We start from the raw sequence: 143385 nt of genomic DNA, 5'->3' as shown, positions 1-143385 counted from the left end.
TTAGGGTGTTACTTTATGATTGATGAGTTATATTGGTTGAATATGTCGGGGGAGAGTTAAGGCTTTATTTTCATAGATTGATTTATAACCACAGTGATGCAAAGGTGAAAGTGTTTACTTTCAATCCAGTGCCAAAGTTTGTGTGTGACTGTGTGTGTTTGAGGTGATTGTGTGTATGCATATCTCGGTTTGTGTGTAAGGGGGTCAGGGGTGTGTGTGTGTGTGTGTGTGTGTGTGTGTGTGTGTGTGTGTGTGTGTGTGTGTGTGTGTGTGTGTGTGAGAGAGAGTGTGTGCATGTGGGTTTCATGTCTGTAGGCATGTGAATGTATGTATGAATGTGATTGTCCTTGACAGAGCATGTAATATGAATAGTAGTCTATATCCCTGTGTATACAAGTGTGTGGGTGTATCTTGACATTTCCATGTGTTCCTTAAACTGAGTGAAAGCTGATATTTTCCACAGTGCTCACTGACAGTGCTCTGTGTTGGCTGCAGTCAGACCTGCTCCAAGCAGCACACATCTGTAACCTGTTAACAGGTCTCCCATGTTCAGGAGAGTAGACTGCCAGCTGCCAGAGAGGAGGAGGAGGAATACACTCCCTGTCTGCAGGCATGTTCAATTGACACAAAAGTACACAAACCCACACAGCTGAGTCTCAGCTATGTCTCTCTCACCCTCCCTGCTCTCCAGAGATAAGTCCACTGCCACCCCTGGTATGGATGTTCAGTCAGTGGTAGTATGGCTATTCTAATGCAGTGTTTCCCAACTCCAGGTCATAACTACCCCCCAGAAGACACATTTGTTTTGTCGCCTCGAGGACTGGAGTTGGGAAACACTGTTCTAATGTATGTAAACTCCCTTATTTAAAATGTTATATTAGTGTGGAAGGTCTAGACTAGGTCCCTTTCTTCCTCTGCTTTCTGCTTGCTTGGTTTATGTGATTAGTGTGATTTAGGGAGATGCTTGTCTACTGATGAGTGTGTAGAAGACAAAGGAGAGGGGGAAAAGAGAGAGAGAGCGCTCTCTGGGTTGTGGTCATTTCACCTTTCTTCGCTTGGCTAGGGTTATCCACATCTGCCTTAAGCCAGGTCTAGTCTTGTGGAGGAAGGGGGAGAAGAAGAGAAGGATAGGATGGGAGAAGAAGGAGAAGGAAAAGTAACAGGATGTGGGAGTATGACGAGGTGGAGAGGAGAGCCTAAAGTAGGTGGAAGAGGAGATTCGGAGGAGAATAAGGTGAACAACTAGAGGAAAAAAGGTGCTTGGTAAAATAGAAGACAATGCAATCAAATGATCAGCGCTCTGAGTTATTATCCCATCGATCAGATCCAACAGTCCAAGATCATCCAAAACTTATATTTTTCTCTCTTCCCTCTGTGTCTCTCTCTCTCCTTTGCTAACTTTGCTCTTATTCTTTTACTTTGTTTTCTCTATTTTATTGGAAGCTCCAGTGTGAAATAACAAACTAACGAATTAAAGCAAATACACCATATATATATTTTATTTTAAGTATATGGACACCCCTTCAAATGAGTGGATTTGGCTATTTCAGCCACACCCATTGCTGACAGATGTATAAAATTGAGCACACAGCCATGCAATCTACATAGACAAACATTGGCAGTAGAATGGCCTTACTGAAGAGCTCAGTGACTTTCAACGTGGCACCATCATAAAATTCCAACTTTCCAACAAATCAGTTTGTCAAATTTCTGCCCTGCTAGAGCTGCTCTGGTCAACTGTAAGTGCTGTTAAGTGGAAACTTCTAGGAGCAACAACGGCTCAACCGCAAAGTGGTAGACCACACTAGCTCACAGAATGGGACCGCCAAGTGCTGAAGCGCATAGCTTTTGTCCTCAGTTGCAACACTCACTACCGAGTTCCAAACTGCCTCTGAAAGCAACGTCAGCACAATAACTGTTTGTTTCGGACATTCATGAAATGGGTTTCCATGGCCGAGTAAATGTATTTATATTTTTTATTTTACCTTTATTTACAAGGCAAGTCAGTTAAGAACAAATTCTTATTTACAATGAAGGCCTACCAAAAGGCAAAAGGCTTTTCCCTGTGTGGACGGGAGCCTGGGATGAAAAAATTATAATAAAAACAATATAAATTTAGGACAAAACACACATCACAACAAGAGAGACAACACAACACTACATAAAGAGAGACCTAAGACAACTACATAGCAAGGCAGCCACACATGACAACACGGCATGGTAGCAACACAACATAGCATCAACATGGTAGCAACACAACATGGTAGCAGCACAAAACATGGTACAAACATTATTGGACACAGTCAACAGCACAAAGGTCAAGAAGGTGGAGACAACAATATATCACACAAAGCAGCCACAACTGTCAGTAAGAGTGTCCATGATTGAGTCTTTGAATGAAGAGATTGAGATAAAACTGTCCAGTTTGAGTGTTTGTTGCAGCTTGTTCCAGCCGCTAGCTGCAGGGAACTTATTGGAGGAGGAATAATGGTCTGGGGCTGTTTTTCATAGATCGGACTAGGACCCTTAGTTCTAAGGAGGGAAATCTTAATGCTACAGCATTCAATGATATTCTAGACGATTCTGTCCTTCCAACTTTATGGCAACAGTTTAGGGAAGGCCCTTTCCTGTTTCAGCATGACAAGACCCACATGCACAAAGCGAAGTCCAAACAGAAATGGTTTATCGAGATTGGTGTGGAAGAACTTGACAGGCCTGCACAGAGCCCTGACCTCAACCCATCAAACACCTTTGGGATGAATTGGAATGCCGACCGCGAGCTAGGCCTAATCTCCAAACATCAGTGCCTGACCTAATGCACTAGTGGCTGAATGGGAGCAATTCCTCGCAGCAATCTTCCAATATCTAGTGGAAAGTCTTCCCAGAAGAGTGGAGGCTGTTGTAGCAGCAAATGGAGGGACCAACTCCATATTAATGCCCATGACTTTGGAAAGAGATGTTCGACAATCAGGTGTCCACATACTTTTAGTCATGCAGTGTACCTCAAATGGGTGTGGGAAGTTAAGAACCCATTCCTGAAACACATGTTGTGTGTGTGTGTGTGGGCGATGAGACAGAGATAAAGCGAGCGCAAGAGAGAATCTTGGAAGCTCATCTCTGAAGCCAACTCCACAGTTTGAAACAGCCAAGACGTCGTCAACAGTTTTTATTAATTATTTGGACTTTAGTTTACGAGCACAATATTAGTGTTTACGGAATTGTTTTCACTGAGGAATTATTATTCTCCAAGACACTAACAAATATTTAGAGATTTCATGGCCTTTGTGTTAGTTGCTGTCTTACAAATATTTTGTATGTTTATAATCATATGGTTTCCTGTTCAGGGAAGATAGGCTTGGTTACCTCTTACCTCACAGACACAACACAAAGGATGTTAGTGGTCCAACACAAAGGATTGAATGAGAGCATTATCAACATTAAGTCAGACAGATTGACTCTGTGTTTGTGGGGTTTTGAGCAATGGGTGCATGGAACCATTCAGGGTTTGGATTACTCATTGTACGTGAACTAATATGGGGTGGAACAGGGTGCCATGGTTTGTTATGGGTGTACCCAGCACTCATGGGTACACAGGTCATTCAGAAACTGAGACCAGAGCTTAAGAAACTGTTTGCGCTCACTGCTCCAGTCCTCTACAGTTGAGGGGAGTCTCCTTATTTCCTACCCAGCTGACATAGGCCCTAAATATCACCAAGCACCAGCCAGTAATACAAACCCTGATTCAGGTTCCCCCTTTCTCACATAACAATGCACTATGAAAAACCAATCAGTGCAATGAACAGCTGGTGAACATCAGAGAGAATATTTCAGCCCTCTGGTTCATAGAGAGAAAAGTAGTTTATTTCAATATTAATTCGATTCATACAGAGGGGAAATATGGATATAATATGTTCTATGCCAGCCCAATGATGACAGAATTGCATAATAGTCACAAAGCTGGTCCTGGTAAATGCATGTTATTTGGACTTGTAGATTGTGATCAACAGTGCGACTGGACTTCATGAATGTATTTTCTAAAGATCTTAGGCCAGTGACATGGGTTAGGGCTGGATTGGTACTGTAGTGTCACAAGAATAATCTGTTGGTCATTTGTGAATTAGCTGACCACTGTACTATGTGAGGCCACTTTTTTTTCTCTCTCTCTGATGAATTGACATACTGTAATCTAAAAGAGTAACCATGACTTCACATCATTAAAGACTGAATATGACAGTGACGTTGGACATTTACAGTCATCCTGCATTTGATAAAAAGGGATATAAAAATGAAAACAGAAATGTAAACCGGGATTAAATGATCGATAGAGTGGAGGGGAGTGTGATGACTTCATGTTAAAGGAACTCCAAGCAGATTTGGGGGATAAATTACAGGTTCCATTTTGGCATAAATGTTTTTACAGAAAGAAATTATGGATTTCCCTTCAGGTTTGGACAGAGAGAGAGAATATAAAAGAGATCCTGCATCTCCAGTTGTTTATGTGTTTACCAAATTGTCAGAGATGCTGCAGTTTGGTGAACACATAAACAGAGAGCAAAAGGAGGAGTACGGGGAGGAGAGGCAGAAAAGGAGGAAAACAGAGAGTTGAATGATTTACCCAGGTCCTGATATTTCATTATGTGGGGTCAACAGTGCCAACTCTCTCCCACTGTCTGAGATTACACTGTTTTCCACTGCACTGTTTTCCTCCCCCTTTGTCTCTCTGTGGTATACTTGATGATTGTGTTGGCCTTACAGAGAATCCCTCTTCACTACACCTTGTGCATAGGAAAGTCAGAAGAGAAAGAACTAGTAAACACTGGTAATTAAGCAACACACACAGTAGGTATTATCTAGGAGTTTGCCTTCTTTTCTGTGTTCTACCACTAATTACTTGATGTGATAACTCAAGTGACTTGGATAGGTGAAATCATTATGGTAGAAAACCGGATTTAACCCATCTCTGATTCAAAGGATGCATATCTTAAAGTAATGTTCCAGAACTTTTGTATAATTTCAGACAGTAGTTTTGAAAGTGGTGCTCACAAGCTATAAATGGGTCCCTGTTTTTTTGTTTTTTTGTGTACTACATCATATGTCCTGTTTGTTTGTTGCAATTCGTATGATATGCTAATAATCCAATTCGTGGGGCCTCCCAAGTGGTGCAGCGGTCTAAGGCACTGCAGCGCAGTGCTAAAGGCGTCACTACATATCTGGGTTCGATCCCAGGCTTTATCACAAATCTCCGTGATCAGGAGTCCCATAGGGCCGTGCACAATTGGCCCAGCGTTAGGGGAGGGTTTGGCCGGGGGGAGCTTAACTTGGCTCCTCACGCTCTAGATACTCCTTGTGGCGGGCCAGGCACCTGCAGGCTCGGTCACAGTTGAACAGTGCTTCTGGGTTAATTAAGCAGGCGGGTGTTAAGAAGCGCGGGTCATGTTTCGGAGGACTCATGACTCAACCGTCGTCTCCCGAGCATGTTAAGAAGCTACAGCGATGAGACAAGATCGAAATTGGGGAGAAAAAGGGGGGTAATATAATTTGTACAATATGTTACAAATTTGTTATGCTTAATATCCCAGACTGCATCTTTCAGCGTGAGATCGAGACTCCATATGACATGGTGGTCGGTGTGTATCTCATGGTTTACAGGCCAGAGAGATTGAGGACAGTAAATACAACAACACTCCAAACGAGTGAGCATTATCATAATAACAAATGCGTAAACAGGCAATATGGTCCACACACACACTTACAAACACACAGAATGTAGAGATGGAATCCCAAAAACATCTGGAGTTGATATAGAATAAAACTATTACGATATGTGATGACACATGACATTAACACACAAGAGGCTGTGTTTATACAAATGCTGCCAGAACTGTTGAATAGTACTATAATCTGCAGAAAACAACATAGCAGGTAGTAATATTTCAGTGCAGTTGGACACACTAAATGGGTGGTCATTATACATTTTGACTGTTCAGTGGGGTTTTGTGGCAATGCTTGAACAAGATCCGTCTCATTGGCTTTGGTAAAGGTATATGCTGTCTCTGACTCCCTCCCTCCCTCCCTCCCTCTCTCTCTCTGTGTATATCACGTATCTTTGTATATGTCCTCTGAGGGTGTTTAATTCTGAAAAAGAGTTGTGGGTTGTCAGTGTGGTTCTGATTAATTCAAAAACAACATATAATCAATGCTAACACACAGAGTATCAGCTCCTTGCAAGATGCCGCATAGTTGTTATTCCAAGTTTTAGAGGGCAGGCACCTGTTAGGATTTCACAACTAGCTACGTTTGAGCTTTTCAACTAGACTCCAGAGCAGTAACAACTGGTTGTACATAATAATGTACAATGTTGACCTGAGATGTCTATTTACACAGTCAGAACCACCAGACTCCTGCTTGTACTATATTAGCTTATGGAGTAACTCTTCAAACAAACATTCTATTTTCTATACTCAATGTGTACACAATCAAGAAAATGGCTGTTGGATGAAGTCCAATTTCTGTCTGGCCCTTGACTCGTTTCCAATAGTTTAAGAGATGATGATGCGCAACATTTATTATTGGAAATAGGAATTCACAAGAAATTCACTGCAGCTCCAGAGTAGTATTTCAGAGGAAAATGACATGTGTGTGTATGTACTCAACAGACCCATGCTCTGTGCTATTGTTCTCTTTCATCTCTACAACACGTACACATCAAATCTACCAAAACAAAGTCTCTCTCTCTCATAACCCTGTGCTCTCTCTGTAGACACACATGCCACTATTAAGACAACTGATACAATAAGGGCCACAATGAAAAATACTGTGTGTGTATGGGAGGTTGTGTGTGTTCTCCCCAGATGTTCCTAGGCTATGCCTGTGTTTTCTAGGGCTCAATCTCAGTCAATATGTCTGGGTTTTCAGTGGCTCAATCTCATTCCTACAAGGATGACTTCCCCTCTATTTGTAGTCTGTAATACAGCCAATATGCTTGGAATCAATTTTATGTATTTTATTTATTTACTATTATATATGGTCCTTCAGCAAAGGTTATTTTGACCCAATGCAGACGGAAGTTAAGCATGTCTAAACCCGTATACTTTGTCTCTCTCAGTGTGTGTGCATGTACGTGTGTGTGTGTGTGTGTGTGTGTGTGTGTGTGTGTGTGTGTGTGTGTGTGTGTGTGTGTGTGTGTGTGTGTGTGTGTGTGTGTGTGTGTGTGTGTGTGTGTGTGTGTGTGTGTGTGTGTGTGAGCAAGTCCGTTTCTGCTAACATTTGTTTTTGTAAGTCAGGAAGTGTAAGCCTGTGAACAAATAGAGATTTCTCTCCCCACTCCTTTATTCTGGTAAATAAATAGATATGAGTTTGGAGTGAGTTGTGTTTTCCCTGGACAGTAAGGGGAAAACTAGGATCCTACATAATATCAGTAAGCACTTGTCTATTGTAGCAACCACTTGGATTTACTCACTGATTCGTTTAACAATTTACTAATCATTCAGTTTATTTTCCTTTCTGATAATTACTGTACCAACCCAGCTGTTTCATATACTGTACCAATACACACCAACCCAGCTGTTTCATATACTGTACCAATACACACCAACCCAGCTGTTTCATATACTGTACCAATACACACCAACCCAGCTGTTTCATATACTGTACCAATACACACTAACCCAGCTGTTTCATATACTGTACCAATACACACTAACCCAGCTGTTTCATATACTGTACCAATACACACCAACCCAGCTGTTTCATGTACTGTACCAATACACACCAACCCAGCTGTTTCATATACTGTAACAATACACACCAACCCAGCTGTTTCATATACTGTAACAATACACACTAACCCAGCTGTTTCATATACTGTACCAACACACACCAACCCAGCTGTTTCATATACTGTAACAATACACACCAACCCAGCTGTTTCATATACTGTACCAATACACACTAACCCAGCTGTTTCATATACTGTACCAATACACACTAACCCAGCTGTTTCATATACTGTACCAATACACACTAACACAGAACTTTCAAATACATTTAACACAGAACCAACATTGACAAGGTAGTCAGTATATTTTAAGAACAATTTCATTGTTATTTGCATACATTTTTGTGTTGATTACTGATAAATATTTTGTTATTCTGAAATAGCACCACATGTTTTGATTTCACCACTCACTGTATGTCCAAAGTTGCCATGTTTATTGACATGAATGTTGAGTCAATCATGGTTTTAGCAATCATTATTACTTTGATGATGGAGGGAAGACCTAGTTGATTGTGCAAGCACAGTGAGGAGAATGTACTACTGTGGGTGAAACATGACAAAGATGGAATTAGTATGAATGGGTTCAGACAATGAAGTAGCAAGATTTTATGAATAAACATATACTGTAGGTTTCCCCTTAAACAAGGGTACACACGGTAGATGTCTTCTTACTGTACATCTTACATGAAGGGTTGTATTGAACTCATCAAGACGGTTTTTATGATGTTAGACCCTTGTATGGTGGGGTTAGTGGAGTTGGACAGGGTGTGTGGTGGGATCCAGGCTGATAATGAGATTGAATTTGTTTTTATTCATTTTGGTGGATAGGTCTGGTCCCTAGGAGGCTAGTGATAACAGCACTATATTTCCTGTGTCTATGAGATGAGTCATCAACAGGACCTGTCATGCTCCTCTTCTCACTCTCTCACACTTATTTGTTGTGCTGCTGACCCTCTTCTCATCTCTCTGGTTCCTTCTTTCTCTTTTCATCTACCTCTCTCTGTTCTCACTCTACTGCTCTGCTTTCCTCCCTTTCAATTGTACTATCATGGATCTACATTGGGACTTTTTCTTTTTTCATTCATTCAATCATTCATTCATTCATTCTTCTCTCCTCCATCTTACTCTGTCTACCTCTGTCTTCATCCCTTTGTCCCTCTCATAGTTTTTCCCCCACCACTTCACCAGGTCTCTCGCAGGCCAGCTGGCAGAGGGGCAGAGGAACGTAAAGTGGAGTAGCTTTAGGAGAGAGATCTTGCCGAGGCCAAGTGCCGACGAGAGGCGGAGGAGAGGATGGGTTTGTCTTGGCTCTATACATCTCCCTGTGCCGTGTAACAGAGAGCTGTACAGTTTCCTGTCCACTTTTAATCCCCCCTTTATTGTTATGCGGAGCTAAATGGAACGTTCCCTTGGAGTGATAATCTAATCAATGTGCTCAGTGTTTAAGTAGTCTGATTTCTGATGTAGCCTTGAGCTGTTGATGACCGGCTGGCAAATGCTAACACGGACATTTTTAGATTTAATAGTCTATATCTGGTCTTGATTAACTTTCCACAGCTCAACACAAGCATACATAAACATGTTAACATCACTCACCTTTTTAAATAGGGAGGACAATTCACACTTTGAGACTATACACACATCTGGGATTAACTGACATACATTATAGAGGTGAGGTGTGTGTGGGGGGAGGGGGGAAGGTGTTTACTTTCCAAATGATGTTGCTCAAGTCATAGGGTGTGCAAGATAATTAACAAGACAGGTTGGAGTGTACAATTATACCATCATATTAAATGCCAACTGGAATCCTATGGGCTCTAGGCAATTGGCATGGGCACATGTAAAACATGCTCACACATTCATTTTATATGTCTATTTTATTGTGTTTCTTTTGCAGGAATATTTATGTTTTATGATGTGTCACGTCATTTGTAACCTCAACTCACCCCAGGGGAAATTAAAACATTATTTATTCTCAGGGTTTGAAATGATAGAGTGTGTGGTGGAAGGATATTTGGCCTGTGAAGATGTTGCCTTGGGAGAAGGTCCAGGACAGAGGGTCCTGTGAGATATTGCCTTGGGAGAAGGTCCAGGTCAGAGGGTCCTGTGAGATGTTTCCTTGGGAGAAGGTCCAGTACAGAGGGTCCTGTGAGATGTTTCCTTGGGAGAAGATCCAGGACAGAGGGTCCTGTGAGATATTGTCTTGGGAGAAGGTCCAGGACAGAGGGTCCTGTGAGATATTGCCTTGGGAGAAGGTCCAGGACAGAGGGTCCTGTGAGATATTGCCTTGGTAGAAGGTCCAGGACGGAGGATCCAGTGAGATGTTGCCTCTGGAGAAATACCAGGATTGAAGGTCATGTGAGATTTTGCCTTGCGAGAAGGTCCAGGATAGGAGTTCATGTGAGACCAATGAAGCATGGACACTCAGATAGACATAGTTCTTACCATGTGTAGTTCTTACCATGTGAGCTTACATACAGTGCATTCGGAAAGTATTCAGACCCTTTGACTTGTTTCACATTTTGTTACATTACAGCCTTATTCTAAAATTGCTTAAATATATTTTTAGTAGTATTCAGACCCTTTGCTATGAGACTCGAGCTGGCCGCCCGGCCAAACTGAGCAATCGGGGGAGAAGGGCCTTGGTCAGGGAGGTCACCAAGAACCCAATGGTCACACAGAGCTCCAGTGTTCCTCTGTGGAGATGGGAGAACCTTGCAGAAGTACAACCATCTCTGCAGCACTCCACCAATCAGGCTTTTATGGTAGAGTGGCCAGACATAAGCCACTCCTCAGTAAAAGGCACACAACAGCTCGCTTGGAGTTTACCAAAAGGTACCTAAAGACTCTCAGACCATGAGAAACAAGATTCTCTGATCTGATGAAACCAAGATTGAACTCTTTGGCCTGAATGCCAAGCCTCACGTCTGCAGGAAACCTGGCACCATGCCTACGGTGAAGCATGGTGGTGGCATCATGCTGTGGGGATGTTTTTCAGAGGCAGGGACTGGGAGACTAGTCAGGATCAAGGGAAAGAGGAATGGAGCAAAGTACAGAGAGATCCTTGATGAAAACCTGCTCCAGAGTGCTCAGGACCTCAGAGTGGGGCAAAGGTTCACCTTCCAACTAGACAACGGCCCGAAGCACACAGCCAAGACAACACAGGAGTGGCTTCCGGACAAGTTTCTCAATTTCCTTGAGTGGCTCAGCCAGAGCCCAGACTTGAACCCCATCGAACATCTCTAGAGATACCGTAAAATAGCTGTGCAGCAACACTCCCCATCCAACCTGACAGAACTTGAGAGGATCTGCAGAGAAAAACAGGAGAAACTTCTCAAATACAGGTGTGCCAAGCTTTTAGCGCCATACCCAAGAAGACTCGAGGCTGTAATCACTGCCAAAGGTGCTTCAACAAAGTACTGAGTAAAGGGTCTGAATACTTATCTAAATGTGACATAAATTTTTATTTGTAATACATTTGTAAAAATGTCTAAAAACCTGTTTTGCATTGTCATTATGGGATATTGTGTGTAGATTGATGAGGGGGAAAAAAGACTTAATGAATTTTAGAATAAGGCTGTAACGTAACAAAATGTGGAAAAAGTCAAGGGGTCTGAATGCTTTCTGAATGCACTGTACATGCCTTCATAATGTATGCTGAAGTACATAGGCATATTTGCTCGTATGCGTCGGTTGTAACATACCCGATACAGTCAAGATCATGTTTTTTATTAAATTGAATTATATTTGAAGGAAACCAGGTCAAAGTATGGTGACCAAAGTATGAAAAATATCTGTTGCTTCTACACTGATAAAGTTTGTTCATAAAGTTACTGGTCCCCTCCCCCATGTCAAAGACATGGATTAATTATTAAGGTGAGATCACCGTAACTCTCATTTTAATACACCAATGGTAACATGATATTCTCTTACCTAATTTAATAAGTAATGCCTTGTAACCAACATTCGAGAATGCATAGAGGGGTGTGGTTTATATAGATAGATAGCTAATCTACTGAAGGCACATTTTGACTGTAGGTTGTCAGCAAATACAATTAAAAGTTTACACTGATGGGTTCTGACTCTTAAACTTGAAATGAGGAGTTCCATAGCCTGGTTTCTAGACCAGAAGTCAATGGTTATCTGTCGGAGGAATGAATATGGTGGAGGCAATTAAGCTTGGAATGTACTGAGTCAAGTAAAGCCAATCACATGGTTACAGGCACTGATAAGGGTGGACATATGTGGTTTAGTGAGGAAGTCACATTAAGGGAGAAGGAACACTTTATTGCCCACTTCGTGCCTAGCGGGAAGGAGGATGCGCCACCCAAATTGAGGATATATAATGTATACTACCACTGGTGGAACCATGTCTTTGTCTTATACACCTGAATGACCCAGTGGGTGAATAAACTTGGTTTGAGCTTTACTAAGCGTCCGTGAGTACCACGCTATTTATCTATGGCAAAGACACTTACAGTACATTCGGAAAGTATTCAGACTCCTTCCCTTTTTCCACATTTTGTTACGTTACAGCCTTATTCTAAAATTGACTAAATAAAAAAATATTCATCATCAATTTGCAAACATTTCTAAAAACCTGTTTTTGCTTTGTCGTTCTGGGTTATTGTGTGGAGATTGATAAGGTAAAAAACTATTTAATCCATTTTAGAATAAGGCTGTAATGTAACTAAATGGAGAAAATGTCAAGGGGTCTGAATAATTTCCGAATGCACTGTATATGTTTCCCCTTTCATCTGTGTCTGGTGTTCGCTAGTTACTGGCTAGCTAGGTCTTCATCTGTGTCTGGTGTTCGCTAGTTACTGGCTAGCTAGGTCTTCATCTGTGTCTGGTGTTCGCTAGTTACTGGCTAGCTAGGTCTTCATCTGAGGCTGGTGTTCGCTAGTTACTGGCTAGCTAGGTCTTCATCTGTGTCTGGTGTTCGCTAGTTACTGGCTAGCTAGGTCTTCATCTGTGTCTGGTGTTCGCTAGTTACTGGCTAGCTAGGTCTTCATCTGTGTCTGGTGTTTGCTAGTTACTGGCTAGCTAGGTCTTCATCTGTGTCTGGTGTTCGCTAGTTACTGGCTAGCTAGGTCTTCATCTGTGTCTGGTGTTCGCTAGTTACTGGCTAGCTAGGTCTTCATCTGTGTCTGGTGTTCGCTAGTTACTGGCTAGTTAGGTCTTCATCTGTGTCTGGTGTTCGCTAGTTACTGGCTAGCTAGGTCTTCATCTGTGTCTGGTGTTCGCTAGTTACTGGCTAGCTAGGTCTTCATCTGTGTCTGGTGTTCGCTAGTTACTGGCTAGCTAGGTCTTCATCTGTGTCTGGTGTTCGCTAGTTACTGGCTAGCTAGGTCTTCATCTGTGTCTGGTGTTCGCTAGTTACTAGCTAGCTAGGTCTTCAGCCATTATGGAACAAAAGGGGGGGGGAAGATTGTTCAAAACTCAGACACAGTTGTCATGTCAACACATCCGCCAGTGATGCTGTGACATGCCAAACGGGAGATGCATAAAAAATATATATAACATTGATACATTTTCAATGTTGTTTGAGTTGCTTTGTGTTTCACCAAATTAGCTTGAGATGATTTTACTGCAACACCGCTCACTGCATCCATGTTGCTTGACATAGGCGTTTCATAGAGCGGTCAGTCAAGGCGAGCACATGAATATAAGATCCCCACCCACTCAGCATGTCTTTTCAAACTTCCTGGTAGTTAGCCATGAGAGAAACATTTATTTTTAATTCAAGATCCAACCATAGCCATTCTGTGACCGTCTCATGATTAATTTATTAACTTGAATCTAATGAGCACAAATGTTGATACTTTTGGATATACACTGAACAGAAATATAAACGCAACATGTAAAGCGTGTTTCATGAGCTGAAATAAAAGATCCCAGGTATGTTCCTTCCATATGCACAAAAAGCTTATTTCTCTACATTCTTGTGCACCAATTAGTTTACATCCATGTCAGTGAGTATTTCTCCTTTGCCAATGTAATCCATGAAAGGTGTGGCATATGAATAAACTGATTAAACAGCATGATCATTACACAGGTGCAGTAAAAGACCACTCGAAAATGTGCAGTTTTGTCACATATCACAATGCCACTTACAGTACCAGTCCAAAGTTTGGGAACACCTACTCATTCCAGGGTTTTTCTTATGAAAAAAAAAAGTTATACATTGTAGAATATTAGTGGAGACATCAAAACTATAAAATAACACATACTGTATGGAATCATGCAGTAACCAAAAATAAAAGTGTTAAACAAATCAAAATATATTCTTCAAAAGTAGCCACCCTTTGCCTTGATGACAGCTTTGCACACCCTTGGCATTCCCTCAACCAGCTTCATGCATTTCAATTAACAGGTGTGCCTTGTTCAAATCAAATCAAAATCAAATCAAATGTATTTATATAGCCCTTCGTACATCAGCTGATATCTCAAAGTGCTGTACAGAAACCCAGCCTAAAACCCCAAACAGCAAGCAATGCAGGTGTAGAAGCACGGTGGCTTGGAAAAACTCCCTAGAAAGGCCAAAACATAGGGAGAAACCTAGAGAGGAACCAGGCTATGTGGGGTGGCCAGTCCTCTTCTGGCTGTGCCGGGTGGAGATTATAACAGAACATGGCCAAGATGTTCAAATGTTCATAAATGACCAGCATGGTCGAATAATAATAAGGCAGAACAGTTGAAACTGGAGCAGCAGCACAGTCAGGTGGACTGGGGACAGCAAGGAGTCATCATGTCAGGTAGTCCTGGGGCATGGTCCTAGGGCTCAGGTCCTCCGAGAGAGAGAAAGAATGAGAGAATTAGAGAGAGCATATGTGAGGTGGCCAGTCCTCTTCTGGCTGTGCCGGGTGGAGATTATAACAGAACATGGCCAAGATGTTCAAATGTTCATAAATGACCAGCATGGTCGAATAATAAGGCAGAACAGTTGAAACTTTGTTAAAAGTTAATTTGTGGAATTTCTTTTTTTCATTTGAGCCAATCAGTTGTGTTGTGACAAGGTAAGGGTGGTCGACAGAATATGGCCCTATTTGGTGAAAGACCAAGTCCATATTATGGCAAGAACAGCTCAAATAAGCAAAGAGAAGTGGCAGTCCATCATTACTTTAAGAACTTTGAAAGTTTCAAGTGCAGTCGCAAAAACCATCAAGGGCTATGATGAAACTGGCTCTCATGAGGACCAAAATAGGAATGGAAGACCCAGAGTTACCTCTGCTGCAGAGGATAAGTTCATTAGAGTTACCATCCTCAGAAATTGAAACCCAATTAAATGCTTCACAGAGTTCAAGTAACAGACACATCACAACATCAACCATTCAGAGGGGACTGCGTGAATCAGGCCTTCATGGTCAAGCTGCTGCAAAGAAACCACTACTAAGGGAAACCAATAAGAAGAAGAGACTTGCTTGGGCCAAGAAACATAAGCAATGGACATTAGACCGGTGGAAATCTGTCCTTTGGTCTGATTAGTCCAAATTTGAGATGTTTGGTTCTACCCACCGCGTATTTGTGAGACGCAGAGTATGTGAACGGATGATCTCCACGTGTGTGGTTCCCACCATGAAGCATGGAGGAGGTGTGATGGTGTGGTGGGGGTGCTTTCCTGGTGACACTGAATTTGGAATTCAAGGCGCACTTAACCAGCATGGCTACCACAGGATCAGCAGTGATACAACATCCCATCTGGTTTGCTCTTAGTGGGACTGTCATTTGTTTTTCAATAGGACAATGACCCAACACACCTCCAAGCTGTGTAAGGGCTATTTGACCAAGGAGAGTGATTGAGTGCTGCATCAGATGACTTGGCCTCCACAATCATCCGACCTCAACCCAATTGAGATGTTTCTTATTTTTATTACATTTTTTAAACTTTTATTTAACTAGTCAAGTCAGTTAAGAACAAATTCTTATTTACAATGACGGTATAAGGGCACAAGGCGAGACCCAGATGCAGACACAGGAGGCAGATGGTTAGAGTCCAAGATGTTTATTAACAATCCAAAAGGGGTAGGCAAGAGAATGGTTGTGGACAGGCAAAAGGTCAAAACCAGTTCCATGGGGTACAGAATGGCAGGCATGCTCGAGGTCAGGGCAGGCAGAATGGTCAGGCAGGTGGGAATGGAGTCCAGAAAGACAGTAAAAGATCAAAACCAGGAGGACTAGTAAAAGAGAATAGAAAAGCAGGAACACGGGAAAAACGCTGGTTGACTTGAACATACAAGACAAACTGGCCCAGAGAGACAGGAATCAGGGATAAATACACTAGTGAAAATAAGTGACACCTGGAGGGTTGGAGACAATCACAAGGTGAAACAGATCAGGGTGTGACAGACAGCCTACACTTGTCAAACCCAGATGACGCTGGGCCAATTGTGCGCCGCTCTATGGGAGTCCCAATCACGGCCGGTTGGGATACAGCCTGGAATCGAACCAGGGTGTCTGTAGTGACGCCTCAAGCACCGCTGTACGGGCAGGCATGGGCTACCGACAAGAAACACAATTTCATTTTATCGATGGCATGTTATTAAATGGCAATGCACAGAGATACTGTGATGAGATCCTGAGGCCCATTGTCGTGCCGTTCATCCGCCACCATCACCTCATGTTTCAGGTTGATAATGCACAGGCCCATGTCGTAAGGATCTGTACACAATTCCTGGAAGCTGAAAATGTTCCAGTTCCTCCCTGGCCTTCAAACTCACCAGACATGTCACCGATTAGGCATTCTCTGGATCGATGTGTACGACAGCGTGTTCCAGTTCCCAACAATATCCAGTAACTTTGCACAGCCATTTAAGAGGAGTGGGACAACATTCCACGTGCCACAATCAACAGCCTCATCAACTCTATGAGAAGGAGATGTGTCACGCTGCATGAGCCAAATGGAGGTCAACAGATGCATATCTGTATTCCCAGTCATGAGAAATCCATAGATTAGGACCTAATGAATTCATTTCAGTTGACTGATTTCCTTATATGAACTGTAACTCAGTAAAATCTTGGAAAATGTTGCATGTTGCATTTATATTTTTGTCCAGTATATTTAGGTCAGGCAAAGCAGCACTCCCTATTTTTCTGAGAAATAGAGAGAGAGAGTTGTCTTTGGAGCGATATGAGAGGAGAGAGGGACTTTCCTGTGAAAATCAGGGATTCCTTAGAGGAAATATGCTGGAAAACAGCAGTAATTCTATAGAAAATGAATAATACCCCAGAGTAAAAAGAAGTAGTCCACACAGAATAATAATTTTAAAAGAGGAATATATTTTATGTTTTTAATACACAGTTAGTCACTTACTACCTCATAGCTTTAAAACAGATTGACTTGTAGGTGGTGTTGAAGAGAGTTCAAAAGAAGGCTTAAAAGACTGTGATGTATTTATGAGACAATGAATTAGTGGAACAATAGTCATTTCCACTGGTTTTCCTGTAGATTGTAACGAGAGCTGTAAAGGTTTGTGCTATTCATTAGTGGTACATTCAGAATGCATAATGCTCACACTAAAACTCAAGCATGCGCACATTCAACAGACGCCTTCAATCTTATCTCATAAATAGGGTCATTCCTCCCACTGGAATGACTCCAAGACAAACATTCTTAACCTCGCTAACAAATGAGTTATTCGGTCTAGCTCTGTCTCCATCTTATCTCCATGTCCTCGTACAGTCCCATTGACCCTTTCAACGTGTAAACTTTTCTCACCTCCGGACATACAGTATGTTTACAATGCATGCAGAAACATGATTATGTAGTCAGAAGGCTTTTAAAAAATATATTTATCACACTCTATCACCGAAACACAGAAATTATAAAAGTGGAATTGTGTGATATGGGTGTGTTTTGAATTTACTGCATTTTCCCTGTTTTGCTTGAGAGGCAGAAAGCCAATCGCAATCAGCAAGATCAATTCCAAATTCCTAAACCTCCAACATGAGGAACATTACACCACAAATCAATCAAACATTCCCTCTCTCAATGTGTTAGTTATGGTCACAACCCAAATCTGACTTAAGAGTGTTGAGGCTTCATATAGAGAAGTCACTGGTGTGCATTACCACAGCTGCCTCACCTCAAGCCTACAACCAGCTGTTAGTAATAGCCACCCAAATAAATTATCAGTTATTGGTGTAGTGGGAGAACTAGAGTATGAAGTAGGGCTGTGAAGGTTATGGAATTTTGGGTTAAGTTTTTTTGTCAGGCAAATGCCCATTGTCACCTTATAACCGTTCCAATTGCAAAATGAAGGCCTGCTACTTTCTCCTCATCTCTGTCTGCTGCACTACTTCCAGCAGCTGCAGTAGCACCAAATATTCATATTTCTTTTTACAAACCCTTGCTATCTCCTTGTTCTATTTGTGGTAGCACATTGCTTTCCGGTTGCTTAGCAACCACAGTAAACAAGTCTATCACACAGTGGTCATGCAGTTGCACTGGGTGAAAACTGGTTGAATCAACGTTGTTTCCACATAATTTCATCCAACAAATTCAATGTAATGACATTGAATCAACGTTAAAAAAAAACTGATTGGACTGCGAAAAAGTAATCAAAATAAGGGAATTTCATATTTTTTTCAGCTAACTTTTAACCTAAATCCAATAACATGGTGAAATGTGACAGTACCCTCCCTTTGACGCGCGGCTCCAGCAGCGCACCGACACTGGCCTTGGGGACGACCCTGAGGGTGAGGCGCAGGGCGATCTGGATGGAGACAGCGGCACCCAGCATCTCTCCTCCTCCCACTCCACTAGGGGAAGGCCCCTCGCCCAACACCTCGAATACAGTATGGATTGAACTGAATATGCCGGGGCCCCCTCGATGTCCAGAGGGGGCGGAGGAACCTCTAGCAGGGCAGGCGGAGGGGCAGGTTTCGGGTAGAGAGCCAGACCCGGTCCCCCGGTGCGAACACCGGGCCCTCACTGCGGTCTGCGCAGGCTTTCTGGCGCCTCACGGCCTGCTGAAGGTGCACATGAGTGGCGTCTCATGTCTCCTAAAGCGCCTACACCAGACATCCACCGCAGGCGCCTCAATCTGGGTCTGATGCCAAGGCGCCAGAACCGGCTGGTACCCCAGTACGCACTGGAAGGAGGAGAGGTTAGTGGAGGAGTGGCGGAGCGAGTTCGCCGCCCACTCCCCTGGCTGGTCCTGGCAATAGGACCGCAGAAACCTACCCACATCCTGGTTTACTCTCTCCACCTTCCTGTTACTCTCGGGGTGAAAACCCGACATACAGTGCCTTGCGAAAGTATTCGGCCCCCTTAAACTTTGCGACCTTTTGCCACATTTCAGGCTTCAAACATAAAGATATAAAACTGTATTTTTTTGTGAAGAATCAACAACAAGTGGGACGCAATCATGAAGTGGAACGACATTTATTGGATATTTCAAACTTTTTTAACAAATCAAAAACTGAAAAATTGGGCGTGCAAAATTATTCAGCCCCCTTAAGTTAATACTTTGTAGCGCCACCTTTTGCTGCGATTACAGCTGTAAGTCGCTTGGAGTATGTCTCTATCAGTTTTGCACATCGAGAGACTGAAATGTTTTCCCATTCCTCCTTGCAAAACAGCTCAAGCTCAGTGAGGTTGGATGGAGAGCATTTGTGAACAGCAGTTTTCAGTTCTTTCCACAGATTCTCGATTGGATTCAGGTCTGGACTTTGACTTGGCCATTCTAACACCTGCATATGTTTATTTTTGAACCATTCCATTGTAGATTTTGCTTTATGTTTTGGATCATTGTCTTGTTGGAAGACAAATCTCCGTCCCAGTCTCAGGTCTTTTGCAGACTCCATCAGGTTTTCTTCCAGAATGGTCCTGTATTTGGCTCCATCCATCTTCCCATCAATTTTAACCATCTTCCCTGTCCCTGCTGAAGAAAAGCAGGCAAAAAACCATGAAGCAGCCACCACCATGTTTGACAGTGGGGATGGTGTGTTCAGGGTGATGAGCTGTGTTGCTTTTACGCCAAACATAACGTTTTGCATTGTTGCCAAAAAGTTCAATTTCGGTTTCATCTGAGTTTGCTGCACTGAAAGTAAAGGGGGCTGAATAATTTTGCACGCCCAATTTTTCAGTTTTTGATTTGTTAAAAAAGTTTGAAATATCCAATAAATGTCGTTCCACTTCATGATTGTGTCCCACTTGTTGTTGATTCTTCACAAAAAAAAACAATTTTATATCTTTATGTTTGAAGCCTGAAATATGGCAAAAGGTCGCAAAGTTCAAGGGGGCCGAATACTTTCGCAAGGCACTGTAAGGCTGACCGAGACCCCCAGACGTTCCATGAATGCCCTATCAGACCCTTGACGTGAACTGGGGACCTCGATCAGATACTATGTCCTCAGGCATCCCGTAGTGCTGGAAGACGTGTTTAAACAGGGCCTCTGCAGTCTGTAGGGCCGTAGGGAGACCGGGCAAAGGGTGGAGACGACAGGACTTAGAAAACCGATCCACAACGACCAGGATCGTGGAATTACCCTGTGATTAAGGAAGATCCATTAGGAAATCCACCGACAGGTGCGACCACGGCCGTTGGCCGTTGTGGAAGGGGTAAGGGTTGTAACTTCTTTCTGGGCAAGTGTCTAGGGGCCTTGCACTGGGCACACACCGAGCAGGAGGAGACATAAACCCTCACGTCCTGAGCTAAAGTGGACCACCAGTACTTCCCATTAAGACAGCTCACTGTCCGACCGATGCCCGGATGACCAGAGGAGGGTGACGTATGGGCCCAATAGATCAAACGGTCGTGGACAGCAGACGGAACGTACAGACGCCCAGCTGGACATTGGAGGGGAGTGGGCTCTGTACGTAACACCCGCTCGATGTCCGTGTCCAGCTCCTACACTAGATGCCGGGAGTATGTGTCATACATCCAGGACAGTGAGTCTACCTTCGCGTTCTGGGAACCTGGTCTGTAGGATAGGGTAAAAACAAAACAGGTAAAAAACATGGCCCACCTTGCCTGGCGAGGATTCAGTCTCCTCGCCACCCGGATGTACTCCAGATTGCGGTGGTCAGTCCAGATGAGAAAAGGGTGCTTAGCCCCCTCAAGCCAATGTCCCCACGCCTTCAAAGCCTTGACGACAGCCAACAACTCCCGGTCACCCACGCCATAGTTTCGCTCCGCCGGGCTGGGCTTCTTCGAAAAGAAGGCACAGGGGCGGAGCTTTGGTGGCATACCCAAGCTCTGAGAGAGCACGGCTCCTATCCCAGCCTTGGATGCGTCCACCTCCACTATGAACGCCAAAGAGGGATCCGGATGAGCCAGCATGAGAGCCGAGGTAAACAGAGCCCCCAGCTGACCAAAAGCCCTGTCTGCCTCAGCTGACCACTGCAAACGCACCGGTCCCCACTTCAGAAGCGAGGTAATGGGAGTCGCTACCTGACCAAAGCCCAGGATAAACTTCCGGTAGTAATTGGCAAACCCTAGAAACCGCTGCACTTCCTTTACCGTGGTGGTAGTCGGCCAATTAGGCACGGTTGTAATGTGGGCACTCTCCGTCTCCACCTCTGAAGTGGAAATGAGGTAGGAAAAACAGGCATTTCTCAGCCTTGACGTACAGGACATGCTCCAACAGTCGACCAAGCACCCTACGCACCAGGGACACATGCTCGCCGTGTGTAGCGGAGCATATAAGAATGTAGTCGATATACACCACTACACCCTGCCCGTGCAGGCCCCGGAAAATCTTGTCTACAAAGGCCTGAAAGACTGATGGAGCATTCATCAACCCGTACGGCATGACGAGGTACTCATAGTGCCCAGAGGTGGTACTAAATGCCATCTACCACTCGGATACGCACCAGGTTGTTAGCGCTCCTGAGATCCAATTTTGTGAAGAAGCGTGCCCCGTGCATTGACTCAATCGCACTGGTTATGAGAGGTAGGGGGTAACTGTAGTTACCAGAACAAGTTCTCATTTGCAACTGCGACCTGGCCAAGATAAAGCATAGCAATTCGACACATACAACAACACAGAGTTACACATGGAATAAACAAAACATAGTCAATAATACAGTAGAACAAAAGAAAACAAAAAGTCTATATACAGTGAGTGCAAATGAGGTAAGATAAGAGAGTTAAGGCAATAAATAGGCCATGGTGGCGAAGTAATTACAATATAGCAATTAAACACTGGAATGGTAGATGTGCAGAAGATGAATGTGCAAGTAGAGATACTGGGGTGCAAAGGAGCAAGATAAATAAATAAATACAGTATGGGGATGAGGTAGGTAGATAGATGGGCTGTTTACATATGGGCTATGTACAGGTGCAGTGATCTGTGAGATGCTCTGACAGCTGGTGCTTAAAGCTAGTGAGGGAGATATGAGTCTCCACCTTCAGAGATTTTTGCAGTTCGTTCCCGTCATTGGCAGCAGAAAACTGGAAGGAAAGACGACCAAAGGAGGAATTGGCTTTGGGGGTGACCAGTGAGATATACCTGCTGGAGCGCGTGCTACGAGTGGGTGCTGCTATGGTGACCAGTGAGCTGAGATAAGGCGGGGCTTTACCTAGCAGAGACTTGTAGATAACCTGTAGCCAGTGGGTTTGGCAACGAGTATGAAGCGAGGGCCAACCAACGAAAGCGTACAGGTCGCAATGGTGGGTAGTGTATGGGGCTTTGGTGACATAACGGATGGCTCTGTGATAGACTGCATCCAGTTTGTTGAGTAGAGCGTTGGAGGCTATTTTATAGATGACATCACCGAAGTTGAGGATCGGTAGGATGGTCAGTTTTATGAGGGTATGTTTGGCAGCATGAGTGAAGTATGCTTTGTTGCAATATAGGAAGATGATTCTAGATTTTATTTTGGATTGGAGATGCTTAATGTGAGTCTGGAAGAAGAGTTTACAGTCTAACCAGACACCTAGGTATTTGTAGTTGAATGTCCTTCCCTTTTAGCGTGCTGAAAGTCTGTTGTCAATTTGTTTACTGTAAAATAGCATTGTATCTGGTCAAACACAATTTTTTCCAAAAGTTTACTGAGGGTTGATAACAGGCTGATTGGTCGGCTATTTGAGAAAGGAAAGGGGGCTTTACTATTCTTGGTTAGCTGTAATGCCCGGGGTGTAGAGGAGGAAGGAGTCAGACGCAGGAGACAGAGAGTTCAGAGTAGCGCTACTTCTTTATTACACCAACCAGGTGAAAACAGATGCCACTCAAAACAAATGCCCCAAAACACAGGGGAATTAAACAGTCCCGAAACCCCAGGGGAACTAAACAGTCCCGAAACACAGGGGAACTAAACAGTCCTGAAACACAGGGGAACTAAACAGTCCCGAAACACAGGGGAACTAAACAGTCCCGAAACACAGGGGAACTAAACAGTCCCGAAACACAGGGGAACTAAACAGTCCCGAAACACAGGGGAATTAAACAGTCCCGAAACACAGGGGAATTAAACAGTCCCGAAACACAGGGGAACTAAACAGTCCCGAAACACAGGGGAACTAAACAGTCCCGAAACACAGGGGAACTAAACAGTCCCGAAACACAGGGGAACTAAACAGTCCCGAAACACAGGGGAACTAAACAGTCCCGAAACACAGGGGAATTAAACAGTCCCGAAACACAGGGGAACTAAACAGTCCCGAAACACAGGGGAATTAAACAGTCCCGAAACACAGGGGAACTAAACAGTCCCGAAACACAGGGGAACTAAACAGTCCCGAAACACAGGGGAACTAAACAGTCCCGAAACACAGGGGAACTAAACAGTCCCGAAACACAGGGGAACTAAACAGTCCCGAAACACAGGGGAACTAAACAGTCCCAAAACACAGGGGAACTAAACAGTCCCGAAACACAGGGGAACTAAACAGTCCCAAAACACAGGGGAACTAAACAGTCCCGAAACACAGGGGAACCAAACAGTCCCGAAAATAACTCACGTACACGAACAACCGTGACTTACAGGCGTGTACATGAGTACACATAAAACAATCCCGCACATCCAGCAGGTGGGCCGGCTGGCTAATAAAGCCCAACTAATAAACCCAATTAACCACAGGTGTAACTAATAAACAGACAAGGAGGGGGAGGAAAAGATCAGTGGCAGCTTGTAAGCCAGTGACGACAACCTCCGAGCACCACCCGAACGGGAAGGGGAGCCACCTTCGGTAGGAGTCGTGACAGTAGCGGATTGACTTTTGCTTCCCTCCAGGCCTGAGGGCACGCACTTTCTTGTTGGCTTAGATCAAAGATATGGCAAATAGTTGGCAATATCGTCCTCTATTATACTCAATTTTCCATCCAAGTTGTCAGACCCCGGTGGCTTGTCATTGCTGATAGACAACAATAGTTTTTTCATCTCTTCCACTCTCACTTTATGGAATTCAAAATTACAATGTTTTTCTTTCAGAATTTGGTCAGATATACTTTGATGTGTAGTGTCAGCGTTTCTTGCTGGCAAGTCATGCCTAAGTTGCTAATCTTGCAATGAAAAAAATAATTAAAGTAGTTGGCAATATCAGTGGGTTTTGTGATGAATGTGCCATCTGATTCAATGAATGATGGAGCTGAGTTTTGTAACGATCGTCTGTGGTGGGAGAAGGTGAGGACCAAAGCGCAGCGTAGTAAGTGTTCATGTTTTTAAGAAAATAACTGAACACTGAACAAAATGACCAACAAACAGTCCCGTAAGGTGAATGGAAAAAACACTAAACAGGAAATAAACACCCACGAAACACAGGTGGAAAAAGGCTACCTAAGTATGATTCTCAATCAGAGACAACTAACAACACCTGCCTCTGATTGAGAACCATACCAGGCCAAACTCAAAAACCAACATAGAAAAACGCACATAGACTGCCCACCCCAACTCACGCCCTGACCATACTAAAACAAAGACATAACAAAGGAACTAAGGTCAGAACGTGACAAGTTTGCTTTTTTGTCCAAATTTTTATTTAAGCTGTGCCAAAGCTTTTTACTATCATTCTTTATATCATGTATCTTTGTTTCATAGTATCGTTTTTTCTTTTTATTCCGTTTAGTCACATGATTTCTCAATTTGCAGTACGTTAGCCAATCGATTGTGCAGCCAGACCTATTTGCCATACCTTTTTCCGCATCCCTCTCAACCATACAATTTTTCATTCCTCATCAAATCCACAGGGATTTAATTATTTGTACAGTCATTTTCTTAAATGGGTGAATGCTTATTAGTAACTGGAATAAGAAATGTTATAAATGTGTCAAGTGCAGCGTCTGGTTGCTGCTCATTACACACCACAGACCAGCAAATATTATTATTGTATGACCTCTTATACACTATATTAGGCCCAGCCTTTGGAACTTGGTTTTTCCTAGAAATGGCTACAAAATTGTGATCACTTCATTCAATGGATTTGGAATCTGCTTTAATGCAGATTTCGGCAGCATTAGTAAAGCTGTGATCAATACATGTTGATGATTTAATTCCTGTGTTGTTTGTAAATACCCCGGTAGGTTGACTGATAGCCTGAACCAGGTTGTAGATACTGGTTACAGTTTGAAGCGTTTTCTTGAGTGGGCAGCTTGATGAAACCCAGTCAATATTTAGGTCACTCAGAAAATATACCTCTCTGTTGATATCACATACATTATCAAGCATTTCACACATATTATCCAGATATTGGTTGTTAGCACTTGGTGTTCTTTAGCAGCTTTAGCACCTAAAGCCCATAAGAATGGGCTTTAGGTGAGGTAGATTAACCTGTAACCATATTACTTCAACAGTATCTAACATGAGATCCTCTCTAAGCTTTACAGGAATGTGGTTCTGAATATAAACAGCCACATTTCCACCTTTAGCATTTCTGTAGATATTATAGCCATGTTTTGCTACCACTGTATCATCAAAGGTAATATCTAAGTGAGTTTCAGATATAGTCAGAATATGAATGTCATCTGTTACTAGCAAGCTATTGATTTCATGAACCTTTGTTTCTTAGGCTACATATGTTCATGTGGGCCATTTCTAGCACTTTTCTTGGATGATTGATTGTTTTTATTGATTTTACTGGGAAGCTTATCAGAAGTAGACATGTAAATGTTATTCCTGTTTGAGCTGATAGTGCAGGGTGAACTTCCTACTAGGGCACACCGCCTTAGTGCTAACAGTAGAACTCTGGTTCACAGGCACATGATTACTGTATAAAATAGCTGTAGGATCGACAGAGGCTTTCAGGGGAGTTAGAGGGACATACGTTAGGTTACTTACGTTCATTCAAACCTCTACACAAAAACTCTCACTCAGAAATCCCCCATTTTCTTATTCCCTGAAGAATTCTTCTGTATGTTATTCTCCTTACACCATTTGTTATTTTCACTGTCAAAGTGGAGGCACTTTGCTTAATTGCCCCAATTAGAATGTTTCATTTCCCTCAAACAAACTAACCAATAACATTTACTCACATCCATGGGCCAGGATGCAATCAACATCAACTTCTGTACAGCAGGAATGACTTACAGATGTTTGGGACCATCTCAGAGATAGGCTCAGTTACAGTTGAAGTCGGACGTTTACATACACCTTAGCCAAATACATTTAAACTCAGTTTTTCACAATTCCTGACATTTAATCCAAGTAAAAATCCCCTGTCTTGGGTCAGTTAGGATCACCACTTTATGTTAAGAATGTGAAATGTCAGAATAATAGTGGAGCGAATGATTTACTTCAGCTTTTATTTCTTTCATCACATTCCCAGTGGGTCAGAAGTTTACATACACTAAATTAGTATTTGGTAGCATTGCCTTTAAACTGTTTAACTTGGGTCAAACGTTTCGGGTAGCCTTCCACAAACTTCCCATAATAAGTTGGGTGAATTTAGGTCCATTCCTCCTGACAGAGCTGGTGTAACTGAGTCGGGTTTGTAGGCCTCCTTGCTCGCACACACTTTTTCAGTTCTGCACACACATTTTCTATAGGATTGAGGTCAGGGCTTTGTGATGGCCACTCCAATACCTTGACTTTGTTGTCCTTAAGCCATTTAGACACAACTTTGGAAGTATGCTTGGTGTCATTGTCCAATTGGAAGACCCATTTGCGACCAAGATTTAACTTCCTAACTGATGTCTTGAGATGTTGCTTCAATATATCCACATTATTTTCCTTCCTCATGACGCCATCTATTTTGTGAAGTGCACCAGTCCCTCCTGCAGCAATGCATGTTGCTGCCACCCCCGTACTTCACGGTTGGGATGGTGTTCTTCGGATTGCAAGCCTTCCCTTTTTCCTCCAAACACAACAATGGTCATTATGGCCAAACAGTTCTATTTTTGTTTCATCAGACCAGTGGACATTTCTCCAAAAAGTATGATCTTTGTCCCCATGTGCAGTTACAAACTGTAGTCTGGCTTTTTTATGGCAGTTTTGGAGCAGTGGCTTCTTCCATATAGGACTTGTTTTACTGTGGATATAGATACTTTTGCACCTGTTTCCTTCAGCATCTTCACAAGGTCCTTTGCTGTTGTTCTGGGATTGATTTGCACTTTTCACACCAAAGTACGTTCATCTCTGAGCGGTATGACGGCTGCGTGGTCCCATGGTGTTATACTTGCGTACTGTTTGTACAGATGAACGTGGTACCTTCAGTCGTTTGGAAATTGCTCCCAAGGATGAACCAGATTCGTGGAGGTCTACAATTTTTTTTCTGAGGTCTTGGCTGATTTCTTTTGATTTTCCCATGATGTCAAGCAAAGAGGCACTGATTATGAAGGTAGGCCTTGAAATACATCCACAGGTTCAACTCCAACTGATACAAATGATGTCAATTAGCATCTCAAAAGCTTCTAAAGTCATGACATAATTTTCTGGAATTTTCCAAGCTGTTTAAAGGCACAGTCAACTTAGTGTATGTAAACTTCTGACCCACTGGAATTGTGATACAGTGAATTATAATTGAAATAATCTGTCTGTAAAAGTTTGTTAAACAAGGAATTTGTTGAGATGTTGAAAAACTAGTTTTAATGACTTCAACCTAAGTGTATGTAAACCTCCGACTTCAACTGTATATGGTCAGCATTGGTTACAGCATTGGACATTTAGATTAACAGTATACAGTTCACCTCTAAAACATTTGATCGGGTCCTATGGAAATAATAAGGGAGTGTGACTGTGTGTATGTGGGCGTTCATGTGTGCGTGCTTGGTGCATGTGGAGCCCACACACTCGGTGCTCCACCTCTAATGGTCTACAACTGACTAGGTATCCCCTTTGTGCTTCCCCTTCTCTTCTGTGAAGTTCAGTCAAGAGAAAAGTGTTGAACATATATATTTGCACATTATTGTTTCAAACCCACACTGGAGTGATTATCATCTCTGTAATCAGAGACAATCTGGCACATCTCACTAGGGAGGGATGAAATAGAAGGGAGATACCTTGCTGTATATCATTTTTTTCTCTCACTATCAGTATGACATTTATCGTTAGGGAGTTATGGTAACAACGGGGTGAAAGTAAGGTGGCACCGTCCAGTACGGCATCCCGGGAAAATAAATAGTGGGAGTGATCCGTACCGGTTAAACATCACAATAGTTCAAACAAAAGGTGAAGAAAACTGTAGGCTATTTCACCATTATATGTCATTACTGCATGTCAGAGGCATGAAACATTTGCGAAAGGACTTGAAATATGATCGCCTACGTGCCAATATGCTATGTTTTTCCGATGAGAACACTGTTATTTTGCCACGGCAGAGATGCGTGGCCGACACAGAGACTCATGCGGACAGCAGTGGACGCATAAATTCAGACCTAACATTAGCCTTAATGTCGTGACACTTTTTGGTGTTTTGTGTAAAAGATGTCTCTTTCCATTCACCACTGTTTGAGGGCTGGAAACACAGTAAGTTGTGAGTAGATGAACATGTGCGGGTAGCCTAGTAAAGGAGCCCTTTTGAAATGATTGTTTGACATTCAGATAAAAATACGACTGGTTGTGATTACACCACAATAAAAGATCATCCATTTTAAAAGTTAAATGACAAATCTTTACAACGAGCCCCACAGAGATCATGTGTGCAATTAAATCACCTTTCACCCCTGGGTAACAAACCATTTCCATCCTGTCATGATGATGAATAACAGCGATCACCTTTGGCCCTTTCATTGACCTCTGTTCTCATCAACCAGTGGCAGAAATCTACCAGGCAGCCCATAGCTGAACTATAACCTCTAATAGCTCCACCCATAAAGAGGATATTTGTGTGTGTGTGGAGGCCAGGGGGAGGAGTTAAAGGAGGGTTTGGCTCATTTTAATGGCTGTAAGGGAATTAATGGAACGGAATCAAACATATGTTTTCCATATCTTTGATACTGTTCCATTTATTCCATTCCAGCCATTACAATGAGCCCACCCTCTTTTAACTCCTACAACTAGCATCCATTGTTGTCTGTGTGTTTAGGCCAAGACATGGGGTATTGCTACACAGAAGGGACAAGGCAAACAGTTTTTTTTATATCCTGAAAAGCCTTATAATGCCATGCTTTGTTCAGGTTTGTTGCACTGGCTCTATGGGACCCCTAGAGAAATGTCACTCTGCTCCTCTGCACACTCCACTGGCTTCCAGTCTAAGCTCGCATCCATTGCAAGACCATGTTGCTTGCCTACGGAGCAGCAAGAGAAACGGCCCCTTCCTACCTTCAGACTATGCTCAAACCCTACATCCCAACCTGAGTACTCCGTTCTGCCACCTCTGGTCTCTTGGCCCTCCACCCTTACGGTAGGGCAGCTCCTGCTCAGCCAGGTCCAAGCTCTTCTCTGTGCTGGTACCCCAATGGTGGAATCAGCTTCCCCCTGAAGCTAGGACAGCAGAGTCCTGAAACCCTACCTCTTCAAAGAGCATCTTAAATATTCCCCCACCTCACCTCGACCCTTGCCCGTGACCCCCCCCCCCCCCACACACACACTTTATTTAGAAAAAGTTCACTTACTATGCTTGTAATATATGGTTTTCCCACCTAGTGTTCTTAAGATGAACGCACTAACTGTAAGTCGTTCTGGATAAGAGTGTCTGCTAAATGACTAAAATGAGAAGTGGATATCGTTTCTCTCTCTCTGTGTGTGTGTGTGTGTGTGTGTGTGTGTGTGTGTGTGTGTGTGTGTGTGTGTGTGTGTGTGTGTGTGTGTGTGTGTGTGTGTGTGTGTGTGTGTGTGTGTGTGTGTGTGTGTGTGTGTGTAGTTATTTTGTCATAAAACAAATCAGGTTTGATGTCTGATATGGTTAATTATAATGTATCCTCAAAGTTATTCAGTCAGCAACAAGGCAGGAATGCAGGATATTTAGCTTAATTCAAAGCAACTCGACTAGATGTGTGAGGTGGGGAATGAAAATACGTTTATGGGAGCTGAAAACAACACGTTTTATATGATTTTCCTACTTTTTAACAAAAATCCCACAGTTCACGGGCTCAATAACTGAATTCAACTTCAGTCCTCCTTCTCATCGCTTTCCTCATCACCAGGGAGTACCTCCCCCGCTCTCGTCTTGTAACATGAACGAGCGGCACCTTTTTCCATCAAATGTTTTCTTCGTCATGGGCAAATCTCAGTGCAGTGAAGATCTCGCTCACGGCTTTTCATTGCGTTCCGGTTGTTTGATGCGCGGGCGATGATGGGACGCGGTCTTTCACGCACTGACTGGTACCCGACTGGATAAAACACCTTTTTTTAAAAGAGGAATTTTGCTGACTTCTCCAACTTTTATTTTCGAATGCTTGCAGGTATGATTGTTTTGTTAACTCTACAAGCAACTACCATTTCAATACATTCACGTGACAGACGGGAATGTATAGACGCATCAAGCATTACTAATCAATGATTATCAAATCCAATTTCCACTCTTACAGTTGCATCATTTACGTTGCTTTGTGTGATTAGACTACTATGACCAATGTGAGAAAGTCTCAGGGTTTTATCACCATTACACTAATAGGCTAAGTGACCTGATATATCCAGTATTTCCTGTAATCATAATTCTTTGACGTATTAAACAAATTATATTCCTGGTCACTTTCATAACCCAGATGGAGATTTTTTATCAAGCATTTGAATTTGTGCTGCATTCAAACAAATCATTTATTTGAATTTAAGCTTGGTATGATCATATATTCCTTGTGTAGAGAATAGTTGTAAAACATCAGAGGAATTTAGGCTATTGTTGGAGCCAATTAAATGTAACAATTTCCCACCCTGTGCCACCAACGAAATGGACTTCACCACCAGCGCTATCTGCCGGTGACAACGCTTTTGCAGAGAGAATACTTCGATAACACTCAAGCAGATGGTGATGACTGTAGGGGATTGAGCGCCCTCTGCTGGCCTCATTTTATACACCAGTCACCTGTTTCTTTTTGCGCAATCTTCCTTCCTCTCTCTGTCTTTTAGGCCCTGGTGGAGCAGTGCGATGACTCCCATTCCCCTGTGTCTGCTGCTGCTCTGTGCCCTGCCCCTGTGTGTTCTTGCCTGGGGGGGCCACGGTGATGGTGTTGATGAAGAGTATGGCTGGTCCATGCAGAGGGTCCCATTAATTCTAGACAGGCACACAGTGCATCTACGGAGCCCCACGTTTGGTGGGAAGGTTGAGGGGGCAGGTGAGGATGAGGAGGGGGGGTGTGGGATAAAGTGTCAGAGTGCCCTCCCCCCTCCCGACTGGGCCACACTGGAGAGCATGCTGGGATACGAGACGGTGTACGAGAACGGCACGCGCACACACAGCAACGTCACGCTGCAGGGCCTGAATGACACAACCTCACACACGCCCTTACACACCCCCTCACACACTCGCAGGAAACGTCAGGTGTATGGCGAGGACGGGCGCTTTGTCATCTCGGACAGCCACTTCACCACCAGCTACCCGTTCTCCACGGCGGTCCGCCTGTCCACGGGCTGCTCCGGGGTCCAAGTGTCTGAAAAACACATACTGACGGCGGCCCACTGCGTCCACGATGGGAAGGACTACCTGCAGGGGGTCCGCAGGCTGAAAGTGGGGGTCTTACAGGTCAAATCTAAACAAGGTAGGAGGGGTGGGAGGAGGAGAGGGGGGAGGAGAGGAGGAGGAGAGGGGCAAGGAGAGGAAGTGGTAGGAGGAGAGGAGAAAGGGAATGGGATAGATGGAGAAGAACCGAGACAGGAGGAGAGACGGAGAGGAGGGAGGAGAGGAGGAGGAGAGAGGCAAGGAGAGGAAGTGGTAGGAGGAGAGGAGAAAGGGAATGGGATAGATGGAGAAGAACCGAGACAGGAGGAGAGACGGAGAGGAGGGAGGAGAGGAGGAGGAGAGGGGCAAGGAGAGGAAGTGGTAGGAGGAGAGGAGAAAGGGAATGGGATAGATGGAAAAGAACCGAGACAGGAGGAGAGACGGAGAGGAGGGAGGAGAGGAGGAGGAGAGAGGCAAGGAGAGGAAGTGGTAGGAGGAGAGGAGAAAGGGAATGGGATAGATGGAGAAGAACCGAGACAGGAGCAAAGACGGAGAGGAGGGAGAAGGAGGAAGGGAGAAAGGGAGAAACAGAACAGGGTTGATGAGACTGGAGCAGAGGGAGGTGAAGGAGGGAACATGGAGAAGGAGAGGGGACAAGGAGGGGGTAGGCAAAGAAAGAAAGGTAGCAGAAGCAGCCGTGTACAACGCAGCACCGAACCCAAAACTCAGCCCTCCTTCCACTGGACACGCGTAAAACAAACACACATCCCCAAAGGTTGGATACACACAGGAGATAGAACCAACGCCATATCCCACAACTACGACTACGCCCTCCTGGAGCTCAAACAGCCAATTAAACAGAAGCACATGAAACTGGGTGTAGTGGCCGCTACAAAGCCCCTCCCCTTGGGTCGCATCCACTTCTCAGGGTTCGACAACGAGCCAGAGGGAGGACAAAAGGACGAAGGGGGGGAAAAGGTGGTCTATCGCTTCTGTTCAGTGACGGAGGAGTTAGGCGACCTGTTGTATCAGCATTGTGATGCCCAGCAGGGGGCGTCAGGCGCTGGTGTATACATCCGCCTCAGACAGGAAGTGGTGGGGTCCAATAAGGGGAAGTGGCAGCGGAAGGTTATCGGGGTGTTCTCAGGGCACCGCCGGCTGGACGGGGACGGGGGTGAACAGAGGGACTATAATGTGGCGGTGAGGATCACTCCGCCTAAATACGCTCAGATCTGCCACTGGATCCATGGGGATCCCAGCATGTGTAGGGAGGCCTGAGACACCAGGGATATGTCCGACTGATCAGAGTAAGAAAAAAATAAGATATGCATTCATGTATCTCCTTTCACTGAGACCTCAAAGCGCTGAGGTGGTGGTGGACAAACTAACCAATGGCCAGCACAGAATGATCAGATGGAATAGAACTTTGGAATATGGGAAGATTTTCTTGCTTTGGTCAATCAAACAGATCCCTATCCCTATATTTTGAGACTGAGGTCTCAAAATTCTATGGTGCGATAAAAACAGGTTTCTTTGTCACATGTGCTTTTTGTTTCCAAGAAATACCCATCGTGCACATAATATGGGTGCTAAGATGAGTTCCGTTGGTGATGATTTTTCTTGGGTAAATCTTTGTTTTTAGTGTCTACATGATTCAGTTATCTAGCCAATGCTCTTTTTGTTATCAGAATACATTTTTTCCAGGGTCTATATTTAGAGTGTAAATGTGTATTTTGTTGAGTATTTCCCTAACATATATTTTGCTTGGAAAAAAAATTGGATCAACAGTGATGTAAAAAAAAATGCAAAAATAAAACGTCTTTATATTAAAACCTACCTTTTGAATACCAAAAAAAACTTGTGATGGACTGAACATGTTCAAGCAATGAATGACAACAGTGGAGACATAAGTGATGAGGCCTGAAGTCTTTCCACCAGTGTTTTTGTATTTTATTGCATCTCAAGGGACTCACATGCAAGTGGGGGAGAGGAGAGGAGTGACGCCATCCAAGAACCAAACTCTGCCTTCAACCAAATATATAGCAAATATTGTTATCCACATTTTTTATTTTATACGTTTTCTTCCTCTTTTTATTTCTCAATCCTTTTTTCCCACAACAGATTAAGATAGTCACGTTGGAAGAAAAACAACACATGGAACATCCAGTGTATATCTGAGCGGTTTACAGCTAACGAGTTCCCAACACCTCTGGAGTGTTGCTACGGGAGACAATACAACTCTACTGATCACTGCTCCACAATGACCTTAGGTCAGGGTTGTCAAAATCATTCCATGAAGTGCCTAGTGTCTGCTGTTTTTTTGGTTTGTCCTTTCAATTAAGCCCTAGACAACCACGTGTGGGGAGTTCCTTACTCATTAGTGACCCTAAATTCATCAATCAATTACAAAGTAGGAGCGAAAACCTGCAGACACTCGGTCCTCTGTGTAATGAGTTTGCCACCTAAGCCTTAGGTTGACATGGGCTGTGTCCCAACAATATTTACAAACCTCCTTTCCTTGTCTCCTTCATTTCATGACCACTGGTTGGTTTTCACCATTTGCCTTTCACCTATCAATTCAATTCAGATAATTGGCCGTTAAGTAAAGGAGACAAGTAAATTAGGATTTTTTAAAAGTATTTGGATGCAGCCTAGATCAACTTCACTTGACATGGTCAAATGCAGTAACACTCCACACCAACAGGGAGAGCCACAGTAAACACTGGGGGCTGAGTTTGCATTCAGTGCTGCCTCCAAATACAGATGAGAGATATTTTTCGAAACTGCTTGAATTTTTTAAAACCCTAGAATACATAGACATAACTAAAATATATGATACATTTTCTCTCAAAATAAAGATTAAAGAAATATATGTATAATCTATACTTAAAAATATTCTAAAATGCATATGTCAATTTGAACATCGTCCACAAATGTTGCATGTAACACACAATCAAAAAAATAGACAAAATAAAAACTAAACATTTTGTCGTATGATTTGTCATCTCGTTAACCCAGATTTGTGGTGACAGTTGTACATATTTCAATATTACTGCATCTGTTCTCAGAGGCTGGGTGGCTCAATTAATGGAGAGGAGTACAACTAAGTGTTGAATGATGTTAGAAAGACAGCAATATACAGAATTTGATTGGATAGCGAGGGAGAGGATAGGGCAGGGATTGGCCAGTGAGGTTTACACACACCGAACACAGTCCACGGTTAACAACACATTCCTCGTCTGGGAAACGCGCAAGAAAATCAACACAGATCCACCATTCCAAGTCAGCTGACACGTGGGAGTTCCAGAACAAATGTAAATACACTATCATTTTTTATGGTAATTTTTTTTCTTAGTTTAGGTAAAGGATAACATTGAAGTACACACACACTCATACACAGTTTAGTTTTCTGTGTCTATGATTCACATCCACGGCTTTTGCTACAACAGCAGACAGAGGTTACGGGGAAGTCAGAGGACAGGGGTCGTAGTGCTGATGGTTGATTGGCTGAAGGGGCTGGGGCGTGACAGGAGGGAGACGGGGGTGCACACATCCACATCCACAGCTCCAGACATAACAACAACCTCTGGAGAGAAGAGACAGAGGCAGAGAGATGGATGATTACCACAATATTATTACGTAACTGGCTCTTTTCATTGCATTGTGTGCATGTCGTTTGGTGCCACTGTGAGAGAACCCTACCTCACAGGAATGGGTTAGAGGGGTTTACATGAAGTCCTTGATGTTGAGGTCATCCAGGGCATTCTTGGGGGGCGGAGGCCTCCTCGGGCTCCCGGCCATCCCTGGAGATCCCATCTGTCACAGGGAACAGTGTTTCTTGAAATAGGTGTGTCTTTGTGTGTGTGTGTGTCTGTGTGTACTCTGTGTGTGTCTTACCGGTGCTCCTGGGGCTGCAGGGGCTCCAAAGCCTGGCCTAACCATGGGCATCATGGGAGCTCCAGCGCCGGCCGCCCCGCCCTGAGAGAGAGGAAACAGTCAGACACTATGGCAGCCATTTTAGAGATGCGTACATGGGCCACCTAAAGGGGTCATTGGCCATCTTAGGTGCTCCTAATGGTCCTAGGTTGAGGGTGGGGTGGTCTTACCATGCTGAATCCTTGGTAAGACCCCATAAAAGAAGGGGATCCCATTGGAACGTTCTAGGGGTGTGGAGTGGGGGAGAGGAGGTGGGAAATTACCACACTACTTACAACACAGGCACAGTAAAGACAACACTGCAACAACAAACACACAGACATATCACTGACACGCACACATAGTAAACATAGACAAAGACAACAACAAAAAAACATTTTAAGACGCACACAGAGAGAGAACAGCAAAGCACATAAAAACACTCTAACCTCTTAAATCAGGTTCAGGTGATTTGCTTATGCAGAAGCATTTGAAGACCACAGGGTCAATCATAAGAATACATGGATCAGGCAAGCCAGTTTAAATCAGTGACTGATTATCTGATGTTCATGTCAGTGGTGAGGCTTTGGCTAAATGAACAGCTGAAGCCATAGGATAATACAGTAACTACAGACCCTATAGTAAAAGCTTTCTTGGCTAATGGTTAGTGCAGCAATTAAATTATGAAGATAAAGCGATCTAAATTTGTATTGTGTTTCGTTTGGACACTGGGAAGAGGAGCTGTTGCTCAAAAAATGGGGATTGAAATAAGGAAATATGCAGATGAAGAACGGGGCATTTTGGGGTCAGGTGGCTTGTTTGAGGTCAGAACTTTAAGGGAAGAAAAGGAGTGGTTTCACAAGCAGCTCCTTGGTTTGGGACAAACCTCAGCCCACTCAGAGCTCTCCAGTATTCCCAGCCCAACCCCTTAGTTTTCCCACAAAATGTTCACCCCTTTAAACCAAACACCAAATTTCCATATTTCAAATGTGATTGGACCACCCTGGAGAGTCAGAGAGGAGAGGTGCGTGTGATTGGCTCCATGCCATGCCTGTCACTGCCATGTGGCTGCACTCCATGCTATATGACAAAGACCAGATTTACCATGGGAGCGCCCCAACTTGGAGGAGCTACCTGAGGAGTTGACCAGCCTCCACTTCCCATCGTGTTCTCCCCCCTGCAGAAGAGATGTCAATCAGTCAGTAAGCAAATAGAAAGAGAGGAAGAAAAGACAAGAGGCCCACAACCTCTTCAAATGTAAAGCTCATTGAGCTCTTGGAAAATGCTATGTGAATGTAATCCATGACATTAAATTACATGTGGAAACACAAAGTGACACATCCTCAAAACAGGAAAAACATACGTTTTTTGGCTCCCCATTCCCAGATCTGAAAGAGAGAAAATAAGACATTTCCCAGTCAGACAGAATAATGTACATTTAATATCTTATAACAGTTGCAAGTACTATGTGACATTATTGTACCTCTACTGTAATTCCACTGTATCTGGCTATGTGACATTATTGTACCTCTACTGTAATTCCACTGTATCTGGCTATGTGACATTATTGTACCTCTATTGTAATTACACTGTATCTGGCTATGTAACATTATTGTACCTCTACTGTAATTACACTGTATCTGGCTATGTAACATTATTGTACCTCTACTGTAATAACACTGTATCTGGCTATGTAACATTATTGTACCTCTACTGTAATTACACTGTATCAGGCTATGTGACATTATTGTACCTCTACTGTAATTACACTGTATCTGGCTATGTAACATTATTGTACCTCTACTGTAATTACACTGTATCTGGCTATGTGACATTATTGTACCTCTACTGTAATTACACTGTATCTGGCTATGTAACATTATTGTACCTCTACTGTAATTACGCTATGTAACATTATTGTACCTCTACTGTAATTACACTGTATCTGGCTATGTAACATTATTGTACCTCTACTGTAATTACACTGTATCTGGCTATGTAACATTATTGTACCTCTACTGTAATTACACTGTATCTGGCTATGTAACATTATTGTACCTCTACTGTAATTACACTGTATCTGGCTATGTGACATTATTGTACCTCTATTGTAATTACACTGTATCTGGCTATGTAACATTATTGTACCTCTACTGTAATTACACTGTATCTGGCTATGTAACATTATTGTACCTCTACTGTAATTACACTGTATCTGGCTATGTAACATTATTGTACCTCTACTGTAATTACACTGTATCAGGCTATGTGACATTATTGTACCTCTACTGTAATTACACTGTATCTGGCTATGTAACATTATTGTACCTCTACTGTAATTACACTGTATCTGGCTATGTGACATTATTGTACCTCTACTGTAATTACACTGTATCTGGCTATGTAACATTATTGTACCTCTACTGTAATTACGCTACTGTATCTGGCTATGTGACATTATTGTACCTCTATTGTAATTACACTGTATCTGGCTATGTAACATTATTGTACCTCTACTGTAATTACACTGTATCTGACATTATTGTACCTCTACTGTAATTACACTGTATCTGGCTATGTAACATTATTGTACCTCTACTGTAATTACACTGTATCTGGCTATGTGACATTATTGTACCTCTACTGTAATTACACTGTATCTGGCTATGTAACATTATTGTACCTCTACTGTAATTACGCTACTGTATCTGGCTATGTGACATTATTGTACCTCTATTGTAATTACACTGTATCTGGCTATGTAACATTATTGTACCTCTACTGTAATTACACTGTATCTGGCTATGTAACATTATTGTACCTCTACTGTAATTACACTGTATCTGGCTATGTAACATTATTGTACCTCTACTGTAATTACGCTATGTAACATTATTGTACCTCTACTGTAATTACACTGTATCTGGCTATGTAACATTATTGTACCTCTACTGTAATTACACTGTATCTGGCTATGTAACATTATTGTACCTCTACTGTAATTACACTGTATCTGGCTATGTGACATTATTGTACCTCTACTGTAATTACACTGTATCTGGCTATGTGACATTATTGTACCTCTACTGTAATTACACTGTATCTGGCTATGTGACATTATTGTACCTCTACTGTAATTACACTGTATCTGGCTATGTGACATTATTGTACCTCTACTGTAATTACACTGTATCTGGCTATGTGACATTATTGTACCTCTACTGTAATTACACTGTATCTGGCTATGTGACATTATTGTACCTCTACTGTAATTACACTGTATCTGGCTATGTGACATTATTGTACCTCTACTGTATCTGGCTATGTAACATTATTGTACCTCTACTGTAATTACACTGTATCTGGCTATGTAAAATTATTGTACCTTTACTGTAATTACGCTATGTAACATTATTGTACCTCTACTGTAATTACACTGTATCTGGCTATGTAACATTATTGTACCTCTACTGTAATTACACTGTATCTGGCTATGTAACATTATTGTACCTCTACTGTAATTACGCTATGTAACATTATTGTACCTCTACTGTAATTACACTGTATCTGGCTATGTAACATTATTGTACCTCTACTGTAATTACACTGTATCTGGCTATGTAACATTATTGTACCTCTACTGTAATTACACTGTATCTGGCTATGTAACATTATTGTACCTCTACTGTAATTACACTGTATCTGGCTATGTGACATTATTGTACCTCTATTGTAATTACACTGTATCTGGCTATGTAACATTATTGTACCTCTACTGTAATTACACTGTATCTGGCTATGTAACATTATTGTACCTCTACTGTAATTACACTGTATCAGGCTATGTGACATTATTGTACCTCTACTGTAATTACACTGTATCTGGCTATGTAACATTATTGTACCTCTACTGTAATTACACTGTATCTGGCTATCTGACATTATTGTACCTCTACTGTAATTACACTGTATCTGGCTATGTAACATTATTGTACCTCTACTGTAATTACGCTATGTAACATTATTGTACCTCTACTGTAATTACACTGTATCTGGCTATGTAACATTATTGTACCTCTACTGTAATTACACTGTATCTGGCTATGTGACATTATTGTACCTCTACTGTAATTACACTGTATCTGGCTATGTGACATTATTGTACCTCTACTGTAATTACACTGTATCTGGCTATGTGACATTATTGTACCTCTACTGTATCTGGCTATGTAACATTATTGTACCTCTACTGTAATTACACTGTATCTGGCTATGTAAAATTATTGTACCTCTACTGTAATTACGCTATGTAACATTATTGTACCTCTACTGTAATTACACTGTATCTGGCTATGTAACATTATTGTACCTCTACTGTAATTACGCTATGTAACATTATTGTACCTCTACTGTAATTACACTGTATCTGGCTATGTAACATTATTGTACCTCTACTGTAATTACACTGTATCTGGCTATGTAACATTATTGTACCTCTACTGTAATTACACTGTATCTGGCTATGTAACATTGTACCTCTACTGTAATTACGCTATGTAACATTATTGTACCTCTACTGTAATTACACTGTATCTGGCTATGAACATTATTGTACATCTACTGTAATTACACTGTATCTGGCTATGTAACATTATTGTACCTCTACTGTATCTGGCTATGTAACTACCATGTACACTCAGTAGCCGTTCATGTAAAAGGTTTGCTCCTACAGACAGTGAGTCACGTGCCCATATAAAGTAGGCAGACAGGTATCGAAGCATTCGGTTCCTGTTCGATTGAACGTTAGATTGGGCAAAACAAGTGACCTAAGTGTCTTTGAGCTTGCTATGATCGTTGGTGCAAGCTAACAGGTGGGTTACAAACAGGCAAATAATAGTGCAGTACAACTGAGGTGTGCAGAACGGCATCTTAAAACCCACAACCCGTCGGTCCTTGTCACGGATGGACTATTGCTGTAGACGGCCACACAGGGTTCCACTCCGATCAGATAAAAACAAAGCGGCTCCAGTGAGCACACGATCACCAACACTGGACAATTGAGGAGTGGACCACTGTCCGAGGAATCCCGGTTCGTGTTGTGCCATGCTGATGGCAGAGTCAGGATTTGGCATAAGCAGCACGAGTCCATTGGCCCCATCCTGCCTGGTGTCAACGGTGCCCCAAATAATTCAGGCTGTTCTAGAGGCAAAGGGGGGTCTGACCCAGTACTAGATGGGTGTACCTAATAAACGGTCCACTGAGTGTAAGTAACGTTACAATAAGGTGAGATTGGTTATAGGAACATGTCTATGCATAGATGGACAGCACCATGATGCTGAAATTATTCAGGCCAAATTGAGAATCCCTGTCCTGTGTCTGCTCAGAGACTCTGTTCAGAGACTTACTGCTAGCCATGTTAGCCATGGTGGTGTCTAGGTCCCCTCCCATATGTTTAACTGGAGATGAGGCGGCCCCAGTCTGGGGCGTCATGGCAGGCATCAACACATCCCCTAGACCATCAAACGCTACAGGAGACACATGGGGGGAGAGAGAGAGAGAGAGAGAGAGAGAGAGAGGTGAGAAACAGCCACAATAATCCTCTCTGATCATAACAGAGGGGTCCTCCTTACGAGTGGGATTACCATGACAACCCATCGAGAGGGTCTCCATGACAACAGTGATCAGAGAGGAGCACAACATTGGAATGTTAACAAGAGGCAAGTTCTCATACTGATACTCAGTATGACTGAGGGCTTATACTATGCCTCACCACACACACACAGTTTAAGTGATACTCTCCATGTGATATAAATCAACAGCATAAATATGCTGTCTACTCAACTCTACTAAATAGTATTACTATCCTATTAGCTAGCTTGTTTGAGATGGGGCATCATCCTTTGTATCTTGGTGACAGTAAGGATGCAGCCACCACTCTAGAGGGAGGAAGCAAGTACCAAGCTAAATGGGCATTGTGATGTGAGCATCTCACACACCCTATTTATCAGGCATCTGTCAGAGCAGAGGGAAAATAACAGCAGCAGTCGCTCTCTTACTGCAATGCAGCAATGCACTGTGGGAAACAGCGCATCAACGAGCCAGAACACTCACCCAATCAGAGAGCAGGAAGCAAGCAATGAGCCAGCCCCAGAGCCAGATGGAGAGAGAGAGGAGCAATAGAGGGACGAGAGTGAAAGAGAGAAATAGAACGTGAGAGAGGACAAAGAGTGTGAGAGAGAGCGCGTAAAGTGAGTGAGATAGAGTGCAGAGGGAAAGAGAGAGAACAGAGGGAGGGAGGAAAAGAGGGAGAGGATGTAAGGGTAAGAAGAAAGGGACAGAAGGACAGTAGCGGAGGGAAAAATAATGGAGTGAGTTAAGAGATGACAAATGTTGCGAGAGAAAGAGAGATGGAGGAGAGAGAGAGAGAGTTAAGGCTTAAGCAGTAGTACTTGCAGGTCGTCATTTACATAACATGCAGGGCAGTGACAGCCTTGATCATAAACCTGGTAAGCACAGGGAACGTTGCCACGGTAAAATGTGAAAAAGTCAACCAATGCACGCATCAACAGAGAGAGACAACTATGGAAAGAATCTAGAATGAGAATGACCATACACAACAGCATGTGAATTGGCCATAAAACCAAGGTACGTTCACAAGATACATACACTCAGGATGTATTCATTCAGACAGATATGTTCATATACAGTACCAGTCAAAAGTTTGGACACACCTACTCATTCAAGAGTTTCTTTATTTTTACTCATAGAATAATAGCGAAGACATCAAAACTATGAAATAACACATGGAATCAGGTAGTAACCAAAAAAAGTGTTAAAACAAATCTAAATATATTTTATACCACACTTTGCCTTGATGACAGCTTTGCACACTCTTGATGACCGCTTTGCACACTCTTGATGACCGCTTTGCACACTCTTGATGACCGCTTTGCACACTCTTGATGACAGCTTTGCACACTCTTGATGACCGCTTTGCACACTCTTGATGACAGCTTTGCACACTCTTGATGACCGCTTTGCACACTCTTGATGACCGCTTTGCACACTCTTGATGACCGCTTTGCACACTCTTGATGACAGCTTTGCACACTCTTGATGACAGCTTTGCACACTCTTGATGACAGCTTTGCAAACTCTTGATGACAGCTTTGCACACTCTTGATGACAGCTTTGCACACTCTTGGAATTCTCTCAACCAGCTTCATGAGGAATATATTTCCAACGGTCTTGAAGGACTTCCCACATATGCTGAGCACTTCTTGACTGCTTTTCCTTCATTCTGTGGTCCAACTCAATTGGATTGAGGTTGGGTGATTGTGGAGGCCAAGTCATCTGATGCAGCACTCCATCACTCTCCCATCTTGGTGCCCTCCAGGACACCTACAACACCCGATGTCACAGGAGGACAAAAAATATAATCAAGGTCATTAACCACCGAAGCCACTGCCTGTTCACCCTGCTTCCATCCAGAAGGCGAGGTCAGTACAGGTGCATCAAAGCTGGGACAGAGAGATTGAAAAACAGCTTCTATCTCAAGGCCATCAGATTGTTTAACAGCCATCACTAGCACAGAGAGGCGGATGCCTACCTACAGACTTGATATCATTGGCCACTTTAGTAAATGGAACACAAGTCACTTTAATAATGCCACTTTAAGAATGTTTACGTATCTTGCATTACTTATCTCATATGTACAGTTGAAGTTGGAAGTTTACATACACTTAGGTTGGAGTCATTAAAACTTGTTTCTTGTTTACAAACTATAGGTTTGGCAAGTCGGTTAGGACATCTACTTTGTGCATGACTCAAGTAATTTTTCCAACAATGGTTTACAGACAGATTATTTCACTTATAATTCACTGTATCACAATTCCAGTGGGTGAGAAGTTTACATACACTAAGTTGACTGTGACTTTAAACAGCTTGGAAAATTCCAGGAATGATGTCATGGCTTTAGAAGCTTCTGATAGGCTAATTGACATCATTTAAGTCAATTGGAGGTGTACCTGTGGATGTATTTCAAGGCCTACCTTCAAACTCAGTGCTTCTTTTGCTTGACATCATGGGAAAAACAAAAGAAATCAGCCAAGACCTCAGAAAATAAATTGTAGACATCCACAAGTCTGGTTCATCCTTGGGAGCAATTTCCAAATGCCTGAAGGTACCACGTTCATCTGTACAAACAACACAGCCTGGAGGTGTGTTTTGGGTTATTGTTCTGTTGAAAAACAAATGATAGTCCCACTATGCGCAAACCACATAGGATGGCGTATCGCTGCAGGATGCTGTGGTAGCCATCCTAGTTAAGTGTGCCTTGAATTTTAAATAAATCACTGACAGTGTCACCAGCAAAGCACCCCCACACCACCTCCTCTGTGCATCACGGTTTTAACCACACATGTGGAGATCATCCTTTCACTTACTCTGCGTCTCAAAAAGACACGGCGGTTGGAAACAAAAATCTCAAATTTGGCCTCATCAGACCAAATGACAGATTTCCACCGGTCTAATGTCTGTTGCTCATGACCCAAGCAAGTCTTTTCTTCTTATTGGTGTCCTTTAGTAGTGGTTTCTTTGCAGCAACTCGACCGTGAAGGCCTGATTCATGCAGTCTCCTCTGAACAGTTGATGTTGAGATCTGTGTTACTTGAACTCTGAAACATTTATTTGGGCTGCAATTTCTGAGGCTGGTAACGCTAATGAACTTATTCTCCACAGCAGAGGTAACTCTGGGTCTTCCTTTCCTGTGGCGGTCCTCATGAGAGCCAGTTTCATCATAGCGCTTGATGGTTTTGCGGCTGCACTTGAAGAAAGTTCTTGAAATGTTCTGTATTGACTGACCTTCAGGTCTTAAAGTAATGAAGGACTGTCATTTCTCTTTGCTTATTTCAGCTGTTCTTGCCATAATATGGATTTGGTCTTTTACCAAATAGGGCTATCTTCTGTATACCACCCCTACATAACTAATTGGCTCAAATGCATTAAGAAGGAAAGAAATCCCACAAATGAACTTTTAACAAAGCACACCTGTCAATTGAAATTCATTCCAGGTGACTACCTCATAAAGCTGGTTGAGAGAATGCAAAGAGTGTGCAAAGCTGTCATCAAGGCAAAGGGTGGCTACTTGAAGAATCTAAAATATATTTTGTTTTGTTTAACACTATTTTTGGTTACTACATGATTCCATGTGTGTGTGTGTGTGTATATATATATAAATAATTATATATAATTACTATATTTATTATAATTATTATTCACAATGATTAATAATCAAATAACCTAATCTATATCTAATATACATTTAATTAAGATTATATTGTATATCCGAAGTACCCAAAAAGGCCACTTGATGTCATCTGATAGAAATCCAAATAAACCTTGAAAGTAACCAAAGATCAAGTCGTTTACAGGCAAATTGAGTAAGTTTCCAGTAATACACCCTACCTTTGTAACCCTATATGTGGTGTATTTACTGTTATATGTCTTACATACAATGGGAATGGGTCATGCCTGTTGTTTGTGTCATGCCTCGTGGGTGTGTTGTGCATCGGTAGGTACATTACCTGCCATCAGCTCAGCACCAGAGGCAGCTGCAGGTGCAGCAGGTTGGGTTTCTCCACCGGTGGAGTCTAATGGGTCAAACCAAACCATACCAGGCCAAGGTGGGCCAAGCCATTAACAGTGCAGCATGAGGACAGAGAAGAGTTAAGAAGTCAGCCATCGGCTCCACGCTAGGAACGCCAAACAGATAGAACAGCGTTATCATTGTCAGATAGGACAGTAGACATACACAGGTAAACACACGTACACAGCCAATAGTCTCAAACACACCAATAGAAACTCCTTTGATCCCAATATGCTGTGACAAGTCTACATCTACTAAGCAATACAATCTCAACATTTTGTAGAGAATGTTGAAAAGTAAGAGTCCATCCTGAATACCACAGCTAACAACTTAACTTCAGTAGCAACTTTATTGGTCACCAAAAACATACAGAGAAACGGAATGAGAAATGCTGATGAAGGTGAATGACATGATGAAAACAATCAATCAAATAATCAGTTAAAGTTAGGGCTTTCCTGCTTCGAAACATTTTTACAAAAGGCCACTAATTTGAAGATCGTCGATCAATAGCAAGGGGGATAGTAAGAGGTGGGGGTGGAGGGTGTACATTTACCCACCCCCAAACATGTCCATGATCGCCCCCTTGTCAGTTGGGGGGTCTGAGGAGAGGAAGGGGGCAGGGGAGGAGAATGCATCTGTTGTAAGGGGAGGGGTAGAGGAGGGTTAGAATTATGTGCAAATGTCATACTCACACAACCAAACAAACCCATACCAACTAAACAAACTCACACAAACAACAAAATACAAGAAGTATCCTTGAATTACAATAAAGCACAAATGTACATATCAAAAACAGCACTCCAAACACATGCTGAGAAAGAAGGCAGATGGCGTGAGTTTGGGTACCTGCTCCAAACATGTCAACACTGGGGGCAGGATCTGCTTTGGTGAGGCTTGGATCTGGCATTGAATCAAACATAGCTACAGGACAAGTACACAACACACACACACAATTTAAATGAGAACAGCAGACTACAAACAATGACTCATTAGATTAACAACTGTGATTGAAAGCCAATGCAGGAGCAGAGAGACAGCTGGGGAGAATGCATCCAAGCTGAAAGGAAGCAGAGGAAGAGGAAGCGTGATGTGCAAGTTAGCCTCACAAAGAGAAAGGGACAATGCAGGAGAGGATAGGACACAGATGCAGAGTAGAGGACAAGGACAAAAGAGAAGAAAAGGTTTTTTAAAAGTACCACACACACACGTGTAAACATTTACCACTGAAGAGGTCTATCGATGGGGTGGTGGGGGGGATGGGTGCTGCGATGGTGGATGAGGGGGCAGGAGGGGGAGCCACAGAGTTAAAGCAGTTGTTCTCCATTGGCATCATGGCAAACAGGTCCAGCCCTGGGCCTACTGCATTTGAGCTGCTACCAGTAGGGGCAAAGGGGTCTTTGGGAGGAAAGAACCAGGGAGGGGATGACAAGGGGGATGGAGATATTACACAACCACCATAACACAGTGTGAAATAAACCTAGAGGTATGGCACGAGCTGTATTCTGTGAAATAGGGAGGAGGAATAGGTGCATTCGGCTGAAATTCTGAAGATACAGGCTTAGTTAGGGAATTCACAGCTCCATATTCTTCATAAACATACAGTACATGTAAAACACTATGAAGTACCGTATGATCAAGAGAATCTGGAAAATAAGCATGTCTGATGAAAAATGATAAGAAAAGAACACGATTTGTGAAAAGAGGGAAACATATTGGAGAAAGCAGTATTAGTAGTATTCACACTCCCTCATTATACTCTCTGAAATACCCATACTAGACCAGATTTACAGAGTGTAACCACAGAGCTTGCAGATGCATTTTGGGATATACAGCGTGAAAGGAATCCCCAGGTGGTATCTAGCATGGTGGTCAACCACTGTCCTAAAATCAACCTCAGCAACAATCTCCATAGTAACAGCAACAGCCATGCCCAGAAACAAACAGCAGCACCACCTTTCTAGGGAAACTAGCTACACCCGCTCACAGCAATGGGATCAACTGTTGAAACACACTCTCCATACACAAAAACACATAAGCACGGATGCACCGAGCACTCGAATACAGCCAAACACACACACAGCCACAAAACTATACACACAGCCACAAAACTATACACACAGCCACAAAACTATACACACAGCCATTTACACCGACAGAGACACACGTCCTGCAACCCACCGGCTGCAGCGTCGGCAGCTGGGGTTGGCGTGGGGGCCGGAGCCGCGCCCTCGGCAGCGGCAGAGGCATCAGAGGCGGGAGCAGGGGTCGAAAACGCATCTGATACCCAACACACACACACACAGACGACAGAGAGAGAGGTACAGCGAGAGGCACGGGGAGAAAAGGACGGGGAAAAGAAACAAGCCAGACAATAAAGAGAGTAAGTCAGAAAAGGAAGACGCCACCTAAAAGATGGTCTGTGCCTCTAAGCAGAGTTTAGAAATACTACTTTCACTTTGTTAGGTGTTTAATTGACTTAATATACTGTACCTATATTAAATACTTGTAATGTTATGTCAGGCATAAAATATGTAATATACTTATTTTATTGCAGAGAGATACTATTTAACTGAGACATCTTTTGATTACTGTAATAAATTCAGTTTAGATTAGTTACAAAACATTTACTTTGTAGCATGAATGATTGACCGGTGAAGGATACATGAGAATACAGACCGGAGGCACAGCAAGGCCTATGGAAGGCTATGGAAGGCTATGGAAGGCACAGCAAGGCCTATGGAAGGCTATGGAAGGCACAGCAAGGACTATGGAAGGCTATGGAAGGCACAGCAAGGCCTATGGAAGGCTATGGAAGGCTATGGAAGGCTATGGAAGGCACAGCAAGGCCTATGGAAGGCTATGGAAGACTATGGAAGGCTATGGAAGGCTATGGAAGGCACAGCAAGGCCTATGGAAGGCTATGGAAGGCGGGCTTTAGCTACAACTACACTAGAAAGCGGTAACTAGGTCTGTTGCACTACATAACCGGACAAGCAGGCCACAGAATGGAACCAGAAGCAAAGCAATGTGTCTTTTAGGCGGCAATAAAGAACATGACTCTGTTTGATAGATTGGCTTTTCTCTGAAGTTAAGAAAAAGCTGTCGGACTATCAAACATGAAGCATGTGAAAATGTATGGGTAGCATGTCTGAGTGCGTCTACAAGTGTGAGCATGCTTGTCTCTGTGTGTAGATCTGTGGCAATGAGCATAAGATGTAAAAAAATGAATGCATACCAGTATGTGTGTTGCTTGACATGTTCTTCCCAAATGGATGTGTTTGTTTTGGGGTATCTGGGTCACTGTGTGTATGTACATGCAGAGACTAAACATGTGCGTTAGGGTGTGTACATGCAGGTAGAGAACACTACATCTCCTGTGTGTGCATGTGGAGGGTTGGTTGGGGTTGAGCTGTCCAGCAGAGATTCTGTGGTTGGGAATCCTCCAGAAGCCCACTGACCTCCCAGCAGATCCATATTCGTCGCACCGGGGGGGTTGGTGGTGGCCGCACTAGGGGGAGGAGCCAGAGTGACTCCTGGCTCTGCGGCTACAGGGGTGGGCGTTACCCCCGCGGGAGAGGGAGCGGTGTCTACAGCGAGGGTGGGGTCAGGAAGCATGGACTCGCCCATTTCTGCAGGTACCCACGTGGTGTACCAACCAAACCCAAAACAAGGTACCAAAACAACCCCCAGAAATCGTCCCCCAAAATACCCCATAGGAACCAAAGCAATCAGAAAGGCCCCGTTAGAACCAAATCAAGGTATCAAATCAACCCAATTTCAAAGAAACAACCGAAAAACAAAATCAACCCCAGAATTAAAGCCCCGAATGAACCAAACCAGGGGATGTGGGGGAGGGATAGAGAGCAGAGAGAAACAAAGAGAGAGAAATAGACTATTGAGACTAGAGCAACACTATGAAACACATTGGGAGATCTAGAGATGACACGCTCTGTTAATGTTAATACACTAGAGAGGTTAAAGCCAGGGTCACTGTGGGATAACACTCACCTGATCCAAGGAGGTCTGTGGCAGCATCACCAGAACAGCATGGGAGAAGGTGATGGAGGAAAATGCAATTATATTAATGTTCATTAGATAATTCAAACTTACTGGTAGTTCCATTAAGAATGAAACGATCAAGTTTTGATGTGGGACATTACCTCCCCAGGACATAGGGGCTGCTGAGGCTCCTGCTGATGGACCAGAGGAGGACAGAGGGTCCAGATCCAACAGAGAACTAGAGCGAGATAAAGGGATAGAGATAGAATGGAAGGGGAAGGAAGAATGGACTCTAATTCACAGTTTTACCAAATAAATGGAACAGATAGAATGCTTGAATGCCAGAACTGAGGAAATCCCTGAGGTGACGAGGTAAACTGTGGTAGGCAGAGGAAGTAGTCACTCACTCAGTGGCTTCTTCGGGTGGCGGCACTAGGGTGGGCACGGCGGCTGCAGATTTGGCGGGGGTAGAGGTCGGGGACACGTTATTGGTGGGGGACCCCTGGAATAGAGAGGGAGAGCCTTTTTAATATCTATGTGTCGACATATAACCAGAAATAGAAAGGCAGGGAAAATAATTTGTAATCTTCAACTCACCTTTGTTGGAGACCTGAAAGAGAGACGGAATAGTTCATATTTAAATTTCATCAGTGCAAGATATCACCTTTCAGAGCTGAAGTCATCTACATTTAAATGACCTTTTAAACTTATTTTCATTACTTTACAATACCCTCATCTGTCAAACCCCCAAAGAATCGTTCATGCTCACCCTTCACTTTGATCCCCAATGATGAGCAGAAAGGAACAAAGAGAGAAGAAGGATTAAAGGAAAAGTTAACACAAAACTGTCTTTGGAACTGTGGTGTTGAGATAGGATTCAGCCTGGCAGCAAGGCCTCATCCAATTTGTGGTGATTGTTATCCACCCATTCACAAACAAGCGAACCATCGTTAAATAGGAATTACATTTCTCAAAACACATAAATGATGTGCACATTTGAAAGATATGTTAATTCTATGTTGACTGAAATGATTGAAAAATGTAAATGTGTGTTATCACGTAGACTAGTAATAGCACTCGGACGCTGAAATGACCAAATTAGCATTCTCAGATGGCAAATATCCTACTGTTATCTACATAAACATTAAGGCACAGTTTCTGTATTTTGTCATTGATATTCTGTGCCTAACACTGTCAGTTCAATAATTGATCTTTGATTGAAAAGGGATAGCCTGTATGCATAATGAGCATTATACACAGTCTAATATTATGAAGTGTTCTTACTACGTGAAAACAAGTACCATTTTTTTCAATAATATTCCTCAGCATATAATTAACATATATTTCAAATTCTGTACTCGTTATTTCATAGTTTTAACAAATGTAATTCATATTTAACGATAGTTTTGCTTATTTATGAATGGGCTGGAAGGAGGAAAACCAGCCTGGCCTCAGAGCATTTCGTATGTTTCTGTAAGTAAATCTGAGACACTCCATTTAGTAGGATAAGTTAAGTTTCATATTGTATGTATTAATTTGTGGCTGTCCATCACTCATTTCGTAAGATATGTTACCAATTACAATTTGTTTTATATATGTTCTGAATTTGCAAAACGTATGATATGTTACGAATTCTAACTAGGTGGCTAACGTTAGCTAGGCTAGGGGTTACGGTCAAGTTTAGGAGTTAGGTTAAAGGGTTAAGGTAAGGGGAAGGGTTAGCTAAAAGGGTTACGGTTAGGGTTGGGGAAGGGTTAGTTAATATGCTAAGTAGTTGCAAAGCAGCTTAAAAGTTGTAAGTAGTTGAAAAGTTGCTAATTAGCTCAAATGCTAATGTTGTCCATCTTGAGATTCAAACTTGTAGACTTTGGGCTGCTAAACTTGTAGACTTTGGGCTGCTGTTCGCATTATACGCCTACCCATCCACCCTGACCAACCACCCTACTTTCGTTTTTTCCTTAAGTAACCATTTGTCTTATGTAAACATACCAAACGTAATAAATCATACTGTTCCGGATTTACATTTACTATGTTACATCTAGTCTATGAGACCAGGCTGCATTCGATCAGGAACTGGGTCAAGTGGGCAGGGCTAAATAAGGTGAATAGAGCCCAAGTTATGAGTCTATCTAGTTTCTCACCCTCTCATTTCTCAATTCAGATTTTCTCTGTGTACAGACACCAAGAGAGCCATTTCCGCATTTTAGCTCTTTTTGAAATGGTGTGGTTAGAGAGGGTCCTCTTACCCCTTCTTCCCCTCCAAGCTGTTCATGTGTGTCTCCAGAGACTCCAGGATGCTACTGGGAGCCTGAGGGTCAGCGAAGAGAGTACCAATCAGAGACACAGAAACAACAGGTTTATGTGACTGACTTCCTTACTCATCTGCATGCCAACACTTCAAATAACACAGCACCCAATTCTATTTCTATGGCAGCACCACTCCAGACCCTCCATTTTGAACTCATCCCACTACCCCACTTTTCTATGAACTCAACGGCCTGTAGAATGAAGTGTTAAGGAACATTTTTACTTAAACTCTTCAGTCGTTTGTGCACGGAAGCACACACACATGCAAATACACACACAGACATGCACTGCAGTCAGAAGTGTCAGCCTGCAGAATTATCCCATGCCAAAACTCCATCCTCCCAAACAGGCACTCTGCCAAGCCACTCCACGTCTCTATGGTTACCGGGTCCTCGATAGGCTTAAAGGGACAGTCCTCATCGTCTGAGTCTATGAGGTTCGTCACCACTCGAGGGTGCAGACACTGGGATCGCAGGAGGAAGATTAGGATGGATGTGTGTGTGTGTGTGTTACAACTATGCCATCATCCTTCCAGAGAGAAAGCACAAAGACCAGTGACTTACATAGTTGATGTCTGGAATGTCATTTTTTTCGACACCGACTGTCTGTGGAACAAAACACACACCAGAGACAACTTCACAATCATATCCGTGCGTCATAACCTTACGTTCCAAATAGAGACAGACACTGTATGTGAGCAATCACGGTGTGAGTTTCACTTGAATATAAGTCAGTTAGAATACAGACAGTTAGGAAGTTTCCTTTACCTCAGCGAGCTTCATGAACTCTCCAATCTTGGTGACCCTGGTCAGGAACCTCTTATAGATCTCCAAGGCCTCCTTGCAGTCGCTCTTCTTCATCTTAAAGTATTTCTCTACAGACATTTAACAGTTGTTAAGAATAAGAGCATCTTCTAAATCGCCACACGGTGAAAAGAAGTAACTTATCTTTTAATTGTTCTGCTTCCCAAATGGCACCCTATTCCCTTAATAGTACATTACTTTTGACCAGGGCCCATAGATCTGTGGTCAAAAGTGGTGCACTATAAAGGAAATACTGTGCAATTTGGGATGCACGCAATGACATGTCTAGCTCACCTAATAGATTGATGACCCCATCGTTGTAGGAGGCAAACAGCTTGACCAGATCCTTGAAGAGCAGCAGGAACGCTGCATTGATGATAGGGTTATTCAGCTCCTTGGGGTGGACCTGGGAGAGAGAGAGACCTTTCAAAAGTGTTCAACAGAAGATGAATTAAACTCCAGCAATATTCTGCTGTACTAAAACATTGTACACCCTCACAGAAATATCAGGGTCAATAGAACAGATAGCATCATTGCTATTGAGCGAGAGAGAGAGAAAGAGAAAATGTAACACAGGAAAATAAACAACAGGTAAACAGTATTCTTTGTGACCTGACATAGTACGGTGGTCAGCTTATTCACAAATGACCAAAGGCCCACAGACAGACAGATAGGCAGGCAATCAGTTGTAAACAGATCAATGATAAACAGCATGTCCAACTCACATCAAACTCCAGCAGTGTGTCGATCTGGGTCTGCAGGACGGGCATGCCTTTTAACAGCTTGTCTGGAGCCATTGTCCTCATCACCCCTTCAGCACTGTGGAGGAAACACACAGGGGAAAGCATAACGAGGGCCTCATGGATGAGGTAAATTACAAAATGTCCTCAGTGACGAGGTGAATCACAGTATGAGGTGGGCCTCAGTGATGAGGTGAACAACAGGTGGGCCTCAGTGACGAGGAGAGACAGGGAAGTGACTGACCCCTTCTTGACTTTGGTGAAGTCGAAAGCCATCTGGCGATAGGCAAAGGCCCTCTCATTGAGGTAGCGGCCGTAACGTCTGATGAACGTAGACATGTCATAGCCTAGAGAAAGAAGAAAGCACCACATTCATGTCACACCAAAGGTAAAGCTCCTGATGAAATGTAAAGGCCCTTCTGTTTTGCAAGTCGTATATCTGATTGTAGGGGAGTTTTGAAGGGGATTGAAGGGGAGGGTTGCAGTAGCTCTTTTTTTTGTTTACGTTAGGATGAGAGACAGTACGATGAGACAGGGGATCTATAATGAGACCAGGGCAAGACACTGGTGACTAGCGCAGGAAATCGCAATCAGAGGCAGGAAGCAGTTTAGTGTGCGTGCAAGAGTGCATGGATGTGTGTACAGATGTAGGAACTCAATTTGAGCCAGTTTGCTACAGCAGGAAAATAATCCTGCAGCAACAGGAAATGTGAATTATTATGTGGAATATAATTAATGGACATTTTGGTAGGGGTTGATACTTGATTTTCCCTTACGAAAATGTATGACATTTCAAAGTGGAAATTAAAAACTTTAGAAGCCTTTTTAAACCTCAAATACACTACACGTTTGAAATGTCCAGCACTGCAGGAAAGTTTGCCTGCAACAGGGTGATCTTGTTGTGGTTCTTAATGTTTTCCCCCATAATCCTGGACTATCAGACCACCATTTTATTACGTTTGCAATCGCAACAAATAATCTGTTCAGACCCCAACCAAGGATCATCAAAAGCCATGCTATAAATTCTCGGACAACCCAAAGATTCCTAGATGCCCTTCCAGACTCCCTCCACATACCCAAGAACGTCAGGGTACAAAAATTGGTTAACCACCTGACTGAGGAACTTAATTTAACCTTGGGAAATACCCTAGACGCAGTCGCACCCCTAAAAACAACAAAACATTTGTCATTAGAAACTAGCTCCCTGGTATACAGAAAATACCCGAGCTCTGAAGCAAGTTTCCAGAAAATTGGAATGGAAATGGCGCTACACCAAACTGGAAGTCTTCCGACTAGCTTGGATAGACAGTACCGTGTAGTATCGAAGAGCCCTCACTGCTGCTCGATCATCCTATTTTTCCAACTCAATTGAGGAAAATAAGAACAATCCAAAATGTATTTTTGATACTGTCGCAAAGCTAACTAAAAGGCAGCATTCCCCAAGTGAGGATGGCTTTCACTTCAGCACTAATAAATTCATGAACTTCTTTGAGGAAAAGATCATGATCATTAGAAAGCAAATTACGGACTCCTCTTTAAATCTGCGTTTTCCTCCAAAGTTCAGTTGTCCTGAATCTGGACCTAGGATCAAGGAAGACACTCAAGTTTTTTAATACTATATCTCTTGACACATTCATGAAAATAATCATGGCTTCTAAACCTTCAAGCTGCATACTGGACCCTATTCCAACTAAACTACAGAAAGAGCTGCTTCCTGTGCTTGACCCTCCTATGTTGAACATAATAAACGGCTCTTTATCCACCGGATGTGTACCAAACTCACTAAAAGTGTCAGTAATAAAGCCTCTCTTGAAAAAGCCAAACCTTGACCCAGAAAAAAAACATATTAAAAATATATTTAAAAAAAATATATAAATATATATATATATATATATTTTTTTTTTAATCGGCCTGTACCAAAACTCCCATTCCTCTCAATTTTTTTTGAAAAAGCTGTTGAAATCTGTTGAAATGCTTCAGTCTGGTTTCAGACCCCATCATAGCCTTTTAATGGCGTCAGACCGAAGCTCTGCATCTGTCCTTGTGCTCCTAGACCTTAGTGCTGCTTTTGATACCATTGACCACCACATTCATTTGGAGAGATTGGAAACCCAAATTGGTCTACACAGACAAGTTCTGGCCTGGCTTAGATCTGATCTGTCAGAAAGATATCAGTTTGTCTCTGTAGATGGTTTGTCCTCTGACAAATCAACTGTAAATTTCGGTGTTCCTCACTGCTCTGTTTTAGGACCACTATTGTTTTCACTATATATTTTACCTCTTGAAAATGTCATTCGGAAATGTAATGTTAACTTTCACTGCTATGTGGATGACACACAGCTGTACATTTTGATGAAACATGGTGAAGCCCCAAAATTGCACTCCCTGGAGCCCTGTGTTTAAGACATAAGGAAGTGGATGGCGGAAAATGTTCTACTTTTAAACTTAAAACAGAGATGCTAGTTCTAGGTCCCAAGAAACAAAGATCTTCTGTTGAATCTACACATTAATCTTGATGGTTGTGCAGTCGTCTCAAATAAAACTGAAGGACCTCGGCGTTACTCTGGACCCTGATCTCTCTTTTGACGAACATATCAAGACTGCTTCATGGACAGCTTTTTTCCATCTACGTAACATTGCAAAAATCTGAAACTCTCTGAACAAAAATTATGCAAAAAAATGTATCCATGTTTCTGTCACTTCTAGGTTAGACTACTGCAATGCTCTACTTTCCGGCTACCCGGATAAAACACTAAATAAACTTCAGTTAGTGCTTAACACGGCTGCTAGAATCTTGACTAGAACCAAACCTTTTTATCATATTACTCCAGTGCTAGCCTCTCTACACTGACTTCCTGTTAAGGCAAGGGCTGATTTCAAGGTTTTACTGCTAACCTACAAAGCATTACATGGGCTTGCTCGATCTCTCTGATTTGGTCCTGCCGTACATACCTACACGTACGCTACAGTCACAAGACGCAGGCCTCCTTATTGTCCCTATAATTTCTAAACAAGCAGCTGGAGGCAGGGCTTTCTCCTATAGAGCTCAATGTTCATGGAATGGTCTGCCTATCCATGTGAGAGACGCAAACTCGGTCTCAACCTTTATTTATTGAAGACTCATCTCTTCAGTAGGTCCTATTATTGAGTGTAGTCTGGCCCAGGAGTGTGAAGGTGAACGGAAAGGCACTGGAGCAACGAACCGCCCTCGCTGTCTCTGCCTGACTCATTCCCCTCTCGCCACTGGGATTCTCTGCCTCAAACCCTATTACAGGGGCTGAGTCACTGGCTTACTGGTGCTCTTCCATGCCGTCCCTAGGAGGGGTGCATCACTTGAGTGGGTTGAGTCTGATGTTATCTTCCTCTCCGGGTTCGTGCCCTCTATTGGTGTGGGGACTGTGCTTTGGCACAGTGGGTGGGGTTATATCCTGCCTGTTTGGGCCTGTCTGGGGATATCATCGGACAGGGCCACAGTGTCTCCCGACCCCTCCAGTCTCAGCCTCCAGTATTTATGCTGCAATAGATTATGTGTCGGGGGGCTAGGGTCAGTCTGTTATATCTGAAGTATTTCTCCTGTCCCCAGTCCACCTGGTCATGCTGCTGCTCCAGTTTCAACTGTTCTGCCTGCGGCTATGGAACCCTGACCTGTTCACTGGATGTGCTACCTGTCCCAGACCTGCTGTTTTCAGCTCTCAAGAGACAGCAGGAGCGATAGAGATACTGACCTGAGCCAACTGACATTTACTCCTGAAGTGCTGACCTGTTGCACCCTCTACAACCACAGTGATTATTATTATTATTTGACCCAGCTGGTCATCTATGAACATTTGAACATCTTGGCCATGTTCTGTAATAATCTCCACCCGGCACAGCCAGAAGAGGACTGGCCACCCCTCATAGCCTGGTTCCTCTCTAGGTTTCTTCCTAGGTTCTGGCCTTTCTAGGGAGTTTTTCCAAGCCACCGTGCTTCTACACCTGCATTGCTTGCTGTTTGTTGTTTTAGGCTGGGTTTCTGTACAGCACTTGGTGTAAGAAGGGATTTATAAATACATTTGATGGATTGAATGATTGATTAAGATACCACATCTGTACATGTACAGTACTATGTTTCGCGTGTGCACATTGCATGCTTGCTACTGTTCATTATGCAATTAAAGGCCAGCAATTTCTTCTCTTTCCAGATGGCCCGTCTCCTCCGGTCTCCTCCTGTCTCCTTCAAATCCCTCCTGTCTCTGCCTCTCGTCCTGTCTCTGCCTCTCGTCCTGTCTCTGCCTCTCGTCCCGTCTCCGCCTCTCTCTGCCTCTCCTCCCGTCTCCGCCTCTCTCTACCTCTCCTCCCGTCTCCGCCTCTCTCTCCTCTCCTCCCGTCTCCGCCTCTCTCTGCCTCTACTCCCACCTCTCCTCCCGTCTCCGCCTCTCTCAGCCTCTCCTCCCGTCTCCGCCTCTCTCTACCTCTCCTCCCGTCTCCGCCTCTCTCTCCTCTCCTCCCGTCTCCGCCTCTCTCTACCTCTCCTCCCGTCTCCGCCTCTCTCTCCTCTCCCCCCGTCTCCGCCTCTCCCTGCCTCTCCTCCCGTCTCCGCCTCTCTCTGCCTCTCCTCCCGTCTCCGCCTCTCTCTGCCTCTCCTCCCGTCTCCGCCTCTCTCTGCCTCTCCTCCCGTCTCCGCCTCTCTCTACCTCTCCTCCGTCTCCGCCTCTCTCTCCTCTCCTCCCGTCTCCGCCTCTCTCTACCTCTCCTCCCGTCTCCGCCTCTCTCTCCTCTCCCCCCGTCTCCGCCTCTCCCTGCCTCTCCTCCCGTCTCCGCCTCTCTCTGCCTCTCCTCCCGTCTCCGCCTCTCTCTGCCTCTCCTCCCGTCTCCGCCTCTCTCTGCCTCTCCTCCCGTCTCCGCCTCTCTCTACCTCTGCTCCGGTCTCTTCTTCTCTCCGCCTCTCCTCCTGTCTCGTCCTCTCTCCGCCTCTCCTCCTGTCTCTTTCTCTCTCCGCCTCTCTCTGCCTCTCCTCCTGTCTCTTCCTCTCTCCGCCTCTCCTCCTGTCTCTTCTTCTCCCCGCCTGTCTCTTCTTCTCTCCGCATGTCTCTTCTTCTCTCCACCTGTCTCTTCTTCTCTCCGCATGTCTCTTCTTCTCTCCGCATGTCTCCTCTTCTCTCCACCTGTCTCTTCTTCTCTCCACCTGTCTCTTCTACTCTCTGCCTCTACTCCTGTCTCTTCTTCTCTCCGCCTGTCTCGTCCTCTCTCCGCCTCTCCTCCTGTCTCTTCCTCTCTCCGCCTCTCGTCCTGTCTATTCTTCTCTCCGCCTCTCCTCCTGTCTCTTCTTCTCACCTCCTGTCTCCGCCTCTCTCTGCCTCTCCTCCCGTCTCTGCCTCTCTCTGCCTCTCCTACCGTCTCCTCCTCTCTCTGTCTCTCCTCACGTCTCTGCCTCTCTCTGCTTCTCTTCCTCTTCTCCGCCTCTCTCTCCTCTCCTCCCGTCTCTGCCTCTCTCTACCTCTCCTACCGTCTCCGCCTCTCTCTACCTATCCTCCCGTCTCCGACTCTCTCTGCCTCTCCTTCCGTCTCCGCCTCTCCTTCCGTCTCCGCCTCTCTCTACCTCTCCTCCCGTCTCCGCCTCCACCTCTCTCTGCCTCTCCTCCAGTCTCCGCCTCTCTCTGCCTCTCCTCCTATCTCTGCCCTCCCCCCATCTCTGCCTCTCTCTGCCTCTCCTCCCGTCTCCGCCTCTCTCTACCTCTCCTCCGGTCTCTTCTTCTCTCCGCCTCTCCTCCTGTCTCGTCCTCTCTCCGCCTCTCCTCCTGTCTCTTCCTCTCTCTGCCTCTCTCTGCCTATCCTCCTGTCTCTCCTCAGTCCGCCTCTCCTCCTGTCTCTTCTTCTCCCCGCCTGTCTCTTCTTCTCTCCGCATGTCTCTTCTTCTCTCCACCTGTCTCTTCTTCTCTCCGCATGTCTCTTCTTCTCTCCGCATGTCTCCTCTTCTCTCCACCTGTCTCTTCTTCTCTCCACCTGTCTCTTCTTCTCTCCACCTGTCTCTTCTACTCTCCGCCTCTACTCCTGTCTCTTCTTCTCTCCGCCTGTCTCGTCCTCTCTCCGCCTCTCCTCCTGTCTCTTCCTCTCTCCGCCTCTCGTCCTGTCTATTCTTCTCTCCGCCTCTCCTCCTGTCTCTTCTTCTCACCTCCTGTCTCCGCCTCTCTCTGCCTCTCCTCCCGTCTCTGCCTCTCTCTGCCTCTCATACCGTCTCCTCCTCTCTCTGTCTCTCCTCACGTCTCTGCTTCTCCTCCTCTTCTCCGCCTCTCTCTCCTCCCGTCTCTGCCTCTCTCTACCTCTCCTCCCGTCTCCGCCTCTCTCTACCTATCCTCCCGTCTCCGACTCTCTCTGCCTCTCCTTCCGTCTCCGCCTCTCTCCGCCTCTCCTTCCGTCTCCGCCTCTCTCTACCTCTCCTCCCGTCTCCGGCTCCGCCTCTCTCTGCCTCTCCTCCTGTCTCCGCCTCTCCCTGCCTCTCCTCCTATCTCTGCCTCTCTCTGCCTCTCCTCCCGTCTCCGCCTCTCCCTGCCTCTCCCCCGTCTCCGACTCTCTCTGCCTCTCCCCCCATCTCCGCCTCTCTCTGCCTCTCCTCCCGTCTCCGCCTCTCTGCCTCTCCTCCTGTCTCCTTCTTCTCTCCGCCTCTCCTCCTGTTTCTTCCTCTCTCTGGCCTCTCTCCTGTTTCTTCCTCTCTCTGCCTCTCCTCCTGTCTCTTCTTCTCTCCACCTCTCCTCCTGTCTCTTCTTCTCTCCGCCTCTCCTCCTGTCGCTTCTTCTCTCCGCCTCTCCTCCTGTTTCTTCCTCTCTCCGCCTCTCCTCCTGTCTCTTCTTCTCTCCACCTCTCCTCCTGTCTCTTCTTCTCTCTGCCTCTCCTCCTGTCTCTTCTTCTCTCCACCTCTCCTCCTGTCTCTTCTTCTCTCCGCCTCTCCTCCTGTCGCTTCTTCTCTCCGCCTCTCCTCCTGTCTCTTCTTCTCTCCGCCTCTCCTCCTGTCTCTTCCCTCTCTCCGCCTCTCCTCCTGTCTCTTCTTCTCTCCGCCTCTCCTCCTGTCTCTTCTTCTCTCCGCCTCTCCTCCTGTCTCTTCTTCTCTCCGCCTCTCCTCCTGTTTCTTCCTCTCCTCCGCCTCTCCTCCTGTCTCTTCCTCTCTCCGCCTCTCCTCCTGTCTCTTCTTCTCTCCGCCTCTCCTCCTGTCTCTTCTTCTCTCCGCCTCTCCTCCAGTCTCTTCTTCTCTCCGCCTCTCCTCCTGTTTCTTCCTCTCTCCGCCTCTCCTCCTGTCTCTTCTTCTCTCCGCCTCTCCTCCTGTCTCTTCCTCTCCGCCTCTCCTACTGTTTCTTCCTCTCTCCGCCTCTCCTCCTGTCTCTTCCTCTCTGCCTCTACTCCTGCCTTTCCTCCCGTCTCCGCCTCTCTCTACCTCTCCTCCCGTCTCCGCCTCTCTCTACCTCTGCTCCGTCTCCGCCTCTCTCTGCCTCTCCCCCGTCTCCGACTCTCTCTGCCTCTCCTCCCGTCTCCGCCTCTCTCTGCCTCTCCTCCCATCTCTGCCTCTCTCTGCCTCCGCCTCTCTCTACCTCTCCTCCCGTCTCCGCCTCTCTCTGCCTCTCCCCTGTCTCCGCCTCTCTCTGCCTCTCCTCCCGTCTCCACCTCTCTCTGCCTCTCCTCCTGTCTCTTCTTCTCTCCGCCTCTCCTCCTGTCTCTTCCTCTCTCCACCTCTCCTCCTGTCTCTTCCTCTCTCCGCCTCTCCTCCCGTCTCTTCCTCTCTCCGCCTCTACTCCGGTCTCTTCTTCTCCCCGCCTGTCTCTTCTTCTCTCTGCCTGTCTTTTCTTCTCTCCGCCTCTCCTCCGGTCTCTTCTTCTCTCCTCCTGTCCTCCTGTCTCCGCCTCTTCTCCTGTCCCCGCCTCTCGTCCTGTCTATTCTTCTCTCCGCCTCTCCACCTGTCTCTTCTCTCCGCCTGTCTCTTCCTCTCTCCGCCTCTCCTCCTGTCTCTTCTTCTCTCCGCCGTCTCTTCTTCACTCCGCCTGTCTCTTCTTCCCTACGCCTCTCCTCCTGTCTCTTCTTCTCACCGCCTGTCTTTTCTTCTCTCCTCCTGTCTCCGTCTCTCCTCCTGTCTCTTCTTCTCTCCACCTCTCCTCCTGTCTCTGCCTCTCTCTGCCTCTCCTACCGTCTCCGCCTCTCTCTGCCTCTCCTACCGTCTCCGCCCCTCTCTGCCTCTCCTCCCGTCTCCGCCTCTCTCTGCCTCTCCTCCCGTCTCCGCCCCTCTCTGCCTCTCCTCCCATCTCTGCCTCTCCTCCCATCTCCGCCTCTCCTCCTGTCTCTTCTTCTCTCCCCCTGTCTCCGCCTTTCTCTGCCTCTCCTACCGTCTCCGCCCCTGTCTGCCTCTCCTCCCGTCTCCGCCTCTCACTGCCTCTCCTCCCGTCTCCGCCCCTCTCTGCCTCTCCTCCCGTCTCTGCCCCTCTCTGCCCCTCTCTGCCTCTACTCCCATCTCCGCCTCTCCTCCTGTCTCTTCTTGTCTCCCCCTCTCCCCCCGTCTCCGCCTTTCTCTGCCTCTCCCCCCGTCTCCGCCTCTCTCTGCCTCTCCCCCGTCTCCGCAACTCTCTGCCTCTCTCTGCCTCTCCCCCCCCTCTCTGCCTCTCCCTGCCTCTCCTCCCGTCTCCGCCTCTCCCTGCCTCTCCTCCCGTCTCCGCCTCTCCCTGCCTCTCCCCCCGTGTCCGCCTCTCTCCCGGTCTCCACTTCTCTCTGCCTCCGCCTCTCTCTGCCTCTCCCCCCCATCTCCGCCTCTCCCTGCCTCTCCTCCTGTCTCCGCCTCTCCCTGCCTCTCCCCCGTCTCCCTGCCTCTCCTCCCGTCTCCGCCTCTCCTCCTGTCTCTTCTTCTCTCCGCCTCTCCCTGCCTCTCCTCCCGTCTCCGCCTCTCCTCCTGTCTCTTCTTCTCTCCGCCTGTCTCTTCTTCTCTCCGCCTCTCCTCCTGTCTCTTTTTCTCTCCGCCTGTCTCTTCTTCTCTTCGCCTCTCCTCCTGTCTCTTCTTCTCTACGCCTCTCCTCCTGTCTCTTCTTTCTCCGCCTCTCCTCCTGTCTCTTCTTCTCTCCGCCTCTCCGCCTGTCTCTTCTTCTCTCCCCCTGTCTCCGCCTTTCTCTGCCCCTCTCTGCCTCTCCTACCGTCTCCGCCCCTCTCTGCCTCTCCTCCCGTCTCCGCCTCTCTCTGCCTCTCCTCCCGTCTCTGCCCCTCTCTGCCCCTCTCTGCCTCTACTCCCATCTCCGCCTCTCCTCCTGTCTCTTCTTGTCTCCCCCTCTCCCCCCGTCTCCGCCTCTCTCTGCCTCTCCCCCGTCTCCGCCTCTCTCTGCCTCTCCCCCGTCTCCGCAACTCTCTGCCTCTCTCTGCCTCTCCCCCCCTCTCCGCCTCTCCCTGCCTCTCCTCCCGTCTCCGCCTCTCCCTGCCTCTCCTCCCGTCTCCGCCTCTCCCTGCCTCTCCCCCGTGTCCGCCTCTCTCCCCGTCTCCACTTCTCTCTGCCTCCGCCTCTCTCTGCCTCTCCCCCCATCTCCGCCTCTCCCTGCCTCTCCTCCTGTCTCCGCCTCTCCCTGCCTCTCCCCCGTCTCCGCCTCTCCCTGCCTCTCCTCCCGTCTCCGCCTCTCCTCCTGTCTCTTCTTCTCTCCGCCTCTCCCGCCTCTCCTCCTGTCTCTTCCTCTCTCCGCCTCTCGTCCTGTCTATTCTTCTCTCCGCCTCTCCTCCTGTCTCTTCTTCTCACCTCCTGTCTCCGCCTCTCTCTGCCTCTCCTCCGTCTCTGCCTCTCTCTGCCTCTCATACCGTCTCCTCCTCTCTCTGTCTCTCCTCACGTCTCTGCTTCTCCTCCTCTTCTCCGCCTCTCTCTCCTCTCCTCCCGTCTCTGCCTCTCTCTACCTCTCCTCCCGTCTCCGCCTCTCTCTACCTATCCTCCCGTCTCTGCCTCTCCTTCCGTCTCCGCCTCTCTCCGCCTCTCCTTCCGTCTCCGCCTCTCTCTACCTCTCCTCCCGTCTCCGCCTCTCTCTACCTCTCCTCCCGTCTCCGCCTCTCTCTGCCTCTCCTCCTATCTCTGCCTCTCCCCCCATCTCCGCCTCTCTCTGCCTCTCCTCCCGTCTCCACCTCTCTGCCTCTACTCCTGTCTCTTCTTCTCTCCGCCTCTCCTCCTGTCTCGTCCTCTCTCCGCCTCTCGTCCTGTCTATTCTTCTCTCCGCCTATCCTCCGGTCTCTTCCTCTCTCCACCTCTCCTCCTGTCTCCTCCTGTCTCCGCCTCTCTCTGCCTCTCCTCCCGTCTCCACCCCTCTCTGCGTCTCCTCCCGTCTCTGCCTCTACTCCTGTCTCCTCCTGTCTCCGCCTCTCTCTGCCTCTCCTCCCGTCTCCACCCCTCTCTGCCTCTCCTCCCGTCTCTGCCTCTACTCCTGCCTTTCCTCCCGTCTCCGCCTCTCTCTACCTCTCCTCCCGTCTCCGCCTCTCTCTGCCTCTCCCCCGTCTCCGACTCTCTCTGCCTCTCCTCCCGTCTCCGCCTCTCTCTGCCTCTCCTCCCATCTCCGCCTCTCTCTGCCTCCGCATCTCTCTACCTCTCCTCCCGTCTCCGCCTCTCTCTGCCTCTCCCCTGTCTCCGACTCTCTCTGCCTCTCCTCCCGTCTCCGCCTCTCTCTCTATGTCTGCCTCTCCTCCCGTCTCCGCCTCTCTCTGCCTCTCCTCCTGTCTCGTCCTCTCTCCGCCTCTCGTCCTGTCTATTCTTCTCTCCGCCTCTCCTCCTGTCTCTTCTTCTCACCTCCTGTCTCTTCTTCTCACCTCCTGTCTCCGCCTCTCTCTGCCTCTCCTCCCGTCTCTGCCTCTCTCTGCCTCTCCTACCGTCTCCTCCTCTCTCTGTCTCTCCTCCCGTCTCTGCCTCTCTCTGCTTCTCCTCCTCTTCTCCGCCTCTCTCTCCTCTCCTCCCGTCTCTGCCTCTCTCTACCTCTCCTCCCGTCTCCGCCTCTCTCTACCTATCCTCCCGTCTCCGACTCTCTCTGCCTCTCCTTCCGTCTCCGCCTCTCTCCGCCTCTCCTTCCGTCTCCGCCTCTCTCTACCTCTCCTCCCGTCTCCGGCTCCGCCTCTCTCTGCCTCTCCTCCTATCTCCGCCTCTCCCTGCCTCTCCTCCTATCTCTGCCTCTCTCTGCCTCTCCCCCCATCTCCGCCTCTCTCTGCCTCTCCTCCCGTCTCCGCCTCTCTGCCTCTCCTCCTGTCTCTTCTTCTCTCCGCCTCTCCTCCTGTCTCTTCTTCTCTCCGCCTCTCCTCCTGTCTCTTCTTCTCTCCGCCTCTCCTCCTGTCTCTTCTTCTCTCCGCCTCTCCTCCTGTCTCTTCTTCTCTCCGCCTCTCCTCCTGTTTCTTCCTCTCTCCGCCTCTCCTCCTGTCTCTTCTTCTCTCCGCCTCTCCTCCTGTCTCTTCCTCTCCGCCTCTCCTCCTGTTTCTTCCTCTCTCCGCCTCTCCTCCTGTCTCTTCCTCTCTGCCTCTCCTCCCGTCTCTGCCTCTACTCCTGCCTTTCCTCCCGTCTCCGCCTCTCTCTACCTCTCCTCCCGTCTCCGCCTCTCTCTACCTCTCCTCCCGTCTCCGCCTCTCTCTACCTCTCCTCCCGTCTCCGCCTCTCTCTGCCTCTCCTCCTATCTCTGCCTCTCCCCCCATCTCCGCCTCTCTCTGCCTCTCCTCCCGTCTCCACCTCTCTGCCTCTACTCCTGTCTCTTCTTCTCTCCGCCTCTCCTCCTGTCTCGTCCTCTCTCCGCCTCTCGTCCTGTCTATTCTTCTCTCCGCCTATCCTCCGGTCTCTTCCTCTCTCCACCTCTCCTCCTGTCTCCTCCTGTCTCCGCCTCTCTCTGCCTCTCCTCCCGTCTCCACCCCTCTCTGCGTCTCCTCCCGTCTCTGCCTCTACTCCTGTCTCCTCCTGTCTCCGCCTCTCCTCCCGTCTCCACCCCTCTCTGCCTCTCCTCCCGTCTCTGCCTCTACTCCTGCCTTTCCTCCCGTCTCCGCCTCTCTCTACCTCTCCTCCCGTCTCCGCCTCTCTCTGCCTCTCCCCCGTCTCCGACTCTCTCTGCCTCTCCTCCCGTCTCCGCCTCTCTCTGCCTCTCCTCCCATCTCCGCCTCTCTCTGCCTCCGCATCTCTCTACCTCTCCTCCCGTCTCCGCCTCTCTCTGCCTCTCCCGTCTCCGACTCTCTCTGCCTCTCCTCCCGTCTCCGCCTCTCTCTCTATGTCTGCCTCTCCTCCCGTCTCCGCCTCTCTCTGCCTCTCCTCCTGTCTCGTCCTCTCTCCGCCTCTCGTCCTGTCTATTCTTCTCTCCGCCTCTCCTCCTGTCTCTTCTTCTCACCTCCTGTCTCTTCTTCTCACCTCCTGTCTCCGCCTCTCTCTGCCTCTCCTCCCGTCTCTGCCTCTCTCTGCCTCTCCTACCGTCTCCTCCTCTCTCTGTCTCTCCTCACGTCTCTGCTTCTCCTCCTCTTCTCCGCCTCTCTCTCCTCTCCTCCCGTCTCTGCCTCTCTCTACCTCTCCTCCCGTCTCCGCCTCTCTCTACCTATCCTCCCGTCTCCGACTCTCTCTGCCTCTCCTTCCGTCTCCGCCTCTCTCCGCCTCTCCTTCCGTCTCCGCCTCTCTCTACATCTCCTCCCGTCTCCGCCTCTCTCTGCCTCTCCTCCTGTCTCCGCCTCTCCCTGCCTCTCCTCCTATCTCTGCCTCTCCCCCCATCTCCGCCTCTCTCTGCCTCTCCTCCCGTCTCCGCCTCTCCCTGCCTCTCCCCCGTCTCCGACTCTCTCTGCCTCTCCCCCCATCTCCGCCTCTCTCTGCCTCTCCTCCCGTCTCCGCCTCTCTGCCTCTCCTCCTGTCTCTTCTTCTCTCCGCCTCTCCTCCTGTCTCTTCTTCTCTCCGCCTCTCCTCCTGTCTCTTCTTCTCTCCGCCTCTCCTCCTGTCTCTTCTTCTCTCCGCCTCTCCTCCTGTCTCTTCTTCTCTCCGCCTCTCCTCCTGTTTCTTCCTCTCTCCGCCTCTCCTCCTGTCTCTTCTTCTCTCCGCCTCTCCTCCTGTCTCTTCCTCTCCGCCTCTCCTCCTGTTTCTTCCTCTCTCCGCCTCTCCTCCTGTCTCTTCCTCTCTGCCTCTCCTCCCGCCTCTGACTCTACTCCTGCCTTTCCTCCCGTCTCCGCCTCTCTCTACCTCTCCTCCCGTCTCCGCCTCTCTCTACCTCTGCTCCCGTCTCCGCCTCTCTCTGCCTCTCCCCCGTCTCCGACTCTCTCTGCCTCTCCTCCCGTCTCCGCCTCTCTCTGCCTCTCCTCCCATCTCTGCCTCTCTCTGCCTCCGCCTCTCTCTACCTCTCCTCCCGTCTCCGCCTCTCTCTGCCTCTCCCCTGTCTCCGCCTCTCTCTGCCTCTCCTCCCGTCTCCACCTCTCTCTGCCTCTCCTCCTGTCTCTTCTTCTCTCCGCCTCTCCTCCTGTCTCTTCCTCTCTCCACCTCTCCTCCTGTCTCTTCCTCTCTCCGCCTCTCCTCCCGTCTCTTCCTCTCTCCGCCTCTACTCCGGTCTCTTCTTCTCCCCGCCTGTCTCTTCTTCTCTCCTCCGGTCTCTTCTTCTCTCCTCCTGTCCTCCTGTCTCCGCCTCTTCTCCTGTCCCCGCCTCTCGTCCTGTCTATTCTTCTCTCCGCCTCTCCACCTGTCTCTTCTCTCCGCCTGTCTCTTCCTCTCTCCGCCTCTCCTCCTGTCTCTTCTTCTCTCCGCCGTCTCTTCTTCACTCCGCCTGTCTCTTCTTCCCTACGCCTCTCCTCCTGTCTCTTCTTCTCACCGCCTGTCTTTTCTTCTCTCCTCCTGTCTCCGTCTCTCCTCCTGTCTCTTCTTCTCTCCACCTCTCCTCCTGTCTCTGCCTCTCTCTGCCTCTCCTACCGTCTCCGCCTCTCTCTGCCTCTCCTACCGTCTCCGCCCCTCTCTGCCTCTCCTCCCGTCTCCGCCTCTCTCTGCCTCTCCTCCCGTCTCCGCCCCTCTCTGCCTCTCCTCCCATCTCTGCCTCTCCTCCCATCTCCGCCTCTCCTCCTGTCTCTTCTTCTCTCCCCCTGTCTCCGCCTTTCTCTGCCTCTCCTACCGTCTCCGCCCCTGTCTGCCTCTCCTCCCGTCTCCGCCTCTCACTGCCTCTCCTCCCGTCTCCGCCCCTCTCTGCCTCTCCTCCCGTCTCTGCCCCTCTCTGCCCCTCTCTGCCTCTACTCCCATCTCCGCCTCTCCTCCTGTCTCTTCTTGTCTCCCCCTCTCCCCCCGTCTCCGCCTCTCTCTGCCTCTCCCACCGTCTCCGCCTCTCTCTGCCTCTCCCCCGTCTCCGCAACTCTCTGCCTCTCTCTGCCTCTCCCCCCCTCTCCGCCTCTCCCTGCCTCTCCTCCCGTCTCCGCCTCTCCCTGCCTCTCCTCCCGTCTCCGCCTCTCCCTGCCTCTCCCCCCGTGTCCGCCTCTCTCCCGGTCTCCACTTCTCTCTGCCTCCGCCTCTCTCTGCCTCTCCCCCCCATCTCCGCCTCTCCCTGCCTCTCCTCCTGTCTCCGCCTCTCCCTGCCTCTCCCCCGTCTCCCTGCCTCTCCTCCCGTCTCCGCCTCTCCTCCTGTCTCTTCTTCTCTCCGCCTCTCCCTGCCTCTCCTCCCGTCTCCGCCTCTCCTCCTGTCTCTTCTTCTCTCCGCCTGTCTCTTCTTCTCTCCGCCTCTCCTCCTGTCTCTTTTTCTCTCCGCCTGTCTCTTCTTCTCTTCGCCTCTCCTCCTGTCTCTTCTTCTCTACGCCTCTCCTCCTGTCTCTTCTTTCTCCGCCTCTCCTCCTGTCTCTTCTTCTCTCCGCCTCTCCGCCTGTCTCTTCTTCTCTCCCCCTGTCTCCGCCTTTCTCTGCCCCTCTCTGCCTCTCCTACCGTCTCCGCCCCTCTCTGCCTCTCCTCCTGTCTCCGCCTCTCTCTGCCTCTCCTCCCGTCTCTGCCCCTCTCTGCCTCTACTCCCATCTCCGCCTCTCCTCCTGTCTCTTCTTGTCTCCCCCTCTCCCCCCGTCTCCGCCTCTCTCTGCCTCTCCCCCCGTCTCCGCCTCTCTCTGCCTCTCCCCCGTCTCCGCAACTCTCTGCCTCTCTCTGCCTCTCCCCCCCCTCTCAGCCTCTCCCTGCCTCTCCTCCCGTCTCCGCCTCTCCCTGCCTCTCCTCCCGTCTCCGCCTCTCCCTGCCTCTCCCCCCGTGTCCGCCTCTCTCCCCGTCTCCACTTCTCTCTGCCTCCGCCTCTCTCTGCCTCTCCCCCCCATCTCCGCCTCTCCCTGCCTCTCCTCCTGTCTCCGCCTCTCCCTGCCTCTCCCCCGTCTCCGCCTCTCCCTGCCTCTCCTCCTGTCTCTTCTTCTCTCCGCCTCTCCCTGCCTCTCCTCCCGTCTCCGCCTCTCCTCCTGTCTCTTCTTCTCTCCGCCTGTCTCTTCTTCTCTCCGCCTCTCCTCCTGTCTCTTTTTCTCTCCGCCTGTCTCTTCTTCTCTTCGCCTCTCCTCCTGTCTCTTCTTCTCTACGCCTCTCCTCCTGTCTCTTCTTTCTCCGCCTCTCCTCCTGTCTCTTCTTCTCTCCGCCTCTCCGCCTGTCTCTTCTTCTCTCCGCCTCTCCTCCTGTCTCTTCTTCTCTCCGCCTCTCCGCCTGTCTCTTCTTCTCTCCGCCTGTCTCTTCTTCTCTCCGCCTGTCTCTTCTTCTCTCCGCCTCTCCACCTGTCTCTTCTTCTCTCCGCCTGTCTCTTCTTCTCTTCGCCTCTCCTCCTGTCTCTTCTTCTCTCCGCCTCTCCTCCTGTCTCTTCTTCTCTCCGCCTGTCTCTTCATCTCTCCGCCTGTCTCTTCTTCTCTCCTGTCGCTTCTTCTCTACGCCTCTCCTCCTGTCTCTTCTTCTCTCCGCCTGTCTCTTCTTCTCTTCGCCTCTCCTCCTGTCTCTTCTCCTCTCCACCTGTCTCTTCTTCTCTCTGCCTGTCTCTTCTTCTCTCCTGTCGCTTCTTCTCTACGCCTCTCCTCCTGTCTCTTCTTTCTCCGCCTCTCCTCCTGTCTCTCCGCCTCTCCGTCTGTCTCTTCTTCTCTCCGCCTCCGCCTCTCTCTGCCTCTCCCCCTGTGTCCGCCTCTCTCTGCCTCTCCCCCCGTCTCCGCCTCTCTCTGCCTCTCCCCCGTCTCCGCCTCTCTCTGCCTCTCCCCCGTCTCCGCCTCTCTCTGCCTCTGCTCCCGTCTCCGCCTCTCTCTGCCTCTCCTCCCGTCTCCGCAACTCTCTGCCTCTCCCCCCGTCTCCGCATCTCTCTGCCTCCGCCTCTCCCCCCCCGTCTCTGCCTCTCTCTTCCCCTGTCTCTGCCTCTCTCTGCCTCTCCCCGCCGTCTCCGCCTCTCCCTGCCTCTCGTCCCGTCTCCGCCTCTCTCTGCCTCCGCCTCTCTCCCCGTCTCCGCCTCTCCCTGCCTCTCCTCCCGTCTCCGCCTCTCCTCCTGTCGCTTCTTCTCTTCTTCTCTCCACCTGTCTCTTCTTCTCTCCGCCTCTCCTCCTGTCTCTTCTTCTCTCCGCCTGTCTCTTCTTCCCTTCGCCTCTCCTCCTGTCTCTTCTTCTCTCCGCCTCTCCTCCTGTCTCTTCTTCTCTCCGCCTGTCTCTTCTTCTCTCCGCCTGTCTCTTCTTCTCTCCTGTCGCTTCTTCTCTACGCCTCTCCTCCTGTCTCTTCTTTCTCCGCCTCTCCTCCTGTCTCTTCTTCTCTCCGCCTCTCCTCCTGTCTCTTCTTCTCTCCGCCTGTCTCTTCTTCTCTTCGCCTCTCCGCCTGTCTCCTCTTCTCTTCGCCTCTCCTCCTGTCTCTTCTCCTCTCCACCTGTCTCTTCTTCTCTCCGCCTGTCTCTTCTTCTCTCCTGTCGCTTCTTCTCTATGCCTCTCCTCCTGTCTCTTCTTCTCTCCGCCACTCCTCCTGTCTCTTCTTCTTTCCGCCTCCCCGCCTGTCTCTTCTTCTCTCCGCCTGTCTCTTCTTCTCTCCACCTCTCCTCCTGTCTCTTCTTCTCTCTGCCTGTCTCTTCTTCTCTCCTGTCTCTCCTTCTCTCCTGTCTCTTCTTCTCTCCGCCTCTCCTCCTGTCTCTTCTTCTCTCTGCCTCTCCTCCTGTCTCTTCTTCTCTCCCCTGTCTCTTCTTCTCTCCGCCTCTCCTCCTCTCCCCTGTCTCTTCTTCTCTCCCGTCTCTTCTTCTCTCTGCCTCTACTCCTGTCTCTTCTTCTCTCCACCTCTCGCTGCCTCTCCACCTCTCGCTGCCTCTCCAACCGTCTCCGCCTCTCCACCACTCTCCTCCCTTCTCCACCTCTCCTCTGCCTCTCCTCCCCTCTCTGCCTCTCCTCCCCTCTCTGCCTCTCCTCCCATCTCCGCCTCTCTCCGCCTCTCCTCCTGTCTCTTTTTCTCTCCGCCTCTCCTCCTGTCTCTTCTCTCCGCCGTCTCTTCTTCTCTCCCCTGTCTCTTCTTCTCTCCGCCTCTCCCTCCTGTCTCTTCTTCTCTCCGCCTCTCCTCCTGTCTCTTCTCTCCGCCGTCTCTTCTTCTCTCCCCTGTCTCTTCTTCTCTCCGCCTCTCCCTCCTGTCTCTTCTTCTCTCCGCCTCTCCTCCTGTCTCTTCTCTCCGCCGTCTCTTCTTCTCTCCCCTGTCTCTTCTTCTCTCCGCCTCTCCTCCTATCTCTTCTTCTCTCTGCCTCTACTCCTGTCTCTTCTTCTCTCCGCCTCTCCTCCTGTCTCCGCCTCTCCTCCTGTCTCCGCCTCTCCTCCAGTCTCCACCTCTCTCCGCCACTCCTCCCCTCTCTGCCTCTCCTCCCATCCCCGCCGTCTCTTCTTCTCTCCCCTGTCTCTTCTTCTCTCCGCCTCTCCTCCTGTCTCTTCTTCTCTCCGCCGTCTCTTCTTCTCTCCCCTGTCTCTTCTTCTCTCCGCCTCTCCTCCTGTCTCCGCCTCTCCTCCAGTCTCCACCTCTCTCCGCCTCTCCTCCCGTCTCCACCTCTCTCTGCCTCTCCTCCCTTCTCCACCTCTCCTCTGCCTCTCCTCCCCTCTCTGCCTCTCCTCCCCTCTCTGCCTCTCCTCCCCTCTCTGCCTCTCTCCACCCGTCTCTGCCTCTCCTCCCATCTCCACCTCTCTCTGCCTCTCCTCCCATCTCCACCTCTCTCTGCCTCTCCTCCCATCTCCACCTCTCTCTGCCTCTCCTCCCATCTCCACCTCTCTCTGCCTCTCCTCCCGTCTCTGACCTCACCTACCGTCTCTTTCCCCCTCTCTCTGCCTCTCCTCCTGTCTCTGCCTCTCTCTCTCACCTGCTTCCCTCCACAAACATACAGGAAGTGCACTTACCGTGGGAGCCTGTTTTGTCGATAAAGTTGCTGAGGTTGAACAGAGCGGTCCTGGAGGCCAGGTATTGGATGAACCTCTGAGGAAGCAGAATGACAATAAGGCACTGACACTCTGAAACACCTTACAATGAAATAGGCTGATTAAACAAAACCAGAATCCATTTTTTTTAAATCAAGACAAATTAGGGCATATTTACTGAAATAGTCAACTACAAATTGAGTGCTAGTATGTTAGTCCAAAATTGAGACTATAATTTACAGTGTGTGAAAGCATGTCTTTTGCAATACAGCAACTCAATAAGTAAATATAGCTCCAGACAAACACAATGGTGATTGATGAAACATGAAACCATGTTTCAGAACGAGCTCTAGTCTGCAGCCATACTAATAGCACTGTTTCCAGCACCATGGACAGCCACACTCACAGCTCCCCTGGGATGAATCAAGACAGCCGTGTAGCTGTCCATGGTGCTCAAACAGTCCTAATTGGTTTTATTGTGGTTGTGCACTAAATTGCTGCCCTCTGACCTCGTTTCCATGGACACACATGTGGTGTGTGGTGACTAGGGCCTTGAAGACGACAATCCAGCTGGCGTTGGTGGCCCTCTCAAACAGAGTGTCGGCCATCTGAGGGATGTTCACGTTGGTCGCATTGGTAGCCGATATCAGATCTGAAACACATACAGATAGGTTTGTTAGTACTGTGGGGAGAGGCTGTTCGTTCAGCTCAGTGAAACGGTTCTCTTATTGATTGTCGATCCGTGAAACGGTCAGACATTTTGAGACAGTAGAATATAGCAGGATTTGTTAGGATATCTCAAGATATTTAAAGAGTTGTAAAATCATGATGAGTAAGTACAGTTTCAAAGTGTTAAGACATGCTGACTGCCAAGAAAAGGTGTAATGTGCTGCCGTAGCTGATAGTGAAGCCTCACCCCAGGTCAAATGAGATTCAGTCTCCCTTGCTCCATTCATGTGCTCTGTGATTTTTGGAGTAGGACTGCTGGGCTGTGTGTGTGGGGGGGGGGGGGGATTCTGCTACTGGAATGTGTGAAAGCCATAAAACAGCCTCTGGGGGTTGTTCACTTCACTGTGTACCTAGTGGAGCTAGGCATTGCCGAGTCAGAAATCCATTTGGGAGTCAGGACACACATACCAAGCCTCAAAGAGCCACCAACACTGCTGGAAAGGATCCAACACACAGATAGAAGTATTGCACACACACACACACACACACAGAGACAAAGAGACAAACAGACTGCCATTTAGACAGACTGACCGACAGGTCTGCCTCAGAGAGCAATCACCTCAACTCAGCTCTTTGGGATACAGTACATGACAGATTAGCTGCTCGGAAGAGAGAGGGGGATATGGGATATGAGATATGGGATATGAGATATGGGATATGAGATCGGGAAGGTGGCTATAAATCCTAGCCAAACCGTGTTTCTGTACTTCCAAAAGGCGGAAGCTTGTCCTGCCAAGGGATGGAAAGCTGCAATATTATCAAACAACACTGACCAGACTAAAAAGAGAGCGGGGATGCATGATGAAGGCTTGTTAGTCATTTCATGGTCAAAGGGCAGGGGCTTTGTCCACAGATTAATATAAATCAGTAAGGAGTCTGGTGTGGTGACCCCTCTCCCAACAGCCACACACACACACACACACACACAAGAACAAACACACACGTCTCCAATTATAAGCTTTTGTGTCCAGTTTTTGATAAACGTTGACTGATGTACTGCCTGTACATTCTTATAAAAAACAGGTGCCATCTAGAGCCTGAAAGGGTTTTTCGGCAGTCCCCACCGGAGGAACCTTTGAAGAACACTTTTTGGTTTCAGGTAGAACCCCTCTGGGTTCCATGAAGAACCCTTTCCACAGAGGGACAACCCGAAGAACCCTTTTATGTTCTCTCTCTCCTAAATGTGTCTGCCTCTCTCAGTAAAACAGTTGGTGATGACAGCCATAATATTCATGTCTGTCCCTGCTTTGCTCGGCTTCCTACACAGCTCAACCATATGTTCCATCTCAACAGGCAACCCTGTGTGTGGAATATTTGTGGCCCACTATTTTGTTTCCCACACAAACGTGTTCACACACACACACACACGTTTGTGTGTGTGTGTGTGTAAGTCTAATGATGATTGACTGATCTAAATAAAGACTCAGTAATCCACAGCAGACAGGAGAGCTGTAAAAATTAACTGGTAGGGGAGTCTATAACAAGGCACACAGGACTGTGTGTGTGCATGTGTGTGTGTGTGCGGGCGTGCATATGCTTGTGGCCTGCCTGGGTGTGTGTATTGTTGTACTCACACACCAGACTTCTCCGAGGTTAGAGTGACTGGAATAGGTCAGATTAAAATCAACTAGAAGCCAGCGAATAGACGCCAACCCATTACCCTAACAACACTCCTATGAGACCACACACACACACACTTGTTAAGCTTGTCCAGAGGTATCAGCTCAATGATTCACTTAGCAGATGACTGAAAACGCCCACACACACACACACACACACAGACAAGCTGTGCCCATGCATAAAAACATGCATGCGGGTATAGGCTGCACTGACCACTAAACCAGTGATTTCTGTGTATTTTTATCATATTGCTCAGAAGGAACAGGTTTGTCAAATTTAACGAACTGTGTTTCACCACAAGAGGGAACAAGAAGAGTCCAATCACAATGAAATACATTTCAGACATCTCGCTCCTTCAGAGTAAGAACCAATAAAAAAAACATTGAAACCCATTTCTCACTCTGAAACACCAAAACAAAGACAGAAAATATAATTCTAAGGATATGCTACTGCCCAAAATGACTATCTGTTGAAGCACTCTGGAGTCGTTTGCCCGCCACTGTGCCTTTCCAGAACCCCCCTTTGTGTCAGCCCGAGTCTTTGACCCGCTCTACAATCTGTTTCCATGGCAACCGGACTGCCTCTCAAGGGTCAGCAATCATGACACAATGATGATGGACAACAACTATCTTCTCTGTTACAATGGCTTCACACAAAGACTAGAGGGGTAATGTTTGATGTATCATCATATTGGCACATCAATGTCTGTGGCAAAGTGTATAGGGTCATTGAGATGTACTATACTCTTATGCCATTTCCATGTCAAGACCATTATCTGTGGAATCTATGCGTTATGCCATCAAACCTAAGACCAAGAGATATGTAATATACGGTACCAGTCAAAAGTTGGAACACACCTACTCATTCCAGGGTTTTTCTTTATTTGTACTATTTTCTACATTGTAGAATAGTAGTGAAGACATTAAAACTATGAAACGACACATATGGAATCATGTAGTAAGCAAAAAAGTTCAACAAAACCAAATATATTTTAGATTCTTCAAAGTACACACCCTTTTCCTTGATGACAGCTTTGCACACTCTTGGCATTCTCTCAACCAGCTTCATGAGGAGGTCACATGGAATGCATTTCAATTAACAGGTGTGCCTTGTTAAAAGTTCATTTGTGGAATTTCTTTCCTTCCTAATGTGTTTGAGCCAATCAGTTGTGTTGTGACAAGGTAGGGGGGGTATACAGAAGATGGCCCTATTTGGTCAAAGACATACCTTCTTTATTTGTGCTGTATGTATTGTTTTTGCTCCATTTAGAAAACTATTATTATTGAATATCAGTATAAATATGGAATGATCCATTATAGAGCATGGTTGATGAACTCATGTTTTTGGTTTTCTATTAGAATTATCATGGGTATTTAAAAGCATTATGTGTTCCCCTTCCCTTCACCTATTTAGGTTGTTGGCAGAACGGGTCTACTAAGCCTCACGTATGGCGGCACCGTACAGTTTTTTGACCGCTACGCCACTAAGCTGCTACTAGTCTATACCTTTGTTTACAGTTTAAATCTGACCGCTCTGCCTTTGATTATCTATGGAATATAGCTTATGAAATGACCTTTTCTTTGGAGAACTTTGAACTTTGAACGCTCTGTTCTGTGGTTGCTTTGGAAGCGCGTCTGACTACGGCATCACATACCTGAGGCCTCAAGGCAAGTTTGGAATTGGATTATCCCTGAGGAGATGACAAATAATATGCCCTACTAGAGTTTCCAATAATATATTTAGGTTAGATGGAGCCCTTGCCTAAAAATGTTGGCCTAATTAAATGTTTTGGTGTTTGAAGCCTTGAATGTTGCCTTGAGGGCATTAACTATGTGGCAAGAAAATAAGATAAGGGAGACATTGTGCCCTATTTTTATTTAGTTTTGAAGGGCCATGAAATCGATATACATTGTACATGCACTAGGATTAACTGCAAGGCAAGAGACATCGCTACAGGTACTCAACAATCAATGTCACAACACAGACAAGACACAGACAATATCCTTCCATCTCGATAAAGACCGGATCCATTTGAATTGTGCTTTGTTTATTCGCGCTTATTGTATTTGGTTAACATCTGTAAAAAAATTAACTACTACAGTAAAAATAGACGGAGTATACCAAACATTAGGAACACCTTCCTAATATTGAGTTGAACCCCCTTCCCCATTTTGCCCTCAGAAGAGACGCAATTCGTCAGGGCATGGACTCTACAAGGTGTCGAAAGCGTTCCACAGAGATGCTGGTCAATTCTGACTCCAATGCTTCAATGTCAAGTTGGCTGGATGTTCTTTGGGTGGTGGACCATTCTTGATACACACGGCAAACTGTTGAGTGGGAAAAACCCAACAGCGTTGCAGTTCTTGACACAAACCAGTATGCCTGGCATCTACTACCATACCCTGTTCAAAGGCACTTAAATCTTTTGTCTTGCCCATTCACCCTTTGAATGGCACACATACACCATCCGTGTCTCAATTGTCCCCAGTCTTAAAGATCCTTCTTCTTCTTCTTCTCCTCCCCTAACAAGTGGCATCAATAAGGGATCATAGCATTCACCTGGTCAGTTTGTGCCATGGAAAGAGCAGGACATATGTGTATTTTATTGGGTAAGAATCTCCCTTCTCTGGACAGCCATACTCTTGAGTTCTCTGCCTCTCTCTCTGTGCAATGCTATGCTAATCCCCAGCAGTCTCCTGCCTACTTTAGCATTAGCATGGTCACCTTTGGCTGTGTAAATAATAGAGGCCAGTCATTGGCTGATTAATGCATTATTCAGTGGGGAGCGTATCACACGACATAAGTTCTGAGTCTTGCTAGACCTAGCCTGAGACTGGGCCGGCCACCTGACCACACACACAGGCAGGTGGAACACCATTCATCCACGACTGCTTTAGTTTGACTCGGGCTGCTAGGCCCTATGCCAGCGATTCATATTGTCTTGTCATGAGGCAGACCCTGATTCTTTATGGAAGTAGCGCTGATGCAGGGAAAATTGGATACTGGTGAATAAGCAGAATTGGACGTTAAGGTCTATCTATCTACAGTAGGCCTACATCTATATGTTTTCTAGTCGTTGCCCATTTAATTCACACTTGATATAGTGTATAGTGTATAGGCTACACCTTTGAAACCAAGTGAGGAAGCTCTTTAGCTTATCAATAACAAAGGCAACTACAGTAGCAGACACTGCAGCCGTTGAAGACTTGAAGACATGCACTCCTGCCATATGTATCACTTAAGGGAAGCTTGGGAGGTGTAGTGTGCAAGGACAAGTGAACAAGGGAAAATGTAATGTATTGTGACTAGGCCTCTGTGTGAGTCAGTCTGTTTTGAGTCATGACCACCTTTCTCTCCAATCACTGTGAGCTACACATGTAGGATGACTAGGGGTCACCATTGGGGTCATCTCCATGGTAACATCAATACATGGTAGGTCTCTGGTCATGCAGGGCAGGAGCATAGAAATGTAATGCATTGGTTGATGATTCAACAAGCTCTCAGTCTCACATCAGAATTAGACAACATTTCTAAGTGGTTCCAAACATCACATTTCTAAGGGTTTAGGGTTAAGTTTAGACATTAACTACGAAATCTTAAGGTTATGTATTAACTCTGAATGGTTAAGGTAAGGCATGAGATTTGGGATAGTCTTAAAACAAAAATCTCAAAAACAACGTTCTATGGCTGGATTCGAACATGCAACGTTTGGCACCAGAGGCATATGTTTACAATGGATGTCAACCATTTGTTCCCCATAGATATCTAATCAATTCATGATGCAGTGTTCTTCACCTGATAGTGTGTGTGTGTGTGTGTGTGTGAGAGAGAGAGAAAGGGTGGGGATGAGAATGCACTTACATTCCAGGTGCTTTTTCTTGGGCGCCATCACCTCGTGAGTGGTGGCTTTGCAGACGGCGCGAGATACCTCTGATCCCGTCAACTGGTACTGCGCAGCGGCAATACGATCCGTGAGCGTCTGCCCCGACATTTTCTCCTCGTGTAGTCGACCACCTTAAGAATGTATTTAACCAAAGAGAGAAATAAAAGGCGGTCTTGCTACAGGAATACAGGTATCAACGATGCCAGTGCTGTGCGGTCCTCTCCAAATCTCCCACGTATAGGCCTGTGACCTTCTGGATGGGCGAACAATTTGCAATATTAGCTCAAATAAATCAATCAATATTTCATTAAATAATTGGGTCACGTTGATGTGTGCTCTGACCTGGGTAGACTTAAACAATATTGCCTTCTTCCTTCTGTGTCCCGCTATACTGTTCAATTCAGCACCTTGGATAAAGTCACTCTTACGTAACACTACGCTAGAAATACAATGTATTTCCTCAGCCCACAGCAATAAAGCAATATTAAAGAAGCAATCAGGAGATTGAAAACGTTGCGACCGCGCAGCGTTTCTTATCCTTACAATGAATGGGTTTGGCCAAATGTCCAACCTTCGTCAAGCATACATAGAATATTCCGTTATCCGTTTTGCAGGAGCATCGGATACACCGTCAGTGTTTCCTTCTCCACGACGCACGGAAAAAAGGCAAACCGAAGGAGTAAAATGCACGGGGGCGCTTTCAAAATAACGATTTTGTAGTGACGCACAGTCGGCTCGTTGATTAAAATCTTCGCTCCGGACGTTTTCTTCCGATCAAGAATGTCTGATAGAGAAGGACAACGAGCCTCTGTCGACAGCAGATGTGCCTCTAACCCCTGTGCCAAGAGCCAACACTGACCGGCGCACCAATCCAAGGAGGCTGAATAGGCTACTAGGCTATACTGTATGGAGATGTTGGAAATAATTGTGTCTTCCACTCACTCGAATGTATGTTTATTTGGACTATATATCCTCTCCCCCCGTGCAATGTTAGGACAGGGTCAGGTGACACTTCATTAACAAACCGACACACGTCCATCCCACGCTCACCGTGGCGCGTTCTTAAAGGGGAATATTCCTAGGCCTACTGTATAGCCTAGCAATCATATCATTAATATGTCAAAGGGTTTACGAGTGAGCACTACTGCAATGGTGCAAAATATTAAAGAGACAGATTTGAACCCACTGCGCACAGGAAGTATATTTTCCAAATGATCCGTGCCCTCGTGCTACTCGCTCTCCCATTACTACTATCCTTCCCTGCGGTTGTTTACCCTGGTCATTGACACGTTGCCACACACGTATAGGCTTTATTATGCGCTATAATTAGCATGTATTGCCTAGAGCAAAGTTATTATAGTTTTGTGTTTTTATATTCGTTTTTATTTCTATTCGTTTTTGTATTATTATTTGGAAGTAAGTTTATTTTCAGTTCGTTTTCAGACCTGATTTGATAGTTTTTTTTAGTTTAGTTATATACAGTTATATAGTTTAGTTATATACAAATATTTATATTTTCAAATCAAATCAAATTGCATTTGTCACATGCACCGAATACAACAGGTGTAGAACTTACAGTGAAATGCTTACTTACAAGGCCTGAACCAACAATGCACTAATAAGAAAATACCTAAAACAAGTAGGAGATAAGAATAACAAATAATTAAAGAGCAGCAGTAAAATAACAATAGGGGGGTACCAGGTACAGAGTCAATGTGTCGAGGTAATTGAGGTAATATGTACATGTAGGTAGAGTTATTAAAGTGACATAGATAATAACAGAGAGTAGAAGCAGCGTAGAAGGGGGGAGGGGGGCAATGCAAATAGTCTGGGTAGCCATTTGATTAGATGTTCAGGAGTCTTATGGCCTGGGGGTAGAAGCTGTTTAGAAGCCTCTTGGACCTAGGCTTGGCGCTCCGGTACCACTTGCCATGTGGTAGCAGAGAGAACAGTCTGTGACTAGGGTGGCTGGAGTCTTTGACCATTTTTAGGGCTTTCCTCTGACACCGCCTGGTATAGAGATCCTGGATGGCAGGAAGCTTGGCCCCAGTGATGTGTTGGGACGTACGCACTACCCTCTGTAGTGCCTTGCGGTCGGAGGCTGAGCAGTTGCCAAATCAGGTAGTGATCCAACCCATCAGGATGCTCTCGATGGTGCAGCTGTAAAAGTGCCTCTCCTTGTTCGGGCAACATTCGGCGGTCATCGTCACCGGCTTTCTAGCCGCCACGATCTACATTTCTTTTTCCATTTGTTTTGTCTTGATTTTACACACCTGGTCCCCATTACGTAATAATTATTTTCCCTATTTAACCCTCTGGTTCCCATGATGTTTTGTGCGTGATTGTTTCTTGTTTAGTGTTAGTCTTCTGTGTTATGGTGTGTTTTCCCTGCGTGGAATTTATGGTTGTTTATTTTTCGAGTAAAGTGCGTTATTTTACTCAGTTCTGTGTCCTGCGCCTGACTCCATCCTCACCTCTGCACACTGACGCCTGACATCACGACTGTATTGGTGTGCTTGGACCATGTTATTTTGTTTGGCGATGTGAACACCAAGGAACTTGAAGCTCTCAACCTGCTCCACTACAGCCCGTTGATGAGAAAGGGGTCCACAATCATCTCCTATGTCTTGATCAAGTTGAGGGATAGGTTGTTGTCCTTGCACAACACTGCCAGATCTCTGACCTCCTCCCTATAGGCTGTCTCATTGTTGCCGGTGATAAGGCCTACCACTGTCTCATCGCCAAACTTAATGATGGTGTTGGAGTCGTGTATGGCCGTGCAGTCATGTGTGAATAGGGAGTACAGGAGGGGACTGAGCACGCATCCCAGAGGTATTCTTATAGTATTTCGTTTTAGTTTCAGTTTAGGTGTTGAGTACAGAAAGCATGCGTGGGAGTCTAGGAGCCATTTGTGTTTTATAGTTTTGTTTAAGTTTTTTGGGGATGTCATTTCTTGCAACTGGGGGGCACTGGGGATGTAATACATACAGTGCATTCGGAAAGTATTCAGACCCCTTTACTTTTTACACATTTTGTTACATTACAGCCTTATTTGAAAATGGATTTAATATTTTTTGCCCTCAATCTACACAAAATACTCCATGATGACAAAGTGAAGACCTGTTTTCAGATTTTTTTCCAAATGCATTAACAATAAATAACAGAAATACCTTATTTACTATTCAGACCCTTTGCCATGAGACTCGAAATTGAGCTCAGGTGCATCTTGTTTCCATTGATCATCCTTGAGATCTTTCTAAAACTTGGTTGGATGGCATTAATGATAAATTCAATTGATTGGACATGATTTGGAATGGCACACACCTGTCTATACATTGCCTTCAGAAAGTATTCAGACCCCTTGACCATAGAAACTTAAACAGGACACGCCCGTGCTCAGGTCTGTTCAACGCTGGTCCGACCAATCGGATTCCACGCTTCAAGATTGCTTCGATCACGTGGACTAGGATATGTTCCGCATAGCATCAGACAATAACATTGATGAATACGCTGATTCGGTGAGCGAGTTTATTAGCAAGTGCATTGGTGATGTTGTACCCACAGCGACTATTAAAACCTTCCCCAACCAGAAACCGTGGATTGATGGCAGCATTCACGCAAAGCTGAAAGTGCGAACCACTGTTTTTAATCAGGGAAAGGCGATCGGAAACATGACCGATGTAACGGCTTTCCTCCTCTTCGTCTGAGGAGGAGTAAGTATCGGACCAAAACGCAGCGTGGTAAGTGTCCATATTGATTCATTCAAAAAACACAACTGAACACTGGAACAAAATAATAAACGTGAAATATACAAAACTGAAACAGTACCGTGTGGCCCAAACACTCACACGGAAACAAACACCCACCAAACCCAGTTGGAAAAAAAAACTAACAACACCTGCCTCTGATTGAGAACCATACTAGGCCGAACACAGAAACCAAACATAGAAAAACAAACGTAGACTGCCCACCCCAAATCATGCCCTGACCATATAAACAAAGACAAAACAAAGGAACTAAGGTCAGAACGTGACAACCGAATGCAAACAGTGTAGCTATTCTCTCCGCAAGGCAATTAAACAAGCTAAGCGTCAGTATACAGACAAAGTAAAGTCGCAATTCAACGGCTCAGACACGAGAGGTATGTGGCAAGGTCTACAGTCAATCACGGACCGCAAAAAGAAAACCAGCCCTGTCGCGGACCTCGATGTCTTGCTCCCAGACAAACTAAACAACTTCTTTGCTCGCTTTGAGGACAATACAGTGCCACCGACATGGCCCTCTACCAAAACCAGCGGGCTCTCCTTCATTGCAGCCAACGTGAGTAAAACATTTAAACGTGTTAATTCTCACAAGGCTACCGGCCCAGACAGCATCCCTAGCCACGTCCTTAGAGCATGCGCAGACCAGCTGGCTGGTGTCTTTACGGGCATATTCAATCAATCCTTATCCCAGTCTGCTGTTCCCACATGCTTAAAGAGGGCCACCATTGTTCCTGTTCCCAAGAAAGCTAAGGTAACTGAGCTAAATGACTATCGCCCCGTAGCACTCACTTCCGTCATCGTGAAGTGCTTTGAGAGACTAGTCAAGGACCATATCACCTCCACCCTACCTGACACCCTAGACCCACTCCAATTTGTTTACCCCGCCAATAGGTTGACGTAATCGCAATCACACTGCACACTGCCCTAACCCATCTGGACAAGAGGAATACCTATGTAAGAATGCTGTTCATCGACTACAGCTCAGCATTTAACACCATAGCACACTCCAAACTCGTCATCAAGCTCAAGACCCTGGGTCTCGACCCCGACCTCTGCAACTGGGTCCTGGACTTCCTGACGGGCCGTCCGCAGGTGGTGAGGGTAGGAAACAAAATCTCCACCCCGCTGATCCTCAACACTGGGGCCCCACAAGGGTGAGTTCTCAACCCTCTCCTGTACTCCCTGTTCACCCATGACTGCGTGGCCATGTATGCCTCCAACTCAATCATCAAGTTTGCAGACAATACTATAGTGGTAGGTTTGATTACCAACAACGACGAGACGGCCTACAGGGAGGAGGTGAGAGCCCTCGGAGTGTGGTGTCAGGGAAATAACCTCACACTCAATGTCAACAAAACAACGGACATGATCGTGGACTTCAGGAAACAGCAGAGGGAGCAACCCCCTATCCACATCGACGAGACAGTGGTGGAGAAGGTGGAAAGTTTTAAGTTCTTCGGCGTACACATCACGGACAAACTGAAATGGTCCACCCACACAAACAGCGTGGTGAAGAAGGTGCAGCAGCGCCTCTTCAACCTCAGGAGGCTGAAGTAATTTGGCTTGTCACCAAAAACACACAAACTTTTACAGGTTCACAATCGAGAGCATCCTGTCGGGCTGTATCACTGCCTGGTACGGCAACTGCTCCGCCTACAACCGTAAGGCTCTCTAGAGGGGGCAAACTACCTGCCCTCCAGGACACCTACACCACCCGATGTCACAGGAAGGCCAAAAAGATCATCAAGGACAACAACCACCGAGCCACTGCCTGTTCACCCCGTTATCATCCAGAAGGCGAGGTCAGTACAGGTGCATCAAAGCTGGGACCGAGAGACTGAAAAACAGCTTCTATCTCAAGGCCATCAGACTGTTAATGTAACAGATCTCGTCCTCCCCTTTGAGGAGGAGTAGCGAGAAGGATCGGAGGACCAATGCGCAGCGTCGTAAGTGTCCATAATTATTTTTTTTTTTTTTTTACCTTTATTTAACCAGGCAAGTCAGTTAAGAACAAATTCTTATTTTCAATGACGGCCTGGGAACAGTGGGTTAACTGCCTGTTCAGGGGCAGAACGACAGATTTGTACCTTGTCAGCTCGGGGGATTGAACTCGCAACCTTCCGGTTACTAGTCCGACGCTCTAACCACTAGGCTACGCTGCCGCCCCACGGTTGTAATGTTTAATCAAACAGAACAGAACACTGGAACAAAACAATAAACGTGAATAAACTAAACAGTCCCGTGCGGTAACAAACACTGACTCGGAAGACAAACACCCACAACTCAAAAGTGAAACCAGGCTACCTAAGTATGTCAGGGACAACGATTGACAGCTGCCTCTGATTGAGAACCATACTAAGTCGAACACAGAAATCCCAAATTATAGAAAAACGAACATAGACAACCCACCCAACTCACGCCCTGACCATACTAAAACAAAGACATAACAAAGGAACTAAGGTCAGAACATGACAGTTAAACAGCAATCACTAACATTGAGTGGCTGCTGCCAACATACTGACTCAACTCTAGCCACTTTAATAATTAAAAATTGGATGTAATAAATGTATCGCTAGCCACTTTAAACAATGTCACTTTATATAATGTTTACATACCCTACATTACTCATCTCATATGTATATGCTGTACTCTATACCATCTACTGCATCTTGCATATGCCGTTCGGACATCGCTCATCCATATATTTTCCTTCCTTTACACTTGTGTGTATAAGGTAGTTGTGAAATTGTTAGATTACTTGTTAGATATTACTGCATGGTCGGAACTAGAAGCACAAGCATTTCACCACACTCGCATTAACATCTGCTAACAATTTGATTTGATGTAAGCAAGGGGCACCACCAAGCAAGAGGCACCATGAAGATCAAGAAGCTCTCCAAACAGGTCAGGGACAAAGTTGTGAAGAAGTACAGATCAGGGTTGGGTTATAAATAAATATCAGAAACTTTGAACATCCCACGGAGCACCGTTAAATCCATTATTAAAAAATTGAAAGAATTTGGCACCACAACAAACCTGCCAAGAGAAGGCTGCCCACCAAAACTCACAGACCAGGCAAGGAGGGCATTAATCAGAGAGGCAACAAAGAGACCGAAGATAACCCACAGCGGAGATTGGGGTATCTGTCCATAGTACCAATTTAAGCCGTACACTCCACAGACCTGGGCTTTACAGAAGAGTGTCCAGAAAAAAGCGATTGCTTAAAGAAAAAAATAAGCAAACACGTTTGGTGTTCGCCAAAAGGCATGTGGGAGACTCCCCAAACATATGAAAGGAGGTACTCTGGTCAGATGAGACTAACTATGAGCTTTTTAGCCATCAAGGAAAACACTATGTCTGGCACAAACCCAACACCTCTGACACCCAGGGAACACCATCCCCACAGTGAAGCATGGTGGTGGCAGCATCATGCTGTGGGGGTGTTTTTCATTGGCAGGGACTGGGAAACTGGTCAGAATTGAAGGAATGATGGATGGCGCTAAATACAGGGAAATTCTTGAGGGAAACATGTTTCAGTCTTCCAGAGATTTGAGACTGGGACGGAGGTTCACCTTCTAGCAGGACAATGACCCAAAGCATACTGCTAAAGCAACACTCGGGTGGAATGGCCTAGTCAAAGCCCAGACGTCAATCCAATTGAGAATATGTGGTATGACTTAGCTAGGTAAACTAAATGAACTCATGCAGAAACATGATTAAGCTCCTTCCTCTCTATTGACAGACTGATATCGCAACATACGTGCAAGGTAATTTACTTGTTACAAGACAAATAGAATACATGCTATTAATTTCGAAATATTTACTAAACGTATAAATAGTTTCACTTACTTACAGTTGTTGAAGGAGTGAATTGAAAGCCTCCCCATTCTACTTGCGACGTGGCTGCAGTTCCTTGTACGTCCCTTGACCCCACCCTTGAACTGTCATGCTCCGCTACACCTCACAAAACCAATCATCTGAGCACATAGTAGGCTGCGGAACCCATCCACCTTGAAGGAGCTAGAGCAGTTTTGCCTTGAATAATGGGAAAAACCTCAGTGGCTAGATGTGCCAAGCATATAGAGACATATCTCATGAGACTTACAGCTGTAATTGCTGCAAAAGGTGTCTCCACAAAGTATTGCCTTTGGGGGGTGAATAGTTATGCACGCTCAAGTTTTCAGTTTTTTTGTGTTATTTCTTGTTTGTTTCACAATAAAGAAATATTTTGTATCTTCAAAGTGGTAGGCATGTTGTGTAAATCAAATGATACAACCTCCCCCAAAAATCAATTTTATTTCCAGGTTGTAAGGCAACAAAATAGGAAAAATGCCGGGGGGGGGGGGGGTTCACAAGCCAATGTATAAGGTCCCACAGTTGACAGTGCGTGTCAGAGCAAAAACCAAGCCATGGGGTCGAAGGAATTGTTCGTAGAGCTCTGAGAAAGTATAGAGGCACAGATCTGGGGAAACGTACCAAAAAATGACTGCAGCATTCAAATCAAATCAAATCAAATTTATTTATATAGCCCTTCGTACATCAGCTGATATCTCAAAGTGCTGTACAGAAACCCAGCCTAAAACCCCAAACAGCAAGCAATGCAGGTGTAGAAGCATTGAAGTTCCCCAAGAACACAGTGGGTTCCATCATTCTTAAAAGGAAGAAGTTTGGAAGGTGCTTCAACAAAGTCCAGAGTAAAGAGTCTGAATACTTACGTAATAGTGATTTTTCAGTTTGTTACTTTTAATACATTTGCAAAAATAAAAACGTTTTTGCTTTGTCATTATGGGGTATTGCTTGTAGATTCATGAGGGGGAAAAAATTATTGAATCTATTTTAGAAAAAGGCTGTAACTTAACAAAATGTTGAAAAAGTCAAGGGGTCTGATACTTTCCGAATGCACAGTAAGGTCATGGGTCAGGTCATAGGTTAGGTTAGGTTTAAATTATATAGTCAATCTCAATGTGACTTGATTTGAAAGGAATAGCTCCAAGACAAAACATATGGTGAAAGAAACTCTCTCTCCACATACCTTTGGCCATGTAGTGTATAATAGGCATTTTATATAGGCGCATTTATTCTGGGCATAGTCTTATGATTAAATCGATATGTATATTGAATTGTCTTGAGTCGGTAAAAACATTGGGTAAAGCTTTTAGCCCACTAATTTTCCTTGGGGAAATCGTCCTCTAAAGCTGTGCCCACTGAATAAATGCATCAAAACATGTCTAATCTGCCAGCCTACTATGCGCTCAGATGATTGGTTTTGTGCGGTGTAGCGGAGCATGACAGTTCAAGGGCGTGGTCAAGGGACGTACAAGGAACTGCAACCACGTCGCAAGTAGAATCGAGAGGCTTTCAATTCACTCCTTCAATAAGTGCAAGTAAGTGAAACTATTTATACGTTTAGTAAATATTTCGGAATTAATAGCCGGTATTCTATTTGTATTGTAACAAGTAAATTACCTTGCACGCATGTTGCGATATCAGTCTGTCAATAGAGAGGAATGGAGCTTAATCATGTTTCTGCATGAGTTGATTTAGTTTACCTAGCTATCAATGGTCAGCAGCAGCACAGATACACATTTGAAATAAACTTTGCCTCGTAGAGTATGACCTGGTAGTGCCAAGGCTACATCATAGTGGATTTAGGACGAATGAGTGAACATGGATTCTCAGTGCCCTCATTAAATTGACAGATCAAATATTGAAATCGTGTTGATAAAGGGTTGTGGCTATCATTATTATTGTAAACTGTTCAAAATTAATATATTATCACATTTGTATTATTTGGGGTATTTTAAACATGTTCAGCCCCCTGATTAATACAGGCTACATCTTATGAAGGAGATGAGTTGAAGAGAGGAACCCACTTTAAATTATTGAGACATCCCCTTTGTTTTTCTGTTTTGGTGTTTCAGGAATGGCCCAGTTTGAGGAAGTATCCCAGAAGTCTGCTGTCCATCCTAAACCTGTAGGGTTGGTCCTATAGTATGGTACTGCTGGGTTCCGCACCAACTCTAAGCAGTTAGACCATGTCATGTTCCGAATGGGTTTACTGGCCACACTCCGCTCCAAGAAGACTAAAGCCACCATTGGAGTCATGGTCACTGCGTCACACAACCCTGAGGTGAGCCAAACCTAACACTTGCTTCCTTTTAATACCCTTCGCTGTACCTATATGGCTTCAGGGTCATTCCATGTCATTTCAAGCAAACCATGACATCTCAGATCGTTCTGAAATCATTTCTGTAGTTAGAAACAGATAATAGCATTCCTGCAACATTATTTTGTTGAAATATAATTTGATCTATGATAAATTAAGCTAATTGATTGCACCAAAATTGGCCATTTAATTTATAGGATTAATGTAATATTCAATAAATGTAGTACCTAACATCTGATTTGGACCAATTAGAAAAAAAGAATGATTAAGACATGAAGAATCCAAAGAAATGGTCAAAAGCCACACATGGACATTCTTTCTGACAAGTACTATGGAGCTGCAGCTCGGAGTATTGTTTTTTCATACTATGTAATATATTCTCAGTGAATTTGGGGAAGTTTTTTTCCAACCCTGTTCAGAGAAGTTAGTCATTGAAGCTGTTAGGTTTGTGTCCCATCCTACATCCTTATAATACCAGGTTCTGACCACTAGATGGTGGTGTTCCTGCTATTAGGTGATTTAAAAATATATATAATAATCCCCCCAATTTTGGAGAGTTCACACAAATTACATATTGGTTTCCTTACCCTGTCAACAGTTTATGGACAAGTTATGACAGCAACCCATGCTTGGTCCAAATCGGATGTTAGGTACTATATTTATATAATATTATATGAATCTTATACATTAAGATGGCCAATTTGGGTGCTTAATTGCTCAAATCAAATTATATTTCTAACAACAGAAACCATTTCAGAACAATCTGAGATGGAGGGTGTCAATCCTCTTACTTGTGCTTTTTAAGGTGGAACGATCGGTCTTTGACCGATAGTCCCTGGTTCTATTCTGGTCTGCTCTGAGGGCCACAAATAAAGCTGCTGATATTATTAGAAAAAGGTTGTCTGGAATTGATTTGCTTTCATGGAAACTATTGCTTTTCTGACTTACACAATATCCCAATCTCTATCTTTATCTCTCCCCTCCTCCCTCTCCATCTACCTCACCCCTAATATCCACACTATACTACAATCACCCCTTCCTGTTCCTTTCTTACCCCTTCCTTCCTTCTCTCCTCCTCTCCCTTCCCATCCACTATATCCCTCCACCCTCCCTCTCCAGGAGGATAACGGGGTTAAGCTGGTGGACACCATGGGGGAGATGGTGACCCCTGCGTGGGAGGGCTATGCCACCCAGCTGGCCAACACAGAGCAGGAGGGGCTCCTCACCGCCCTGAAGGACGTAATCGACAGAGAGGCCATCAGCATGGCCCAGGAGGCCAGCGTGTTTGTGAGTAAAGACACAAGGTACTGGGGTATTAACATTCTCTAGTCTAGAAACTACCGTAATTTCCGGACTATAAGCCGCTACTTTATTCCCACACTTTGAACCTCGCGGTTTATACAATGACGCGGCTAATTTATGGATTTTTCCCGCTTTCACAAGATTCATGCCGCCAAAAAACTGAGCACCGTCACATAATGTGACGTAATAATGTGACGTGTTTCGTTTAAAGGCTGTGTAAAGTTCATTTGTTTCAATGTACCGGTAGGCACCTGCGGCTTATAGACATGTGCGGCTTATTTATGTACAAAATACATATTTTTTAATAATTCAGTGGGTGCGGTTTATATTCAGGTCACTTTAGTAAAAATGTCACTTTAGGACCAATGGAATGATCTAAAATACTTAAACTCACCCCATCCGGGGCACCAGGTGATGCAATAAGAACTCAACCAAGGTTACCTCAGATATTTAATGTGATTGGTTGTGTTTCATCAGGCCCAGTAGTGAGAGCCTATCACAGGCAGTACTGGATGGAGTCCACGCCCTGGAAAGCCACAGTAAAGGTGCATTAACTCTTGGGTTTAACTACACCTTGATATTTGATTGTTGGTTTGAATTACAAAAATTGGTCAGCAGTTATAAGCAAGTTTATTCATTTGCAAGAACTTATACTTGCTTGTTATAATTGCTTGCTTGTTATTATAAGGTTAAACCAAGTAGCAGTTCACTGCTAGTAGCAGTTCAGACGCCTTTGTCTTGTCGTGTCCCATGTATATATATTTTTTCCTTTGTATATATTTTTTTTATATTTTTAACCTCAGTTTCAACATACTCTCCTGCAACCCGCCTCACCCAATGTGGTATGGATCTCCTATTTTCTATACTTAAGAACCGGAACCCCCAACAGAAGCTAGCCAGCTAACTAGCTAGTAGCCAGTTAGCCACTGCTAGCGGCCATCAGCTATACATTTCCATCCCTAACTATAACATTTTCCAACAAGATAGAACTGCCAAAGGGGGCAGAGTTAGCCTGCAGAGTTCTGTCATACTATCCAGGTCTGTGCCCAAACAATTTCAGTTTCTACTTCTAAAAATCCAGAAACAAATCTCTCACTGTTGCTGCTTGACCACCTTCTGCCCCCAGCTGTGCCCTGGACACCATATGTGAATTGATTGCCCCCCATCTATCTTCAGAGCTCGTACTGTTAGGTGACCTAAACTGGGACATGCTTAACACCCCGGCCATCCTACAATCTAAGCTAGATGCCCTCAATCTCACACAAATTATCAATGAACCTACCAGGTACAACCCCAAGGATATTGACCTCATTCTGTCAGTAGAGGATGCCTGGTAGTTTTTTTAAAAGTGCTTTCCTCACCAACTTAAATAAGCATGCCCCGTTCAAAAAATGTAGAACCTGGAACAGATATAGCCCTTGGTACACTCCAGACCTGACTGCCCTTGACCAGCACAAAAACAACCTGTGGTGTACTGCATTAGCATCAAATAGCCCCCGCGATATGCAACTTTTCAGGGAAGTTATACACCGGCAGTTAGGAAAGCAAAGGCTAGCTTTTTCCAAACAGAGATCCTGTAGCACAAACTCCAAAATGTTCTGGGACACTGTAAAGTCCATGGAGAATAAGAGCACCTCCTCCAAGCTTCCCACTGCACTGAGGCTAGGAAACACTGTCACCACCAATAAATCCACGATAATTGAGAATTTCAATAAGCATTTTTCTACAGCTGGCCATGCTTTCCACCTGGCTACCCCTACCCCAGTCAACAGCCCTGCACCTCTCCACAGCAACCCCCAAGCCTCCCCATTTCCCCTTCACCCAAATCCTGACAGCTGATGTTCTGAAAGAGTTGCAAAATCTGGACCCCTACAAATCAGCTGGGATAGACAATCTGGACACTCTCTTTCTAAAATTATCCACCGCAATTGTTGCAACCCATATTACTAGCTTGTTCAACCTCTCTTTTGTATCGCCTGAGATCCTAAAAGATTGGAAAGCTGCTGCGGTCATCCCCCTCTTCAAAGGGGGAGACACTCTGGACCCAAACTCTTACAGATCTATATCTATCCTACCCTGCCTTTCTAAGGTCTTCGAAAGCCAAGTTAACAAACAGATCACCGGCCATTTCGAATCCCACCATACCTTCTCCACTATGCAATCTGGTTTCCGAGCTGGTCATGGGTGCACCTCAGCCACGCTCAAGGTCCTATCATAACCACCATCTATAAAAGACAATACTGTGCAGCCATATTCATCGACCTGGCCAAGGCTTTCGACTCTGTCAATCACCACATTCTTATCGGCAGACTCAATGTGATTGGTTGTGTTACATCAGGCCCAGTAGTGAGAGCCTATCATAGGCAGTACTTGGTTTCTCAAATGACTGCCTCGCCTGGTTCACCAACTACTTCTCAGACAGAGTTCAGAATGTCGAATCGGAGGGCCTGTTTTCCGGCCCTTGGCAGTCTCTATGGGGGTGCCACAGGGTTCAGTTCTCGGGCCAACTCTTTTCTCTGTATACATCAATGACATCACTCTTGCTGCTGGTGATTCTCTGATCCACCTCTACGCTGATGACACCATTCTGTATACTTCTGGCCCTTCTTTGGGCACTGTGTTAACTACCCTCCAGACGAGCTTCAATGCCACACAATTCTCCTTCCGTGGCCTCCAACTGCTCTTAAATGCAAGTAAAACTAAATGCATGCTCTTCAACCGATCACTGACCGCACCTGCCTCCCGTCCAGCATCACCACTCTGGACGGTTCTGACTTAGAATATGTGGACAATTACAAATACCTAGGTGTCTGGTTAAACTGTAAACTCTTCTTCCAGACTCACATTAAGCATCTTCAATCCAAAGTTAAATCTAGAATCGGCTTCCTATTTCGCAGCATAGCATTCTTCACTCATGCTGCCATACATACCCTCATAAAACTGACTATCCTACCGATCCTTGACTTCGGCGATGTCATTTACAAAATTGCCTCCAACACTCAGCATATTGGATGCAGTCTATCACAGTGCCATCCGTTTTGTCACCAAAGCCCCATATACTACCCACCACTGCGACCGGTATGCTCTCATTGGCTGGCCCTCGCTTCATATTCGTCACCAAACCCACTGGCTCCAGGTCATCTATAAGTCTTTGCTAGGTAAAGCCCCGCCTTATCTCAGCTCACTGGTCATCATAGTAGCACCCACCCATAGCAAGCGCTCCAGCAGGTGTATTTCACTGGTCACCCACAAAGCCGCCTTTCCTTCCAGTTCTCTGCTGCCAATGACTGGAACGAATTGCAAAAATCACTGAAGCTGGAGACTCATATCTCCCTCACTAACTTTAAGCATCAGCTGTCAGAGCAGCTCACAGATCATTGCACCTGTACATAGCCCATCTGTAAATAGCCCATCCAACTACCCCATTCCCATATTGTTATTTATTTTTTGCTTCTTTGCACCCCAGTATCTCTGCTTGCACATCTATCACGGCAGTGATAAATTGTAATTACTTCACCACTACGGACTGTTTATTTCCTTACCTCCCTAATCTTACCTCAGTTGCACATACTGTATATAGGTTTTTTCTATTGTGTTATTGACTGTATTTTTGTTTATTCCACGTGTAACTCTGTGTTTGTGTCGCACTGCTTTCCTTAACTTGGCCAGGTCGCAGTTGTAAATGAGAACTTGTTCTCAACTGGCCTACCTGGTTAAATAAAGGTAAAATAATTGTTAATTCAAATGAATGTTACCCATTCCACCCCCTCTCTCCAGGTGCCTAACCGTACAGATGATCAGAAGGCCCTGCTGGTGGATGGGGCTAATGGTATTGGTGCTCTGAAGGTGTGTGAGATGGAGACCTACCTAAAGAAAGAGCTGCAGCTGTCCCTCTTCAACGACGGCTCCAGCGGAAAACTCAACCACCTGTGTGGAGCCGACTACGTCAAAGTACAACAGAAAGGTCCCATAGGTGCGAAAAGAGACGAGTTGACCTCAACTTGTCTCTTTTCGATCTATGTCTGCATGTCAATAGACCCCAAATAGCATCCTCTCCCAGTTTACTCTTTTTCATTTTTTTAAAATCTGCACTACATCTGTATTGAGGTGTGTGTGTGTGTATATATGTATATATTACATAAAAAATTTTTTTAAAGCAAGCTGTGTGTAGGGAAGGTGAAACAAACTAGGAAAGGAAGCTATTTATGATTGAGACGCATCCTTGGCAGAGGCAGGTCTCAACTCTGGGTGTGTCCAAATCTATGGTGAGATCGTAACAGAACTTCGACCCATGGGTGTCTCTCTCAGGCTACAGGTGACTGATAAACTTTTTTGTCTCGTAATGAAATACAGGACACTCGGGTTTGTTATATTATTATGCTGTTCCCATGTTTGTCCACCAGAGAGGAAGACATCTCAATGAATCACATTACGTATACTGCTGGCTTCAGCCAAACTCCTTTAGAGAAGGGTCAGAGCCATCCACTCTGTCTGTATTGCTCTCTCCCTCGTTTTCCCATCCCAATCTTTCTCCTCTTTTGTCTCACATCTTTCTCTAGGTGTGGAGATGAGTGCAGGGGAGCGTTGCTGTTCGTGTGATGGTGATGCTGATCGTATTGTTTATTACTACTGCGACTCAGCAGGGAGATTTCACCTGCTAGACGGGAGACAAGATTGCCACCCTCATCAGCACATACCTCAAAGAACTGCTTACACAGGTATACACCCACGCACTCGCTATACTCACCTGTGATGCTTAAACATGCCCCTACATAACACACCAACTCCTCCTCATTCAGAAGTGTGCACACACTGACATGTTCCCCTGTGTGTGTTTTGATTTGCGCAGGCTGGTCTTGACCTACAAATAGCTGTGGTACAGACGGCATACGCTAACGGCAGCTCTACACGCTACCTGGAAGACACCATGAAGGTGAGGACACACAAACACACACACACACCTTAGTCGCTCCAACACACATGCGATCAGTGCTGACCTCTCCTCCCTCCAGGTGATAGTGCGGTGTACCGAGACCGGAGTGAAACACCTTCACCATGCAGCCCAGGAGTTTGACATTGGTGTTTACTTCGAGGCCAACGGCCACGGGACTGTGAGTAGGAAACCGACTTGCACATACTTACACACTAATCTGTGATGGGTAGATTGCCTGTCTGTATGATTGCGGTCCTGTCTCAGGTCTTGTTCAGTAAAGAAGCAGATGAGAAGATCTAGCAGCTAGCCCGGGACTCCAACACCAACGACAAGAGGGAAAACGCTGCACTGCTACTGCAGAACACGGTCAACCTCATCAACCAGGTATGACTACACACGGCCATGGCAACACAATCAACCGTTTTTAGCAATAGTGACTACACACGTTCGTTGCAATTTAAGGGTCCAATCCTGTATGCATAACTGACATTTTCTCTCGCTCTCACTGTAGACCGTAGGAGATGCTATCTCTGACATGCTACTGATTGAGGCGGTGTTAACCATCAGAGGGATGACCGTAAAACAGTGGGACGCCATCTACACAGACCTGCCCAACAGACAGCTCAAAGTCAAGGTGTGTGTTTGCGTGGGTGGTTGCATCGTATGTTACTTTAAATGCCTGTATAATAAGGAAATCTTGTACATATGTTTTAACACTGTTTAACACTGTTTATCCCAGTGCCTCAGTTGCAGTGTTGTGTGGCCTGTAGGTGGCAGACCGGAGTGTGATTGGCACTACAAATGCAGAAAGGAGAACAGTGAGTCCAGCAGGTCTGCAGGAGGCCATAGACAGCCTGGTGAATAAGCACAGACAGGCACGCTCCTTTGTCCGCCCCTCAGGTACTGAGGATGTTGTCCGAGTGTACGCCGAGGCAGACACACAGGTGGGACTTAGACGCTGACACTCAAACCTACTTGAATAAAAAAAAACACTGAGCGATAGGGATTCACTCAATTCACATTTCTTTGTTCACTTACTATGCCTTTACCTTTCTTTACTCTTTCTTTTTCTGTTCTCTCACTGTCTGAGGGTGATGTGTGTTTCAGGAGAGTGCTGATGCCCTGGCACATGAAGTTAGCCTGGCAGTGTACCGAATCGCAGGAGGAGTGGGAGAGGAGGCCAAACCTTTATAAACAGGCATTATGCAATGTCTGTCGAGCACATTTTTTTATCGCGAATCTAATGACAGCTTCCTCAACCCATGATTCTACGTCAGATTTGTAGTCTTCATCAGGTGCCAAATCATTTTATAATGTGCACTGCATTTAATACTGTGTTCTCACTTTTCTATGAGTCTGAACAATTTGATTTGTCAATGTGAATGAAAGGGAATCACTGTATTGGACAATGAAGGGAAAATATGCTAAATAAGGTTAGACTTGTAATCCTCTTATTTTTTTTACCCAACCTTAATCCTCTGTCAATGTAGTGGTAATAGTGGTAAGTGGGTGGGGTTACATGTTTACATTAGCAGTTATTGTAGATCAATTTTGTATTACTGTTTTATAGTGGAGTAATTGCACTGCTCTGAACGGACCTCAATCTACGTAACATTGCAAAAATCAGAAACTTTCTGTCCAAAAATGAAGAAAAATGAATCCATGCTTTTGTCACTTCTAGGTTAGACTACTGCAATGCTCTACTTTCCGGCTTCCCGGATAAAGCACTAAATAAACTTCAGTTAGTGCTAAATACGGCTGCTAGAATCCTGACTAGAACCAAAAAAATGTGATCATATTACTCTAGTGCTAGCCTCCCTACACTGGCTTCCTGGCAAGGGCTGTTTTCAAGGTTTTACTGCTAACCTACAAAGCATTACATGGGCTTGCTCCGACCTTTCTCTCTGATTTGGTCCTGCCGTACATACCTACAAGTACGCTACGGTCACAAGACACAGGCCTCCTAATTGTCCCTAGAATTTCTAAGCAAACAGCTGGAGGCAGGGCTTTCTCCTATAGAGCTCCATTTTTATGGAATGGTCTGCCTACCCATGTGAGAGACGCAAACTCGGTCTCAACCTCAAGTCTTTACTGAAGACTCATCTCTTCAGTGGGTCATATGATTGAGTGTAGTCTGGCCCAGGAGTGGGAAGGTGAACGGAAAGGCTCTGGAGCAACGAACCGCCCTTGCTGTCTCTGCCTGGCCGGTTCCCCTCTTTCCACTGGGATTCTCTGCCTCTAACACTATTACAGGGGCTGAGTCACTGGCTTACTAGGGCTCTTTCATACCGTCCCTGGGAGGTGTGCGTCACTTGAGTGGGTTGAGTCACTGATGTGATCTTCCTGTCTGGGTTGGCGCCCCCCCTTGGGTTGTGCCGTGGCGGAGATCTTTGTGGGCTGTACTCGGCCTTGTCTCAGGATGGAAGTTGGTGGTTGAAGATATCCCTCTAGTGGTGTGGGGGCTGTGCTTTGGCAAAGTGGGTGGGTTTATATCCTTCCTGTTTGGCCCTGTCCGGCGGTGTCATTCGATGGGGCCACAGTGTCTCCTGACCCCTCCTGTCTCAGCCTCCAGTATTTATGCTGCAGTAGTTTGTGTCGGGGGGCTAGGGTCAGTAAAAATAGGAAACTAGACATCAAATTTGTCCAACTTTTTTTGTATTTTGTTGTTGACCTAAATATGTTTGGAAATTACCACATCGAGAGAAAAATACGATAATTGCTTTGCTGGTTTTTAATTTTATTTGTTGCTTGTAGAGCGATATGGTTCTCAGACACACACACAGGGAGTTAAAGGCTAACAGAAAGGCAATGTGAGGCTAAGAGGGAGTTTAGTGCAGGCAGAGACAGAGACACAGAGAAGAGGACCATAGAGGTCCTGATCCTGAAGACCACTATCCTAGGGGGTTGGTGTGGGTTACATTTTTGGGGGCAAGGGTGGAAGGGCTGGGGCTTAGGTCTCAAGGGGTCTAACATTCATTCGGTGGTGTAGGAGTTAGGAGCCTGGACTTCCATTTCTAGTCCTCGTCTGTGTCGTCAGCAGCTCCAGAGATGGTAATGGTGCATTCCTGTGTGTCGCTCTCATACATGTCATCTGTCTTAACTGTTCTGAGAGAAAATGGGAAAGGGCAGGCAAAAAGGGGTTTGAAAACAACACTGGGTGACAAATATATTTTATACAAATATATAAAAATGTCCTCAATCACTTATTCAGATGACAAAACAGACTACCGGTATGCCATATTTTATCCACAGATTATTGGTAAGATTATCTCCCAGTATGGTTTAAATTATGACCCAGGCTTGCTCTACCTGATGAGAAGAGTCTTCCGCTCAGTCATCTCCACTGACTGTTCCTCGAAGCTCCCCGTCTGGCTCTCTGGTGATATCACTGCCCCGCCAGGGGCCTCTTTGGTGCCTCCGTATCCAATACCAGGGGCTCTGCCCAGCCCGGCCCCGTATCCGCTGACAGAGGCGGCACTAACCGAGGCAGAGGTGGAGCTAGCGCTGATGGCCACTCTTCCTCCATCCAGGGACATGCTCTGTACCATGGTGCTGAGACGGGTGTCCTCGCCTTCGATCAGCGCCCTGCCAAATACACAACCACAGCGAAGACACGCAAAATCACAGATTTACACTTAGCAACCATAAAGTAGGCTGCATATCAAAAGAGTTGTGTTGCTGCATGCCTCCTCTTTTTCATCTCTACAGATTTGACAAACCCAGGATAGCTGAAAGCAATATGGAGGACACCTACTTGGTGCAATCTGCATTTACCTGTCCAGTTATTTTCTCTTCAATGGGAAATGAGGAGCAGAAAAGGCCTGTTTAGACTATAGGGGAGTTATGATTGTCACCTGTAGGTGGTGATCTCAATCTCCAGGGCCATCTTGACGTTGAGCAGCTCCTGGTACTCTCTCAGCAGCAGAGCTATCTTCTCCTTCATCACCATCAGCTCCATCTTCAGCCCCTCAATACGCTCCTGTGGGAAACACACACAAGCTTTTAGGTCATAGGGAGCCAATTGTGACCGGCAGTCCATTTGAAAGTACTCTCACTTATTGCCCACTTTGTAGAGCAAATATCCATTCTGACCTCCCATGCTTCTTTCTACAGTAAAGGTGTGTCGTGAGAGTAGTACAACTCACACGCAGTGTCTCCTCTTCTTTCTTGTGTCTCGCCACAGCATCACGAATCTGAACCTCCAGAGACTCATTTCTCATTTTCATAGACTCCAACTCACGCTCCAGGTTTAAGCTCTACACACAAGAGACAAACACACACACACACACACACGTGTGTTTTCAATCTGTTGCCTATTGGTGTCAATAACAGTATTATCGATTATAAGAAAAGAGGGTCCCAGTTACATCTTTCTTGTAACTTGCGATTTCCTCCCTCACACTTCGAACGCTTTGAACGTGTTTGGTTGTCACATTGTTCAGGTCCTGGAACTTTGACTTGTACCAAGCGTCCATCTCCTGAGGAAGACCAGAAACAAAATGGATTCAGTTTTCTGTGTAATTATGTAATCAAGTATGAAGTTATGTGTAATAAATATGTAATAATATCTGCAATTGGTACCTGTAGGTTTCTGGCAGCGATGCTGTCGTACTGGGACTGGATTTGTTTGAGGGCGGAGGAGAGGTCAGGAAGGGCAAAGGTCATGTCCACCTTCGCCACCGCCACATAGATCTGCTGCATCAGTTCCTCAATTTCCTGACCGGGGCAAATAAAATGGAGACTATTCATTCCTTCTGTGAATTTCGCTTTCATTCTTATCTGTGGAAACCCTAACTTCCTAACTCAGCCCGCCATGCAGTTTTCACAGTTAGTCGATAAAGTTTGCATCACAAAACTGTCAATCACTAGGCCCATGATACAAACTCTCCCACTTTAACTCATATACTGTCATAAGTAATGTGTGAATCCAGCTGAATGCCTGTGATGGCCACAAATCATACTAAACAGATGCTGCTACAGACACATACAGTATGTAAGATACAGTATGTTACACAGATAGAAAAGGACTACCTCCATCTGAAAATAGATACAAAGGTATTTTGCCCCTCTGTGAATCAAGACAGTGAAAGACACTTATACCTGTGAATACAGCTACCTTCCTCATTGGGAAAACAGACGTAGACACAGATATAGACCCAGACGTGTTACCTCTTTGTGAACTCTGGTCAGGAAGGCCAGCTCCACCTCCAGGTTCTCCAGCTGTTTCTCCAGGCCGATACGGGCCGAGGTGGCTCTATCCACATCCTGCCAGACAGGTTAGAGGATTAATTATTAGTTTAGTTTAGAGTTTATACACAGGAATAACTGAGAAGACAGTAAATTGTTTCATGACAGCCTGGTAAATGAGGTAGGTGATTCTGTGAGTACACAATTTGAGTTCATGTTGACATTGTTTAATGCTTATGTCTGCATCTGTGTTTGACTCACGGGGCGGAAGGCTTCGATCTCCAACTCTGCATTCTTCCTGGCCTCCAGAGCCTCCTCATATTTGACCTTGAGCACCTCCACCTGTCCTGCCATGGCCCCCTTGGCTGCTACAGCCAGGTCCTTAGGGTGGAGGAAACACAGTCAAACCCAATACCAGTCTGTCTCATCCCAGTCCACCATTGTAAAAGTAAATATCATGCATAGGCTATAGGTGGGCCGTATTGGTGGTCATAAAGCTCACCCTCTGTACTCTCATCTGCTCCGTTATCCGGTGGAGCTCTCTCAGCTGTCCCTCGTAGAGCTGTCTCAGCCCAGACGGCTTCATATAGCGGTTCTTCAGAGCATCAATCTCAACCTCCAGCAGCTTGTTCTGCCCCTCCAGAGTACGCACCTGGGACAGAACATTGGTTTGTGAGTGAGAAAGAGCGCAGAAAAGATAGGTTTGCATGAAAGTGTGACATAGAGTTTGAGTGAGAGAGAGGAGAGTATGAGTGACAGAATGTGTGAGATGAGGCGTGGTCTTGCCTTCTCGATGTAGATAGCCAGGCGGTCGTTGAGGGCCACCATCTCCTTCCTCTCGCCTGTGCGGGTGCTCATGAATTCTTGGTTCTCCGCTGCAGCTGCATCCAGGTCCAGGCTGGGCCCCAGGCCCTTGTTCATTCCGAAGCACAGGGCCCCCATACTCACACTGCTGTGGTAAGGACAGGAGTGGACAAGGCCAGTCATCAACTGTCCACTATATTTGACTTCATTACATTTTTAATCTGGATTATTCAGGTAATGAAATAATCAGAATAGGTCTGATACTCAAAGTGAAATATATTTTATCAATAGAAATAAGTGTCCCATTAGGAATCAATTCAGTGAGTATTAGGCTATGCCTACAATTATAAATGAGGCAGTATTTCTGTGAAAGAACAAATGGATAGTTAATGCTGATATTGCATTAAAACCTCAACTGTAGCCTATAATGGTCCTATCCATAGAGAATACAACTTCAAGAGAGTTGTTTTACCTGGTCATACGGGATTTACGGCTGCTGGAGGGGTTCCTCCTCCCCATGGTTCCACCGCTGCGACTGTAGCTGGCAGAGCGGTGACGTACATCCCGTCGGGTCGGTGAAGGGCTCGAAACCCGCACCTGGTAGGAAGCAGAGGAGGAGGCAAGGGCGCCCTCGAAGTGGCGGCGGTAAGAAGACATCCTTTCTGGGCTGCGACTCATGATGACGGCCTGTAACTTGTCTTTACCTTCACTCAATACTGGAAACTGTTCACACTTCGTTGGAATGGGATAGTGGTGCTTTTATACCTGGGCTCTCTTCTTCAGCCCTTCCCAGTTTCCACCACCAGGGCAAGACGCACCAGCGGCGAGGAATTTAGAACCTCCCCATTCCGAAGGCTGACCGTCCCTGCAAAAATCTATCATGGTTCCGTGAAGAGACTACAGTGGTAAAAATAGAGGGTTGAATGAGTCTTAATACAATGACTGTTATTACACTGGAATGTTTACTGTAGCCAACAGAGCAGAATAATCTACTCCTCGATGCAGGCTGTATCACAACCGGCCGTGATTGGGAGTCCCATAGTGTCGGCGCATAATTGGCCCAGCGTCGTCCGGGTTTGGCCGGTGTAGGCCGTCATTGTACGTAAGAATTTGTTCTTAACTGACTTGCCTAGTTAAATAAAGGTTAAATAAAAATGTTGTTTCTGTCTTTTTTTAGTGTGGCCTATCCACAGCTTGGTTATTTATCCATGTAATTATCCCATCTAAAGTTCATATGGGTTAATGAGGATGAATAACAATTATAGTCAATTATTGTATTAAAAACATAGACGTGACAAATATTTAACCTCATTTGCATTACTCATTACCAACCTATTCATGGATAAGGTCGTAAAAAGATGGGGTGTGGACGGCTTCCTGATACTGTCATCTCTCCAAGACTGGAATCATATGATCACTGTGAGGCTGCATAGCGCCATTCTTTCGGACTTGCATGCATGTGGCAGGTGCACAAAGTCATAGTGTATTGGAGGTGTGAACAGAAACAAAGTAATTGTGCTTGAACCCTGGGCTTCCCAGGCAGTAGCCCATTGTCCTTGCCTTACCGTGTGTGTCTTAGGGTAGACATGGAATTATAATTCCTTAGTAATAGTTTATATACAGTGCATTTGGAAAGTATTCAGACCCCTTGACTTTTCCACATTTTGTGACGTTACAGCCTTATTCTACAATGGATGAAGAAAAAAAAAGTGTCCTCATCAATCTACACACAATACCCCATAATGACAAAGTGAAAACAGGTTTTTAGATAAAAACATGTTTTAAACTAATTGCACCACCAACTAACCCTAAAATATGAATATCTCTAAACATCTTATAACTTTACTGCAGTAAAATCTCGTACACACAGGTACTGCTCTGCAGCTACCACCTACAGTCATTAAAAACCGACTACCCCATTCCACTACTTTGACCCTATCTGTTCCTGCACCATGCCAACAGCCTGGGAGAACAGGACACCAACCCGTCAGTCAACACACCCTGTAACTCTTCTTAAGTCAAATCTTGTATACCCAAATACTTCTCTGCAGCTGCCACCACATCTATTTTCTGTGATTTACATTCCATTTCTGTGTTACAGTTGATAACCATTGCGAAGAACACTAAGAAGCCAACCTTACTGAAGCATAAATCACTCGTTGTCCTATCCCTCCCCCTTGACCCGTCCTCCTCTACTTTCTTCACTGCCTCAGCATGTGACACCTTCTGCACTATTTTGACTCTGGCCACTTCAACCTGCCATAATGCAATAATAGTGTTTAACATTATTTTTTATGACTACCTCATCTCTATACCCCACACATACAAATATATGTAAGGTCCCTCAGTTGAGCAGTGAATTTCAAACACAGATTCTACCACAAAGACCGGGGATGTTTTCCAATGCATCGCAAAGAAGGGCACCTATTGGTGGATGGGTACAAAAATAAAATTAAATACAGACATTGAATATCCCTTTGAGCATGGTGAAGTTATTAATTACATTTTGGATGATGTATCAATATACCCAGTCACTACAAAGATATAGGCATCCTTCCTAACTCAGTTGCCGGAGAGGAAGGAAACGGCTCAGGGATTTCCCAGTGAGGCCAATGGTGACTTTAAAACAGTTACAGAGTTTAATGGTGTGATAGGAGAAAACTGAGGATGGATCAATAACATTATAGTTACTACACAGTGCTAACCTAATTGACAAAGGGAAAAGAAGGAAGCCTGTACAATGCATACCATGCATCCTGTTTGCAACAAGGAACTAAAATGATGGTGCAAAAAAATGTGGTAAAGCAATTAACTTCTTGTCCTGAATACAATATGTTTTAGGGGCAAATTCAATACAAAACATTTCTGAGTACCACTCTCCATATTTTCAAACATAGTGGTGGCTGCATCATGTTATTAGGTATTCTTGTAATCGTTAAGGACTAGGGAGTTTTTCAGGATAAAATAGAAATGGAATGGAGCTAAGCACAGGCAAAATCCTAGAGGAAAACCTGGTTCAGTCTGCTTTCCACCAGACACTTGGAGCTTAATTCACCTTTCAGCAGGACAATAACCTAAAACACAAGGCCAAATCTACGCTGGAGTTGCTTACCAAGAAGACAGTGAATGTTCCTGAGTGGCCAAGTTACAGTTTTTACTTAAATCTACTTGAAAATCTATGGCAAGGCCTGAAAATGGTTGTCTAGCAATGATCAACAACCAATTTGACAGAACTTGAAGAATTTTGAATTGGAATAATGGGCAAATGTTTGTACAATCCAGGTGTGGAATGATCTTAGGGACTCACAGCTGTAATTGTGCTTTACGTGCCTTTTTTGATTACATAAATGCATCAAAATTCACAAAAAGTGATCTTACCTCATATAACAAAACGTATGAGCTCTCTTAAGTCTGTGTTTACCACAGACCTCATTTTTGGCTTTCATCCAAAAACTACTATTGCCATTACTATTGCTCTCTATAGAGACACCACCACCCGGTTAAAGCCCAGTCGAAACAGTTTGCGCGTAATGAATAATTACAAAATGTTTGTTCGTTTTGGCTGTTTGTGAACGCAACATGTTTTCTTGGGGCTGTGATTGGTCAACAGTACTACTCCTAGTAGGAGTGGGAACTATGAACCTGATTCTTCAATGAAGCGTTTGTCATTCATCGAGCGACCACTACTTTTCAAGCACATTTTTCCACTTGAGAAATACTGCACCAAACCTCTTAATTAGATGTAAAATTGCGAGTTTAAGACCTCTTCGGTAAAAAGACTCCATCTTGCTCCTCCCTTCATATAGGCCAGTGGTTCTCAAGCCTGGTCCTGGGGACCCAAAGGGGTGCACATTTTTGTTTTTGCGATAGCACTACACACCTGATTCAAATAAAAAACTCCCTGACGAAGGCCATGCTGCCGAAACGCATCGGTTTAAAAAAAACTTTGTTTCTATTGAACATGCCATACTAATAAAGGCATTTAAATTAATTATATGAAGAGTGCCTTGGTCCTCCTTTCTTTTTGATGACCAATTTACCCCTTTTACGAAAGAGAACCTTCTATCTACGAAAATGTAATATTGTGTACCTTAGTAGCGCTTCCCTTCCTCCTCTTTCAACTCCTCATCAGGCTTTGATGTTTTGAATCAGGAGTGTAGTGCTAGGGCAAAAACAAAAATGTGCACCCCTTTGGGTCCCCAGGACCAGGATTGAGAACCACTGCTATAGTCAGAAACTCAAACAGGAAGTACCCATGCTAAGAACTATACAACGCTGGTCTGACTAATCGGAATCCAAGCTTCAGGATTGTTTTGATCACGTGGACTGGGATATGTTCCGGCTATCTTGCGAAAATAATCTAGACGCATGCACGGATATGGCGACTGAGTTTATAAGGAAGTGTATAGGAGGTGTAGTACCCACTGTGCTATTAAAATCTACTAAAATCTACCCTAACCAGGAACCGTGGATAGATGGTAGCATTCGCGCAAAACTGAAAGCACGAACCACCACATTTTCACTCCACAAGGCAATCAAACAAGCTAAATGTCAGTATAGAGAGTCACAATTCAACAGCACGAGACCTATGTGGCAGGGACTACAGACAATCACGGGAATACAAAAGGAAAACCAGTCACAACGCCGAGACTGACTTGCTTCCAGACAGGCTAAACATATTTTTCGCAACCTTTGTAGGACTGTGTGTTCTCCGTGGCCGATGAGAGTTAAACATTTAAACATTTTAACCCTCGCAAGGCTGCCGGCCCAGACATCATCCCTAGCCGCGTTCTCAGAACATGCGCAGACCAGCTGGCTGGTGTGTTTATGGGCATATTCAATCTCTCCCTATCCCAGTCTACCTTCCCCACATGCTTCGAGATGTCCACCATTTTTCCTGTACCCAGGAAGCCAAAGGTAACTGAACATGATGACTATCGCTGTGTAGCACTCAATTCTGTCATCATAAAGTACTTTGAGAGACTAGTCAAGGATCATATCACATCTACCTTACCTGTCACCCTAGATACACTTCAATTTGCTTACCTCACCAATAGATCCACAGATGATGCAATTGCCATCACTGCCCTTTCCCATCTGGACAAGAGGAATACCTATGTAAGAATGCTGTTTATTGACTATAGCTCAGCATTCAACACCAAAATACCCTCCAAGTTCATCATTAAGCTCGAGGCTCTGGATCTGAACACCGCCCTGTGCAACTGGGTCCTGGACTTCCTGACGGGCCACCCCCAGGTGGTGAAGGTAGGAAATATCACCTCCACTCCGCTAATCCTCAACACTGGGCCCCACAAGGGTGCATGCTCAGCCCCGTCCTGTACTCCCTGTTCATCCATGACTGCGTGGCCAATCATGCCCCCAACTCAATCATCAAGTTTGCAGACGACGCTACAGTAGTAGACTTGAATACCAATGATGAAGAGACCACCTACAGGGAGGAGGTGAGGAATCTGGGAGTATGGTGCCTGGAAAACAACCTGTCACTCAACATCAACAAAACAAAGGAGATGTTCGTGGACAATCCTCTATTTAGAGGATTAGATAGAGGGTTGTCCACGAACAAGTTCCTTGCTGTACACATCACTGACAAACTGAAATGTACCACCCACACACACAGTGGGGTGAAAAAGGCCCAACAGAGCATCCTCAACCTCAGGAGGCTAAAGAAATTTGGCAAAATTGAAAGCATCCTGTTGGTTCTGTTTCACCGCCTGATACGGCAACTGCAGCGCCAGTAACCGCAAGGCTCTCCAGAGAGTGGTGCGTCTGCTCAACGCATTACCAGGAGCAAACTACTCGCCCTCCACGACACCTACAGCACCCAATGTCACAGGAAGGCCAAAAAGGTCATCAAGGACATCAACCACCTGAGCCACTGCCTGTTCAGCCCACTATCATCCAGAAGGCGAGGTCAGTACAGGTGCGTCAAAGCTGGGACCGAGAGACTGAAAAACAGCTTCTATCTCAAGGCCATCAAACTGTTAAACAGCCTTCACTAGCACATTAGAGGCTGCTGCCTATAAGCACAGACTCACTGTGATTCACCAGCCACTTTAAGGAATGGAACACTAGTCACTTGTCTGGCATTACTCATCTCATATGTACAGTTGAAGTCGGAAGTTTACATACACCTTAGCCAAATACATATAAACTCAATTTTCACAATTCCTGACATTTAATCCTAATAATAATTCCCCGTCTTAGGTCAGTTAGGATCACAACTTTATTTTAAGAATGTGAAATGTCAGAATAATAGTAGAGAGAATTATTTACTTTACAGCTTTTATTTCTTTCATCACATTCCCAGTGGGTCAGAAGTTCACATACACTAAATTAGTATTTGGTAGCATTGCCTTTAAATTGTTTATCTTGGGTCAAACGTTTCAGGTAGCTTCCCACAAGCTTCCCCCAATAAGTTGGAAGAATTCTGGCCCATTCTTCCTGACAGAGCTGGTGTACCTGAGTCAGGTTTGTAGGCCTCTTCTCTCACACACGCTTTTTCAGTTCTGCCCACACATTTTCTATAGGATGGAGGTCAGGGCTTTGTGATGGCCACTCCAATACCTTGACTTTGTTGTCCTTAAGCCATTTTGCCACAACTTTGGAAGTATACTTGTATACATTGTCCTTTTGGAAGACCCATTTGAGACCAAGCTTTAACTTCCTGACTGATGTCTTGAGATGTTGCTTCAATATATCCACATAATTTTCCTACCTCATGATGCCATCTATTTTGTGAAGTGCACCAGTCCCTCCTGCAGCAAAGCACCCCCACAACATGATGCTGCCACCCCCGTGCTTTATGGTTGGGATGGTGTTCTTCGGCTTGCAAGCATCCTCCTTTTTCCTCCAAACATAACGATGGTCATTATGGCCAAACAGTTCTATTTTTGTTTCATCAGATCAGAGGACATTTCTCCAAAAAGTATGATCTTTGTCCACATGTGCAGTTGCAAACCGTAGTCTGCCTTTTTTATGGCGGTTTTGAAGCAGTGGCTTCTTCCTTGCTGAGTGGCTTTTCTGGTTATGTCGATATAGCACTTGTTTGACTGTGGATACAGATACTTTTGTACCTGTTTCCTTCAGCATCTTCACAAGGTCCTTTGCTGTTGTTCTGGGATTGATTTGCACTTTTCGCACCAAAATACGTTCATCTCTAGGAGACAGAACGCATCTCCTTCCTGAGCGGTATGACGGCTGCGTGATCCCATGGTGTTCATACTTGCGTACTAATGTTTGTACAGATGAACGTGGTACCTTCAGTCATTTGGAAATTGCTCTCAAGGATGAACCAGACTTGTGGAGGTCCGCAATTTTTTTCTGAGGTCTTAGCTGATTTCTTTTGGTTTTCCCATGATGTCAAGCAAAGAGGCACAGAGTTTGAAGGTAGGCCTTGAAATACATCCACAGGTACACCTCCAATTGACTAAAATTATGTTAATTAGTGTATCAGAAGCTTCTAAAGCCATGATATTATTTTCTGGAATTTTCAAAGCTGTTAAAAGGCACATTCAACTTAGTGTATATAAACGTCTGACCCACTGGAATTGTGATACTGTGAATTATAAGTGATATAATCTGTCTGTAAACAATTGTTGGAAAAATTACTTGTCATGCACAAAGTAGATGTCCTAACCAACTTATCTATAGTTTGTTAACAAAAAAATTGTGGAGTGGATGAAAAACGAATTTGAATGACTCTAACCTAAGTGTATGTAAACTTCCGACTTCAACTGTATATGTTGTGTAATTTGTTTGATGTTACTTGTTAGATATTACTGCACTGTCAGAGCTAGAAGCACCAGCATTTCCTTACACCCTCAATAACATCTGCTCATCACGTGTTTGTGACCAATAAAATTTGATTTGATTTTAATAGTATTTTTGTCATGAGATGCTGGATTGTTCCCTTCCATACTGCAGTGTTTGATCTAATTCATTCTGGGATTTTCTTTCTTCTTATGTTATTTAAATGAAGGGGAATATGAATTATTATAGACAACCCACAATATGATCTTACAATATTTCCAGACCACTGTAATTATTTGTAAATGTTTTAGGATAATTCTTTTTTTAAATGAAATCTTTCAACCTCATGCTGCATGGTATTGGTAGCCATACATGATTTCAGATTAAACATTGCTATGGTGATATGTACAATAAATAAGCCATTTGAATGACCTGTACATTGAATTTCATTTAATTACATTATTTTTCCTTGAATTAAAATTCATCTTTCTGTGGAGTGTGAATTCAAATTTAATTAAAATGTAAGAATTGAATTGAAATCAAAGAGCAAGTTGCAACTCAATTCATAATCGACCCCAACCCTGATGGTTAGGCAACATCGATACTGTAACAATTGTATATTTACACGCAAAATTAGACAACAAGAGATGTGCGTTTCCCACCCATTTAGCAACCCAGACCCAGCTAAGTGGAACCCAAGCACATCACGCCCCAGTCGCCGTCAGAACAGCATTGAGTGTTGCACTGCACATTTATTAGCTGACCACTTTCTTCTCTATGTCCCGTATCATCTTTAAAAATAAAGACAATTTAAAATAACATTTTCTACCTCAACTCATAAGCCATGGCTGGGAACTTCTGGCAGAGCTCGCATTAGTAAGTATTCTGTCCGAACGTGATGTATTAGGACTATGTATGGGAAAGAAACTCCATTGATTTGGGGCCTAGCTAGAGTTAGCAAGCTAGCTTGCTACCTAACTTCAGCTTGTCCGCCCACTCTAGTCTTATATTATGTATGTCAGTATTAGTGTACCGGACGAACATTTAGTGGTAATTTCTCTTAGTGGTAATTAGCTAGATATGAATGCTGAGATTTATTTGTAGAGCCAGCTAAGTATTTTTGTGCCTCTAGCGAGCTAGTTTGACAGCGTAGCCACACTGACATTAACTTTGTGCGTAGGTCATCAAGGCATTTTTGTGTTATTGTTTATTTCTGACGCACCGCTCTCAGATTTCCTATCAGCAGTTTTGTTGTTATGATACTGTGTGTATGAGAGGGCTCGTTGTGGTTGATTGTCTCCTCTATTTCACTAGTCTGCAGTGGGTCCTGGACAAGCAGGACCTGATGAAGGAGCGTCAGAAGGACATCAAGTTTATGTCTGAGGAGGACTACTGGAAACTGCAGATCTTCTTTGCCAATGGTATTTCATCAGACTCATATGCTATGATAAATATCTGTGGTGGGAATGGTTTTACTGTTAGGGAAATGGTACAATGTCACAACATTAATTACCCTCAAATCTCATTTGACACTACTCCTAGCAATAACCGGCAACAATGACCTATATTTACATTTGAGTCATTTAGCAGGAGCAATTCGGGTTAAGTGCCTTACTCAAGGGCACATGAACAGATTTTTCATCTAGTCTGCTCAAGGATTAGAACCAGCAACCTTTCAATTATGGGCCCAACGCTCTTAACCGCTAGGCTACCTCTTCATACACTACATGATCAAAAGCTTGTTGAACATCTCATTCCAAAATTATGGGCATTAATATGGCGTTGGTCCCCCCCTTTGCTGCTATAACAGCTTCCACTCTTCTGGGAAGGCTTTCCACTAGATGTTGGAACTAGAGGTCGACTGATTAATCGGAATGGCCAATTAATTAGGGCCGTTTTTATAACAATCGGAAATCGGTATTTTTGGACACCGTTTATTTTATTATTATTTACACCTTTATTTAATCTTTATTTAACTAGGCAAGTCACATGGTTGATGATATTACTAGTTTATCTAGCGTGTCCTGCGTTGCATATAATCGATGCGGTGCGTATCGTAGCTCCAATGTGTACCTAACCATAAACACCAATGCCTTTCTTAAAATCAATACACAGAAGTATATATTTTTAAACCTGCATATTTAGCTAAAAGAATTCCAGGTTAGCAGGCAATATTAACCAGGGGAAATTGTGTCACTTCTCTTGCGTTCATTGCACGCAGAGTCGGTGTATATGCAACAGTTTGGGCTGCCTAATTTGCCAGAATTTGACGTAATTATGACATAACATTGAAGGTTGTGCAATGTAACAGGAATATTTAGACTAATGGATGCCACCCCTTAGATAAAATATGGAACGGTTCTGTATTTCACTGAAAGAATAAACGTCTTGTTTTCGAGATGATAGTTTCCGGATTCAACCATATTAATGACCTAAGGCTCGTATTTCTGTGTGTTATGTTATAACTAAGTCTATGATTTGATAGAGCAGTCTGACTGAGCGATGGTAGGCAGCAGTAGGCTCGTAAGCATTCATTCAAACAGCACTTTTGTGTGTTTTGCCAGCAGGTCTTCGTTGTGCGTCAAGCATTGCGCTGTTTATGACTTCAAGCCTATCAACTCCCGAGATTAGGCTCGTGTAACCGATGTGAAATGGCTAGCTAGTTAGCGGGGTGCGCGTTAATAGCGTTTCAAACGTCACTCGCTCTGAGACTTGGAGTGGTTGTTCCCCTTGCTCTGCATAGGTAACGCTGCTTCGAGGGTGGCTGTCGTTGTTGTGTTCCTGGTTCGAGCCCAGGGAGGAGCGAGGAGAGTGACGGAAGCTATACTGTTACACTGGCAATACTAAAGTGCCTATAAGAACATCTAATTGTCAAAGTTTAATTATTTAAACCAAATTGAACATGTTTCATTATTTATTTGAGGCCAAATTGATTTTATTGATGTATTATATTAAGTTAAAATAAGTGTTCATTCAGTATTGTTGTAAGTGTCATTATTACAAATAACAAAAAAATTGGCCGATTAATCTGTATAGGCTTTTTTTGGTCCTCCAATAATTGGTATCGGTATAGGCGTTGAAAAATCATAATCGGTCGACCTCTAGTTGGAACATTGCTGCGGGGACTCGCTTACATGCTTCCACAACAGCATTCGTGAGGTTGGGTACTGATGTTGGGTACTGATTAGGCCTGGCTAGCAGTCGGCGTTCCTATTCATCCCAAAGGTGTTCTATGGGGTTGAGGTCAGGGCTCTGTGCAGGCCAGTCAAGTTCTTCCACACCAATCTCAACAAACCATTTATTATATGGATCTCGCTTTGTGCACGGGGGCATTGTCATGCTGAAAAAAAGTTTGAAGCACAGAATCATCTAGAATGTCATTGTATGCTGTAACATTAAGATTTCCCTTCACTGGAACTAAGGTTCCTAGCCCGAACCATGAAAAACAGCCCCAGACCATTATTCCTCCTCCACCAAACTTTACAGTTTGCACTGTGCATTCGTTGGACTGCCAAATGGTGAAGTGTGATTCATCACTCCAGAGAACAAGTTTCCTCTGCTCCAGAGTGTAATGGTGGCAAGCTTTGCACCACTCCAGCCAGCGCTTGGCATTGCGCATGGTGATCTTTAGGCTTGTGTGGCTGCTCGGCCATGGAAACTCATTTCATGAAGCTCCTGACAAACAGTACTGAAGTTGCTTCCAGAGGCAGTTTGGAACTCGGTAGTGAGTGTTGCAATTGACAATTTTTACGCGCTTCAGCGGTCGTGTTCTGTGAGGTTTTGTGGCCTACCACTTTGTTGCTCCTGAAGGTTTCCACTTCACAATAACAGCACTTAAAGTTGTGGGCAGCTCTAGCAGGGCAGAAATTTGACAAACTGACTTGTTGGAAAGGTGTCATCTTATGACGGTGCCGCGTTGAAAGTCACTGAGCTCTTCAGTATGGCCATCCTACTGCCAATGTTTGTCTATGGAGATTGCATGGCTGTGTGCTCGATTTTATACACCTGTCAGAAACGTGTGTGGCTGAAATGGCCGAATTCACTAATTTGAAGGAATGTCAACATACTTTTGTGTATACAGTGCATTCAGAAAGTATTAAGACCCCTTCACTTTTTACACATTTTGTTACGTTACAGCCTTATTTTAAAATGTATTAAATTGTTCTACTTACAATACCACATAATGACTAAGCAAAAACAGGTTTTCGGAAATGTTGGCCAGTTTTTATAAAAAATTAAAAAAACTGATGTCACATTGGCAGTGATTACAGCCTCAAGTCTTCTTGGGTATGATGCTACAAGCTTGGGAGTTTTCTCCCATTCTTCTCTGCAGATCCTCTCAAGCTCTGTCCAGTTGGATGGGGAGTGTCGTTGCCCAGCTATTTTCAGGTCTCTCCAGAGATGTTTGATCAGGTTCAAGTCCGGGCTCTGCCTGGGCCACTCAAGGACATTCAGTGAATTGTCCTGAGGCCTGCATGGTCTTGGCTGTGTGTTTAGGGTCATTGTCCTGTTGAAAGGTGAACCTTCACCCCAGTCTGAGGTCCTGAGCGCTCTGGAGTAGGTTTTCATCAAGGATCTTTCTGTACTTTGCTCCGTTCATCTTTCTCTCAATCCTGACTAGTCTCCCAGTCCCTGCCGCTGAAAAACATCCCCACAGCATGATGCTGCCACCACCATGTTTCACCGTAGGGATGGTGCCAGGTTTCCTCCAGACGTGATGCTTTGCATTCAGGACAATTAGTTAAATCTTGGCTTCATCAGACCAGAGAATCTTGCTTCTCCTGGTCTGAGGTGCCTTTTGGCAAACTCTAAGCAGGCTGTCATGTGCCTTTTACTGAGGAGTGGCTTCAGTCTTGCGACTCTACCATAAAGGCCTGAGTGCTGCAGAGATGGTTTGTGATTCTGGAAGGTTCACCCATCTCCATGGAGGAACTCTGGAGCACTGTCAGAGTGACCATCGAGATCTTGGTCACCTCCCTGACCAAGGCCCTTCTCCCCCAATTGCTCAGTTTGGCCAGCTCTAGGAAATCTTGGTGGTTCCAAACTTATTTCATTTAAGAATGATGGAGGCCACTGTGTTCTTGGGGACCTTCAGTGCAGCAGACATTTTTTGGTACCATTCACCAAATCTGTGCCTTGACACAATCCTGTCTTGGAGTTCTATGGACAAATCTTTTGACCTAATGGCTTGGTTTTTGCTCTAACATGCACTGTCAACTGTGGGAACCTATATAGACAGGTGTGTGCCTTTCCAAATCATGTCCAATCAATTGAATTTACCACAGATGGACTCCAATCAAGTTGTAGAAATGGCTCAAGGATTATCAATGGAAACAGGATGCACCTGAGCTCATAGCAAAGGGTCTGAATACCTATATAAATAAGGTATTTCTTTTTTTATATATATTTTTTTTATACATTTGCTAAATAAATCTAAACCTGTTTTTGCTTTGTCATTGTGTGTAGATTGATGAGGGAAATGTTTTATTTAATCTATTTTATAATAAGGCTGTAATGTAACAATGTGGATAAAGTCGAGGGGTCTGAATACTTTCCGAGTGCACTGTACAGTGTCATTTGTCTTGTAAGGTTTCTGTTTGACGCAATTGAGGTTAGATGTGCTTTGTGTTCAACGTATTGTTCTGTTCCAGTGATCCAGGCACTGGGGGAACACCTGAAGCTCCGCCAGCAGGTCATTGCTACAGCAACCGTCTACTTCAAACGTTTCTATGCCAGGTGCTTATGCCATTTTCATAACAACAACACTGTGTTCTATTCATCAGCTAATTATAAATGGCACTAGGGGAGCATTGTATAATATCTACAGTGCCACCACATGCGCCTAACTATTTTGCTGTATGACCTGGAATTGTAATTTAGAATAAAATCACCCAGATGATAATTGTTGGAATTATTATTTCACTGTACCGCAGCCCCTGAGTACCATGGAGAATACACTGAGCTCAGTTTTTCACCGTCATGCTTTCCCCATTACTACAAAGAAAACGACTTGTTACTTCAAGTATTTTTAATTGTGCTCCTACTTTTTTCAATTTAGGCGCATACATTTATTTTTATTTTTTAAACAGTCTCTGGAGACCTGAGCTTTGGGCCTCTTCCAAATCTCTTTCTATCTCTCCCCCTCTTTCTCTCTCTCTTTCTTATTTCTTCCTCTGCAGGTACTCCCTGAAGAGTATAGACCCAGTGCTCATGGCTCCTACATGTGTGTTCCTTGCCTCCAAAGTGGAGGTATATATGGCCTGATATCCCACTTCCTTTCCAGTTTTCATAGTCTGTGTGGGAGTAGGGATAGGGTTAACTGGTAGGGTTAACTGCTCTGTAACATAGTCTTTGATAGTGCAATTCACCCCCATCCTACTCCATGACAGCATCCTCAAAGCCCTTCTGTTACTGTCTCTTCCAGGAATTCGGTGTTGTTTCAAACACTCGTCTGATCTCTGCAGCTACGTCTGTGTGTAAGTAAGAAGACACGAAGCGTTTCCATTTAGATATGATCTTATATTTAAGATGACAAATACACTCTTGCTGTGGTACAAAGGCTACATTCATTCTGATGGGTTGCGTTCATTTGATGTCAAATCTAACAAGTGTTTTTGTTTTGTACAGTAAAAACAAGATTTTCCTATGCCTTCCCAAAGGAGTTCCCTTACAGAATGAACCATGTACGTCTGACCTAACCTTGCTGTTGAAATCATTTAGGGTGTGCTGTATGAACAGTTCTTAGGCTAAACAATGTAGTATTTATTATGAAGTTAAATGATTGAATATAATTCATTATTGTAGCTAGATGTTACGATCATGTTGCATTGTGGTGGGACCTATCTCTGAGGCAACACACTCACTATATTGTGGAATATTTATACTTAAGCAATAAGGTGGTGAGGTATATGGCCAAAAAGGCTGTTCTTAAGCACGACACAACCGTGGTTTATTGGCCATATACCACAAACCCTGGAGGTGCCTTAGTGCTATTATAAACTGGTTACCAATGTAATTAGAACAGTAAAAAGTAATGTTTAGTTATACCCGTGTTATACGGTCTGATATACCACGTCTTTCAGCCAAACAGCATTGAGTGCTCGAACCACCCAGTTTATAAACCAGTAGGAGTCCTTTATGTTGTGTGTTGTAGTTAGGTATCAGTATGTTGGCGTCTACGGAGACGCCACATTCCACAACTAGTGTTCGCAAGCCTATGGCAAAACTCCCATTGCCATGGGAGGTGATTTTGACCGTGGTCGGTTGCGTCTCCTCACCGGGGCGTATCTATCGCTGTGGCGCTAAGTGGAATACGATTGCAGCGCCGGTTATTTATCTACCTATTCCACGGAGTTGCCAGGACCACGTTGAGGCTGTCCTAACACCTTGTAGACAATTATTGATTCTCTGGTGGTGTGGCGCAATGGAGGTGATTATTCACACTGTAGGGGTTCAGTTAGCAGAATGTTGTTATTCCCAGATACTGGAAATATTCCCAAATACTTCCCAGATAATAGAGAGAAAAGGGATACAAGTTGAGACTATGACACTGATATATTTACTAAACTGAGTTTGCACTTCATTTGCTTTCCTCATTACAGGTATTAGAATGCGAGTTCTACCTACTAGAGCTCATGGTAAGTATAGAAGGTTTTTGTCTCTGTCACAATACATTCAATGCTAGATGTCATCAATTTGTTGGATGGATGGATTCATTAACTTATTTCATGAGTGTTCCAGGACTGCTGTTTGATAGTATACCACCCCTACAGACCCCTGCTGCAGTATGTGCAGGACATGGGGCAGGAGGACATGCTACTGCCATTGGCCTGGTATGTGGGTTTTTTCTTCTTTGTTTGCGGGAGCATGTATTGATTTGATATGAGGATATTGAAACACTGTCTTATTTCTCTACAGGAGAGTAGTGAATGACACGTATAGGACAGACCTCTGTTTGCTCTACCCTCCCTTCATGATCGCACTAGGTAAGACCTCACATTTCCTACTAGTAGATTCAGCTCAATAAAATATAGGTGAGGTGTTACACACATTCTTCCCCCTGCACCCACAGCATGTCTGCATGTTGCCTGTGTGGTGCAGCAGAAAGACGCCAGGCAGTGGTTTGCTGAGCTCTCTGTCGACATGGAGAAGGTACGGCCACACAAAACAAATGGCATATTAATACATCAATCGGAGGTGAAAGCTGATTGTCTGTGCAGTAACGTATATGCTCTGCTCAGATCCTGGAGATCATCCGAGTCATCCTGAAGCTGTACGACCAGTGGAAGAATTTTGACGACAGGAAGGAAATGGCTGCAGTGCTCAACAAGATGCCTAAACCCAAGCCGCCTCCCAACAGGTACAGAGATCTATCCTAATCTCACCTTAGTGTTTCACCTATATACTGTTAAAATGACCCCTTCACTTCCTGTCTCAACTAACTGTTTTCTGTTTTGTTGTGTACCAGTGAGAATGACCAGAGCTCCAGTGGAAACCAGAATAACTCTTACATCCAGTCATAGGCAATGGGACGTCCACCTCGGCTCATGTATGATAACTCATCAGATGGCCACAGGAATGCTGGCATTAGCCAATTGGCGGCAGCAGTCTTGTGTTTCCATCCCTCAACAGTTAAAGGGCGCGTTCCTGTGCCCAGGTGTTGCTAACGCATGACAGATCTTAAAACACCTGGATAGGTATTTTATGTATCAGCTAACCACATGTTATAGCAATATAGTGCCCGACCAGCACAGTTGATGACTTCGCTCGCAACCATTGGTTGATGCATTCAACGTCTGAGCAGGGGAACGCGACCAAAACCTTATGGACCTAACTGTGATAAACAGGAGGATGTAGTGAGGGAGGGGGGGACTATGAGTTGTGATGCTCCTGACTTCCTTGAAACACTCTCGGGGAACAATCATATAATATGGAGCTTCTTGGGGCCAGAGAACTTGATCATTAGTGATTGTGATGTGTGAGTGGCCCATTTGGCAGTGTCTTCATTCCTCAGGGAGAATAGTAGTCCTTTTTACTGGTATCGCTAAGATGATTGGACCCTGTACTGTTTGAGATGCGTTCTGAAAGGATGTAAGTCTGTTCGATTTTGTGACCTGATTGGATGTCCTGTTATCTAAGGTCTACGTTGATTGGTTACAGAGCTTATCAGGTGAAGTCATGGGGGAGAATGGAATTTCTGGGGGTATACCCGCTAGATTCAAGTGTCTTCATTACCTGTTACATCTCCAGCCTTTGTAAATAGCTTTACTCATGTCTTTCATTTCATCGTTTGTGTTTTACTTGATTGGGCAAATTTGCTTGGGTAGAAATCATGAAATGTATTTGCTGTCTGCTTCAAGTAAAACTGCTCAAATGTGTTTACTATCATGATGTAATTAGCCTGCAACAAAAACGTTTTATTTTTTATTCTGCTTTTTTTATGTGGAGAATTGTTAGGACCACATTTTTGGTGGGGAAGGCAGGTGGATTTTTAGCTGTGTGTTCTTGATTGCATATTGAATCAGTCCTACACAAGCCAGGGTCCAATGTTTTCTGTCTGCATGTACCATGTATTTAATCAAATTGAAGTGTCACAATACCTTTGTGTGCATATTTACTTGTAGATATTGATATATTTTCTGTACAGTAATACAGTGGGAGTTGTGTGTGTGTGTGAGAGGTTGTTTCTCTTGGTTTCTGTGATATGTACGTGTTCATCTGTGTCCAGAACTGGGTGCTTGAATGCCTTACAAAATAAGCTGTTTATCAAGGTAATAAGACTTACGAGCACACTGTCCTATTGCAGGGAAGTGATGTTTTTTGTTTGTTTTCGGGGGTGGGGGGGATATTTTAGTGGTCCCTTTGGGTGCATCCCAATAGTCTGAAGTGAATTCCTCTCCTTGTTATCGGTTGCTTCATATACACTGATGCGAAGTAAATCTAGATGAAATCAGGCTGTTGGTGGTTGTGCTCCATATTACTTTCACATACCGGCTGTTTGCAAGTCATGAAAGATAAAGGAGAGCGAGGTTCCAGCTTTTAGACTATTGAGATACAGCCTTTTGCCTCAGAGTTCCCTTCCCCTTTACAGGCTCCATCATTTGTCATATGTGTTTACTTGACTGACTGGGATGAGCCTACTAAGGTTTTCCCCCTGTCTCTATAGAAACACAACATGAAAATGTGTGGTTTGTCAAGTATTGGCTATTACTTGAACTGTATTTCTTTTTGAAAATCTATTGTGGTAATAAAATGAATATTGCAGTAACCAAATGGGTTGATGCAGCTATAGCTCCTTCTTTGCACGACTGAATGTGTTATATTATTTGTGTTTCAGGGGCATTCAACTGTTGCCTGACGCATGACCATCCTGACCGACCCGTTCTCGTTTCGCTTCACTTCACTCAAAATATTAAAATCAATGTTTATTTGTCGGTACACATATTTGCAAATATTATCGTGGGTGCAGCGTAATGCTTGTGTTTCTAGCTCCAAAAGTGAAGTAATGCAAAACAATACAGACATAATCCAAAAATAAATATATTCATTCATCTGTAAAGCGAAACAGACTATAAACTCGCGAGACTTCAGGATGCTTTTAGGCCTACGATACGAGGCTAACTCAGTTGTATAGGCTACCACGTATAGCCCTACATTCTAGTGTTGCCTGGATTTAATTTTGTAATGGTCTAAAAGTTTCTAGAACTACTGATCATCTTGCAACAAATAAAAGTCATAGGCTACACCACCATACAATAGTTAGGCCTATATGACTTTAGTGCGATATGTAGTGCAAAGGAGAGTTAATGTAGAGTATTAGTGTTACCAAAGCTGCAAAGCAAACATGTATATTATAAAGATTATGGAACGTTTTTTTTTTTTTTAAGTAGCCTATGCAATTGGCCTACATTGAAGATGCCAGGAAATTGAGGAGCCTATGCTATTGTCCAACTGATCGCAAAAACAGAGTTTCAAAGGTACAGCTATCGTGACGTCACTTATCCGCGGCAGAGTGAGAGAGCGGCGACGATCGGCTGCGGAGGATACCGACCCCGCAGCGGGGACGGGACAACCGCCAGGCGAGATGGCCCCTATCCCTTTCTTCCTTGCATCCCGCATCGCAACGACCCCTTTGCACGCATGAAGCCTCCGTTGATGAAGCCAAAACCGGCCAAAGCAAGGCAGAAAAAGGCCACTGAGAGAGAGAATGTACTGGCGCGTCGGGTTCGCCTGGACGCGATCGTTTGTGGTTGATCTTGGACGGAACCAGAGCTTCTCCTTCGGCTTGTGCGGCTCCAATGAGCAGCTCTCGTTGTATGGGTACATCATCGCCTACCCTCTGCAGGACTACGGGGGGATCATGCCGCTCCTTGGGTCTGACTCGTGGTGGCGGAAAACGCTCTATCTGACCGGGGGCGCTCTGCTTGCCGCCGCTGCCTATCTACTGCACGAGCTGCTCGCCATCAGGTAGGCTTCCAAAATGAATGCAGCCTAACGGCCCGTACCGCTTGAAGGAGATTCCTTGTTTGTCGCGTTATGGAAAGAAAATAAATTAACCAATGAATCACGCAAATGTTATGCCTCTTCGTATTCCAGTGATTGTGGCTATTAGGACTAGATGTCAAATTAAAACCATCCATTGATTTGTTCATATGTAGCGTGAAGCCTGGTATTTGAGATATTTGTGTGTAAATACAATAAGATAATTTTCATTGCTGCAAAGGTTGACTCTTTTATTTATTTACGATTTCTCAAGGGCATGGGTGACCGGGTATGTGATATTGGCTAGATGGCTGTACCCAAGCCAAACATGTCTTCTCGTTTTCTGTCGAGTCGAGTCTTGCAGTATAGAAAAACATTGCGGTTGTGATAGAATGACCTTTACTAACCTCGCACTTGAGAGAAGTATACAGCTAAAAGCCAGGCCCGGATATGTATTAGCTAACAGGAATTGACCATCTGTGACCGAAAACTGCAGCTTCGCAGTAGAATCCCTAGATTTTAGCTGAAATAATGTCTGGGGGAATTGAGTTTGGTCGCTGCGGTCCTTTAGAAAACATCTCGGGTTACCTGCAACGATAACCCCATGGCCAACTCAGCTAGATAAACACACTCTTACAGAGATGGATGCGGGATTCGAGTTGAATTGACTTCACACTACACCAATAGGAATCATTGTGGCCTAAAGCTTGTTGTATACACAGAAGGGCATTTTGATTGTGACTGTCTTGTTTTTTAAATATATTTTTTAAATTATTATTATTATTTGACATGTGGCTAGCACTGTGTGTGTTTTCTCATAGCTCTTATTTTTTGCTCCGCCTGTACTCTATCTTAGAGACCCATTTTAAATCGATTTCTAAGTAGTTACTGTCTCATTTACATTCCCTATATGTCATTACACCGAAGTGCTTTGCATTCTATAGATAACTGGATCAATACGTTTGTTTTTTGATGTTTGTGGGCATTTCAGCACCACTGCTAAATGGACAGCTCCTCAGTATTTCAGAACATGCGGTCCTCGTGTTTCAGCGCCTTCAGAGTAGTAGGCTACCTGTAAACAACTCCCTTGAAACTTTTTTCATTTAATAAGGCCCCTATTTGTGACTATGTTGGTCAGTACGAACGTGTAATAGGCTCAGCTACAGTACCCATGATAATGTATTGCAATATTTCACTTGGTTGTGTACTACTCGTTTTGACATTGTAGTTCCCCGGTGGCAATGGCGCCCTTGCCCGAGGAAAGTTTCAGCATGGGTATTGTGCAAAGCGCTCTATGATATATAGCTGTAAAACGGGATCTACTGTAGCACCTGAGATTGTTGTGTAAGATCTAAGAACATTTCCTTGATTATTTTCAAAGTACAATTTGATCATTAGCCTATAATCGACTACAGATATATGTAAAAGTGTGGAAGTGTCATGGGTGCACTATAGCCTAGTAGGGGATCCACATATCCAGAGATTTTAAAATAATGTACAGTGTGTTTGAATTGGGACATCATTTGCACTAATTTAAAATGAGGATGGCCTTGCTACTTCGGAGTTGAGGGTTTGATTCCCACACATTTATTTTTTGATTTCCAATTGGTAGTTGCAGTCTTGAACTATCTCCCGTATGGACTCGGGAGAGGTGAAGTTCGAGAGCCATGTGTCCTCCAAAACACGACCCGCCAAGCCGCACTGCTTCTTGAGACACTGTTCGCTTAAACCGGAAGCCAGCCGCACCAATGTGTCGTAGGAAACACCATACAGCTGGCGACCAAAGTCAGCATGTATGCGCCCGGCCTGCCACAAGGAGTTGCGCGATGGGACAAGGACATCCCAGCTGGCCAAACCCTCCCCTAACCCAGACGACGCTGGGCCAGTTGCCTCATGGGTGTCGCAGTAGCGACACATCCTGGGATCGAACCCGGGACTGTAGTGTCACCTCTAGCCCTGTGATGTAGTGCCTTTGACCGCTGCGCCACTCGGGAGGCCTGCACACATATTTAATGAATATATGCACTAACCGTAAGTTGCTTTCAATAAAATGTATAAGAATGAGTGATTAGAATGTGGACCTCAAACTGCATTGCTCTGGCTGGTTCATAGGAAAGAACAGGAGCTGAACTCTAAAGATACCATCATCCTCCACCAGTTCTCCAGGCCAAAGAGTGGTGTCCCATCTCTCTCCCCCTTCTGCCTCAAGATAGAGACCTACCTGCGCATGGTGGACCTGCCCTACCAGGTGTGTGTGTGTGTTTGTGTGTGAGAGAGAGAGATGGGGAGGGGGAGAGAGACAGAGAAAGAGAGAGTGATGTTTGGGTTGGTGCGTAGTTGAATTATTTGATGTAACTAACATTGTGTCATTTTCTATTGAAGAGTAACTGACCATTGAAATTCCTTCTTCCTCTTTTCTTTCTCTCTCTCCCTCTGTCATGCAGAACTACTTTGATGGGAAGCTGTCTCCCCAGGGGAAGATGCCATGGATAGAGTACAACCAGGAGCAGGTGTCTGGTACAGAGTTTATCATCGACTTCCTGGAGGAGAAGCTGGGCGTGAGCCTCAACAAGAACCTCAGTCCCCCGGAGAAGGCTGTGTCCCAGGCTGTAACCAAGATGGTGGAGGAACACTTCTACTGGTGAGACACTTCCTGACACTACAGCAAGACATCCACTAGATGCTGCTCTGTTGGGAGACCTAATTTATTTGATACTGAGGGATAGGATGATAAACTAGTGAATGTGATTGGGTCGCAAACCATTACATCTGTCCCTTGAAACTCACAACCCTGGTGTTGCAAACTCCATGCTCCAACCAACTGTGCCATCGGGACCACACTTTATCAGCGTATGGATTTGAGATACTGTTGACCTAACGAGCATCACGTCTGTGTGTGATGACAGGACCATAGCGTACTGTCAGTGGGTGGACAACCTGGAGGAGACCCAGAAGATGCTGGCAGTGAGTGGGCCACTGAGTGACCTACTCAAGTGGATCCTGAGTCGCCTGACTGGCAGCATCGTGAAGAGGGAGATGTACGGCCACGGGATTGGACGATTTACCAGGGAGGAGGTCTACGCTCTAATGGAGAAGGACATGCGGACGCTGGCCACCCTACTCGGTAGGGTGAGGGTATACTGTAGATAATCATTAAAATCATAATCCTACAGATCATCATTCCCAACTCATTTCACAAGGTACAGTCTGCAGCCTTACAAGCCTTGTAAATCTCATAACTAGGGCTAAGGCCAGCTGTAGGTTCCATTGTGGTTTAATTGACTTACTTGAGTTTACAGTACTATGGCCAGTTTCAAGTGCTTAAAGGAGCATCCTTTTTATAACAAGATACATTGTACAATTCTGTCCTCTTCTGGAGAAAGTAGGATACTACACCATGAGGACTAATTTCTAGTAAAATTTTTACCCCCATGTCCCTTGTTTCCATACAACATTCTTCTCGCCCCCTGATTCTTGGTGTTTTTCTGGGTAGGTGATAAGAAGTACCTGATGGGTCCTAAGCTGTCTATGGTGGATGCCACTGTGTTCAGCCATCTAGCCCCTGCCATGTGGACCCTGCCGGGCACAAGGCCAGAGCAACTCATCAAAGGTGAGTTTCACCAACAAGCCACATTGCGTGTCATGGTTAACATTACTCCCCAGAAACGGCCTACATGGGTTCCAAAAAATAAATAAATAGCAAGTTAGGGCAACAGTGAGGGAAATCACACTACTTAAAAAGAAAGATAAAGTAACCATTGTCATGCAGATCTTACCGCCCAATATTCCTCTTGAATGTGGATTACAAAATCATTGCTAAAGTATTGGCTTTCCGCATACAAACAGTAATACAAAAGTTGATTCACTCAGATCAAACAATCTCTGCCATTTTTTCAATATAATCCGTCATACTAAAAACTTGAACGCTCCAAAAGTGTCAGTATCATTAGATGCTGAAAAAGCATTAGATAGGGTGGGATGGGCATATTTGGTGCCTGTCTTTAAAGTGTTTAGTTTTGGTCCGGTATTTATCTCCTGGATTGAGCTATTGTACAAATCCCCCAAAGCAGCGTGACAGGGATGACCCTTGTCTAGTTATTTATTTTCTTTAGCCACAGAACCCCTAGCATGAATTTGAACTCATGGCTCAATCCGGGGGAATAGAGATTGGTGGAGATCAACAGGTGATATCATTGTATGTAGATTACATTTTACTTTATTTATCTAAACCACAACATTCTCTGTCATTTATTTGACTTCTGTTAGACACATGTGGTGCTGTATTAGGATTCAAAGTGAATTGGGAGACAATTGAATTAATGCCCATTTCAAAGTATGATTTCTCAAGCTTAGAAAGTACATTTTAAAATGAACAAAGATGCATATGACATACCTAGGTGTACTGATACCATGCAATCAGGAGGAGGCATATAAAATCAAATATTTTATTTTACTAGATAAGATTGAGTCCAATGTTCAGAGACTGAGATCTCTCTCCATTTCTATGTTAGGTAGGGTCAACATAATCCAAAATGAATATATTACCAAGGTTGATGTATTTCAGGTCCTGCCATTTTCAATTCCATCCAACTTTTTAAATAAAATACATGGCCTGCTCTCCAACTTTATTTAAAATGGAAAGACGTCAAGAGTCAAATTGACTGTTTTACACTTACCCTATGCAGCTGGAGGTCTTGGACTACCTCATATGAAAATGCATTACTGGGCTGCGTTCACTTAACAATGGACAGCAGACTATCCTGTGCATGGAGGAGTATCAAAGCCATAAATGTAATACCTTAAGGATCTAAAATATATTCACTACTTCGGGTCCAAGAAAAAAACGGACAATCCAATGATTCTCCATTCAAAGACCCAATATTGCCAGGCGCCTTTATTTGGAGCAACCTCCTGTGTTTAATGACAACACCTTTAAGTCCTGGTTCCAAAGTGGCATCATGCATTTTGAACCTGTGTATTATGATGGATCTCTACTGTCTTTCAATCAACTACAAGACCGATTTGGATTATCCAAGGCCGATTTCTTTAACTTCTTACAGAATAAATCGTATTCTGAAATCGTATTCAATTGTGTCAACAGAATCTGGATGTACCTAAGGCATCTAGAATAGACTAAATACTGAAAGAAGCTCATATGCCAAAGAAGTTGATTTGCCAAGTTATGTGAAGGGTTGATTTGAAACTCTATACCTAAAGGATGAAATTGAGGAGAACCCTTGGTCACAGATATGTGCACATGCTAAAACCTGCTCCTACAACCTAAGACATAAACTACTGCAATTTAAGATAATTCATAGGACTTACTACACTCCTGCCATAATGAATACAATGCACCCAGAAATGTCACATCTCTGTTGGATATGGAAATAGCACAAAGGAACCCTATTACCTATGCTGTGGTCTTCTGATAAAGTGATACCATTTTGGGATAATGTATGTTCTATCATTTCATTGTGTCTGAATGTATATCCATCTATCTCTACGATTATGTCGGTTAGGAAATGTAAATATTGATGATCAATATCAGAGAAAGTTTTGTGATCTATGTCTAATTGCTGCAAAAAAGTGGAACCATCAATTGGAAGGCCTCATATTTACCCTCAATAACAAAGTGGACTGAACAATCTAGCTACATAACGTTGGATTTTGTATATTATAAAAAAAAAAAAATTAAACAGAAGTGTTTAAGGAAATTTGGAAATCATATGTTGATCACCTTGGGGAATGTGTTGTGTAGTGGACGTTTTGTTTTTGTGTTGTTTGTGCGGTGATGTGGAAACACAAAATAACAAATTGTCAAATGTTTTTTTTTAAACTGGAAAAAAACTGAGGAAGAAACCTTGACAGCAATCAGACTGGAATAGACTCCATCTTTATTGAATATAACACACCACATTTTGACCCATTCTCAGCTGAGCTTGTTGACCTTTGCCTTTGTGTTGACCTTTGACCCACCCTATCCGCTCCAGGCGAGCTGATTAACCTGGCCATTTACTGTGAGAGGATACGCCGGCGCTTCTGGCCCGAGTGGTTCGTTGATCTGGAGGATTTCTGTTACGATGACACCACAGAGGACGACGACTCCCCGTCCAAACTCCAGGACCTGGGGCTCTACTCCCGTACAGACACCTTCCAGGACGAGGCCAGCCCTCCTCAAACACACACAATCTCACCAGACAGTGACCTCACGGGCCACTCGCTCTGCGACTCGGACATGGACACAGAGTGCTCTGAGATGGAGCAGCTCAAGTGTTGACTGCCCTATGACACACACAAGACACACACACACCGCCTGGATGGGTCTCGTGCCCCCCCCCCCCCCTCCCCCCAAACACACCGCCCTGTACCTGTTGAGCAGGGAATAACTACTGGGGTGCATTTCTGTTGCCAGAGGCTGTTGTTTGTGTTAATGAGTGATGGATTCAGAGATTCTACACACACAATGGACTGCAGGAAATGAAAGCCTGAATATAGATAAAGGAATAGAGATAGAGAAGTAGAGAAAAAAACTGAGTAAAATAGGAATAGAGAGAAAAACAGCCAAAGAGTGATAGAAAGAGGTAAAGATAAACCGATGGAGAAAAGAGTTGAGAAAAAGAAAGATCAGGAGTTAATGACGCCATCGCTGTGAAACTCCTCTACCTGGGTGACATCAACGCCTGTTGCCCAGTTTTGCATTGTCGAGTTGTTGTTACCACGGCAACAACGTGGTGTGTGTTACCTGTGTCCCCCAATTTGAGATGCATTGTGTGTTTGACGTACTGACCCCGTGACTTGCGTCCTTGCAAAATATGAATCATTCTATTGATATTATATTGATATGTCAGACACTGTTCAGACAACATGCAGATGAGTGCAGTTCCATATAAATATGTAATCAGATCCCAAATCTGATTTAATATGAGTATATATAGTATAGATAGCCTGCTAATTACATATATGATCCCAATGTCATATAATGCAAATATGTGGTTCTCCCATACAACATCTCAGTGCTTGTTAAATATGACCAAACTACCTGGTGACCCCCAACTGACACTTTTCATCTGCAGTCAGGCCATTGAATATTTCCTCAATCCTTTTTAGAATAGTCTGATGTTATGGAGGAGTTGCAGATACTGTAGATTGGGGACATCTCAAAAGTCTAAAGTGGCTTCCTTTCCTCATCTCCTCTCTATAATCTGCACAGATCTGAAAACATTGGATAGGTGAAAGCAATATGGTGGATGCCTACATGTCCAATTCTTCTTCCACTTGTCCAATTCTTTCATAGTAGATGAAGAAAAGAAGAGGAGGAGAGGAAACTACTGGAGATCCTTAGTTGTGTGTACTTTTAGCCATTGAGGGCGGATGTAACAATCATGTAGAAATAGACTAGATAGACATGGAGTTGCATGGCTGATAGGTGCCAATGAAAATCACACTTTATCTTGCTGGTTATCTGTTATCTACGTTTCTACGCTGGCCTGTCTTAATGTTTACTGTGATGCAGTGTGTCTGTGCATATGTGTGTACCTCAGGCCAGAGAAAGAGCACAAAGATGCAATAGATGAAAAGAACACTTAGGCTTTTGCTCAGCATCTCAGTTTTCATCACATATAGCTGGTCTGTCCACCCCACTTTAAGAAGGAATCTTATCTAGAAATAGAAGGAAGAGAATGGTCATTGTTGCTTTAAGCATCAATTCACTCTGTGCTAAGTATGAAACCACTACTATAATCCACAGTTTTGGTTGCTAGTCTTACTTAATAGTAGGCTGTGTGGAACAGTGAAACAGTCTATTCTAATTAGCCTATTTCTGGTGTGTGTGTGTGTGTGTGAGTGGTGTGTGTGGGGCGTAGAGTCATCGTACGTCATGTGTTGATTTCGAGGCGTACAACATACAGGCATTCAGGCTGGGTGTTCACAGCTGAGCGTGCAGAGTAGTGTACATATATAGACACAGATACATATATAGATACACATAGTTACAGATACATATGTAGACAAAGACACAGATATAGACAGAGACACAGATACAGATATAGACACAGTTACAGATACGGACACAGATACAGATATAGACACAGTTACAGATACGTACACAGATACAGATATAGACACAGTTACAGATACGTACACAGATACAGATATAGACACAGTTACAGATACGGACACAGATACAGATATAGACACAGATACAGATATAGACACAGTTACAGATACGTACACAGATATAGATACAGATATAGACACAGTTACAGATACGTACACAGATATAGACACGGTTACAGATACAGATAGTTACGGACACAGATACATATATAGACACAGACACAGATAAGGACACAGATACAAATATAGACACAGATACTGATAGACACAGATACATATATAGACACAGATACTGATAGACACAGATACATATATAGACACAGATTAAAGATATAGACACAGACACAGATACTGATAGATACAGATACAAACACAGAGACAGACACAAATATAGACACAGACACAGATACATATATAGACAAAGACACAGATACAGATACGGACACAGATTAAAGATATAGACACAGATACACATACTGATAGATACAGATACAGCCACAAACATAGAGACAGACACAGATACTGATACAAATACAAATATAGACACAGATACAGATACTGATAGATACATATACAGCCACAGTTACAGATACATACAGTAACAAACACAGATACATGTACATATACAGATACTGATAGATACAGCCACAGTTACAGATACATACAGTAACAAACACAGATACATGTACATATACAGATACTGATAGATACAGCCACAGTTACAGATACATACAGTAACAAACACAGATACATGTACATATACAGATACTGATAGATACAGCCACAGTTACAGATACATACAGTAACAAACACAGATACATGTACATATACAGATACTGATAGATACAGCCACAGTTACAGATACATACAGTAACAAACACAGATACATGTACATATACAGATACTGATAGATACAGCCACAGTTACAGATACATACAGTAACAAACACAGATACATGTACATATACAGATACTGATAGATACAGCCACAGTTACAGATACATACAGTAACAAACACAGATACATGTACATATACAGATACTGATAGATACAGCCACAGTTACAGATACATACAGTAACAAACACAGATACATGTACATATACAGATACTGATAGATACAGCCACAGTTACAGATACATACAGTAACAAACACAGATACATGTACATATACAGATACTGATAGATACAGCCACAGTTACAGATACATACAGTAACAAACACAGATACATGTACATATACAGATACTGATAGATACAGCCACAGTTACAGATACATACAGTAACAAACACAGATACATGTACATATACAGATACTGATAGATACAGTTACAGATACATACAGTAACAAACACAGATACATGTACATATACAGATACTGATAGATACAGCCACAGTTACAGATACATACAGTAACAAACACAGATACATGTACATATACAGATACTGATAGATACATATACAGCCACAGTTACAGATAGATACAGTAACAAACACAGATACATGTACATATACAGATACTGATAGATACACATGGCCACATTAGACATTACAGGGATCTCAACTTGGCAGGGCTCTCAACTAATGGCAGCAGAGAATAGTCGTGAAGTAGTGTGGCTAGATTGGGTTCTCTAAGGAGGGAGGAGCGGTTAGTAATGCAAAGATGATAATACTGATTGTAATGGTAACGATGGTGATGCTGATGATGATTAAGATCCTCTACAAACCTTATTGCAACTTTAATTCTCCTGCACAATGAAAGTGTCGCCACATCTGAGTACAAAACAGAGTCCGCCTCCATATGGGGTACCATGGTGTGAATTTACACAGTGATACACAAGCCTTTGTGTATAGATGATGTATACCAGTCTGTCACTGTCTGTGTCACTCCCTATACCCTGTCTGCATGTTTCTTGCCTTCACTTATAAGAGCCAGGGGAGAGACACAGCCTTGGTGTTGGCCGCTTAAGCCAGTGCCAGCATATTATTTATGTATTTATATGTAGTCTACATTATTTATTTTCTATTTATTTGTTTTCTATTTGTTTTGTGTATTTATGGAGGGGATGGGATGTTATGAGGCATTATTTTTGCACTAATGTAATGTAGCTATTTATTTTCTTATATATTTTTGTACGTTTGTTCTAATACTGCCAATTAGGTTTTTTGTTCAGATTCTCTCCTATTTGAACACGGTAACGAGTTGTGTGTCGTTGTACGTCTATGTTGTGTGCAGTTGTCTTATTCTACTGGAACTGGGTTGCCATTGGTTTGTCAAAACTATGATGTAATCTCAATTTCAACCGTGGAATCGTGACATGTTAAAATAATGTTTGATGATTATGATTTGTTCCAGTAGACGTTCCCTACTACCAATGGGCATGCTTAATGATGTCCCTTATCTAGTACACATCTATTCTCAAAACAAACCAAAAATCGATTGTGTCATCCTCATCCTACCATACCTCATCGCTTAGCTTTGTGCCAAGTGGAACGTTACCATTGACATAGGCTTTCCAGGGTCCTCTTTAGGATACTAGATAGAAGTTGCCCATGGTCACATATCTTGGATCAGCTGTCCCTCCTCTAATCTATACCTTAACCATGAGGGCCATGCAAAACTGACCTTAGATCAGTGTCTGTGGCCAACTTTGTTTCACTCCGTTACAGATAGCAAAGGTCAGGGGTCAGAGTTCAGTCCTATTGTTTCACTTCCTTGTTGAGATCTGTGCTATTAGACTACTAGAGCCATATTACATAGTCAGTCTGTGTTGTGCGTGCTGAAACATGTGTGGACTCTCATAGTGTATACTGGATATAGGTGAGCAAAAAAAAGAAAATGTGTATATGAGCTAAAAGAAAAACTCTGTAACATAATAGATAAGAACTTCCTATGAATGTATTACCACTAGAGATGAGTGGCTGTATGAAAAAGAATTACTCCTAATATTTCATTAAATATAGCTGTGTTCATTTTACCATGCGTGATTTTGAAAAGAAAATGGCATTGGATTTGACCTGTTTTTAATTTTGTATTATTGTTTTTTTGGGGGGTAACCTGTGTTTTGTTTCCTATTGTGTTTTACCTGTTTTTATTTTATTTTACTGTGGTTACCTGTGTTTTAGTTTTTGTGTTTTTGTTTCTATTGTGTTTTACCTCTGCATGATAGACAGAGATCTCTGTCCCTCTCTCTCTCTGTCTCTCTCTCTCTGTCCCTCTCTGTCTCTCTCTCTCTCTCTGTTGGTCTCTCTCTGTCTCTCTTTGCCCCTCTCTCTCTCTCTCTCTCTCTCTCTCTCTCTCTCTCTCTCTCTCTCTCTCTCTCTCTCTCTCTCTTAGTTCTGCATCTAGGGCTCAACGTCATACAACTCCATAGGTCCCCTAGACATATCTTATCATCACTTACTGTGATATACTATGAGTATATCAATTTGTGTTATCACCCGCACATCTGTCTCAGTGTCCCTCTTAGTGTGCTAAGACAATCCTAAGCCAAGCCAACAATATGAGAGGATTAGCCTTGTTGCCCATTTCTTTGTGTATGTATGTGTGAGGAGAGGGGGGTGCATGAGAGAGGGGTCTAAAACAGAGTGGGGAAAGACTGGGGGATGATGGGAAAGCCCGAGATAGACAGGGAGAAAGGTAAAGAAAGAGAGACAGACAAACAAACAGAAAGGTAAAGACAGAGAATAAGAGCTAAAGAATACGATTTGGAGGACTTTGGCTCATTTTCAGTCTGTGGCCGTATTGTGATTGAAATCCGTTAAGGGTCTCTCCACACAGACAGTGGGTAGCTCTCCTCTCTCATGTCTTGCCTCACTCTGTTTTGAAATGGGAAATCCAGTTCAGACAATGGCACTGGAGCAGCATCCTATTATTATAAAGCTCTGGTGAGTCAGAGATGGCAGACTACAGTGCTGGAGCCGGCGGCAGAGGACTCTGTGTGTGTGTGTGTGTGTGTGTGTGTGTGTGTGTGTGTGTGTGTGTGTGTGTGTGTGTGTGTGTGTGTGTGTGTGTGTGTGTGTGTGTGTGTGTGTGTGTGTGTGTGTGTGTGTGTGTGTGTGTGTGTAATGACATGAATAATGCAGAGAGTGCCTGTAAGAGCTTGAGGGCCGGGAGCAGGGCAGATGGTCGCCTGCTGATAGGACAGAATCGAGGCAGCAGGGTCCTCCAGAGAGCTGGGTTTACACACACACTCTCGCTCTCTCATTCCCCCTCTCTCTCCCACACACACAAATGGTGTTTTCTCTCTTTTTTAATTTTTAATTTCCCTTTCTGTCTATTTCCTTTAAACACACACGCACACTTCTCTTTTCACTCTCTTTCTTGTGAACGCATGCATACAAACAGTATGGCCATATTCTGCACAACTGAAATACTGTATATTTCTTACATTTCATAATGAACTATGCTGTGTGTGAAGACATGAGGCTGCATTGCCCTTACTGTAACTTTAGTGTAGAGATCCCTGCAAACTGACATATATGTCCTATTGCCAATATCAAGGATCTGTTTATCCTCGCTGAGGGCAGTCTCTCTTTCTCTCTCTCTCTCTCTCTCTCTCTCTCTCTCTCTCTCTCTCTCTCTCTCTCTCAGTTCGATACAGGGTTTCTTCGACTGCAGATGACTTTGTATTAGATTATTACAAGGATATAAAAAGGAGAGTGAGCCAGAAGATGAGATCATCTCTTACAGAGATGTAAGTGCTCAGTGATAAAAACAGCAGCAATAGGCTGTTTGAACCACAAGCCAAACCTGAAGCGATACACAGTACAGTCCACTAGATGGCACTCTGAGGCTGTTACAGAGGTTGACGGAGCAGCACCCCACCGTGTTTTCCTCCGAGGCAGTAGGACCACATAGACTGCAAAAGGACAGGACACCCTGAAGCAGAAATGGTAAGCTATTATACAGATATCATGAATGTTTTCGACGATAAACACTCCTATACAACCAATAACTTTCCTACATCACAACATAATAATTTTCTGTTCATACATTCTCAAAATTTGGAATTAGCTTTAATTTATAGGCCCAAATATTACAATCCCACCGATGTTCCCGGTAAGCCTGTCTATAGCCACTTATAATGTCTTTCTCCTTTTCCAAAAAAGATGTCATTGGCATTTTGAAAGCGAAAGGTACCAAAAGTGATAATTTACCAGTTTAAATATTTATTCAATAGCGCATTCATGTATTGGTGGTCGAGAATGTTTTTATTTTTTTTATTGACTGAATTTGAGAAATTATTAGTACTGGGCCTATATGTTCAAACATGACTGCTAGTTTAGGGTACGCTATCTGACCGTGTGTTGAGTCCTGGTCACAAAGTTTGGTGCGTTTGTCTACACATAATAACCTGTAATAGCATATCGTTTTTTTGCGATTTTATTGCATTTCAGGTAAGAAATGTGGGTCTTTTTAGAAACACTGTAATCGTATATTCTCCATAAAGACGTCTAAAAGCTAATTGTTTTTATAACTGTCGCAATTGTTTTATTTTGTAGGCCTACACCTTTGCAACATGTAGAAAACGGTGACTCCAATAGTGGACACAGAAATAACGATAACAATATCATTTTTTGTATAAATATTATTAACAGGCTACTTCTGTAACGACACGATTTCTTTTCCCAAGACAATATCTGTGCAAATCAGCGGTAATATACAGTTATCGGAAACCGCTGAAGGACATTTTGTGCAAGCAACTAAGACAGATTGATAAAATCCATAATTATAACGCAGGTTCGTGCGCTCAAGCCTGTTGCGACAGCGTTGTGCGTGACAGCCGTGATCCATTCGTCAGGCTCAAATAATATGAACAGAATACAAAAGGATTATAAAAAACAAATACATTTTAATGACAAAAAGCATAATATAGAAATTGTGCAATTTTTATTTTATTTTCCCCTTCTTTTGATCAGTCACAGGATCGGGGTCAATTCAGAATACGTATGAACTCACATCCAATCCAACCTTTTGAGTTTGAATTTGAATTGTCAAGAAAATATATTTACATTTGAATGTGAATGACAGGAAATACAATTTAATTAAATGGAATTCCACCAATTCTTTGTATTCAATGTGTGGGCCTACTCAATTAGTATTTTCCTAGGGAGCCTTTTCACTAATTCAAGGCCTACTTGTGTCGTAGGCTTATTTTATGTAACATTTTATTATGTATTATTATGTATTATCAGTGAAATATTAGACTAGTTTGACTGTGTGTGCGTGTGTGTGTGTGTGGGGGGGGGGGGGGGGTATAGATTTGCTATACCAATGTAATCCATTTTTTTGTCAGGAGCCTATGTGGAGAATTTCCCATGAATTTAATTCAATTTTCTGTCTTTCAATTTCAAATCCCGAATCAGCCTCCTCCTGACACCATTGAAATTCAAATCCAAGTTCTAGAAATAGCTTACACATTTGGACTATTGTCATTGGTTTTGAATTTAGTCCAGGAATTGCCAAAGTTGACCCCGACCCTGCATGCTGTCAGATAGCCTACATATCACAAGTTGAGTGGCACAAGAGCAAGTGCACGTGTTTGTGCTTTGGCACTGGTCTACGAGAGGAAATTCAACAAACAAACAAACATACAAAGCCATACAAAAACAAATAAAATTACATCCCACGAATAATTCTTCTTAGTGAATTAATCATTGTATAGATTAATTAGAGCCACTGAAGACAGAGCTGGTACATATATATTCCGTTATTTTCTTCTTACGAAACGAAGGCAAATGGCAGGCTTCAGTGATATGGTATGGGTCTTTACAGTCTCGGTCTTTCTGGTCACAGCATTTTGGAAACACATAAATAAATGTACTAATACAACACATAGCCTACTGTAAAAAGTCGCGCAGAACGGTCAAATGTACACGATGATGGACACGTCACGAAGTGTCAAGGGAAAATACAATGAATTCATTTTCATGGTTATTTTGACCCCGTGGTGTGTGCCTTGCCAAGGCATACAAAAGCCACAATTATTATTACTGTATTATTATTGTTATTGTTATTATGATTATTATTTAGGCCTATTATATGACAGTTTAATGTTTATGAAGAAAATGGGTTTAGATTATTTGGATACAATCTGACCACATATATAACTGAGATATTGTCCCTTGGTAAATATGTTGTTGACAGTGTATTATCTACTGTGTTTACTATTTTTGATGGTCATTAACCAACTGCAATTCAAATATAAGCTAGTTAGTCAAACTGAAACTAATTATGACAAATGTTTGATTAAAATTAACTTGATTAAATATTGATCATATTGATTTATTGATTAAATACATCTCAAAATACATCTCAATATATCCCATGTCCCTTTTCCCATGTATGCCTGCCTTATGACTCTGGAAATACACAGTATAACCATGGTATATGCTTTGCCTTTGTGGTAGAAACATAATAATAATACATTGATAATAACAATACGAATAGGTTAAATAATAATACGCTGGTGATGGCACTGGCTAGTATTAAATGGTTCAGCAGGTGTATTGAGCTTCGACCGTGTTAAACCCCTGTTGCTTTTGTTATGACTGAAAGATGGCGTTTATTTACCGACTGTCGGCTGCAACTTGTATGCCTGTTTCCCGCGGGTAGGCTCGTGCACACAGCCTATACTGTCTTGGCCATAACATCGATTTGATGTCAATGATATTTAACCTTTTTTTGGTTAGCACACACACCAAACACGGTCCATGTAGCCGTTATTGCGCGTAGCATCTCCACTGCATGAAAACTCCACATAGCTCTCGCTGTGTCTGGGGTGTAGTGCTTTAGTTCCAACACTCGGTATTCCCACTGTGTTCCATAGGTCCAAAATTAGCACTGGCGACAGTCCAATGCTAACTGGCCCGGCAGAGAAACATAAAGGTCATTCATATCCTTTAGGGATCCGTGTGTTTACTATAACGGGTTTCAGATCATTGTACAGGGGTTTGAGCGCCGTGGTGAGGTGGTGTGTCCCCATACATGTCCTCAGTTCCAGGTAACTGTCCTCCAATGGGCGTCATCCTCTTCTCTTTCTGCCGTCTGTTACAAAACCAAACCCTCACAACTTCTTTCTCCAGCTGCAGGCTGTCCGCTATGGAGGTGATCTCTGCGCCGCCGGGTTTCGGACTTTTGAGAAAATGGCTCTCCAAAGCCCCCTTGACGCCCACCTCGATGGAGGTTCTCTTTTTCCTCTTCCTCCCCTGTGCCGCGATCTTATCTAGGCTGGTGGGGCTCCCAGAGGTGGAATCCGCCTCCTCCAGCCACTTGTTAAGCAGTGGTTTGAGTTTACACATGTTTTTGAAGCTTAGTTGAAGCGCCTCGAACCTGCAGATAGTGGTCTGGGAAAATACATTTCCATACAGGGTCCCGAGCGCTAGCCCCACGTCAGCTTGGGTAAAGCCCAGTTTGATGCGCCGCTGCTTGAACTGCTTGGCAAACTGCTCCAGGTCGTCTGAAGTTGGCGTGTCCTCGTCCGAGTGGTCGGGGTGTCCCCCGTGCTGGTGGTGCGAGAGAGACGACTGGCCCCCACCTCCATGCTCGCTCTGGTGCGGGCTGTGGCTGTGGTGGTCTTCGTCCCGCAAGGAGTGGTGGTGCATCTGCTCTGCTCCCCCCAGGCCGAACCCAGACTGGGAATACACCAGGCTCTGGCCGTCAGACGTCGCCATACCGGGGATGTGCGTGGTGGCCGTGCTCGTTCGCCATGCCCTGGCGTCGTGATGCGCCTGGTGCGCTAGGTGAGGATGTCGCTGCTGCTGCTGTTGCTGTAGACTAGCCGAATTCTGCTGCTCCTCCCGGTCGCTCTGTAGAATTGGCTTCACGTCCTGCTCTCCGAGGGGACTCGACGGCCACGGAGCCCCGTCCCCGTGCGACAGAGCCGTTATCCACTGGTGCGCGTGGCTGAGGGGATGACCGCTGCCGGGTAGCGTGTAGTCGTTCTGGAGCAGGGTGTGCGCGTCCCTGTACGCCGCTGCCTGCTGCATGCTCCCGGACTCCGAGTGCGGCGGCGGCGCGCTGCTGGGGGTAGTCAGGACGCTGTAGTGGTTGGACGCTGCGGTCGCCATAACTCTCGGAGCCGAAGTGATAGCTCTCTTGTTAAAGAAGCTGCCTTTGACAGTTACTCTTTTCCGCCACGGGGCAGCTAGGATTCTCTCTCGTTCTCCCTGGCGCCGTGCCAAGGGGACGCAGAGGCGCGCACCTGAGGTCCGCCTCGCTCCGCTCTTTATTGGCCAAGAACGGTTGACAGATGTGGTTACCCCTGACAGCACCACGCTCATTGGTCACGGGAGGTTCTATAGAAGCCCCTATCACTCGCCCCAACAATACTGGCAGTCCTGCTGCAAACTACAAGGCAGAGTGAAAAGCTGGGGTTGACTGAGAAACACTGGATATGCTCTTATCTCAGTGGAAAAAACGAGTCATTAAACTTTACCTTCGGATAAACTTTTATTAGTATGTTCGATTAATGTAATGTATCCTGAATAAGTAGGCTATTAATATTTTTTTTGTGAGAAACATCCACAAACTGAATGCGTAAAAATTAATAAGAACCATGGGCTATATCATTTGTGCAAATGTTTATAATTTTTTGCTCAAATATTTTTACATTTATTTCACCTTTATTTAACTAGGTAGGCTAGCTGAGAACAAGTTCTCATTTACAACTGCGACCTGGCATAAATATAGCCTAGACCTATTCACCAAACAGTATAATCTTTTTACATTTTCATTTTTTTATAGAGTTGCATTTTGAGAAAATCCTTGTTTTGTGTAGACCTGTATTTATGGAGGCTTGCGCTCAGAGCAGTGGGATATTAACTGTCACGGAGCCTCCAGCTGCCTCTCGCGATGCTGTCCAAAGAGAAGGGGCGCATTTTTCCCGGCCCTCTGCCCCGTTGCCATAGCGAGCGCATTGAATGGAACAACAACGCCCACGTCACAGCTGCATTTGCCTCTTCTTTTCGTTCCATTCCAAAGGGCCCATTCGAGCAGCTTGCTCGGCCGACACAGCAAATAAAAGGAGGCAAGCGAAGAGGGCACCTCGGGGCCAAGGAGAGAGTGGTGAATAAATATCCTCTCTAACCCACTGGCGCCCATAGTGCCCCTATATTCTGTGCCTGTTTGGTAAACTTCGCAATTCATGCACCCACACAGGAACCCGGTACCAATACACGCCCCATACACAGTAGCCTACTAGGTAGTTCAATAGCTAGTTTGTATTATTTTAGCTAGTTTGTTTGTATAATTTTTGTTGTTGTATTGTTTCTATATTATTTTATTTGACATTTGTGTGACTGTCGTTGTCTATCAGTGTTTTGTTGTTGTCTGTCAATGTTTAATTACTTGTCAGGTCATTAGTTTTTTTGTGGACCCCAGAAAGAGTAGCTGCTGCTTCTGCAAAAGCTAATGTGGATCCAAATAGGCGGTGGGCCATATCAAGCTAGCTACCTGCTTTAGTTTTTGAGATGATCATCTCTGTCTAGGGAGGAGCTGGTTTTGACATATTGTGTATATGCATTTATTCTGAACACATTTCTGTTTGTTGGCAATGTCAATTCTTGCAATTTTCGAATGACTTATTTTTATGTTCTCTAGCTGGACAGGCAAACGCTGCCTAGTACTAAACTGTAAACCAATCAAAACTTGTGTACTATCTGTGGTACTTTCTCTGTTCAACACCTCTGCTAATCAATTTATCAGTACCTAAGGCAGTAGACAGCTGGTGACAGCTCAAGAGAGATCTCCCTGACACACTATTATCGGGTAAAGTATTTATTTATTTGTAATCTAACTATTTAGCGAGCTGTAAAATTTCTCCCAATTTACAACCCAGCAACCATAGTAATGAAACCGGTTTCTAGTTAGCGAGCGAGTTACAACAAGTAGATCTGTTGCTAGCTAGCAGGATTAGATAGCTTTATCTCTAGCTAGCAGGATTAGATAGCTTTATCACTAGCTAGCATGTCATTCCTGGACACGGATTGTTTTAGCTTTTCGTTTATTCCAAGTAATAATTTCAGACTACAAAAATCTATTGGACAAGTAGTGTAAATATAGCAGAGTCATAAAGGCAGGATCCACTAATTTCATTCATACTCACAAATAAGAAATACCACATTATCCCTGTCTATAGTTGGAGTAGGATGATTGCAGAGAATCAGACTGTCAGGATGTTCATTTTCAAGCTCACAAACTACATTCCTTCACTGTTTCACCTATGATTAATTCTTGTCTGTCACTTTTTTTTGTCTCAGATGATCTATTCAGCTCTCCTGTGTCCCTCTCCCAGAGATCAACCAAGTGCTATTCACCAAGCATGGGCCAATTCACTCACCTGTGAGGAGAACCATTCTACTGCAGTTTGAACTAGCCCTGCCATCACTATTTAGACATTGGGACCACATAAGCATTTGAATGTTGTCTTTTTTGAGGGGATTTTGTCTGCACAGTCTTGTGCATTTTAGAGTAGAGGAACACCCACTACAGATACACGTGCTTGTTTGAGCATTTCAAATACTAAATTCAATGTAGAATCAGTTTAACAGGTTACAGACAGATTATTTTACTATTGTAAAATGCAGTGGGGAGAATTATATTGTCCCAATCAGGAGCTCAGACTTTTGCCATAGATGGTTGAGTTCTCGTCTCTGGACCACACACATTATGCTAAAGCACTTGTCTCTCTCAACATCGGTCAGCTACAATGGTGACCAGGGTGGGCTTATTTTGATATGCCTAACGGGCCTGGGCACACAAATGCTCCTAGAGAGAAGGGAGGGGTACTGAAGCATGTGTTGTTGACAGTTCTACAGTCTACATCAGAAACCCAGACGTTTTGGCAGATGGTAAAGCTCTCACTTCTGGACTGCAACATTGTAAGATTGTGCCTTCCATGGCACCTGATATACATTGATTGGTTACACTATATTTAGATACTTCAAATACTGCCTGAGACACCTTTACTATTTGTCTCCGTACCCAATAAATGGTGAAACACTATTTGGGATGGTGTTCTTTGTTCCAATGTATATGCATGAAACTAGGGCCGGCTCTAGCCATTTGGGGGCCCTAAGGAAGATTTGGTTGAGGGGCCCCCCACCTTGCAGCAAAACATTTTAGTGGCCCCGGGAGAGAACATTTTAATTTGTAAAAGTTAATTTCCTGCAATTCTATAAATTTTTCCATGGTGTGGAGAGAAAATGTTGCAATTTTATAACAAATTGAATGCATTTCTAAAAAAAATTGCCATGGGGCAGATACATTTTTTTTGTTCCGTTTTACAGCTAATTTCCTGCAATTCCACACATTTTCCATGGGGTGGAAATACATCTTTGTAGTTTTAAACACCCACAGGAGCGGATTTTTTTTTTCCAGCTGAAAGATAATGCCCATATCATACCCATAACGTTGCACAATGATTTAAGTCAATAAGTAATTGTTTTAGTCAAAGTATGATATATTTGGGGTTGAAGTGGGAAATCCAGTGGTAACTTTGGATATTTTCTGTGTCAATGCCATATGTTTCACCTATGATATGACGTGCTAATACTTTTCACTCTACGTTTCTTTTCAGGGCTATTTCTTTTTAAATGTTACCACCCACCATTGTTTATTAATCAGAAACACCTGCAATGTTCTTCCTCTTTACAAGTTGTGACTGAGCTGAGTAATATAATACATCATCTTTGGCTGATCCAAACAGCTTTTTGCCCTAGCCTACAAATGGTACATTTTCACTTATTTTTCAGCTAGTCTGTATTCAAAAAATTATATTTTATAAATGGTAAAATTGTGCGTGATATGATATCATTTTGGAACCTCGCTCCCCCCATCGCCACAAGATGAATGGTTTTGATTGGTGCAGCAAGAAATAACAAGTGTCTACTTGTTGTTAATTTTTGAATCCACGTGGAAATCACCACAACGTTCCCCACCCTAATTTGTGAATATGCATTAGCAGCTTGCGTCATTCTTTGGAGGTGGATCCTAAATCATTTATTTCCGCTATCGGACAGGAATTACGTAGAAATAGTGGCGGCATTGCCCTCTGGTGGGAGCCTTTAATGCTAAATTCCTGCAATTCTACACATTTTGCCATGACTTATGCCATGTTAATATGATATCTGAATGAGAATGACCAACAAAATCAATGGGAGCCTTCTGGAGGTCAGGGCTCCTGGGCATGTGCCCTGTGTGCCCAGTCAGTATTCGGCCATGATTACAACAAGTTTAGATAGTTAATCTAGCTATCAGTCAAACAATTGACATGGCTAATTGTCAGCTAATTGAGTGACTGACATAACAAGAGAAAAAACTGCTGATGCATAGCCAAATATATAAATTGCACTTGGTGTATTTTACTAGTCTTATTCTTAATAATACATTTTTGTGTGTGTGTGTGGGGGGGGGGGGGGGGGGTATATTTTGATTCAGAGAGTTTGTTAGTCACATGCACAGGGGTGCAGATGTAAATGCAGGGTACAGTGGACATCTTAAGTGCCGAGCTCCAACAGTGTAGGTCAAAGGGAATGAAACACTTCCCCTTTGTGGACGGTTGGAGACTTTGAAGAGAAATCCATAGCTCGTAGGTAGTAGAATGATGGATGGATTGGCCAGATTTTGGTATCATCAACTTTTAGAAAGTTAGTAGGAAAGTTAATCATTTGAACCACCTAAATATACTCACATTCACTGAACTCAAACATTCATTTCCCTACTGCTTTTTCTATAATCCTACAGCCTCTATCATTCTCCATACCTTATATTCCAATGCATCCAACTCTATGCAGGCCCACCATGGTATTGGGCAGCAGCTATTTGAGAACTCATCTGGTTTAGAAATCAAACTCTGGTTATCTTATTGCAGAGTACATTGTACAACTGTTTTTAGAGAAGATTGTATTACAATTTGCAAAGTACGCTATATGTGTAGGCTATGCCATATGTATTGGCTAATATGCATATGCAGCTGTCTAGCGTTCATGACACCTCTGCATGCTTTTATTCGGGTTTCTATGCAAAGTATATAATTGAATGATTCTTTAAGCCTGCAGCTAGTCACTTCAAATGAGACATAATCATGCCAAAACATGATAAAACATTTTTAATTCACAGACATATAGCTAATGAAACACAAATGGACATTTACAATAGCTGGCTAGGCTAGTCAAAACTGTAACATTGGCTAACTTTCAATAAATTGGCTAAATGGTCAACGGAGATACCTCTTCATACGATCAAGACCATTCGTATTTGATTCTGCATCAAGTGCACTCGAAAACCGATATTTCTCTTATTTCAGTTTGGGAGCTAGCTAGCTATATCTGGTCCACTTCATCAGACAGCAGCTGGCATTTTTACATAGCTGTGTTTACATGGTAAATAGTAACAGGCCATTGGCTGCCTTCATCATGAGGGATATGCACGGGAGTTCTGATTGGTACCAAGTTTAGCAGTTCTGCATATTTTCTTGAGCAGACAGTGTGTTGAAATATACTTTTTATGGGAACATGTGCAGGAATTGAAGGTGCCAACAAATGTTATAGTCCTCATATGAATGTTTTGTTGTAATTTACACACAAAAAAATCTCTTCCCTTGTCAGGGATTGATCAACTTCACGTTTTTTGGCTTTGGCCCACCACCTAAAATAAATAAAGATGAACATGAATAATTACAAATAATCAAAGGCAAATACACCTGTGCTCCATAGTTTTCTTGAACACAGCAGGGGATAATGTAGTCTAGAACACAGGATGAAGGGCATTTGTTTTGTGATAATAATTAGGACTGATAATAAATATAGTTTTCTATGCATAACATGAGAGAGAAGGCAAAACAGTGTTGGATATTATGTGACACTTATTATAAACTGTATAGGTTCCAACTATATAAATAATTTCAAATATTGAAATAAAGCCTACACTATTGTTTTGGGGAGATTTGTGAAATAATTTTGTAGTTACTTTCCACCAAAACTGAATTATTTGCAGGGATGTTAAATTTAATTAGTTCTATTTTGTTCAATGTTTGTTCTACCTCCAAGAACCAGAACTAGCAGAGAATCAGGAAGATGGTGCTGTTTGTAAACTGAAAATGCTGTCTGTCCTACCTACCACTCTGTGGCAATAGATTAAACAAGAAACTTGATAGGCATGCCATTAAAAAAATTATCAAGGAATTGTATTCCGTCATTTATTTGCCTATTACAGACTCATCAATGACAGGGCTATTTGATTGTGGAAAGTTTACGGAATGCAACTTTAAGATAATTTTGAGATCAAGTTACTTCAATGCAAGTTGCATACCATAGCTTAAAGAATTGGTTAACAAGTCATGCACTTTTCCATATATAACATATAAATCAATGAATTGAATAATCAAATAAAGTAGCCTATCTGGGCATCAATCAAGCCTATAATGAATCACCCAGATCGAAAGAACATTTGTGATGATTAGGTCATAATTCCGAGAATTACCGAACTTGTCACCGGGGGCCTCCAACGGTCATGGGCAGAGAGAAGCAAAACATATTACCCTAATGGTGTAATATGCAAACTACTGACCGCCCAATTACAATACTTAATAACGCATAAACGATGTGTGTCCTGTTTTTAAGACGGACAGGCTACAGTATGTGTTAATTCAGTCAAAGGACTGGCGCGGCTGTCAACACAGGCCAGTTAGATAGGCTTTGTCTCTCTGTTTCAGGAGCCTCAGCTGACTATATATTCAAAAGACTGAGAGTTAATGACAGAGAATCTGAGTGTTAAATTAACAGTAATTATATGGCCTTCATGCTGTAAAGATTCAATTTCTCCAACTCTAATGGGGTAAGTGTCCCCACGCGCAGTGAGTTTCCGCTTTATGATATTTATAATACAGATAGTACACACTCTTGGCAAGGAGCAGGCTAATTGTGTGTATGTGTGTACAACGGGGTGACCACAGCATGGCCCTCCCCCTGTGGGAACCCTAAAGCAGGGGTGAGTAAGGCTGGGGGGTTTCCTTTATGCTGCTGGATACAGGGAGATAATGGCCATTCCTCCACAGCTGGCCCACATAATCAAAGGGAGAGGGGCTCGGAGGATTCCAGCTTTAACCAGGCCTTTGTGTCGACTAATTACATCTGAATGCAAGACCCCAAGAACCCACCTCCCCCATCTCGACCTGTGCAGAACACACCAAACAGCCCTTTAGACAGAGCGAGACACACACACACGCACGCACGCACCCA

General features: G+C 44.6%; 7 protein-coding genes and 1 pseudogene across 16 annotated transcripts; 4 read left to right on the top strand and 4 right to left on the bottom strand.

Moving 5' to 3' along the window:
* The first annotated feature begins 30258 nt into the window (after positions 1 to 30258).
* LOC109900829 (inactive serine protease 35-like) lies at positions 30259 to 34686 on the top strand. Its single transcript, XM_031837330.1, has 2 exons — positions 30259 to 30499; positions 31164 to 34686. Exon 2 carries the CDS (start codon positions 31183 to 31185, stop codon positions 32968 to 32970), a length of 1788 nt encoding a protein of 595 aa, XP_031693190.1. The 5' UTR covers positions 30259 to 30499; positions 31164 to 31182; the 3' UTR covers positions 32971 to 34686.
* Positions 33618 to 78664, bottom strand: LOC109900827 (clathrin coat assembly protein AP180-like). 9 transcript variants are annotated; one of them, XM_031837323.1, is made up of 25 exons: positions 78169 to 78660; positions 77604 to 77756; positions 71903 to 72045; positions 71376 to 71451; positions 53347 to 53449; positions 53088 to 53181; positions 52657 to 52768; positions 52327 to 52433; positions 52123 to 52164; positions 51499 to 51560; positions 50022 to 50027; positions 49850 to 49862; positions 49660 to 49754; positions 49414 to 49490; positions 49262 to 49276; positions 48712 to 48882; positions 47432 to 47530; positions 45192 to 45257; positions 41013 to 41132; positions 36971 to 36995; positions 36712 to 36784; positions 35799 to 35852; positions 35590 to 35670; positions 35395 to 35508; positions 33618 to 35278 (listed from the first exon to the last, which is right to left on the bottom strand). In XM_031837323.1, the coding sequence occupies exons 2-24, from the start codon at positions 77731 to 77733 to the stop codon at positions 35419 to 35421; spliced, it is 1854 nt and encodes a 617-aa protein (XP_031693183.1). In that variant the 5' UTR covers positions 77734 to 77756; positions 78169 to 78660; the 3' UTR covers positions 33618 to 35278; positions 35395 to 35418. The 9 variants fall into 9 exon arrangements, with proteins under 9 accessions (XP_031693183.1, XP_031693182.1, XP_031693181.1 ...); XM_031837322.1 differs by having other exon boundaries at positions 77968 to 78659; XM_031837321.1 differs by having other exon boundaries at positions 77604 to 77878; positions 77968 to 78658.
* LOC116376516 (uncharacterized) lies at positions 37009 to 38611 on the bottom strand. 2 transcript variants are annotated; one of them, XM_031837332.1, is made up of 3 exons: positions 38509 to 38605; positions 37531 to 38473; positions 37009 to 37495 (listed from the first exon to the last, which is right to left on the bottom strand). In XM_031837332.1, exons 2-3 carry the CDS (start codon positions 38015 to 38017, stop codon positions 37026 to 37028), a joined length of 957 nt encoding a protein of 318 aa, XP_031693192.1. In that variant the 5' UTR covers positions 38018 to 38473; positions 38509 to 38605; the 3' UTR covers positions 37009 to 37025. The 2 variants fall into 2 exon arrangements, with proteins under 2 accessions (XP_031693192.1, XP_031693191.1); XM_031837331.1 differs by having other exon boundaries at positions 37531 to 38611.
* Positions 78665 to 87312: 8648 nt separating the features above from the next.
* LOC109901383 (phosphoacetylglucosamine mutase-like) lies at positions 87313 to 95474 on the top strand (annotated as a pseudogene).
* Positions 95475 to 96520: 1046 nt separating this feature from the next.
* Positions 96521 to 100459, bottom strand: ngs (notochord granular surface). The gene is made up of 11 exons (XM_020495969.2): positions 100254 to 100459; positions 99764 to 99929; positions 99480 to 99629; positions 99239 to 99358; positions 98960 to 99055; positions 98372 to 98506; positions 98158 to 98268; positions 97936 to 98046; positions 97645 to 97769; positions 97100 to 97375; positions 96521 to 96895 (listed from the first exon to the last, which is right to left on the bottom strand). Exons 1-11 carry the CDS (start codon positions 100457 to 100459, stop codon positions 96805 to 96807), a joined length of 1587 nt encoding a protein of 528 aa, XP_020351558.1. The 3' UTR covers positions 96521 to 96804.
* Positions 100460 to 108246: 7787 nt separating this feature from the next.
* On the top strand, positions 108247 to 117845 carry LOC109900826 (cyclin-C). The gene is made up of 12 exons (XM_020496661.2): positions 108247 to 108427; positions 108866 to 108972; positions 113203 to 113287; positions 113731 to 113800; positions 113976 to 114027; positions 114179 to 114234; positions 115153 to 115188; positions 115292 to 115383; positions 115469 to 115536; positions 115623 to 115702; positions 115792 to 115910; positions 116019 to 117845. Exons 1-12 carry the CDS (start codon positions 108396 to 108398, stop codon positions 116071 to 116073), a joined length of 852 nt encoding a protein of 283 aa, XP_020352250.1. The 5' UTR covers positions 108247 to 108395; the 3' UTR covers positions 116074 to 117845.
* Positions 117846 to 118492: 647 nt separating this feature from the next.
* LOC109900276 (failed axon connections homolog) lies at positions 118493 to 130121 on the top strand. The gene is made up of 6 exons (XM_020495968.2): positions 118493 to 119017; positions 121145 to 121280; positions 121477 to 121673; positions 121939 to 122156; positions 122526 to 122642; positions 125023 to 130121. Exons 1-6 carry the CDS (start codon positions 118758 to 118760, stop codon positions 125307 to 125309), a joined length of 1215 nt encoding a protein of 404 aa, XP_020351557.1. The 5' UTR covers positions 118493 to 118757; the 3' UTR covers positions 125310 to 130121.
* Positions 130122 to 131777: 1656 nt separating this feature from the next.
* LOC109900275 (POU domain, class 3, transcription factor 2-like) lies at positions 131778 to 136326 on the bottom strand. The gene has a single exon (XM_020495967.2). It carries the CDS (start codon positions 136213 to 136215, stop codon positions 135085 to 135087), a length of 1131 nt encoding a protein of 376 aa, XP_020351556.1. The 5' UTR covers positions 136216 to 136326; the 3' UTR covers positions 131778 to 135084.
* Positions 136327 to 143385: the final 7059 nt, after the last annotated feature.

Source organism: Oncorhynchus kisutch, linkage group LG12 (genome assembly GCF_002021735.2).
Source record: "Oncorhynchus kisutch isolate 150728-3 linkage group LG12, Okis_V2, whole genome shotgun sequence".
NCBI lineage: Eukaryota > Metazoa > Chordata > Actinopteri > Salmoniformes > Salmonidae > Oncorhynchus > Oncorhynchus kisutch.
This window is presented reverse-complemented; position numbering and strand designations above follow the sequence as displayed.

What these genes read in the sequence shown, in the direction of transcription:
- LOC109900275 (XM_020495967.2), bottom strand. Translation starts at nt 136,215, where the DNA reads ATGGCGACCGCAGCGTCCAACCACTACAGCGTCCTGACTACCCCCAGC.
- LOC109900276 (XM_020495968.2), top strand. Translation starts at nt 118,758, where the DNA reads ATGTACTGGCGCGTCGGGTTCGCCTGGACGCGATCGTTTGTGGTTGAT. An exon ending in GTGGAGGAACACTTCTACTG is followed by an intron (nt 121,674 to 121,938) that starts GTGAGACACTTC and finishes GTGTGATGACAG; the next exon opens with GACCATAGCGTACTGTCAGT. An exon ending in GCCAGAGCAACTCATCAAAG is followed by an intron (nt 122,643 to 125,022) that starts GTGAGTTTCACC and finishes TATCCGCTCCAG; the next exon opens with GCGAGCTGATTAACCTGGCC.
- LOC109900829 (XM_031837330.1), top strand. Translation starts at nt 31,183, where the DNA reads ATGACTCCCATTCCCCTGTGTCTGCTGCTGCTCTGTGCCCTGCCCCTG.
- LOC116376516 (XM_031837331.1), bottom strand. Translation starts at nt 38,017, where the DNA reads ATGTTACATAGCCAGATACAGTGTAATTACAGTAGAGGTACAATAATG. An exon ending in ACAGTGTAATTACAGTAGAG is followed by an intron (nt 37,496 to 37,530) that starts GTACAATAATGT and finishes ATTACAGTAGAG; the next exon opens with GTACAATAATGTTACATAGC.
- ngs (XM_020495969.2), bottom strand. Translation starts at nt 100,459, where the DNA reads ATGAGTCGCAGCCCAGAAAGGATGTCTTCTTACCGCCGCCACTTCGAG. An exon ending in AGCAGATGAGAGTACAGAGG is followed by an intron (nt 99,359 to 99,479) that starts GTGAGCTTTATG and finishes CTCCACCCTAAG; the next exon opens with GACCTGGCTGTAGCAGCCAA. An exon ending in AAGAAGAGGAGACACTGCGT is followed by an intron (nt 97,770 to 97,935) that starts GTGAGTTGTACT and finishes TGTTTCCCACAG; the next exon opens with GAGCGTATTGAGGGGCTGAA.
- LOC109900826 (XM_020496661.2), top strand. Translation starts at nt 108,396, where the DNA reads ATGGCTGGGAACTTCTGGCAGAGCTCGCATTA. An exon ending in CTCTGCAGCTACGTCTGTGT is followed by an intron (nt 114,028 to 114,178) that starts GTAAGTAAGAAG and finishes TGTTTTGTACAG; the next exon opens with TAAAAACAAGATTTTCCTAT. An exon ending in TCCCTTCATGATCGCACTAG is followed by an intron (nt 115,537 to 115,622) that starts GTAAGACCTCAC and finishes CTGCACCCACAG; the next exon opens with CATGTCTGCATGTTGCCTGT.
- LOC109900827 (XM_031837323.1), bottom strand. Translation starts at nt 77,733, where the DNA reads ATGTCGGGGCAGACGCTCACGGATCGTATTGCCGCTGCGCAGTACCAG. An exon ending in TGTGTGTCCATGGAAACGAG is followed by an intron (nt 71,452 to 71,902) that starts GTCAGAGGGCAG and finishes CTGCTTCCTCAG; the next exon opens with AGGTTCATCCAATACCTGGC. An exon ending in TGGTGCTGAGCTGATGGCAG is followed by an intron (nt 41,133 to 45,191) that starts GTAATGTACCTA and finishes TGTCTCCTGTAG; the next exon opens with CGTTTGATGGTCTAGGGGAT.